Consider the following 144,179-nt stretch of genomic DNA (forward strand, 5'->3'; position numbering starts at 1 on the left):
TGCATTAAAGTTAAATAAGCAAGGTAACTACATACGCCCTCAACATACTCCTTTCCCAATTTGGAATCAGACCACTGTTCTTTGTTCGGCTCTAACTGTTGCATCTTGACCTGCATACAGACTTCTTAGGAGGCAGGTAAGGTGATATGTTATTTCTATCTATTTAAGAATTTGCCACAGATTGTTGTGATCCACACAGTCAAAGGCTTTAGCATAGTCAATGAAGCAGAAGTAAATGTTTTTTTTTGTTTGTTTGTTTGTTTTTCATTTTTCTGGAATTCTTTTGGTTTTTCTATGATCCAGCAGATGTTGGCAATTTAATCTCTGGTTGCTCTGCCTTTTATAAATCCAGCTTGAACATATGGAAGTTCTCAGTTCATGTACTGTTGAAGCCTGGCTTGTTGAATTTTGAGCATTACTTTCCTAGTGTGTGAGATTAGTGTAATTGTGCGTGTAGATTGAACATTTTTTGGCATTAGCTTTTTTTGGGATTGGAATGAAAACTGACTTCTTCCAGTCCTGTGGCCACTGCTGAGTTTTCCAAATTTGCTGGCATATGGAATGTAACACTTTCACAGCATCATATTTTAGGATTTGAAATAGCTCAACTGGAATTCGATCACTTCCACTAGCTTTGTTCTTAGTGATGCTTCCTAAAGCCCACTTGACTTCACATTCCAGGATGTCTGGCTCTAGGTGAGTGATCACACCATTATGGTTAGCTGGGTCATGAAGATCTTTTTTGTAGTTCTTCCATGTATTCTTGCCACCTCTTCTTAATATCCTCTCTTTCTTTAGGTCCATACAGTTTCTAACCTTTATTGTTCTCATCTTTGCATGAAACGTTCCCTTGCTATCTCTAGTTTTCTTGAAAACATCTCTAGTCTTTCTCATTTCTCATTCTATTGTTTCCCTCTATTTCTTTGCACTGATTACTTAGGAAAGCTTTGTTACCTCTCCTTGGTATTCTTTGGAACACTGCATTTGGATGGATATATCTTTATTTTTCTCCTTTGCCTTTCACTTCTTTTCTTTTCTCAACTATTTGTAAGGCCTCCTCAGAAAACCATTTTGCCTTTTTTGCATTTCTTCTTCTTGGAGATGTTTTTGGTAACCACCTCTTGTACGATGTTATAAACCTTTGTCCATGGTTCTTCATACAAAATGTCTATCAGATTTAATCCCTTTAATCTATTTGTCATTTCCATTTGATTTATATCATACCTGAATGGCCTACTGGCTTTCCCTAGTTTCTTCGAGTCTGAATTTTGCAATAATGAGTTTATGATATGAACCTCAGGTGTTCCTTATTTTGTTTTTGCTGAAAGTATAGATCTTCTCCATCTCTGGCTGCAAAGAATATGATCCATCTGATTTTGGTATTTACCATACGGTGATGTCCATTAGTAGAGTTGTCTCTCATGTTGTGGGAAGAGTGTGTTTTCTATGCCAGTGTGCTCTCTTTGCAATGCTCTGTTAGCCTTTGCCATGCTTCATTTTGTACTCCATGGCCAAACTTGCCTTTACTCCAGGTATCTCTTGGCTTCCTACTTTTGCATTCCAGTCCCCTATAATGAAAATGACAGTGTGTGTGTGTGTGTGTGTGTGTGTGTGTGTGTGTTAGTTCTAGAAGGTCTTGTTGGTCTTCATAGAACTGTTCAACTTCAGCTTCTTCGGCATTAGTGGTTGGAGCACAGACTTGCATTACTTTGATAGAGAATGGTTTGCCTTGGAAATGAACAGAGATCATTCTATTTTTTTTGAGGTAGCACTGAAGTACTGCATTTCAGACTCTTTTGTTGACTATGAGGGCTACTTCATTTCTTCTAAGGGATTCTTACTCACAGTAGTAGATATAATGGTCATCTGAATTAAATTTGCCCATTCCAGTACATTTTAGTTCACTGATTCCTAAAATGTCAGTGTTCACCCTTGCCATCTCCTGTTTGACTGCTTCCAATTTACCTTGTTTTATGGACCTAACATTACAGGTTCCAAGGCAATATTGTTCTTTACAACATTGGAGTTTGTTTCTATCACCAGTCACATCCACTACTGGGCATCCACTTTGACTCAGCTTCTTTATTCTTTCTGGAGCTATTTCTCCACTCTTCTCCAGTAGCATATTGGGCACCTACTGACCTGGAGAGTTCATCTTTCAGTGTCATATCTTTTTGCCTTTTCATACTGTTCATTGGGTTTTCAAGGCAAGAATACTGAAGAGGTTTGTCATTTCCTTCTCCAGTAGACCATGTTTTGTCAGAAACCTTCACTATGACCCATCCATTTTGGGTGGCCCTACATGGCATGGCTTATACTTCCATTGAGTTAGACAACACTGTGTCCCAAGTGATCAATTTGGTTAGTTATCAGTAATTGTAGTTTCCATTCTGTCTGCCCTCTGATGGGTAAGGATAAGAGGCTCATGGAAGCTTCCATATGGGAGGGACTGGCTATGGGGAATTTGCTTCTTACTCTGATGGGTGAGGCCGTACTCAGTAAATCTTTAATCCAATTTTATGTTGATGGGTGGGGCTGTCTTCCCTCCCTGTAGTCTGGCCTGAGCCCAAACTATGGTATGGGTAATGGAGATAATGGAAATCTCCTTCCAAAGGGGAATGCCAGAACTGTTGTATTCAGTGTCCCTGATCCTGCAGCAGGCCACTGTAGACCCAAGCCTCCACAGGAGATTCCTGGACATTCACAGGCAAGTCTGGCTCAGTCTTTTGTGGGGTTACTGCTCCTTTCTCCTGGGTCCTAGTGCACAGAAGGTTTTCTTTGTGCCCTCCAAGAGTCTATATTCCCAGTCCTGTGGAAGTTCTGCAATCAAATCCCACTGGCTTTCAAAGTCAAATTCCCTAGAGGTTCTCAGTCCCTTTGCAGATCCCCAGGCTGGGAAATCTGCCGTGGGCCCTAGAACTGTCACAACAGTGGGAGAACTTCTTCAGTATAATTGTTCTCCAGTTTGTGGGTTGTCTGCTCGGTGGCTCTATGGTGGGGCTCACACACAGCATCTTCCAGATCTGCTGCAGCCAGTGCCCGTGTCTCTGTGGCAGGCCACTGCTGAACCATCCCTCTGCAGGAGACCCTCAAACACTCACAGGCAGGTCTGGCTCAGTCTCCTGTGGGGGCTCTGGGTCCTGTGCACACAAGGTGTTTTGAGCCCTCTGAGCTTCTCTGGTGTGATGTGGTTTGATTCTAAATGTAATGTCACCCCTCCTATCATCTTCTTTCTTGCCCTTGGACATCAGGTATATTTTCTGGTGGAATCCAACATTCTTCTGTCAGTGGTTATTCAGCAACAAGTTGCAATTTTGGAGTTTTCACAGAAGATGAGCACACATCTTTCTTTTCCACCATCTTGCCTTTCCTCATGTGACTGTGTTATTAACTGCTTTTTAAAATATTCTTATAGTATAATTTTGAACTCAAATAATATCTAAGGCCATTGTTAGAAAAACTCTACTATATACGACTACTTCTACTGTTACAACAATTTTACTTTGGTTAGGTAAAATGGAGCTTTCCCAGTGACTCAGGGGTAAAGAATCCACCTATCAATGAGGGAGATGCAAGAGACATAGGTTCTATCCCTGGTTTGGGAAGGTCCACTGGAAGAGATCATAGCAACTCACTCCATTGTTCTTGCCTGGGAAATTCCATGGACAGAAGAGTCTGGTGGGCTACAGTCCATGGGCCACAAAGTCGGACATGACTTAGTGAGCACAAAAAATGGTAAAATAAGAACATCCAAAAAGGTTTTGCATGTGTGAGTTCATGTGTATCTTTCTATGGACTTGTTTTTCAGCTCAATATTATATAATTTTCTTGGGCATAGAAGAAAGAATAGCTATAATTCAGTTGAGTAAGGTAGTATATCTAATTTTACTCACTTTCTCAACAAACTGATAGTACTAAAATGTCTTCCTATGCAAATATTTATTATAAAAGATTTTAAATGGAGCAGAATACCAATCACATGTACACTGAATGAAAGCAAGAAGACGTGTCCTAGCAAACAAATGAATTTTGAGAATAACCAAAAAATCACTTGTTATGCAGAGCTGTAATTGGAGGGTATGAAAAAGAATTTTTATCTAGGCTGAGACCACTTGTAATAAAAGATCAATTCAGTTCAGTTCAGCTCAATCGCTCAGTTGTGCCGACTCTTTGCGACCCCATGAATTGCAGCATGTCAGGCCTACCTGTCCATCACCAATTCCTGGAGTTCACCCAGAATCACGTCCATCGAGTCAGTGATGCCATCCAGCCATCTCATCCTCGGTCTTCCCCTTCTCCTCCTGCCCCCAATCCCTCCCAGGATCAGTCTTTTCCAATGAGTCAATTCTTCGCATGATGTGGCCAAAGTACTGGAATTTCAGCTTCAGCATCATTCCTTCCAAAGAAATCCCAGGGCTGATCTCCTTCAGAATGGACTGGTTGGAACTCCTTGCAGTCCAAGGGTCTTGTAAGAGTCTCCTCCAACACCACAGTTCAAGAGCATCAATTCTTCAGTGCTTATCCTTCTTCACAGGCCAACTCTCACATCCATACATGACCACTGGAAAAACGATAGCCTTGACTAGATGGAACTTTGTTGGCAAAGTAATGTATCTGCTTTTGAATATGCTATCTAGGTTGGTCATAACTTTTCTTCCAAGGAGTAAGCATCTTGTAATTTCATGGCTGCAGTCACAATCTGAAGTGATTTTGGAGCCCCCAAAAATAAAGTCTGACACTGTTTCCACTGTTTCCTCATCTATTTCCCATGAAGTGATGGGACCAGATGACATAATCTTCGTTTTCTGAATGTTGAGCTTTAAGCCAACTTTGTCCCTCTCTACTTTCACTTTCATCAAGAGGCTTTTTAATTCCTCTTCACTTTCTGCCATAAGGATGGTGTCATCTGCATATCTGAGGTTATCGATATTTCTCCCGGCAATCTTGATTCCAGCTTGTGTTTCTTCCAGTCCAGCGCTTCTCAGGATATACTCTGCATATGAGTTAAACAAGCAGGGTGACAATAAGCCTTGATATACTCCTTTTCCTATTTGAAACCAGTCTGTTGTTCCATGTCCAGTTCTAACTGTTGCTTCCTGACCTGTATACAGATTCCTCAAGAGGCAGGTCGGGTGGTCTGGTGTTCCCATCTCTCTCAGAATTTTCCACAGTTTATTGTGATCCACACAGTCAAAGGCTTTGGCATAGTCAATAAAGCAGAAATAGATGTGTTTCTGGAACTCTCTTCATTTTTCCATGATCCAGCGGATGTTGGCAATTTGATCTCTGGTTCCTCTGCCTTTTATAAAGCCAGCTTGAACATCTGGATGTTCACGGTTCATGTATTCCTGAAGCCTGGCTTGGAGAATTTTGAGCATTACTTTACTAGCATGTGAGATGAGTGCAATTGTGCAGTAGTTTGAGCATTCTTTGGCATTGCCTTTCTTTGGGATTGGAATGGAAACGGACCTTTTCCAGTCCTGTGGCCACTGCTGAGTTTTCCAAATTTGCTGGCATATTGAGTGCAGCACTTTCACAGCATCATCTTTCAGGATTTGAAATAGCTCAATTGGAATTCCATCACCTCCACTAGCTTTGTTCGTAGTGATGCTTTGTAAGGCCAACTTGACTTCACATTCCAGGATATCTGGCTCTAGATGAGTGATCACACCCTGGTGATTATCCGGGTCATGAAGATCTTTCTTGTATAGTTCTTCTGTGTATTCTTGCCACCTCTTCTTAATATCTTCTGCTTCTGTTAGTTCCATACCATTTCTGTCCTTTATTGAGCCCATCTCTGCATGAAATATTCCCTTGATATCTCTAATTTTCTTGAGGAGATCTCTAGTCTTCCCCATTCTGTTGTTTTCCTCTATTTCTTTGCACTAATCGCTGAAGAAGGCTTTCTTATCTCTTCTTACTATTCTTTGGAACTCTGCATTCAGATGCTTATATCTTTCCTTTTTTCCTTTGTTTTTCACTTCTCTTCTTTTCACAGCTATTATTAAAGCCACCTAAGACAGCCATTTTGCTTTTTTGCATTTCTTTTCCATGGGGTGGTCTTGATCCCTGTCTCCTGTACAATGTCATGAACCTCAGTCCATAGTTCATCAGGCACTCTATCTATCAGATCTAGTGCCTTAAATCTATTTCTCACTTCCACTGTATAATCATAAGGAATTTGATTTAGGTCATACCTGAATGGCCTAATGGTTTTCCCTACTTTCTTCAATTTAAGTCTGAATTTGACAATAAGGCGTTCATGATCTGAGCCACAGTCAGCTCCCGGTCTTGTTTTTGCTGACTGTATAGAGCATCTCCATCATTGGCTGCAAAGAATATAATCAATCTGATTTCGTTGTTGACCATCTGGTGATGTCCATGTGTAGAGTCTTCTCTTGTGTTGTTGAAGAGGGTGTTTGTTATGACCAGTGCATTTTCTTGGCAAAACTCTCTTAGTCTTTGCCCTGCTTCATTCCGCATTCCAAGGCTAAATTTGCCTGTTACTCCAGGTGTTTCTTGACTTCCTACTTTTTCATTCCAGTCCCCTAAAATGAAAAGGGCCTCTTTTTCAGGTGCTAGTTCTAAAAGGTCTTATAGGTCTTCATAGAACCATTCAACTCCAGCTTCTTCAGCATTACTGGTTGGGGCATAGACTTGGATTACGGTGATAATGAATGGTTTGCCTTGGAAAATAACAGAGATCATTCTGTTGTTTTTGAGATTGCATCCAAGTGCTGCATTTCGGACTCTTTTGTTGATCATGATGGCTTCTCCATTTCTTCTGAGGGATTCCTTCCCACAGTAGTAGATATAATGGTCATCTGAGTTACATTCACCCATTCCAGTCCATTTTAGTTCTCTGATTCCTAGAATGTCGACGTTCACCCTTGCCATCTCTTGTTTGACCACTTCCAATTTGCCTTGATTCATGGACCTGACATTCCAGGTTCCTATGCAATATTACTCTTTACAGCCTCAGACCTTGCTTCTATCACCAGTCACATCCACAACTGGGTATTGTTTTTGCTTTGGCTCCATCCCTTCATTCTTTCTGGAGTTATTTCTCCACTGATCTCCAGTAGCATATTGGGCACCTACTGACCTGGGGAGTTTCTCATTCAGTATCCTATTATTTTGCCTTTTCACACTGCTCATGGGGTTCTCAAGGCAAGAATACTGAAGAGGTTTGCCATTCCCTTCTCCAGTGGACCACATTCTGTCAGACCTCTCCACCACATCCCGCCATATACAGGTTCCTCATCGCCTAAGAGAAAACATACACTAATCACCTCTGCCTCTCGACAGGCCATAATGTTTTCTGTACCTCTCTGAGTGTAACTCTGGGCTTATTGATAATTGGCCAATTGTTTCACTATTTTAATACATAACACATGAATAATGGAGTTATTGGGATTGTATTTACTCTTCCTTTGTTTATGTAAGTCTCAAGGAATTTAGAATGGTGAGTTCAGACACATACACAAGGGGTATAAAAGATTTTCACAAATGCTGGTTGGGGTCTTTGGCTTAGGGGAGACTCTGCCTTGGGCCTGCCAGTGTAAAAAACTGCACTCCACTATCTGCATTGTACTTCTGAGTGAGTTTGTTTCCTGGAACGTGTGGCTACAATACCTTTTGTCTGTGAAAATGCTTTAGCCAAAGAAAAAAATTAATCAGAGAAGTGAGAAAGTGAAGAAACAAAAGAAAACAGTTAAACAAGACTAAATAATAATATTTAGTCATAAAGTCAAGTCAAAGACTTTTAGTTTTTTTTCAAGGGGATGATGACTGCAGCCATGAATCGCTCCTTGGAAGAAAAGCAATGCAAACCTAGAAATTGTATTAAAAAGCAGAGGCATCACTTTGCTGACAAAAACCATATATTCAAAACTCTGGTTTCTCCAGTAGTCATGTACAGATGTGAGAGTTGTACCATGAAGAAGGCTTAGACCTGAAGAACTACAGTTTCGATTTTTGGGCTGGAGGAGCTTCTTGAGAATCCCTTGTACTGCAAGGAGATCAAACTAGTCAATCATAAAATAAATCAACCTTGAATGTTCATTGGAAGGACTGATGCTGAAGCTGAAGCTCTAACACTTTGGCCACCTAATGCAAAAAGCCAACTTCTTGGAAAAGATCCTACTTCTGGGAAAGACTGAAGGCCAAAGGAGAAGGGGGCGACAGAGGATGAGATGGTTAGATAATATCACCAACTCAATGGACATGAGTTTTAACAAACTCTGGGAGATACTGAAGGACAGTGAAGCCTGGTGTGCTGCAGTCCATGGGGCAGCAAAGAGTCAGACATGATTTATCTACTGAACAACAAGGGTGAGAGATAATATCCTGAGCCATATTCTGTGAGCTTATAGAGTCTTATAGAGTCTAAAAGCCCCACCAGGTGGAAGAAGTAAGATGACCAGGCTGCAACTGTGACATAGCTGCCATATTTCAAGAGCTGGCCTCAAATAAATGGGAACAAACTGACCCTGGAACTGACAAATAAAAGGGTACTTAAAAGTGATGAACTGTACTTAAAAGTGATGATGCTGATCATACCACTGCATGAATAATTTTAAGATGACTAACAGAGCTGACTGTACATTTCTCTCCTTTACCTATGAAATTTATGGCCAATGATTGTTAGTGTGGGAGAGTCAACCTTTGGACAGGAATCCCCCACCCCCTGACCACCACCATCCTCATCACACACACATCACCCATTACCAGCCTCAGAGAAAAAGCACAGTTTCTTCTCCATTAACCTTGCCTATTGACTTTAGAGTAGCAAGCAACCTGATCCTCACTTCTGGTTTAAAAAAAAAAATCTAAAATTATCCTTATGCCAAAGAGACACAATTTAGCATGGCAAATTTTGTTGCCCTTTATAGGCAGTATACTATTTCTTAAGAACAATAATTTACAGAGCGTGTGATATGAAGGTAATGCAACAGACATCATTATGTATCTGAAATATAAATGTTTTATATACAACTAGAAACAATTGGGTATAGCAAGAATTTTAAAAGACTATAATATAAAAGTTGAAACATTTCTTTTTTGTCTTTAAATATGCTTTAACTTTTTATATAACTTCTTTTATATCTTTCAATTGCATAAATTATTGCTAAGATTTAATAAAACTATTCAGGTTTCATCCCTCCTACCTCTCCCCTCAAAACAACTAATAGTGATGGATAGATGTTTTCCTAGGATGTAGTGTCTTACTCGCTAAGCGGTATTTGACTCTTTGACCCCATAAAGTGTACCCGATCAGGCTTCTCTACAGGCAAGAATACTGGAGAGGGTTGTCATTCTCTTCTCTAGAGGTTCTTCCTGACCTGGGGATGAAACCCCCGTCTCCTGCATATTCTTTACCATCTGAGTCATCAGGGATGACAGTAACAGAAGTTACTATATTACATAAACTGCCATCCATATCCTTGAAAACTATAGCATTCAACAGAAAGAGAAAATAAATCCAGCTGCAATTCATGTCTACAGAAGGATAAGGAGACAGAGATTCCATTGACCTTGAGTTTATGCATAAATGAAAGAAACTCCTGAAGCAGGCCTTTAGAACAGAGCAGAGAATCCAGTAGGAAAAAAAAAAGATGAGTGCAGTGGTATTCGAGTGGTTGCAGACACAGATATTGTCACCAATAAAGAAGATTCCTATGGTGAATGGAAAATAATGAGAACAGAAGCAAGATTTAGCAGAGCACAGCACTGGTTACTGGAAAGTTGATATATGTTCTCAACTGTGGATAGGATCAGAGGGCAGCCTTAGGATGGCAGCGCTGGTGGAAGGGAAGCAACTTTCACAGGAGAGTTGATTTTGTACAGAAGAAAAGGAAAATAAAGTAGTATGAATAAAAGTCTTACAGAAACAAGAGCATCGCATTACTGAAAATCAAAGTTGTTTCTAATGAAATATTTTATTGAAATAAATGCTCTTTAGTTTGGGCTTCCCAGGTGTCTCAGAGGTAAAGAATCTATCTCCAGTGCAGGAGCCTCAGGAGACACTGATTCAATCCTGGGTTGGGAAGATCCCCTGGAGGATGAAATGGCAACTGCTAAGTTGCTTCAGTCGTGTCTGACTCTGTGCAACCCCATAGATGGCAGCCCACCAGGCTCTGCCGTCCCTGGGATTCTCCAAGAAAGAACACTGGAGTGGGTTGCCATTTCCTTCTCCAATGCATGAAAGTGAAAAGTGAAAGTGAAGTCACTGAGTCTTGTCCAACTCTCAGGGACCCCATGGACTGCAGCCTACCAAGCTCCTCTGTCCATGGGATTTTCCAAGCAAGAGTACTGGAGTGGGGTGCCATTGCCTTTTCCATGAAATGGCAAACCACTCCAGTATTCTTGCCTGGAGAATCCCAAGGACAGAGGAGCCTGGTGGGCTATAGTCCATAAGGTCACAAAGAGTCAGACATGGCTGAGTAACTGAGTACGCACACAGAATTAATCCTGTAACAAGAAACTTAGCTAATGAAACAATTCACATAATTTATAGAAATAATTGCTAGTGTCTCTTAATGAAAATTTAAACACATATAATAAATGAGAAAAGTCAGAAATCAAACATAAAAATGATACATTATAAGACAGAAAAAGTGAGGAGCAGAATTTTCATGTAATGAAAACACTAAGCTAGCAGGAAGAAAACTGTAAAAAAAATAGATGGTCTACTATAAATATCTTTAAACTAGCTATTGTAAGTAAGAAAGTGCACAACAGATCAACAATTTTAAAAACTCATTTTAAAAATAATAGTAAGATATGAAAAGAAAACTGAAAAAATTCACTGAAGAAAATCACCAGTTCAAAACAAAGAAGGAAGACAGACTTATAAAATGTCAGGAAGCAATGTCTCACTGTGAAGAGAATAGAAACAACATGCACACACACACACAAAAATGAGTAAGTGAAATATTTAGAACACTCAGAATTTAACCCTAAGTGAAAGTCACTCAGTCATGTCCGACTCTTTTGAGACCCCAAGGACTATACAGTCTATGGAATTCTCCAGGCCAGAATACTAACGTGGGTAGCCTTTCCCTTCTCCAGGGGATCTTCTCAATCCAGGGAGCTTTCTTTACCAGCTGAGTCACAGTGGAAGCTGCAAACTACTGGAGCAGGTAGCCTATCCCTTCTCTAGTGGATCTTCCCCAGCCAGGAATCAAACAGGGGTCTCCTGCATTGCAGGCATATTCTTTACCAGCTGAGCTCTCAGGGAAGCCCCCTAACCCTAAAGGGAAGTCGCTCAGTCATGTCCGACTCTTTGCAACCCCATGGACCGCAGCCTACCAGGCTCCTCTGTCCACGGGATTTTCCAGGCCAGAGTGTTGGAGTGAGGTGCCATCTTGGGAGATCTCAAAGAAGAACAAGCAAAACAAGGAGGGGTGGTGGTGGAAATAATATTTAAAACTATTAATTTTAGTTTTAATCTCTATATTGAAAGTTCAGTGTTTAAGAAGGAAGGTTGTACCATGATTGACAATTTTAGGACACATCATTGTAAAACTGTTAGACTGTAAATTCATAGGGAAAAATGCACAACATCCAAGTAAAATTATTATTTCTTATAGAGAAAAATAAAGTCAATACCAGCTTTTTTACAACATACAAAAGAAGACAACAGTGAAATAATGTTTTAAGAACCACAAAGAGAAAATTATGTGCAAATTTTTAAACATCAGACAAGCTATCCTCCAATTTTAAGGAATGACACAATAATGAAATTTGTAAGAATACAGTCATTCTTCCTTTCTGAAAGATCAACTAGCCTGCTGCAACTTCAGTGAAAAATTATGCTCAGCAATAAATATATTTAACTATAGTTACTAGAATGAAAGATGGGAAAGTAATGAGCCAATAATATTTAAGTTTTATAAATTCCATAAAAGTAGAAATGTGAGAAAGTAAAATAAACTCACTGATGATTACACAGGTAGTAAGTTAAAGTCAAGGATATCATGAAGATAATAAAATTAAATGTAGAAACCTAGTTAATTAAAAATAAGACTAAGGGCATCATGAAATATATTACTATATGGTAATGATTTGAACAAATCAGAACTTTTATAAATACCAGAATTAGTACAAAAGAGCAGAAAAAATATACCATATATGGAATGATATATGTAAAACACACATGAAATAACTTAAGATCTCCTGAAAATAGGAAACTAAGTATAGCATTCATGTCAATATTTATAAAAGAGTTTAAATCTTTTGCTTTTGGATTTGCACACTAATCTGTGTAAGAGTCTTACCTAAAATACTAGACTCATGAAGTCTGAATGGGTGGGCAAAATTATACCAAGTAAACACAAGCACTAAAAAAGTAGGGTTTCTAATATTGCCATCAGACAATTTTTTTTAATTAATACATGAATATGTCACTTAGAAGAAGAGTTAGTCTAAGAGTACAAGAGATCATTGTTCTTCCAAAACACTCTGTTTATGTAGGCTTATTGTTGTTGTTTACTTGCTAAGTTGTGTCTGATTCTTTGTGACCCGATGGACTAGCCTTCCAGGCTCCTCTGCTCATGGGATTTCCCAGACAACAGTACTGGAGAGGGTTGTCATTTCCTCCTCCAGGGGCTCTTCCTCACCCACGGACTGAACACATGTCTCTTACATATTCTGCATTGGCAGGCAAATTCTTTACCACTAGCACCACCTCACACCAATTAGTATTATTATAGAAATGCATAATAGTTATTTTAAGTGTCATACTTTCACAGAATAAATATAATTTTAAGAATAGATGAATCTGTTAGGATTCAAGAGAAGTGGGAAATAGAAAAGTTTGCACAAAATCTTAAATTTTACTGGGACACACAAGCAATAGTCACAAACTGGGTGAATTCTACATAATTTTTCAGGAAAGGTGTTATGAATCAAAGATATTGCTAATGTAAGGGGGAAATAGGAATTTTTACTGGTTCTTACAGAAACAGCAAACGAGTCAAATTAAGCTTTATGCTTAGTGAAAGCAATATTCTAAGGTTTTCGGCATTGACTGAATGGTGTATATCTATCTGGGAGACATATGTCAATAGATGATAATAACATCATACTCAGAAGAACTGAGCACAAGGGTGATGAAGTGAAGAAGGGTACATATAATAAAGACATGAGTGGCAAAGAGGGGATGCATTACTGGCAGTGATGGATGGAGCCTTCTGTCTGTGGAGACTATGAACTGATTCTGTGTGGCTGAGCTCCTTCAGCCAGAAAATTGGTTGATCAAGGGACTAAAGTGAAAATAGATGTTTTACTAACACATCTTCAGACAATGTATGACTAATGCAGGCAACTAGAGTCACATCTAACTACTGATATTTAATATGGGAGGCTTTGACAAAAAATGCTTTTAAACATCATGGCTGTGTTGGTACCATGTTTCCACAGTAGAAGCACATAAGAGTGCTTCAAGGAAAGAAAAAGAAAATGGAGATAAATCTAGTTTCTGCAGTCTACCCTCAGACCAATACTGAGTTGTATGCTCTGACTATGCACATTTTAGCTCTGTTCGAATGTTTATTTTTTTGTAAATAAAAAGTATATAAAATGATAATATTTAAAATAATTTATTGTTCACAGTATAAAAAAAGCTATGAGAATTCCTTTGCCTACAAAATAAGTGACATTATCTAGATGAACTTTTTTTCTCCTGATTACTGCTTGCTCTTATAAAAGAACTATCAACAAATGTCTAATGTATTATGTGACCAAATCAGAGTTTCCTACTAAATAGTCAAACAAGTAACTAGGAAAACTAAACCACATTATTTGTCAACCATATTTTATGACTAAGTAATTTTAACTTGCTTATCTCTACAGAAATACTTGTTATTCTCTTTTATGGCCAAAAATCATTGTGTAAGACAAAGTAAATTTGCCCCTGATAAATCTAGAGTCTTCCATTGCTCTTTAGTAGATTGAAACCAAGGTTAGATATGAGGGAATGTACAATATCTATCTTATATTCATGTAAAATCATGGTCAGTTTGTCTTTTTAGAATTAATAAGCAGTCATAGTACTCATTTATCATTTTTAAGTTGTATAACTAGTTAATTTACTAATTATATTTTCATTTTTGTCTGGTGAATCTTTATCCCTCTCCATATTTGAAACAAATCAAGATATTTTCAGTTATTTTTCCTTTTGTTTTTAATCATTTTCTCTAATTTTGAAAAGAAAAAAAAAAAAAAAACTTTTGACCTTGGTTGATTAAACTGAAATATCTACTTCCGTACTTTTTAGAAATTCAATTACATTCTACAAAATACTTTACAATGTACACTATGGGAAATATACATGTTATTCAGATACAATTATATTTTCTCAGATGTCAAAATGTAAAATGTTTAATGAGAGATGGTAATAAACATAGCATAGGATAGAAAAGTGTGAGTCATGAGTTAAAAGTCAGAGTCCTTTTTTTTTTTTTTTTTTTTACTTACAATAGGAAGAAACTTCTTTAGCACAGGTCTTGAGGGATCAAGAAACATTTTGTGTCAGTTGAGGTAGATTCTAAGGTGTAAGCGGAATGTGTCCTCAGGGAGATGAGTCAAGACCAAAGAGTATCTTTGTAGAAAAAAAAATTAAAAATGAAAATCTGAAAGCATAAGCATACATAAAAATCAGCTTGCCTTAAACAGGTCTTAGAATTCATTAAAGGAATTAGAACAAGATAAGACTGTGAAAGTTGACTGGGGTTAGTTCAAGCAGAAAATTAAATATCTGGAAAATACAATTGGAATGTAAAAGAAAACAAAAAAGACATTGGCAACTTTGTTTTCATTGTTGCTCTTTGCTTCGGAACTGAATTATCATCAGACCCTATAGGAGAGATAAGAAAATTAAATAACAGAGAAAAACTTTATGGATTTTCTAGACAAGACACACTGAGGGAATGAATTGGATAACTGGAACTGTAGAGTTGCCAAAGAATAGTCTTGGTTATATTTTATAATTCTTTATGTTTTCTTTTTCTTAGAGAAAAAATATACATGCTAGTCTTTGTATGAAAGAAAAAGCAAAAGTTTCAACTTAACTAGATATTACTCTAAAATGAATTAAAATATACAATAAATCACTGATGTTATATTTGTCATTGGGTCAAGAAGAGTGTTATGATTCCAAAATAATTTTCATGTATTGTATATTATAAAGAACCTCAGTGATCTGATGTAGATTCTGATAAAGAAAAATTTATACAACTATGAAATGCATCTCCTCCTTCACGGTCCCACTCTGATCTGATGAGGAGCAATATGTTCTTATAAGGGCTGAAGTTTATCTACAGGGCAAGGATGTTAAACCATCACATTGTATAACTAAAAAGATGTCAGTTCTATTTCAGAGCAAGACACCAGAAAGAAGCAGTGGACTATTTAAGGATAAGATATGTTGAGGAATAATGTGTAGAATATGGGTTTGGAGCTTTTTAAAATTGAAATGCCACCATGTAGTCAGAGCTTACAAAAGAGGAAAACATCAGTTTTAAGCAAGAGTTTGATAAAGAATAATGAAAGTGTGGTGGACACCTCCACACTTGGTAGGTGTCTCATGCTTCCCTCCCAGAGATTATCTGGCAGAGTGACATGGAATAAATATAAGGACATGAGGTTTACAGGAGGAAAAGCCTGTCACCAACACATTAAAAAGTGTTTTTGAGAAGAAAGAATATTATACAAAGAGTAGACATGAAAGAAGAAATAAAAATAAATAATGTAAATAAAATTAAGTATGCATATTGATTTTATATATCAATGATGTTGTACTGTAAAGTTCTGCGTTAATACAGAATTAAAGAACATGGCTACACAATAACAAAAAGTAAAGCTACCAAACATGCTATTGTTTTGACATGTTATTATTATTAGACTAAGTTGACTAAGACAACTTAATCACTAAGTTATCTCTTTGCAACCCCATGGACTGTAGCCCACAAGGCTACTCTGTTCACGTGATCTCTCAGGCAAGAATACTTGAATGGGTTGCCATTCCTTTCTCCAGGGGATCTTCCCAATCCTGGGATTGAACCTGTGTCTCTTGCATTGGCAGGCAGATTCTTTACCACTGAGCCACCTGGGAAGCCCCATCAAAAGACAGGAGGGTGATAAATGGAGAAAGTGTGCACTAAGGCCCTTGATGGATAGATGAGGTAGTTCCTCTAATCATATGAACTAACGATGATTTGAAACAACAGAGCTCATATCAAGACAGAGTATGCCTATGGTGAGAGGGACATCAAGGGTATTTGTGTGACCTTAGTTTTGTAGTTGTATGGCTGTGACCACCAAAATTTTATTTCTTTGAATATTTGTACATGGTACATACTAACTTACATAATTGAATTCATTTTCCCACTGATACTCTATAGAAAAAGTTAGGAGAAGAGTTGAAAAAGAATACGGTTCAAAAAGTAAACTAAAAATCATTGGTGCACATTAAAAACCTAGGGATTTTACATCTTACAAAGTAAAATGTGTAAAAATAGTTTTATTTGTATGAGGTAGGATAGAAAATCTAATGGTTCTCTTCATGGTCGAAAGCGTGTGGACTTCTAGAATCAAACTGGCCTTGAAATAACATGAGAATGTGATGTAGGAATCAGTGATAAATTGGGTAATGTTGCTACTAGTGCTTATAAGGATTCTTGAAAAGGAAGGTGGAAGACAAATTTGCAGTGAGCTGAAATTGTAGCAATTGAAATTTTAGCAATTGCTAGAAAATTTGTAGTAACTCCACTGACTTTAGCAGATAAATACATTCTCATGAGATTGACAGTTGACGTGTGTTAACCTAGATCTAAGATTGGCCAATCCCAAATGGCATCCAAGGGTTAGAAGCAATTTGTCACAATGTAGAGGAAGAATATTAAAAATTATTTACTTTTTTTGTAGTTAACTGTCTGTCTCCCAAAACACATCTGAGAGTGTCCTTGAAGACACTATCTTTTCCCACTTTATTCAAAGAATAGACAGGAGTATGGAATCCCAAATTATTTAGAAAAATTTAAAAAAAAATCTTTTCTTGCTCTCTCACACTCAGAAATGCCTGGGACTGCATTACAATTACAATGGTCTCCTTGATCTCAGCAGTACATGTGAGTACCAGTTACTTGTGAGATAAATGATGGTCCAGCATACTATTTTCCAGTTTTTCTCATTTTATGACATATACTGTAAATATTATTTGTACAATTGGTATAGCATGCCAGGGTAAAGTGATAAGTCTGCTATAACTAACGAGTACTGTCCAGAAGGTTCCAATTACCTCAGTCACTGTCTGACTGACAAAGAACTAAAGGCATCAATATTCCCACATAACCTGTGTCTACTTGAGGCACAACATTGTGTTTTATTAATATAAATAAGATTTTGAACCACACATTTGCCTCACCTGTAGATGCTTAAAAGCCAGAGTAAATATAAAGTCATTGCAAGGTAACAAATAGGGAGAAGATGACCATCAGATCTCAAGAAAAGTCAAATATGCATAGCTTATTTGGTCACTAATTAATGATGGATCCCTTAGGAAGAAAAATAAGGAAGCTATAGTTTTACTTTGATTCATATTAAAATGATCTATACCAAACAAATTTTGATTTGGAAGACTGAGGCCAGAATTAAGACAATAATCTAGAATCTTAGTTTACTTTTGACTCTGAGACTAAGTCAATAGACACCAGAATGAAGAAGAATCAAGGTACATTTACAGGATCCTAATGTAATGTCATAATTTTGTCCTGCAAAGCTTCCTTCCTTAAGGACTTCTGTGGTTGTAACAACAGCCAAAGTAAAGGGATAGGTCTAAACTTTCAGATACTCTGCATTGTGGCTCTATGGAACTATCAGTTACTCTCATTTGTGACTGGCCTGTTTCCTTTACTTACAGTATTTTCCAAGAACCTAAAACTTTAATTTTAAGATTTCTCTATTAATAAATCTTTTCTTCATGCTGTTTTTAAAGTCTTCTGTAAGAACACATCTTTCCCCAAGTTTATAAAAATAATCTAATGTGATTAAAATTTTTTATAATTTTGCTTTCATATTTAAGTTTAGTATGTTGTCACATCTTATGAGGAAAACTTCCAGTTTTACTATTGTTTTTATTTTGGAAACAATTACTCTTTCTCTATTTTTAAAGTCATGACTGATCTTACTCTATTAACCAATAGTGCTAGCTTTCAGTTCAGTTCAGTTCAGTTGCTCTAGCTTTACCCAATATCTTATTTCCTCATGTGTTCCTATCTGTTTCTAACATTGTACTTTTTCACTTGTTTTATGTTTTGTTCTGTTCATCAACATCACATTATCCTAATTAATATAGTTTCATTATAACCATTGAAATCTGGAAAGCAAAATCTCCCTCTTTGATCTTCTTTTGTTGTGCATTGACAATTCTTAAGTATTCACACATTTATATGTATGCCAGAATTATTTTGTCAAATTCCTTGCAACAACACATATTGAGATTTTCATTAGAATTGTATTGAATCTAAGTTTAATGTGCTAACAATTGACATATTTCCCCATACATGAGCATGGCTTATTTTTTAATAATTTAATTTATTTGTAATATTATGCTATAAAATGCTATACTTTTTAAAGTTTCTGAGAGTATTTTGTTGGAAATATTCAGATAAGTTAAACATTTTTATAGTCATATATTCATTTAAAATAAGTTGTTAATCATTTTTTACATTTTTATAGATGGGAAATTGGCTTGTGTATTTATTTTAAGCAAACCTTGTAAAATCCCTCCAATTACTTCTAAGAATTTATGTTTTGGTAATAAGCTTTATGGGAATATAAAACATTTATCTCTAGTTTTTATATTTTTTATTATAAACGTGTATTGGATTTTACCAAATGCTTTTTCTCGAATGATTGAGAGGATCATACAAATCTCTTCTCCAGTATGTTACATGGTGAATTTTACATGATTTTAATAATAAACTAATGTTCTTTGGATACATATTGGCTATTTATTATATATTGGTTTATTCCCCCAAGTTTGTTTGGAAATTATATTTTTTAGCAGTAATACCTGAAATTAACCATAATTGGTATTTTAAAAGTTAAGCAATTAAAAATTGGTATGCCATTCCTCCAAATGAAAACTCTTTCTCCTTTTAGGCCTTTCAATCCATCATCCTTCTCATTTAATTATTCTCTCAAGTTTCAAATCTTCTCCCTTCAAACTCTTCTGGTTTGTCTTTTTAAATTTATTATCAATTTTTAAAATTTGCCTTTTTTTGTGACTAATCTGGGACTTAATTCATAAATTGATTTGTCTCTGAGTCAATTTTGCATCCAGAAACTGATTTATTTTTCCTTCTTCCTGGTCATGATAACTGGTCCTATTGATCCATTTTTTTCAATAAAAATTGTTTCTTTACATGTTTCATACATGGTTATTTTACAGTCTATTTTTAAAGTGAATGGCTTTGAGAGCTTTAGGCTCTAAAAACTCCCATATGTTGATTATTCTGATTGCCATACATGGAACTTTGTATTCTTCTGTGTTTGGTGAGATTTTATTATTAGGTCATATTTGAACATTTTAACATAAATATATAACATAACATTTATACTATATATATATATTATATATTAACATAAATTATATATTAACATAAATATTTAACATAAATATATGTCTTGAACACTCCATTTAATCCATAGAGGATTTATACTTTTTTCTTGAAGCACTATGGATATTAAGAACCAAGGAAAATTTAATTTCTTTTCCTAGAAATGTTCTATCCAATGACTGATATAACTTTATAAGTGGCCTAGGCCTGTGGAGAAACTTGGGAAGTACATGTGGCAGACAAAGAAGTTTGTGGTGTGTTAAAAGGACAAACTTTATCTGTGTCCTTAAGCAATTCTGAGTACTCTGGCCTGATGCTCCTCCCACTAACATGGGTAAAGTTAATGTAGTAATCAATCACATAAGTTTATAGAGATATTGTGTTGTATTTTTACACACCAGCATTACTGGTTGGAATGAACCAACAGCTGAAAAATTCAGTAAGCTAATATTTCTGGGATTCTATGTTAGTGGATCTGAGATTAGTGCACGTTAGGCAACCCAGCTGCTTTTATCATTCTCTCTAGTTTTGTAAATATCCTGGAGGATAGGATCTGGCCACTGATGACTAGCATTTATGATCAGCATTTGGAAGACAAAGCAATGAAATATGTTTCTAGTCTCTCAGAACCATGACAGCAGAGCTTTAGACATGTGGTGAGGGGCATGTAGCCTCATCAAGTACAGACACTAAATACTAGCATTCATCACCAAAGATGGAGCATTCATAAAAAGGTAATGAATGAGACCAGTATATACAGTTTTAAACTGGCTAGTTTCCAAAAAGTCTTCTAATTTACCTAAAAGAATCTAGGAAGTACTCTACACTCCTCTAAGAAAGAATATGAAAGAATTGGAGAACAAGTAAAAGGCTATATTTGGTGGGGGGCAAATAAAAAGGTCACTCCTGCGTGTCTTGGCAGAACTTCAGACAATGTATTAATGTCATGAAACCAGACTAAGGACAAAATTGTCAAGAGGTTGAAAAAGAACTTTGACTAGAGGCTGATGAGAGGTTTAAAAAGAACCACTAAGAAAGGTTATAATGGTTATAGGAATCCAACAGATTTTCACTGTGAACTCTCTTCAGGTAATCTCAGTGATTGATGTTCATGCTCAGACACTTAGTTGTGTCCTCCTCTTTGAGATGCCATGGGCTGTAGCCCACCAGGTTCCTCTGTCCATGAGATTTTTCAGGCAAAAATATTGAAGTGAGTCCTACTCATTCCACCATTCGCTACTTCAGGGGATCTTCCCAACCCAGAGATAGAAGCCTTGTCTCCTGGATTGCAAGTAGTTCTTTACTATTGACCTAATGGTGAAACCCCTCAGCAGTTGTGTGCAGCAAAGCAAATAAACAAAGCAAGCAAAAATATCTACAACAAAACACTTGGGAATTTTCTTGGCTGAAGTAGAAATTATCTAAGCAACTAAGGAGTCATGTGAGGACATGAAGAAGGGACATTCTCAGTTTACCCAGCACTGAGAGACAGTCATTGTTAAAGTCTCAGAAATTTCAGCTAATATTCAAGGTTCATATATTTAGAGTCTGAAGGCAAACTCGTAACGTGACTAAGAACTTTAGAATGTGCTCTCATAATCATAAGCTTTAATGTATCCAACAAAAACTAATTTACATGACCTACATTATAGTTCCAATGTGATAAATATAAATACTTAATGAAAACCTAATGGATGAAATATATTAGTTTTAAAAGTACATCAAATATTATTCTTATTCTTCTGTTACAAATACTATTTTAAGTAGCCACTTGTCAAGTAAGTATATGAAATAGTAGTTCTCAGAATGAATAGGCTTCTCAAAATTGAGAAAAATTTTATACCATGGCAAAACAAAGTTTTGAAGGGGAAAACACATATGAATACAATTTGTTATTTTTTCCTTTCTAGAATAGCTGATAACTAGGTGGTTGACTGAAGTGACTGGTGGTTTTCCTCACCAGGCAAACATAAACTTAATAGTATTGGAAAGGCCATCAAGAGCTTCCAGAAATCAGATTTTAGAGCTGAATGTGCTAGGCATGTACATTCTTTTCCCTTCATTTTAAGGCTGTCATTCTGGAACATTCAAAAGTGTTACATTCATAACCAGAGGCAGAGAACAACCATGAAAAGGTAGAGTCTTCAATTTTTTATGCATTTCAAAAAAGGAGCATTATGATTGCTTTAGAAAAATAAAAACTCCCTGCCAACTGATACAGAATACTGGCCTGATATGATCATTTCCTAGCATTTTTTAAAATATAAATTTATTTATTTTAAATGGAAGTTAATTACCTTACAATATTATATTGGTTTTGCCATACATCACCATGTATCCACCACAGATATACACATTCCCCATCCTGAACCCCCCTTCCTCCTCCCTCCCCATTTTCTCTGAATTCTCATTTGGAACACAACTAGATTTCATCTCATAAATTATTATTTTGTTTGAATGTACAGGGCCATCTATCTTTTTTTTCATAAAACTTCATGACATATGTATGTGATTATTATCCCCATTTTAGAAGTGGACAACCTAAGGCTCAGTGGTTACTTTTATAGAATCATTTATTTGTAATAGAGGACAGCAAAGATCTAAATGCCATTTCTCTGTCCCAATCACAAATATATTAGCCTGCCCTAAAAATACTTTACTGTAATAGAAAAAAAAATTAATGAACAAAAAATATTTCTAATCTTAAATCGCTATAGAAATATTATGTTTCACTATTGTCAAAATAATCATTTATATAATATATATATAATGTGATGTTTACACATAAAATAAATCAAAATGTAAACTTGATCCATCCATACATTTGCTATATGTGTTTTTTTTCCTCTGACTTTGGAGATAAGAGGGGGAAAATGGACAAAGGATGATTTAAAGAGAGTCTGTTCAAAATATTCTGAAAAGTATTGATTCTACACTCATGAAAAAGAGCAATATATAAGGTGTCTTGGCCAGTTTGGGATGCAGTAATGAAATACCATAGACTAAGTGCCCTATATGGGCTTCCCAGGTAGTTCAAACGGTAAAGAACCTACCCGTCAAGGCAGGAGATATGAAAGATGTGGGTTTGATCCCTGGGTTGGTAAGATTCCCTAGAGAAGGGAACAGCAACCCACTCCAGTATTCTTGCCTGGAGAATCCCATGGACAGCAACCTTGTCAGGCTACAGTCCATAGGATAACAAAGAGTTGGACATGACCAAAGTGACTTAGCATGCATGTACAGTTGCCCTATAAACAGCAGAAATTTATTTTCACAAGTGCAGGGTGCCAACATGACTGTGTTCTGGTGAAGGTCCTCTTTAGGATTCCAAAATTCAGACACCTGTATCGTCACACAGAAAAGAACAGACAAGGAGAGCATGCTCTACTGTAGCTCTTATAAAGGGCACTAATCTCATTCATGGAGGCTCCACCCTTGTGTTTTTTATATTATTCTAATTTTGTCCTAAATCTCTACCACTTAATATCATCTCATTGCAGATAAGGTTTATTATTTTATTAAGATCAATAGCCTGTTATCCATTTGTGCCATTTAATGTATTAACATTTATAAGTAAATGAGGAAATTTAGTTATTGTAGATAACAGTTTGAAGATGTTTTATTTTATTTATAGAATGTACTTAGCTTTTTGATGGGTTGAATAATTCATGGCAATAGTAAAAGATACAGTGTTGATAATTCAAGAGATGAGAAATTAATGATTTCTATAAGATAAAATTTTTGATCAAGAGGATAATGGAGAAATTTAGTAACATATGGATTAACTATCAACTCTATGTCTCCTAACTTCTTCAATGTACTATTGATATTGGTCACTAATGAATAGCCAGGTCAAGGAATATACATACTTAGCTTTGACCAAACTTTGTTACACCTAGTAGGTGCCCTACTTTGTACTACTATAATAGCTTTTAATATGTTGCTGTTATTGACCACATACACATTTGTATAATCATTTAATGAATATCTCAGTCAGGCAACATCCACTCTCAAACTGGCATCTTACCCAGGCTGCTTCAACAAATTTCATTTCAATATAATTGTATCCTGACTTTAATTTCCTTATCTTCATATTCTTAAGCAATATCAAGACTATTGCATAATAAAAGTCACACCAAACTCATGCTTATGTTTGGATTGTGCTTTTTCAGAATGGCATAATGGTATTATAATCATAGATACAGGTGATTGCCAAACTTTATTCTTAAAGATCTTTAATAGGAAAATTAATGCAAGCTAAAAATAAGAAGTGGCTATCAATCTATTCATCTCTATGGCAGAAAATAATCTCAAATCTGTTGACATTTCAATATTTCAGATCCCAAGTGATTCTGGAAGCTCAAAACCAAAATAGTGCATTATTTACATTCATAATTTGCCTGCTTTTGAGGAAAATGACATCTGTGCAATATTTTCCTTCCAAAATATATTAATTTCTACATAGACTGAATTTAGAGCTTGCATAACTAATGCAGAATACTACTCCTGTCATCACATATAAAATAACATTACAAAATATATATTTATATTTTAGCAGATAACTCCAGAAATAAGCATAAATTAATGTTCTATACTATAAATATGTCAATTTCATAATAAGATTTATTAGAGTTTTAGTTAAAGAAGATGTAATTCTTTTTTCTTTGAGTCAGTATCTAATTCTATGAATTTTAAAACATGCAGTCCATCACCACACTCAGGATACAGGAAAATTCCATCACCAAAAATCCCCTCATGTCGCACTTTTGTAGTCAAACCCTCTGCTCATCCCTTATCCTTTACAGCACTGATCTTTTTTCCATATTTATACAATTATATCTTCCAGAAATTTGAAAAAACTGGAGTTATATAACACTTAACCATATAAGATTAGCTAGTTTACTTTTTTTTGCAGTTTTCCCATTTCACTGGTTATGCCATTATTTTGCTCCCTTTTATTACTTAATGGTATCCCATTGACTACATGTACAATGAATGTACTGCCTTTTAATCCACCAAAACTGGATAATTGGTAATGATAATGTCTTGAAGGACATATAACTTATCACAACTATTTGGTGATTTAAATAATGATCCTATTAGCATTCATGCACAGGTTTTCACATGACATTTTGTTCCTCTAGATAGAACCATGTATACATATATGTTTGACTTTATAAGGAACTGACAAGCTGATTTTCAAATTGACTGTAATTGCTTTCATTCTGACAAAAAGTGTATAAGAAATAGTTTTATTTTGTTTTTTACAACTTCACCAGTATTTGGCAACAGTTTGTATTGTCAGACTTCATTTTGTTTCTAATAGGCGAAAAGTAAGCTTTCCATGGTGGCTCAGTGGTAAAGACTTGTCTGCCAACGCGGGAGACATGGTTTCAATCTCTGGTCTGGGAAGATCCAATGGGGAGAGAAATGGCAAACTACTCCAGTATACTTGCCTGGAAGGAGTGACTGAACAACAAGTAAATATTTAGTATCTCATTGTCATTTTAAGTTACATTTTAACCCTTAATGATTTTGCATGCATTTTTTGCCATCCATTTATTTTCCTTGGTGAACTGTTTATTCAATGTTTTTGTTCACATTTTAATTGATTTTTGTTCTTAAATTGTTGAATTTTTTAAAAATATTCTAAAGAGAAGTCCTTTACCAGATATGAGATGTACAAATATTATCTCCCAGTCTGAAAAATTTTTACTTTTTCATCCTATAGTGTGCGTGTGTTTTAGTCACTCAGTCATGTCCAGCGCTTTGCAACATACATGGACTGTAGCTTGTCAGACTTCCCTGTCCATGGACTTCTCCAGGCAAGAATACTGGAGTGGGTTGCCATTCCATTCTCCATCATTATATGGTACCTATGTATTAAAATAGATAAGACTATTTATATCTGAATAAAGTAATAATACGTGAACTGTGAACTCCCTGATGTTCAAGCTGGTTTTAGAAAAGGCAGAGGAACCAGAGATCAAATTGCCAATATCCACTGGATCATGGAAAAAGCAAGAGAGTTCCAAAAAAGCATCTATTTCTGCTTTATTGACTATGCCAAAGCCTTTGACTGTGTGGATCACAATAAACTGTGGAAAATTCTGAGAGAGATGGGAATACCAGACCACCTAACCTGCCTCTTGAGAAATCTGTATGCAGGTCAGGAAGCAACAGTTAGAACTGGACAAGGAACAACAGACTGGTTCCAAATAGGAAAAGGAATACGTCAAGACTGTATATTGTCACCCTGCTTATTTAACTTATATGCAGAGTACATCATGAGAAACACTGGACTGGAAGAAACACAAGCTGGCATCAAGAATGCCGGGAGAAATATCAATAACCTCAGATATGCAGATGACACCACCCTTATGGCAAAAAGAGAAGAGGAGCTAAAAAGCCTCTTCATGGAAGTGAAAGAGGAGAGTGAAAAAGTTGACTTAAAGCTCAACATTCAGAAAACTAAGATCATGGCATCTGGTCCCATCCCTTCATGTGAAATAGATGGGGAAACAGTAGAAACAGTGTCAGACTTTATTTTTTGGGGCTCCAAAATCCCTTCAGATGGTGGCTGCAGCCATGAAATTAAAAGACGCTTATTCCTTGGAAGAAAAATTATGACCAACCTAGACAGTATACTGAAAAGCAGAGACATTACTTTGCTGACTAAGGTCCGTCTAGTCAAGGCTATGGTTTTTCCTGTGGTCATGTATGGATGTGAGAGTTGGACTGTGAAGAAGGCTGAGCGCCGAAGAATTGATGTGTTTGAACTGTGGTGTTGGAGAAGACTCTTGAGAGTCCCTTGGATTGCAAGGAGATCCAACCACTCCATTGTGAAAGAGATCAACCTTGGGATTTCTTTGGAAGGAATGATGCTAAAGCTGAAGCTCCAGTACTTTGGCCGCCTCATGAGAAGAGTTGACTCATTGAAAAAGATTCGGATGCTGGGAGAGATTGGGGGCAGGAGGAGGGGCCGACAGAGGATGAGATGGCTGGCTGGCATCACAGACTCAATGGACATGAGTCTGAGTGAACTCCGGGAGTTGGTGATGGACAGGGAGGCCTGGAGTGCTGAGATTCATGGGGTCGCAAAGAGTTGAACAGGACTGAGTGACAACTGAACTGAACTGAGAGTTATAATCTATTTTATCTAGATATATGTGTTTTGTGTAAATTCAACTATCTATACATTTTCCCTCCATTTTATCCTTTAAAAACTATCATGATTGAGCAGAATATTTGGATTTGGTCTTTGGATAGGAGCCACCATCTCCCCAGATTGCTAGCTTTCATGATTAAAGCATCTTTCCTTCCCATAGACACTTACCTCTAGAATTATTGGCTTATTAGTGGCGAGCAGCTGAACTTTAATGAGTTACATTTCTACTTTAAAAGGAACTACTGACAGAAAGACAAAACAAAAGCTACATATAATTAGGGTTGTGAGTTCACTTTTATTTGAAGACCTACTGAGGACTATAACAGAATTTTTGAGAGGGGAGTAAGTGCAAGTATACATCTCAGGAGTAGGCTGTGCTAGTCATGAGGAGTAGATGTTGCTAATAATGATCTTAGTGTTTTTCTAAGTATGAGAAGATAGAAGAATCAGAGTTCATAAAATTTTCTCCTTAAAAATAGCTCACTATCTAAAGGCCTGCTTCAGTTTTTCCCAGAGCACAGAGTGCCTCATTCCAGACCTCCAGGTTAAATTCCTTTCAGGGTGTGCAGGAAGTTAGTGATTGCAATGGCTAATGGCCTACTCCTTGCAAAGGCAGAAGACACCACCATTCTTTAGGTGGCAACACCATTACAAATATGAAAAGATATGCCTCCGGTGGGGGAAATATTTATAAGACATATATCTGATAAGGACTTCCCTGGTGGCTCAGACGGTAAAGTGTCTGTCTACAATGCGGGAGGCCTGAGTTCGATCCCTGGGTCAGGAAGATCCACTGGAGAAGGAAATGGCAATCCAGTCCAGTACTATTGCCTGGAAAATCCCATGGACAGAGGAGCCTGGTAGGCTACAGTCCATGGGGTCACAAAGAGTCGGACAGGACTGAGCGAATAAAGAAAATATATTCTGAATATATAACTAACTACTCCATTTCAGTAATTTGATGCTAAACAAACCAATTAACATGGGTAAAGCATTGAAGAGACATTTCATATTAGGATGGTTTTACCTAAGCCTAGTCTTATACATAAAGGATATAATTATTTCTCTTAATGTACATTAATTTTACTTTCTTTAACTCCTATATATATTCTGTAGATATTTAGTAAAACATATTTTGTTTTTTTAAATAAAACATTATGCAATTTTAATTTGCATATATATATTTCTGGAATCCCAGGTGGTGCAGTGGTATAGAATACATCTGCCAGTGCAGAAGACATAGGTTCCATCTCTGGGATACCCTGTAGAAGGGAAAGGCTACCCACTCCAGTATCCTTGCCTGAAAAATCCTATGGACTGCAGAGCCTGGCAGGCTACAGTCCATGGGATCGCAAAGAGTTGGACACAACTGAGCTATTGAGGACAAACACATAGTGCATTCCTACATGGCTGTCTTATGTATAAATAGATATGCTGACTTCCAAATGTTTACTTTTATACCTTGGTTATTTGCAAAAATTGCACCATAAATTTTAAATACAGAGATGAACAGAGAACATGATATTTGCTTAAAGTGTATCACAATTATTGAGAATATTTTATCTGATGTAGGTGCCTTTACAGAGCATATTTTTAAGTAAAATACCTCTTGAATTTTTATTCTAATTTTATTATAAATGTAAGAGTTTCTCATTTATATACACCTAAATAACTGTTCTGTAAGTGAAGAAAGCTATACTTTTCTAATACATTTGTAAGTACACATCATGAATATGCATACAGATGATAGACATTTTAAAAATATTTTTAAGGCTTAGTTCACAACTTATAGCACATCGATGCATGTAAATGATTGAATTGAGAGAAGTATCACGTTTAGCACATATTTTTTATCATTGACATACTCAAAACTTTTATGGTGCATAGGCAAATTACTCTAAAGTGTAAATTTGTGAGAAAGTTATAGAAACTACTTCCTAATCAATAGAGAATATGCTAAAAATGAGAGAGGAAGCTTTAAAACTACATCAGTTCCTCAGTGACATGACATCAGTTCCATCAGTTTCTCAGTTCCTCAGCCGCTGGTTGTGGCAACTTTCCAACATAAGGTAATAAAAGAAATAAAATTCTGTATATTCACCTTTGAAAATGATGCAGAACAGAGGGCAAAAGCTCAAATGTGTACAGATGTTATCATGGTGATATAAGTGAATGAGCCAAGCCAGATGCAAAATCAATATTTTCAAGAATTATGAAGCTGATTGATCTCGCAATTCATGGTTTTCAATGAGGCGCGGGTACAGAATGTGTACTTCTTCCTTTTAGACTCTCTTTTCATGAGAAAAACCACAAAGGCAGCCTTGATGATTAAAGGTTCCTGATACTGGAACTGAATCCCAAAAAATCACTGGGGAGGAGTGAACAGTAGTAAACTATCAAGTGCTGTGATCTAGCTAATAAATGATTGTGATTCAGCACTGTCAGGGTGCTGCAGAGGCATAGATGTGTAATATTTTCAGTTTTTTTGTTTAGAGAATAATACATATCTCAAAATGTGATATCGCATACTTGAACGGAAATTTAATAAAAGCACACATGCACATGGGGTTCCTTTGTGGCTCAGCTGGTAAAGAACCCACTTGCAATGTGGGAGACCTGGGTTTAATCCCTGGGTTGGGAAGAATTGCCTGGAGAAGGAAAAGGCTACCCACTCCAGTATTCTGGCCTGGAGAATTCCATGGACTGTATATAGTCCATGAGGTAACAAGGAGTCAGACATGATTAAGTGACTTTCACTTTTCTATGCACACACAAACACTTGTGGACCAATATTTCCTTAGCCAATCAAAACCCCAATTTGGACAATATAAATTATGTGAGTTGCCAGTGAAACCTATAATAGTAGTAATATACAAATCGGCTAGGTGTTTGAGCTCAACTGTCCTATAAAATTCCTACCACCTTGTAAATTAGATGATTCTTAGTTTATAGCTCTAGTGATTATTGTAAAACTCTCAGCATCTAGACTCCAAAAACAATTGTTGTGGTATTTGCAATTGCAATTTAAAACATCAATATGCTATGCTTTTTAGAGCAAAAAGTTTGTCAGTTATTTTTTCTCATATGTCTAGGAGTCAGTAACACAGTAGGTTTGCTCTAAATATTTTGTAATAAATGACTGAAGAGTACAATTGATATAGCACTCTTTACATCCTTAATTATTTAACTGGAATAGGTTATTGTAAGTTTCTGTAAGATAAAGTGCCTAAATTTATTCCATTCCCCTTCACTCTCTATTCTCAACTTTCTCAAGTATATATAGGAAAAATTAACTTTTGAAGCCATACAAAGCATCTGTTAAGACATGTGAGCAAAAGAGAATGAGTCTCCACAGACTATTTCTGCTGTTAAGTGAATGTCGTAAAGAAGTCATATCCATTATTAAAATATAAAATAGTGCTGTCATTCCTAAAATAAAATTTCCATAGAATGAAGAATTTTATATAACTAATTCAAATTGGAGGATTTTATATATTAGAGCATCTTTATGATTGTTGATTCACATTTTAATTAAATACAGATGATAGCTGATCATCAATGCAATAATTGCATTTAAATATCTTAGAAAAGTTGCAGTTTCCTAGGTAAAATATTTAATCTAATTAGATTTCACAGAATACAGGTGTACTTCAATGATTCTGAGCTCCACTTTTTCCAAACTGTGTTGTCAAAATGAGTTATTAATACAACCAAAATTTGTGGCATAGAATCAGATTATACTGCATCACACAAGTATGCAATTGCTCACTTAACTAAATTTTTAAACGAAGTACACTAACAACTCGACTATCATCTGTACCTGTGTTCTCAGTGGTGTCCAACCCTGTGACCCCATGGACTGTATTCTGCTAGGCATTTCAGTCCATAGGATTTTCTTGACAAGAATATTGGGTGCATTGCCATTTCCTCCTGCTGAGGAGCTTCCTGACTTTCTCTTAAATATTTTACCACATGAAAGGACAAGCAAGCCAATCAAGATTTCCATGTTAGTCAATAGTAACCTTCTTGACAATGCCCAGATAATTAGGTGGCCGGTGAATGATTCTTTTCAAAAAGCCTTATCTTTGAACCTGGAAGGATGATCACTCAGATAAAAGGATATTATCATACTGGAACTAGGACAGAACAGAATCAATTTATTGGTCTCTACTGCTAGTGCTCTTCACTAAAAGTAGAGAAAGTAAAAAGTAGTGTGCTATTTTTTATTCTATTTTGCATGGATTCTCAAAGTTCAACACATTTGGTTTTAAGAATAAGTTGGTCACTTGGCAATCTTATCTCTTCATCATTGGTTATTGATTAATGTGCCACACGCTTAGTAAAAGTAAAAGAAATACATTTAATAACTTTGAGTGAGTTTCATATAAGGCACATATATTTTAATGCACTTATATTTTCATATACTTTCACACTTAAAAAGTAATACTTCAAAATTATGTTCATTGAAAACTCAGATGTATCAGTGATTAAAGTATTTTCAATGTGTGATATTATAATCAATAAAATACTGAGGAAAAATCCATACTAACTAGAAATCACTAAAAGTTGAAAGAGTATGCTCCTGCTTCTGAATAGAATATGATAGCCACAATTTATTTATTAGTCAAAGTAAAAAATGTGGGTTATTTTAGATACTTATTAAAACATGATTTTATTACTTTGAAGTTTCAAGAAATTCTGCATGTTGTTGTCTCTTGTGAGAGAAAACCTTGAGTAACAACTAAATAAAAATATCACCCAGAGCAATATTTTGAAGCCAATAATGCAAATTATGAATGAATGTAATCAAACTTTTTTTTTTTTATCTCAAAAGAGAAATTTTCTTGGCTAGGAGCAATTCAATGAAAAATATAATCAAAACCAAATTAATTAATTGCTTGGAGCTTCATTTTATGAAAGTTTGAAAATTGCCTTGATAAGTGAATTTTATGAGATAGATAAAAAACTTTGCAAAGCCCTGCAAGTAGTCATCTGCCATGTGTCAACGAGAACAGTAACTCCAAAAGCATCACCTTAGGATACTACTTTGAAATGTACAAATGAGTCTATTTGAAAGTGCTCAAAACATACTTGAAAAAACAAAAAAAGAAGTCTAAGATTAGGCTAATCTTTACAATTAGATCAAATGATAGATATCATTGATTGAGCCCATTTTGCCACTTCTATTCATCTTATTTGTATTAGTAACTTATAAAAGTTGATAATTAGCAAAGTGTTTGATTAGTAAAAATAACCATTCAACAAAAGAAAAAAATGTGATGGTTGTGGAGAACAGTGAATTAATCAGAAAGTATGAAAGTTTGTATAATTGTCGATACAGTGTGAACAAAATAAAAATAATTAATTGTGCAAAATTATTAGCTATATTCCCACACTTGTTCATTTTTTTTTCTTTTCTCTAGTATTAATAGTATTAAAGGAGAGAAATTCAAAAGACCCATGCCTTATATATTTGATTTTATAGCATTTTTTAAAAAGAGAAATACTTTTGGGATATTTTAAATAAAATTAGTCATTTAAATATTTAAGATAAACTAGTAACTTTTATTTTTATTTTTATTTTTTTTTTGCACTTCTAAGATTTTATTTTATTTTATTTTATTTTTTTTTAATTTTTAGTTTTTTATTTTTTAAATTTTAAAATCTTTAATTCTTACATGCATTCCCAAACATGAACCCCCCTCCCACCTCCCTCCCCAGAACATCTTTCTGGGTCATCCCCATGCACCAGCCCCAAGCATGTTGCATCCTGCGTCAGACATAGACTGGCGATTCAATTCACATGATAGTATACATGTTAGAATGCCATTCTCCCAAATCATCCCACCCTCTCCCTCTCCCTCTGAGTCCAAAAGTCCATTATACACATCTGTGTCTCTTTCCCTGTCTTGCATACAGGGTCATCATTGCCATCTTCCTAAATTCCATATATATGTGTTAGTATACTGTATTGGTGTTTTTCTTTCTGGCTTACTTCACTCTGTATAATTGGCTCCAGTTTCATCCATCTCATCAGAACTGATTCAAATGAATTCTTTTTAACGGCTGAGTAATACTCCATTGTGTATATGTACCACAGCTTTCTTATCAAAACCACAATGAGGTACCACTTCACACCAGTCAGAATGGCTGCGATCCAAAAATCTGCAAGCAATAAATGCTGGAGAGGGTGTGGAGAAAAGGGAACCCTCCTACACTGTTGGTGGGAATGCAAACTAGTACAGCCACTATGGAGAACAGTGTGGAGATTCCTTAAAAAATTGCAAATAGAACTACCTTATGACCCAGCAATCCCACTTCTGGGCATACACACCGAGGAAACCAGAATTGAAAGAGACACATGTACCCCAATGTTCATCGCAGCACTGTTTATAATAGCCAGGACATGGAAACAACCTAGATGTCCATCAGCAGATGAATGGATAAGAAAACTAGTAACTTTTAGCTCTTTGACAAGGATGGTAACATATGCCATATACTGAGTGTGCGATGATCTAAGAACAATTTTAAGTACTTCACTTAATTAATATTCAGCAGCTAAGAGTATGATTTATTTCAAGCATTTTAAGTAAGGCTTAGAGAGGATAAGTTAGTTGGTTTAGCCATCCCCTAGTAATATCAAGATTTAATTTCCTCCGCCTGATAACAAAATAGATTATTTCTTTATTACATCAGACTGACTTCTTGGTGGTGTGAATTCCAGGTTTACTGAGAAATATTTTGTTATTTGTGACTGTTTTTTCATTATTTGGGACAAAGCTGTGATGGTTATAAATCTGTGTAGGGGAAGTCTCCATGAGTTTACAGAGGTACAGACTGCACTAGACAAGTGTACAATATCATTGCTAACAGCTGAGTGTAATATGAGGATAGTACGCCCAGAAATGTCTGTGTTATATAGAGAGGGCAAGAAAACATCTTTTGTTCCTAGTGCATGTGGGTCTTGAGTGAGTTCAATTACTTTCCAGTAAATGTGTCAACAACTATTTTAGCTGAGGCTCTTAGCTAGCAAGTTTATTTAGGAAGGTCTTCCTGAGGGTGGATTCTCTGACTCATTCTAGAAGCTAAAGAATGACAATAGTTAGGGTTGTATTACCTGCCACTATGGGGTCTCACAGAGTCGGACACGACTGAAGCGACTTAGCAGCAACAGCAGCACACATCTAGGAACATTGTCATGTGGCCCTTATTTTAAAGGTGATAAAAAATTAATGTATTTGTTTATTTCTAAATGAATGTCTAAAGCAACGTCCCACTAATGGAGTTTTGAAATCTGAATTTATATATCTAGCATCTATTCATGTGTATGTATAATATGTGATATATATATATATATGTTTACATAATATATATTGATATGTGTGTATATGTAAAAGATTTATAATGATGTGTTTTCATTGTCTGCTCTAGATTGAAAGTAGCTGTAGACAGCCTGTTGGATTTCAAGCAATGTAAATAAATCAAGTGTTTGGTAGATAAAAGAAAAATAAACACTCTGCAGGTATTAAGACGATCTCAGGTTCTCAGTTTTCTCTACAGCTTGCACTGGCAAGCAACTTGTAAGGAAATGTATTGCCAAATATACTGTGTATATCACTTGGTCCCTTAAAAGCTAAATTCATGACAAAGACCACAGATAGCCAATTGTTTTATTTTTAAAAATGTCAGTATTCAGTGGAGGTTCACTACCAGACATAGCTTTAGCTGCTTTTTTTTTTTTTCTCCCCTAGCAGGTATCTGGTGGAGAAGTCAATGGCACCCCACTCCAGTACTCGTGCTTGGAAAATCCCATGGACGGAGGAGCCTGGTAGGCTGCAGTCCATGAGGTCGCTGAGTCGGACACAACTGAGCAACTTCACTTTCATTTTTCACTTTCATGCATTGGAGAAGGAAATGGCAACCCACTCCAGTGTTCTTGCCTGGAAAATCCCAGGGACAGAGGAGCCTGGTGGGCTGCCATCTATGGGGTCGCACAGAGTTGGAAGTGACTTAGCAGCAGCAGCAGCAGCAGCAGCAGCAGTAGGCATCTGGAGTTAGATTTAAATTGTTAAAACAATCATTTTCAGTGAAAATATTTAAAGATAAATAATTTTCAAAGCTTTCTATTGATTGCTGTTGTGTCAAGGGGTATCTACTAGTAGATTTTTAAATATATATTCATATAGCACTTGAATGATGCAAAGTCACAAGTATTTCTATTGCCTGTAATAGAAATATGTATGCTGATTCTGTCATTCAAATGCTCCTTTTACTTTATCATATTTCACAGAATTTTATATCCAAGGGGAAAAGAAAAATTTGCAAATATTTCTTATTCAATGAATAAACATAAGGACAATCCTCAGAGCACTTTGCAAACTGCACTAAGGCATCAGACTGGCAAACATGTAAAGGCTCCAAATGCTTTTGTTGGTCTATTTGTTTTGCATCTGCCAGCCTGTGTGTATTCTAGTTGCCGACACCTGCTTCTCCATTTCATTTTGCAAAAATCCACCTCGCTTTTAAATGAAATGAGAGCAAACTTTAAAATTTGAAGAAAATATATTACATAGGAAAAAAAACCCTCTGGCAGTGCGTCAATATCCAAAATTGTTCATTCAGGAGAGTTGCATAAAAAGCCATATTAAACTTAAGTCTACACAGAAGAAATGATTCCTAGCTATTAAAAAACTGAAAGTTCATGTTCTGTGGATGGTTAGAAATTCCATTTGCTACCTAGTTAAGGTTATTTGATTACTTTTAAGGACATAGAGTATTTGCATGGGGAGTGGTATGATTTTCTGTAGCTAAGGAAATTCACAGCTATTTCTTCACTGAACAAATTTTTATTTTGGTAGACACTATTCTAGCCACCTGAATCACATCAGTAAACAAAGACAGATGTTTGCCTTCAAGGAACTCATATTACTGGGGAAAAATGATTATAAGCCAGAGGGTAAATAACCATATGCCCCTTTTGCTTATGACAAGTTCAATTTGTGCTAATTGTCATGATATGTTGTTAATAGTAACTGTCTCTATTCCATTTAGCTACTTAGATAATACATTAGATGGTCACTTTGTCAAAATACATAAAAACTCAATAAGCTATATATAAAGCTAGGTAATAATAGATTTAGAAAAGAAATAGTAAAGTGAGGTGGAAGGTATGGGAGTGTGGGAGATGGTGCAGTGGGAGTTGCTATTATTAAGGCTGTCAGAGAAGATCTCATTGCAGATTGAAATTCAGTGAAGAATAAGTGGGTGCAGTGGCTATCTGGAGGAACCAAGTCCAAAAGAAATGTTGCTGTAAATAGCTTAAAGTGGGAGAGACTCTTAACTTGTCAGTATAGATGAAACAGAGTAAGGCTGCTAAGAGGAAAAGATAGTCAGATTCTGTAACTACTTCTGAGGCTACTGTAAAGAAATTGGATCTTACTCTAAAAAAACTGAGGAAAAATCTGGGTAGGTTTCAGGAGAGAATTGACAAAAGAATCTCCCTGACTGTTGGTAGAAAAGAGAGAGAAGGAAAGAACAGAAAAGGCAGTTCAGCTTTGGTGCTCTTTTTTTTCTCCCACTGGCCAAAGTTGTTAATTCAATAAATTGACTTAGTAATAGTGCTTTGCCAACGAAAGCTTGTCTAGTCAAAGCTATGGTTTTTTCAGTAGTCATGTATGGATGTGAGAGTTGGACTATAAAGAAAGCTGAGCAATGAAGAATTGATGCTTTTGAACTGCGATGTTGGAGAAGACTCTTAAAGGAGATACAGCCAGTCAATTCTAAAGGAAATCAGTCCTGAATATTCATTGGAAGGACTGATGATGAATCTGAAACTCCAATTCTTTGACCACCTGATATGAAGAACCAACTCATTGGAAAAGCCCCTGATGATGGGAAAGGTTGACGGTGGGAGGAGAAGGGGCTGACAGAGGATGAGATGGTTGGATGGTATCACAGACTCAACGGACATGAGTTTGAGTAAACTCCAAGAGTTGGTGATGGACATGAAAACCTGGCGTGCTACAGGCCATGGGGTTGCAAAGAGTCAGATAGGATTGAGCGACTGAACTGACATCTTTACCATTTTTAAGAAATGCTTCTATATTTTCACCATATATTATCAGGCTTGTGCTGATCTATTTCTGTTTTGCTTTTTTGATGGCCTTTATTCTATTTCATATAGAGAACAATATTGAATGCTTTCTTTGATATATTTTATGTGATTTTTTTTCCTTTAATATACCAATGTGTTGGGATTATCTGCTCTGTTTCTTCCCTAATACTTTTTGTTGTTGTTCAGTTGCTAGGTAGTGTGTTACTCTTTGCAACCCGATGGACTGCAGCATGCCAGGATTCTCTGTCCCTCACTGTCTTCCAGTACTTGCTCAAACTCACATCCATTGATTCGGTGATGCTATCAAACCATCCCATCTCACCTCATCCTCTGTTGTCCACTTTTCCTCCTGCCTTCAGCCTTTGCCTGAATCATGATCTTTTCCAATGAGTCCATTCTTTGCCGCAAGTGGAGTTTCTGCTTCAACATCAATCCTTCTAATGTATATTCAGATTTGATTGCCTTTAGGATTGACTGGCTTGATCGCCCTGCCTCCAAGGGACTCTTAAGAGTTTTTCACAACACCACAGTTCAAAAGCATCAATTCTTCATTGCTCAGCTTTCTTTATGGTCCAACTTAACACCCATACATGACTACTGGCACATGGACCATTGTTGGCAAAGTAACATCTCTGCTTTTGAATATGTTATTTAGGTTTGTCATAATTTTTCTTCCAAGAAGCAAGTGTCTTTTAATTTCATGCTGCAGTCACCATCTGCAGTGATTTTGGAGCCCAAGGAAATAAAGTCAGCCACTGTTTCCACTGTTTCCCCATCTATTTGCAAGGAAGAGATGGGGCCAGATGCCGTGATCTTAGTGTTTTGGATGTTGAGCTTTAAGTCAACTTTTTCACGCTCCTCTTTCACCTTCATTAAGTGGCTCTTTAGTTCCTCTTTGCTTTCTGCCATAAAGGTGGTGTTATCTGCATATCTGAGGTTCCTAATAACAGGGTGACAATATACAGCCATGAGGTGCTCCTTTCCCAATTCAGGGTGATAATATACAGCCTTGACATACTCCTTTCCAATTTGGAACCAGTCCCTTGTTTCATGTCTGGTTATAACTGTTGTTTCTTGACCTGCATACAGATTTCTCAGGAGGCAGGTAAGGTGGTCTGGTATTTGCATCTCTTGAATTTTCCAGTTTGTTGTGATCCACACAGTCAACAGCTTTAGGGTAGTCAGTGAAGCAGAAGTAGATGTTTTTCTGGAATTCCCTTGCTTTTTCTATGATCCAAAATGTTGACAATTTGATCTCTGGTTCCTGTGATTTTCTGTATGCAGCTTGAACATCTGGAAGTTTTCAGTTCACATACTCTTGAAGCCTCACTTGAAGAATTTTGAGTATTATTTTGCTAGCGTGTGAAATGAGTGCAATAACTTGAACATGCATTGAAATTGCCTTTCTTTGGGAATCAAATGAAAACTGACATTTTCTAGTACTTTGGCCACTGCTGAGTTTTCCAAATTTGCTGGCATATGGAGTACAACACTTTCACAGCATCATCTTTTACAACTTTACATAGCTCAGCCAGAATTTCATCACCTCTACTAGCTTTTTTCATAATTATACACTGATATTGTTACATGTGCATTTTTTCTCCTTTGAGATGAGTTGTTGTTGTTCAGTCACTCAACCAAGTCTGACTCTTTGCAATACCATGGACTGCAGCATGCCAGGCTTCTCTGTTCATCACCAGCTCTCGGAGCTTGCTCAAACTCATGTCCATTGAGTAGATCATGCCATCCTACCATCTCATCCTCGGTTGTCTTCTTCTCCTGCAATCTTTGCTATCATCAGAGTCTTTCTAATGAGTCAGTTCTTCTCATTAGGTGGCCAAAATATTGGAGTTTCAGCTTCAGCATCAGTTCTTCCAATGAATATTCAGGACAGATTTACTTTAGGATCGACTGGTTTGATCTCCTTGTAATTCAAGGAACTCAAGAATCTTCTCCAATATCACAGTTTAAAAGCATCAGTTCTTCGGCACTCAGCTTTCTTTATAGTCCAACTCTCATAACAATACACGACTACTGGAAAAATCATAGCTTTGACTACACGGACTTTGTTGACAAAGTAATGTCGCTATTTTTTAGTATGTTGTCTAGGTTGGATATAACTTTCTTTCCAAGGAGCAAGTGTCTTTTAATTTCATGGGGGCAGCCACCGTCTGCAGTGGTTTTAGAGCCTAAGAGAATAAAGGCTGTCACTGTTTATATTGTTTTCCCATCTATTTGCCATGAAGTGATGGTACAGGATGCCATGATCTTAGTTTTTTGAATGTTGAATTTCAAGCCAGCTTTTCACTCTTGCTTTCACTTTCATCAAGAGGCTCTTAGTTCTTCACTTTCTGCCATGACGGTGGTGTCATCTGTGTAACTAAGGTTATTGATATTTCTCCCAGCAATCTTGATTCCAGCTTGTGCTTCATCCACCCTGGCATTTAACATAATGCATTCTGCATACAAGTTAAATAAGCAGGATGACAATATGGAGCCTCGACATCCTCCTTTCCCAATTTGGAACCAGTCTGTTGCTCCATGTCTAGTTCTAACTATTGCTTCTTGTTGCAAAAATACTTTAGTTCTTTTCCTTTTGTCTGTAAACATTTCACTAAAATAAATACTTTTATGGGCTGCCTCATTTAATTTTTTATTCTTTTTAATTTCTCCTCTAGTTTCTTTTTTATTATTATTTATATATATATATTCATTTTTTAAAATTTTATACTTACTTTATTTTACTTTACAATACTGTATTGATATTGCCATACATTGACATGAATCCGCCAGGGGTGTATACAAGCTTCCAATCCTGAATCACCCTCCCACCTCCCACCCTATATCATCTCTCTGGATCATCCCCGTGCACCAGCCCCAAGCATCCTGTATCTTGTATCGAACATAGACTGGCACTTCGTTTCTTACATGATAGTATACATGTTTCAATGCCATTCTCCCAAATCATCCCCCCTCTCCCTCTCCCTCACGGTCCAAAAGTCTGTTCTATACATCTGTGTCTCTTTTGCTGTCTCACATACGGGGTTATTATTACCATCTTTCTAAATTCCATATATATATATATATGTCAGTATACTGTATTGGTGTCTTTCTTTCTGGCTTACTTCACTCTGTATAATCGGCTCCAGTTTCATCTATCTCATTAGAACTGATTCAAATTTATTATTTTTAATGGCTGAGAATATGTACCATGTTTATTGCCATGAAGTGATGGTACAGGATTGTGTATATGTACCATGTGTATTGTGTATATGTACCATGACTTTCTTATCCATTCATCTGCTGATCTACATCTAGGTTGTTTCCATGTCCTGGCTATTATAAACAGTGCTGCAATGAACACTGGGGTACATGTGTCTCTTTCAATTCTGGTTTCCTCGGTGTGTATGCCCAGCAGTGGGATTGCTGGGTCATAAGGCAGTTCTATTTGCAATTTTTTAAGGAATCTTCACACTGTTTTCCATTGTGGCTGTACCAGTTTGCATTCCCACCAACAGTGTAAGAGAGTTCCCTTTTCTCCACATCCTCTCCAGCATTTATTGCTTGTAGACTTTTGGACCACAGACATTCTGACTGGTGTGAAGTGGTACTTCATTGTGGTATTGATTTGCATTTCTCTGATAATGAGTGATGTTGAGCATCTTTTCATGTGTTTGTTAGCCATCCATATGTCTTCTTTGGAGAAATGCCTATTTAGATCTTTGGCCCATTTTTTGATTGGGTCGTTTATTTTTCTGGAGTTGAGCTACATAAGTTGCTTGTATATTTTTGAGATTAGTTGTTTGTCAGTTGCTTCATTTGCTATTGTTTTCTCCCATTCAGAAGGCGGTCTTTTCACCTTGCTTATAGTTTCCTTTGTTGTGCAGAAGCTTTTAATTTTAATTAGGTCCCATTTGTTTATTTTTGCTTTTATTTCCACTATTCTTGGAGGTGGATTATAGAGGATCCTGCTGTGATTTATGTCAGGGAGTTTTGCCTATGTTCTCCTCTAGGAGTTTCATAGTTTCTGGTCTTACATTTAGATCTTTAATCCATTTTGAGTTTATTTTTGTGTATGGTGTTAGAAAGTGATTTAGTTTCATTCTTTTACAAGTGATTGACCAGTTTTCCCAGCACCAATTGTTAAAGAGATTGTCTTTATACCATTGTATATTCTTGCCTCCTTTGTCGAAGATAAGGTGTCCATAGGTGTGTAGATTTATCTCTGGGCTTTCTATTTTGTTCCATTGATCTATATTTCTGTCTTTGTGCCAGTACCATACTGTCTTGATGACTGTGGCTTTGTAGTAGAGCCTAAAGTCAGGCAGGTTGATTCCTCCAGTTCCATTCTTCTTTCGCAAGATTGCTTTGCCTATTCGAGGCTTTTTATCTTTCCATACAAATTTTGAAATTATTTGTTCTAATTCTGTGAAAAATACCGCAGGTAGCTTGATAGGGATTGCATTGAATCTGTAGATTGCTTTGGGTAGTATCCTCGTTTTCACTATATTGATTCTTCCGCTCCATGAACATGGTATATTTCTCCATCTATTAGTGTCCTCTTTGATTTCTTTCATCAGTGTTTTATAATTTTTGATATATAGATCTTTAGTTTCTTTAGGTAGGTATATTCCTAAGTATTTTATTCTTTTCGTTGCAATGGTGAATGGAATTGTTTCCTTAATTTCTTTCTCTACTTTCTCATTATTAGTATATAGGAATGCAAGGGATTTCTGAGTGCTGATTTTATATCCTGCAACTTTACTATATTCATTGATTAGCTCTAGTAATTTTCTGGTGGAGTCTTTAGGGTTTTCTATGTAGAGGATCATGCCATCTGCAAACAGTGAGAGTTTTACTTCTTCTTTTCCAATTTGGATTCCTTTTATTTCTTTTTCTGCTCTGAGTGCTGTGGCCCAAACTTCCAGAACTGTGTTGAATAGTAGCAGTGAAAGTGGGCACCCTTGTCTTGTTCCTGACTTTAGGGGAAATGCTTTCAATTTTTCACCATGAGGATAATGTTTGCTGTGGGTTTGTCATAGATAGCTTTTATTATGTTGAGGTATATTCCTTCTATTTCTGCTTTCTGGAGAGTTTTTATCATAAATGGGTGGTGAATTTTGTCAAAAGCCTTCTCTGCATCTATTGAGAAAATCATATGGCTTTTATTTTTCAATTTGTTAAAGTGGTGAATTACATTGATTGATTTGTAGACATTGAAGAATCCTTGCATCCCTGGGATAAAGCCCACTTGGTTATGGTGTATGATCTTTTAATGTGTTGTTGGATTCTGATTGTTAGAATTTTGTTGAGGATTTTTGCATCTATGTTCATCAGTGATATTGGCCTGTAGTTTTCTTTTTTTTTGTGGTATCCTTGTCAGATTTTGGTATTAAGGTAATGGTGGCCTCATAGAATGAGTTTGGAAGTTTACCTTCCTCTGCAATTTTCTGGAAGAGTTTGAGTAGGAGAGGTGTTATCTCTTCTCAAAATTTTTGGTAGAATTTAGCTATGAAGCCGTCTGGACCTGGGCTTTTGTTTGCTGGAAGATTTCTGATTACAGTTTCAATTTCCATGCTTGTGATGGGTCTGTTAAGATTTTCTATTTCTTCCTGGTTCAGTTTTGGAAAGTTGTACTTTTCTAAGAATTTGCCCATTTCTTCCATGTTGTCCATTTTATTGGCATATAATTGCTGATAGTAGTCTCTTATGATGCTTTGTATTTTTGTGTTGTCTGTTGTGATCTCTCCATTTTCATTTCTAATTTTATTGATTTGATTTTTCTCTCTTTGTTTCTTGATAAGTCTGGCTAATGGTTTGTCAATTTTATTTATTCTTTCAAAGAACCAGCATTTTGCTTTGTTGATTTTTGCTATGGTCTCTTTTGTTTCTTTTGCATTTATTTCTGTCCTAATTTTTAAGATTTCTTTCCTTCTTCTAACTCTGGGGTTCTCCATTTCTTCCTTTTCTAGTTGCTTTAGGTGTAGAGTTAGGTTATTTATTTGACTTTTTCCTGTTTCTTGAGGTATGCCTGTATTGCTATGAACTTTCCTGCTTTTATAGTGTCCCGCAGGTTTTGGGTTGTTGTGTTTTCATTTTCATTCGTTTCTATGCGTATTTTGATTTCTTTTTTGATTTCTTCTGTGATTTTTTGGTTATTCAGAAGTGTGTTGTTTGGCCTCCATATGTTGGAATTTTTAATAGTTTTTCTCCTATAATTGAGATCTAATCTTAATGCATTATGGTCAGAAAGGATGCTTGGAATGATTTCGATTTTTTTTGAATTTATCAAGGTTAGATTTATGGCCCAGGATGTGATCTACCCTGGAAAAGTTTCCGTGAGCACTTGAGAAAAAGATGAAATTCATTGTTTTGGGGTGAAATGTCCTACAGATATCAATTAGGTCTAACGGGTCTATTGTATCATTTAAAGTTTGCATTTCTTGGTTAATTATCTGTTTAGTTGATCTGTCCATAGGTGTGAGTGGGGTATTAAAGTCTCCCACTATTATTGTGTTATTGTTAATTTTCCCCTTTTTTAGCATTTGTCTTACACATTGTGGTGTTCCTCTGTTGGGTGCATATATATTTATAATTGTTATATCTTCTTCTTGGATTGATCCTTTGATCATTATGTAGTGGCCTTCTTTGTCTCTTTTCACAGCCTTTGTTTTAAAGTCTATTTTATCGGATATGAGTATTGCTATTCCTGCTTTCTTTTGGTCTCTATTTGCATGGAATATCTTTCTCCAGGCCTTCACTGTTAGCCTGTATGTGTCCTTGTTTTGAGGTGGGTCTCTTGTAGGCAGCATATATAGGGATCTTGGTTTTGTATCCATTCAGCCAGTCTTTGTCTTTTGGTTGGGGCATTCAACCCATTTACATTTAAGGTAATTATTGATAAGTATGATCCCGTTGCCATTTACTTTATTGTTTTGGGTTCGGGTTTATATGCCCTTTTTGTGTTTCCTGTCTAGAGAAGATCCTTTAGCATTTGTTGGAGAGCTGGTTTGGTGGTGCTGAATTCTCTCAGCTTTTGCTTGTCTGTAAAGCTTTTGATTTCTCCTTCATATTTGAATGAGATCCTTGCTGGATACAGTAATCTTGGCTGTAGGTTATTTTCTTTCATCACTTTAAGTATGTCTTGCCATTCCCTCCTGGCCTGAAGAGTTTCTATTGAAAGATCTGCAGTTATCCTTATGGGAATCCCCTTGTGTGTTATTTGTTGTTTTTCCCTTGCTGCTTTTAATATTTGTTCTTTGTGTTTGGTCTTTGTTAATTTGATTAATATATGTCTTGGGGTGTTTCACCTTGAGTTTATCCTGTTTGGAACTCTCTGGGTTTCTTGGACTTGGGTGATTATTTCCTTCCCCATTTTAGGGAAGTTTTCAACTATTATCTCCTCAAGTATTTTCTCATGGTCTTTCTTTTTGTCTTCTTCTTCTGGGACTCCTATAATTCGAATGTTGCAGTGTTTCATATTGTCCTGGAGGTCTGTGAGGTTGTCCTCATTTCTTTTAATTCGTTTTTCTTTTTTCCTCTCTGAATCATTTATTTCTACCATTCTATCTTCTATTTCACTAATCATATATTCCACCTCCTTTATTCTACTATTTGTTGCCTCCAGAGTGTTTCTGATCTCATTTATTGCATTATTCATTATATATTGACCCTTTTTTATTTCTTCTAGGTCCTTGTTAAACCTTTCTTGCATCTTCTCAATCCTTGTCTCCAGGCTATTTATCTGTGATTCTATTTTGATATCAAGATTTTGGATTATTTGCACTATCAATATTTGGAATTCTTTCTCAGATAGATTCCCTTTCTCTTCCTCTTTTGTTTGGTTTGGTGGGCATTTCTCCTGTTCCTTTACCTGCTGGGTATTCTTCTGTCTCTTCATATTGGTTATATAGCTGCATTTGGGGTGGCCTTTCTATATTCTGGGAATTTGTGGAGTTCCCTTTATTATGGAGTTTCCTCACTGTGGGTGGGGTTGTATCAGTGGCTTGTCAAGGTTTCTTGGTTAGGGAGGCTTGTGTTGGAGTTCTCTTGGGTGGAGCTGGATTTCTTCTCTCCAGAGTGCTATGAAGTGTCCAGTAATGGGTTATGAGACATCAATGGTTTTGGAGTAGTCTTGAGCTGCCTGTGTATTGAAGCTCAGGGGTGTGTTCCTGTGTTGCTGGAGAATTTGCGTGGTATGTCTTGCTCTGGAACTTGTTGGCCTTTGGGTGGTGCTTGGTTTCAGTGTAGGTATGGAGGCGTTTGATGAGCTCCTATCGAATAATGTTCCCTGGATTCAGAATTTATCTGATGTTCTCAGGATTTGGACTAAAGCCTCCTGTTTCTGGTTTTCAGTTTTATGTTTACAATAGGCTCAAGACTTCTCCATCTATACAGCACCGATGATAAAACATCTAGGTTAAAGATGAAAGGTTTCTCCACGTTGAGGGTCACCCGTAGAGGTTCACTGTTTTTGAAGCCAATGATCTGCTTTGCTGGGTGCCTGATGTCCTCTGCCAGAATTCAGAAGTTGTTTTGTGAAATTTACTCAGTGTTGAAATGTTCTTTTGATGAATTTGTGAGGGAGAAAGTGGTCTCCCCATCCTATTCCTCTGCCATCTTAGGACCACCCCCTCTCCTCTAGTTTCAACTATTTACTTTCTTTCTTGTTTGGATTATCCATAAGTTTTAATCTTTTCCCAGCACCTTTATTTATGCCTTTGAATTCCAGCCTTTATCTTAGTACATTTTAATTTAATTCATAAATGGTTATTGCAACAGCATTTGTTACATTTTTTAAAACTACTATTTTCATTTTTATGTACATCTAAATGTATTCCAATCCTGATTTGATCTCTTCTTTGATTTATTTTAAAATGGCCATTAAAATTGTTGCAGTTTTAAACTATTTTTCACTAAGTGTCATGTTGTTTTTTAACTTAATTATATTGGCACACATTACCAGTGTTATGTGGTAATGTTTGCTTTGGGGCTTCCCAGGTGGAAGTAGTGGTAAAGAACCCACCTGCAACTGGAGGAGACTTAAGAGATGTGGGTCTGATTCCTAAGTCTGGAAGATCCCCTGGAAGAGGACATCACAAGCCACTTCAGTATTCTTGCCTGGAGAATTCCATGGACAGAGGAGTTTGGTAGGCTACAGTTCATAGGGTCTCAAAGCTTTGAACATGACTGAAGTGACTTAGCATGCACACACAATGTGTGCTTTATAACAGACTGGCCAACAGTACTCCGCAGACAGAGTCCAAACCCAGCCCTGACTGATAAAAAAGTTTTATTAGAACCCAGTCATATCTATTGATATTCATGTTTTCCATGGCTGCTTGTACACTGAAACAGCAGAGTTGAGTTGTTTTAATTCAAACCACATGTCAGGCAAAGAAGAAACTATTTACTCTCTGGAATTTTACAGGAGGGAAATTTCTGACTTTTGTTAAATAATGTTTTGAAACCTAAGACTTGCTTAATGGAATAATACATAGAATATGTAGTTGTATCTACCTGTTCAGTATTTTTGCTGTAAGGTTTTTTTCTTTCTTTCTTTCTTTTTTTTTTTTTTTTTTTTTTTTTTTTTTACTGTAAACATTTTTGCTGCAGCATTTCCACTACAAAAATTTTGCCACTGAAAGATAAAACAACTGGTTGATCGTCTTTGGTTTGACAGTTTGCTTTCAACTGATTAAAATGCATTAGCACATCTTCCAGTTACTGACATTACTGATAGCTTTATCAAGTTGACAGATAAGGATGATTTACCCCAAGAGTTGGTATCTTATTTTGAACATACTACATTAGAAGAAAAGAGACCAAGGAGGAGAGGTGAACTGACATCTCCCAATGAACTTTGAAATGTCTGTCAGTGGAGGTATGACAATATGAGAAGAAATAAACAAGAACATAGAGGTTTTTACAATGCAATTCAAGGCTCAGTTACAAATATGAATTTAAGTATGTGGAAACTGATATCTCTCTTAATGAAGAAAGAAATTTTAGCCAGAAAGAAAAAGTGTGATGCTCAACAAAGGCGAATCAACAAGCAAAAGAACAAGAGAAATTAAAACCAAACAGAATAACCACCAAAACCCCAAATATACAAAATATTATGAATGAAAATTTTGGAAGACAAGTGTTCAGGTTTAATATACAAAAAATAATCAGTTATTTGTATAGTGTTTCCATGAGTCCATACACATTTCAAATGTATTCAATTATTTTGTATTTTGCAAGAGTCTTTTTAGCTTTGCTATTCATTTCTCATATTTCACTATAACATTTTAATTATCTTTTATACTTTTCATAATTTTATCATTTATGACAAAACTGCCTTATGACTAGTTAGTCAGGTGGTAAAAATGCCGCAGAAATACTTGCATCAAAAATGGCACCACGTACTGTGAAAGTACGAGAATGTTATTTGTGTCTCCATGTATGCTTGAAAATGAGTATGTTACAACTGTTATATATTGTCTTGTATATTTTCTGATTGTGTATGTTCTCAGTTTTACTATGAATTACATAAAACCACACACTTATGATAGGTGTGAACTTCTTTATCTTAATTATTTTAATTATTCTTTTGAGATATCATTTTAGAAGTGTGAGAGTTGAAAATTAAAATTTCTGTCACACTTTCAACACTGCCTTAAAATCTTTCCTTTTTAATTTCAGTAGAGCTACAACATCTTCTTTGTCTTTATTACCAAATTTCATCATATATATGCATATATATTCACTATATATATACATATTTCTATAAAATAAGATATACTTTAGCTATTATTCATATAAACAGGGTATAGGTGCAATTGTGTTTAAACAAATCTGAAAAAAAATCTTTTAAATGAAGAATTTATTTAATTTGTATCTAATTTGGTTACTGATGTATTTATATCTAAATTTAAACTACTTATTTTATTCTCTCTACTTCATTAGGGGATTTCCCTTGTGGTCCAGTGGTTGAGACTTCACACTGGCAATGCAGGTAGCATGGGTTCAATCCCTGGTCAGGGTATTAAGACCCCCTGTTGTGCAATGCTGCCAAAAGATTAAAAAAAAAAAAAAAGGACTTCCCTTGTGGCTCAGCTGGTAGAGAATCCATTTGCAATGTGGGAGACCTGGGTTCAATCCCTGGGTTGTGAATATACCCTGGAGAAGAGAAAGGCTACACACTCCAGTATTCTGGCCTGGAGAATTTCATGGACTGTACAGACCACGGGGTGGCAAAGAGTTGGACAGAACTGAGCAACTTTCACACTCCATTAGTTGTGCCTAAATGTGTGTGTGTCTGTCTCCTTATTGTTCAATTTTCATTTATTTTGTTTTCTAAATCTGATTAATTTTTCTTGAGTAGTTATATACTCTTTCAAACTTTCTTAGTAATTTCCATAGATATGTTAATTTTATAAAATATAATGTAAATAATAATTTTGCTATATTTAAAAAGATACAACTTCAAAGAGATCTCTAAATCTGATGATAGTTTTTCCAAATGACATGTAAATATTGTAACATAATTTAGCTTTCTGTTTCCAGCCACTTGTTGGAAATTTTTTTTCTATTTTAACATATCAGACCATTCAAGTTCATCTACTATAATGTCAAATTCATTTTTAAACAAATACAATATATTTCTGTTTCTATTTTTTCATCTGATTCCTGTCCACAGTGGTTTGTTTCTTTATGTGGTTATTAGTTGTTTCATTGTGACTCAATGTTCGTTTATTTGTGCTAATTTTTGAAGACTTAACTCAAAATATTTTTCTTTAGTAATGTCATCCTGTAACCTTCTTGGTATAATTATCTCAGGAACACTTTAAGTCATCTGATTGGATTATAGTTTTAGGGACTAGTACAAATTACCTCACAATTGCACTCATCTCACATGCTAGTAAAGCAATGCTCAAAATTCTTCAAGCCAGGCTTCAGCAATATGTGAACCTTGAACTTCCAGATATTCAAGCTGGTTTTAGAAAAGGCAGAAGAACCATAGATCAAATCGCCAACATCCGCTGGATCATCAAAAAAGCAAGAGAGTTCCAGAAAAACATCTATTTCTGCTTTATTGACTATGCCAAAGCCTTTGACTGTGTGGATCACAAAAACCTGTGGAAAATTCTGAAAGAGATGGGAATACCAGACCACCAGACCTGCCTCTTTTGAAACCTATATGCAGGTCAGGAAGCAACAGTTAGAACTGGACATGGAACAACAGACTGATTCCAAATAAGAAAAGGAGTATGTCAAGGCTGTATATTGTCACCATGTGTATTTAGCTTATATGCAGAGTAAATCATGGGAAACGCTGGGCTGGAAGAAGCACAAGCTGGAAACAAGGTTGCCAGGAGAAATATCAATAACCTCAGATATGCAGATGACACCACCCTTATGGCAGAAAGTGAAGAGGAACTAAAAAGCCTCTTGATGAAAGTGAAAGAGGAGAGTGAAAAAGTTGGCTTAAAGCTCAACATTCAGAAAACTAAGATCATGGCATTTGGTCCCATCACTTCATGTGAAATAGAGGGGGAAACAATAGAAACAGTGTCAGACTTCATTTTGGGGGGCTCCAAAATCACTTCAGATGGTGACTACAGCCATGAAATTAAAAGACACTAACTCCTTGGAAGGGGCTTCCCTGGTAGCTCAGAGATTAAAGCGTCTGCCTCCAATGCGGGAAACCTGGGTTCGATCCCTGGGTCAGGAAGATCCCCTGGAGAAGGAAATGGCAACCTACTCCAGTATTCTTGCCTGGAGAATCCCATGGACAGAGGAGCCTGGTAGGCTACAGTCCATGGGGTCGCAAAGAGTCGGACACGACTGAGCGACTTCACCTTCACCTTCACCTACTCCTTGGAAGGAAGTTATGACCAACCTAGATAGCATATTCAAAAGCAGAGACATTACTTTGCGAACAAAGGTCCGTCTAGTCAAGGCTATGGTTTTTCCAGTGGTTATGTATGGATGTGAGAGTTGGACTGTAATAAGAAAGCTGAGTGCTGAAGGGTTAATGCTTTTGAACTGTGGTGTTGGAGAAGACTCTTGCGAGTCCCTTGGACTGCAAGGAGATCCAGGCAGTCCATTCTAAAGGAGATCAGCCCTGCGTGTTCTTTGGAAGGAATGATGCTAAAGCTGAAACGCCAGTACTTTGGCCACCTCATGGGAAGAGTTGACTCATTGGAAAAGACTCTGATGCTGGGAGGGATTGGGGGCAGGAGGAGAAGGGGACGGCAGAGGATGAGATGGCTGGATGGCATCACGGACTCGATGGACATGAGTTTGAGTGAACTACAGGAGTTAGTGATGAACTGGGAGGCCTAGAATGCTGTGAATCATGGGGTCACAAAGAGTTGAACACGAGTGAGGGACTGAACTGAACTGAACTGATAACACAATGAATTCAGATCCTGATCTCTGTTTTTGTATTTTCTGGAAACATTTACTATCTTTCCAAAGAGAATGAAAATGGCTGTATATTGTCACCCTGCTTATTTAATGTATATGCACATTACATCATGAGAAACATTGGGTTGGATAAAGCACAAGCTGGAATCAAGATTGCTGGGAGAAATGTCAATAACCTCAGATATGCAGATGACACCACCCTGATGGCAGAAAGTGAAGAAAGACTTAACAGCCTCTTGATGAAAGTGAAAGAGGAGAGTGAAAACGTTGTCTTAAATCTCAACATTCAGAAAACTAAGATCATGGGATCCGGTCACATCACTTCATGGCAAATAGACGGGCAAACTTGAAACAGTGTCAGTCTTTATTTTTTGGGCTCCAAAATCACTGCAGATGGTGACTGCAGCCATGAAATTAAAAGATGCTTTCTCCTTGGAAGGAAAGTTTTGATTAACCTAGACAGTGTATTAAAAAGCAAAGACAAAAAAGAAAAAAGTAATAACATAAAATAAAAAAATAAATAAAAGAGACATTACTTTGTCAACAAAAGTCCGTCTAGTCAAGCCTATGGTTTTCCCAGTAGTCATGTATGGATGTGAGAGGTGGACTATAAAGGAAGCTGAGCATTGAAGAATTGATGCTTTTGAACTGTGGTGTTGGAGAAGACTCTTGGGAGTCCCTTGGACTGCAAGGAGATCCACCCAGTCCATCCTAAAGGAGATCAGTCCTGAGTGTTCATTGGAAGAACTGATGTTGGAACCAATACTCCAATATTTTGGCCACCTGATGTGAAGAGATGTCTCATTTGAAAAGACACTGATGCTGAGAGGGATTGAGGGCAGGAGGAGAAGGGGACAACAGAGGATGAGTTGATTTGATGGCATTACTGACTCGATGGACATGGGTTTGGGTGAACTCCAGGAGTTGGTGATGGACAGGGAGGCCTGGCATGCTGCGGTTCATAGGGTTGCACAGAGTTGGACACGACTGAGTGACTGAAATGAGAGACTGATTATGTGTAGTAGAGAATGCCCAGTTTTTATATATGGAATCTCTTTCAAGAATTCAAATTTTCCTGAAGAGTCTGTAATTTGACATTTTACCATGTGTAAACTCTTGGATCTGTTTGGTATACCCTATATATACAGATAAATAAAAACCCAAGATATAATTTCTGGTGATTATCAAATGTCCTAAGGCAGATATTAACTTCAGTGTTTACTTTCTTCTCTAAATTAAAGCTTTATCATGCTCATCCATTTCCCTCACTTCTTTTCATACTATTAAATGTGTTGGGAAAACATTTTCATATTATTTTTCCAGCATTTATGGTTTGTAGCTCAGCTAGTAAAGAATCTGCCTGCAATGCAGGAGACCTGGGTTTCATCCCTGGGTCGGGAAGATGCCCTGGAGAAGGAAATGGCAACCCACTCCAGTATTCTTGCCTGGAGAATCCCATGGTCAGAGAAGTCTGGCAGGCTAGAGTCCCATGGGGTCGCAAGAGTTGCACATGACTTAGTGACTAAACCACCATACTGTGATGTTTACTCATATTGCTCAGATTACCAAATTGCCATAAACATAAGTACTCCAGTTTCTACACATTTTCTGCAAATTAAAATTGCTGATACAAATTGTCTGTTATACTCTTATCCCATGTATTTCCTCAAATAGCTTTCTGTGATTTTTTTACTATCTTTTTTTATATTCATTAATGGAAAAAAATTAACATTTTGATAATCACACTTTCTTAAACAGAAGTTCTCATAGCATAACTGACAAATTTCTAAATCTATGACTTTTGTGTAGCACTCCATATAAGACTAGGAATTCAATTATCTGGATATTCCTATATAAGTCTTCCCTTTAGGTTTTGGGGGCAGAATTAGAAGCAAATAATAGAAGCATAATAAATTACTTTAATTATTGTTCCAAAAAATAACACTCATTCTACATTATTTAAGGTAATTCATCTATTATTTCATATTTCAATTTCCTAAAGATTTAACGAAATTATGCCATGAGATCTCTTCTAGACATTTGCACAAATGTTCAGTTCAGTTCAGTTCAGTCAGTCAGTCGTATCTGACACTTTGTGACCACATGAACTGCACCACTCCAAGCCTCCCTGTTCATCACCAACTCCTGGAGTTCACCCAAACCCGTGTCCGTTGAGTCGGTAATGCCATCAAACCATCTCATCCTCTGTCGTCCTCTTCTTTTCCTCCCAGCATCAGGGTCTTTTCAAATGAGTCAGCCCTTCACATCAGGTGGCCAAACTATTGGACTTTCAACTTTAGCATCAGTCCTTCCAATGAACACCCAGGACTGATGTCTTTAGAATGGACTGATTGCATCTCCTTGCAGTCCAAAGGAATCCCAAGAGTCTTCTCCAACACCACATTTCAAAAGCATGAATTCTTTAGCACTCAGCTTTCTTTATAGTCCAACTTTCAAATCCATACATGACCACTGGAAAAATCATAGCTTGACTAGACCGACCTTTGTTGGCAAAGTAATGTCTCTGATTTTTGATATGCTGTCGAGTTTGGTCTAAACTTTCCTTCCAAGGAGTAAGCATCTTGTGATTTCATGGCTGCAATCACCATCTGCAGTGCTTTTGGAGCTCAAAAAAAAATAAACTCTGACACTGTTTCCACTGTTTCCTCATCTATTCCCCATGAAGTGATGGGACCACATGCCATGATCTTAGTTTTCTGAATGTTGAGCTTTAAGCCAACTTTTTCACTCTCCTCTTTCACTTTCATCAAGAGGCTTTTTAATTCTTCTTCACTTTCTGCCATAAGGGTGGTGTCATCTGCATATCTGAGGTTATTGATATTTCTCCCAGCAATCTTGATTTCAGCTTGTGCTTCTTCCAGCCCAGCGTTTCTCATGATGTGTTCTGCATATAAGTTAAATAAGCAAGGTGACAATATATAGCTTTGAGGTACTCCTCTTCCTATTTGGAACCAGTCTGTTGTTCCATGCCCAGTTGTGTTGCTTCCTGACCTCCATATAGGTTTCTCAAGAGGCAGGTCAGGTGGTCTGATATTCCCATCTCTTTCAGAATTTTCCACAGGATTTTGTGATCCACACACTCAAAAGCTTTGACATAGTCAATAAAGCAGAAATAGATATTTTTCTGGAACTCTCTTGCTTTTTTGATGATCCAGCGGATGTTGGCAATTTGATCTATGGTTCTTCTGCCTTTTCTAAAACCAGCTTGAACATCTGGAAGTTCACGGTTCACATACTGCTGAAGCCTGTCTTGCAGAATTCTGAGCATTACTTTACTAGTGTGTGAGATGAGCGCAATTGTGCAGTATGTTGAGCATTCTTTGGCATTGCCTTTCTTTGGGAATAAAATGAAAACTGACATTTTCCAGTCCTGTAGCCATTGCTGAGTTTTCCAAATTTGCTGTCATATTGCGTGCAGCACTTTCACAGCATCATCTTTCAGGATTTGAAATAGCTCAAGTAGTATTCCATCACTTCCACTAGCTTTGTTCGTAGTGATGCTTCTTAAGGCCTACTTGACTTCACACTTCAGGATATCTGGCTCTAGGTGAGTGATCACACCATCGTGATTATCTGGGTCATAAAGATCTTTTTCGTACAGTTTTTCTGTGTATTCTTGCTACCTCTTCTAAATATCTTCTGCTTCTATTAGGTCCCTATCATTTCTGCCCTATATTGTGCCCATCTTTGCATGAAATGTTCCCTTGGTATCTCTAATTTTCTTGACGAAATCTGTAGTCTTTCCCATTCTGTTGCTTTCCTCTATTTCTTTGCACTGATCACTGAGGTAGGCTTTCTTATCTCTCCTTGCTATTCTTTGGAACTCTGCATTCAGATGCTTATATCTTTCCTTTTACTCTTTGCTTTTCACTTACCTTCTTTTCACAGCTATTTGTAAGGCCTCCTCAGACAGCCATTTTTCTCTTTTTGCATGTCTTTTTCTTGGGGTTGATCTTGATTCCTGTCTCCTGTAAAGTGTCACAAACCTCCATCCATAGTTCATCAGGCATTCTGTCTATCATATCTAGTCCCTTAAATCTATTTCCCACTTATACTGTGTAGTCATAAGGGATTTGAAATAGGTCATACCTTAATAGTCCAGTGGTTTTCTCCACTTTCTTCAATTTCAGTGTGAATTTGGTAATAAGGAGTACATGATCTGAGCCACACTATGTTCATGGTCTTGTTTTTGCTGACTATATACAGCTTCTCCATCTTTGGCTTCAAATAATATAATCAGTCTGATTTTGGTGTCAAACATCTGGTGATGTCCATGTGTAGAGCCTCTCTTGTGTTGTTAGAAAAGGGTGTTTGCTATGACCAGTGCGTTCTCTTGGCAGAACTCTATTAGCCTTTGCCCTGCTTCATTCTGTACTCCAAGGCCAAATTTGCCTGTTACTCCAGGTGTTTCTTGACTTATAAAGGCACAATTTACCTTTTTCTCTCCTTGAAGTTTGATAATAAAGTGGTTACCATGGAACAATTTTATTTCAAAATACTAATACAACTGACAGATATAGAAAATGGAGTTAAGGGAAAGCAAATTTGATCAGGAAAAGTCATTAATTAATATCTCTGCTTTAGAAGATGTTATGATAACTAGATGAAAGCAGAAAGCTAGAAATAATATGACTGTAATTCCATAATTTCAAAATTATACTGAAAATATCAACTAGTAGTGATACTTCTCTTTAACACTAAAGTACACTAGACAATATGATGTCTTTTTTTTACATTTACAAAATAAAAAGCATGAATTTTTACCTAAGGCAATAGATGTCTAACAAATCTAAAATGAAAAATGGAAAATAATTTAAGGAAAATGAAGATATAATTACTTCCCATACAAACATATGGAATGCTGGTGTTGGTCCACTATGCGGCAGATCATTGCATTTCAAAATCTTCTGTAAGCAACTGAATGTGTCAAGTGAAACAACAAAACTTACATAGACTAACTATGTACTACAGAAAAACACAAATTAGGGACTATGTGTCAGTAAATCAAGAACTGCTTTGAAGGCAAGTATCACCTTCTTAATAGACTCTCAATAAATGATAATGGAAATAATGACTCATCTATTAAAGGTATGAAATATACACCTATGTTTTTCCATGATAATGCAAAAGGACTCATAAGTTCAAAAAATTTTGCCCTATTTTATGATTAGAGCCTCAGGTTCAAAGTATCAGTTTTTAACTATAAATCCAGTAAGAGTATTTCATTGTATATATAAGAGCATTAAAGAAAGGTTACCTATGTTTGATGGTCGGAAATTGTTTTGACTTCTTTGAGTGATAATTTGATTTTTTTAAGTGTATGTATTTATATATCTTTTAATTTAGTTAATGTCAGAATTGAAAAACACAGTATCATCCAAGTATAAAAGAATAGTTTTCAATTGGTTGAACTTATATTAATTCCTGATTCTTTGAAAGAAAATGCTTCTGTAACAATGTGACATTTTGCAAAGTAAAATAATCAGTTTTGAGTATCATGTTTTCATTATCACATGTCAGTTTGTATCCATTGGCTCTAAAGTTTATTTCTAGAGTTAAGAGCCTCTTTGGAATAATTTTATGATGGCAGAAAATTGAATCAATAACTTTGATGACTCCATTGTGTCTTGATTTGACTGGTGGAAGATTATAAAGAGAGGGGCAGTTTGTCATTGTTGTTGAACTCTTACAAGCTATGAGCTGTCCTTTTCCCCTAACATATTTTTAAAATTTTATTGGAGTGTTGATTTACAATATTGTGTTAGTTTCAGGTGTACTGCAAAGTATATCAAATATACATATCTCAAATATTTTTTAGATTAATTTCCAATATAGGTCACTACAGAGTATTAAGTTGAGTTCCCTGTGCTATATAGTAGATTCTTATTTGTTATCATTTATATAACTAATGTATACATGTCAAACTTCCAATTTTCTCCTCCATTTCCTTATGCGGTATCTCTAAGAAACACAATGGCAAAGAATGTTCAAATATTCAAACTACTGTACAATTGTGCTCATTTCACATGCTAGCAAAGTTTGTTCAAAATCCTTCTAGCTAGGCTTTAGCAATAAATGATCTGAGAACTTCCAGTGTACAAGCTGGGTTTAGAAAAGGCAGAGGAACCAGAGATCAAATTGCCAACATTTGTTGGATCATAGAGAAAGCAAGGGAATTCCAAAAAAGCAACTGCTTCTGATTCACTGGTCTGAGCCACCATGGCTCAGATGGCAAAGTGTCTGCCTATAATGCAGGAGACTCAATTTTGATCCCTGGGTCAGGAAGATCCTCTGGAGAAGGAAATGGCAACCCACTCCAGTTCTCTTGCCTGCAAAATCCCATGGACCGAGGAGCCTGGTACGCTACAGTCCATGGGATCGCAAAGAGTCAGACAAGACAGAGAGACTTCATTTTCCGCTTCATTGACAATGACTATGACTCTACAGAGCCTTTGACTCTGTAGTTGTTGTTCAGTCGTGTCTGACTCTTTTAAACCCATTGGACTGCAGCACACCAGGCTACCCCACCCTTGACCATCTCCTGGAGCTTGCTAAAACTCATGTCCATTGAATAGGTGGTGCAATCCAGTCACATCGTCCTCTCACCAGAGTAGGACATGACTGAGTAACTGAACTGAACTGATTACTCCATACCCAGTACTAACCATTGCTTCTTGACCTGCATGCGGTTTCTTAGCAGATGGGGAAGGTGATCTGGTATTCCCATCTCTTTAAGGATTGTCCATGGTTTGCTGGGATGCACACAGTCAAGAAGCAGAAGGTGAAAAAAAAGAGTGGAAAAAGCTAGTTTAAAACTCAGCATTCAAAAAAAAAAAAAGATCATAGCATCCGATCCCATCAGTTCAATTCAGTCGCTAAGTTGTGTCTGACTCTTTGTGACCCCATAAATTGCAGCACGCCAGGCCTCCCTATCCATCACCAACTCCTGGAACTCACTCAGACTCACATCCATTGAGTCAGTGATGCCATCCAGCCACCTCATCCTCTGCCATGCCTTTCTCCTCCTGCCGCCAGTCCCTCCCAGCATCACAGTCTTTTCCAATGAGTCAACTCTTCGCATGAGGTGGCCAAAGTACTGGAGCTTCAGCTTTAGCATCATTCCTTCCAAAGAAATCCCAGGCCTGATCTCCTTCAGAATGGACTGGTTGGATCTCCTTGCAGTCCAAGGGACTTGCAACAGTCTTCTCCAACACCACAGTTCAAAAGCATCAATTCTTCAGCACTCAGCCTTCTTCACAGTCCAACTCTCACATCCATACATGACCACAGGAAAAACCATAGCCTTGACTAGACGGACCTTTCTTGGCAAAGTAATGTCTCTGCTTTTCAACATGCTATCTAGGTTGGTCACAATCTTTCTTCCAAGGAGTAAGCGTCTTTTAATTTCATGGCTTCAGTCATCATCTGCAGTGATTTTGGAGCCCCAGAAAATAGTCTGACACTGTTTCCACTGTTTCCCCATTTATTTTCTATGAAGTGATAGGACCAGATGCCATGATCTTAGTTTTCTGAATGTTGAGCTTTAAGCCAACTTTTTCACTCTCCACTTTCACTTTCATCAAAAGGCTTTTTAGTTCCTCTTCACTTTCTGCCATAAGAGTGGTGTCATCTCATATCAAAGTTATTGATATTTCTCCCAGCAATCTTGATTCCAGCTTGTGCTTCTTCCAGCCCAGCGTTTCTCATCACTTCATGGCAAATAGATGAGGAAACAATGGAAAGCATCAATAATGGACTGGCTTAAAATTGGTAAAGTAGTGAATACAGCAAGGCTGTATACAATCAATGTGCTTATTTAACTTACACGCAGTGTACCTCAAAGGAAATATTGGGCTGGATAAATCACAAGCTGGAATCAACATTGCCAGGAAAAATATCAACAGCCTCAGATATGCAAATGATACCACGCTAATGGCAGAAAGTGAAGGGGAAGTACAAAGCCACTTGATAAAGATGAAAAGAAGAGAATGAAAAAGCTGGTTAAAAACTCAGCATTCAAAAAATAGGTGGGAGGTGGGAGGGGGATTCAGGATTGAGAGCTTGTATACACCCTTGGTGGATTCATGTCAATGTATGGCAAACCAATACAGTATTGTAAAGTAAAATAAAGTAAAAATTAAAAAAAAATGAAGACTATGGCATCTGGTCCCATCTCTTCATGGCAAATAGAATGAGAAGAAGAAATGGAAATAGTGACAGATTGTTTTTCCCCCCTTGGGCTCTTAAATCACTGTGGACAGTGTCTGCAGCAAAGAAATTAAGAGCTACTTAATTCTTGGAAGGAAAGCTATGACAACCTAGACAGCATATGAAAAGCAGAGACATCACTTCTCTGACAATGGTCCATATAGTCAAAACTATGATTTTTTCCAATAGTCATATATGGATGTAAGAGTTGGATCATAGAGAATGCTGAGTACTGAAGAACGGATGGCTTCAAACTGTGATGCTGGAGTAGACTCTTGAGAATTCCTTGAGCTACAGGGAGGTCAAACTAATCCTAAAGGAAATCAACACGGAATGTTCATTGGAAGGACTGATGCTGAATGCTGGAGCTCCAGCACTTTGACCTCTTCATGTGAAAAGCTAAGTCATTGAAAAAGATACTAATGCTGGGAGAGACTGAAGGCAAAAGGAGAAGGGGACAATAGAGGATGAGATTTTTAGATAACATCAGTGACTCAATGGACATGAATTTGAGCAAACTCTGGGAGATAGTGAAGGACAGAGGTGCCTGTCTTGCTGAAATTCATGGTTTTTCAAAGAGTCTGACTGAAAAGAAAATAATTTACTTACCCCTTAATAACCATGTTTGTTTTCTACATCTGTAACTCTATTTCTGATCACTAACTATTCAGTTCAGTTCAGTCGCTCAGTCGTTTCTGACTCTGTGATCCCATGAATCGCAGCACGCCAGGCCTCCCTGCCCATCACCAACTTCTGGAGTTCACTCAGATTCACGTCCATCCAGTCAGTGATGCCATCCAGCCATCTCATCTTCTGCCATCCCCTTCTCCTCCTGCTCCCAAATCCCTCCCAGCATCAGAGTCTTTTCCAATGAGTCAACTCTTTGCATGAGGTCGCCAAAGTACTGGAGTTTCAGCTTTAGCATCATTCCCTCCAAATAAATCCCAGGGCTGATCTCTTTCAGAATGGACTCATTGGATCTCCTTGCAGTCCAAGTGACCCTCAAGAGTCTTCTCTAACACCACAGTTCAAAAGCATCAATTCTTCAGCACACTAACTATTAGAGAAATATAAATCAATACTACAGTGAGGTATCAGTTCCCACCACTCAGAATGTCCATCATTAAACAATCTGTGAAGGTTAAATTCTGGAGAGGATGTGGAGAAAAGGGAATCCTTTATACCCCTGGTGGTAATGTAAATTGGCACGGCCACTTTGGAAAACAGTACAGAGGTTCCTTAGAAAAATAAATAGAGCTAACATATGATTTAGCAATCCAACTCCAGGCATATATCCAGAGAAAACCATAATTCAGAGGTACATTCACCCCAATGTTCATTGCAGTACTATTTACAATAGCCATGACATTTACTTAGACATAATCATACTAACTTTTAAATTTATTTTATTTATTTTTTGGACAAACCATGAAGCATATGGGTTCTAAGCTCCCTGACCAGGGGCTGGCCTCACATCCCCTGCATTATAAACTCAGAATCTTAACCACCAGATCACCATGGAAGAGTCACTAACATTTATTTTAAATGCATATCTGGGATGACCCAGAGAGATGGTATGGGGAGGGAGGTGTAAGGGGTGTTCAGGGTTGGGAACATGTGTACACCCATGGCGGATTCATGTTGATGTATGGCAAAACCAATACAATATTGTAAAGTAAAAAAAATAAAGTAAAATCTGAAAAAAAAAAAAGAAAGAAAGCAAAAGGGGGAGCAAAAATTGAATCTTTGACGTGACTGACAAGAGAAAAGGGAAAAGGGTGTATTTCTTCCTTATTGCCCCAGCTTTTTTTCTGGTGGTACCCAGGCAACAGAATCCAACATCATGAAAAAAAAATAATAAATTAATAAATGCATATCTAAGGCTTTTGAAAAATTGTTGTAAAGTGACAAGTCAAAATTCTGATAAATATTTGAAATGTGTATAAACTTGTGTTTTTTTGTTTTCATTGTCTGTTTTGCCTTTTTTTTTTTCTTCTTGAAGCACCAAGATGTAGATATGAGGCACCTTCCCTGACATTACACTATCATGAGCATATCATGTCAACTCAGGATTAAAAACTACAACTTTGTCAAAAGTGTCTTTTCAACACAAATCCAGAAGTTCAACCAGACCATTAAAATATATTGACACTTGTAATAGAACACTTCTTTTTCTTCATTTTGTGCACTATTCAATCACTATTTTTCTGTTTCACTATTTCTCTATCACAAATGTATAAATTCTGTAGTTTCAATAATAATTAAATGTAGCTAATTTATAAAAATTATTTGAGGTATATTTATTCCACATTTTTGATTATCAAGAGTCACTATAGTGAACTATATTAAAATGGGCAAGAATTCAAAAGTTTGAATGATTACCAATTCCTACACCTCTACTAAAGTATTAAATTAATATTGTTTAATCTTAATATTGCTTTTCTTAGAGAGAAAGATGACAAAATATTTTAACATGAAAAGAAGAATGAGTATCAAACTGGCTGTCCTGAATATCATGTACAGTCAAAACTGCTAGCATGTGTAAATTGTACTTTAGTGACCAAAGCAATTTTAATGACATTAATATAAAGAGCTAGATCAGCAGAATGATGGTGGCTAGGCAGCTTTTCAGTGATAATTATTAGGTTATAAACTTACAGCATATTTTGATTTTTGATCATTTTAGAGGAATCAGAGCATATTATAATGGTCTTGTTGATAACAACTTAGCTGACTGCTCAATTCTTGTTTTAAATGTCACTAACCAAATGGAAGCCTATTTAGTAGTCTAAATTTTTTACAGAAAACTACTTTTTAATTCTATAACTCACTGCAAATGCAGCTCAATATACAAATACCATATCTATCTCTGTCTATCCATCTATCTAGTATCTATCTGTCTATCTACTTTGTTTTAAAGCAATATCCTTGAGGAATTAGTGAAAAGTTACAATACCTTTATTTGGGAATGCTGAAAATGAAACAATGTAAGTAAATGATCTTTTGATGTGAACATAGGTATAGAGATTGGATGTAAAATTATGACTCACTTTGAAGGCTGTATCCATTTTGATGCATTAGTGCCCATCCTTACACCAAATTAATTCACTCCTTAGGACTATAACTCAAAGTTCTGTCAAGAGCCTTGCAAGCCTAACATTACATGTTCCCATAAGCATTGCACTTCTTACATACCATCTGCACCTGTGTCTATGGTGAAATTACACAAGGAAAATGTAAGCACAGTGGGTAAAAGATAGCCTACAAAGACAGTATAAAGCTCAACTTAGAGCAATTTGGCATTGCTGCATACAGCTGGGAAGTGAAAGCAGCAGATGGGTTATGTTGACTTCCTGAAATCAGAAATGAGATGGTTTATATCTAACAAAAATTTGCATAACCTCTAAGCAAAGGCATTGCAGGCTTTGCAAATGATAACCAAAAAAAATAATAAGGTGACATTCTTGAAAGTATATACTGACAATATTATAATTGGCAAGAAGTTTGTAGACACAATTAATTACAATTTAATTTTAATTTTTAAAGGGGGAAAATACCAATAATTGAGATCAATCCTCATTTTATGTCACAAAGCTTACCTTACAAATGAATTTTCTCATCTAGGTATAAAGTATACAGGCTATAATTATATAGAATATATAGGCTATACTATAATTGCTAAATATAGCAACTATTTCACTAAAATGAAATATTTAATCAAGTAATAAAAACTCAAGAGCAGGAATATTTCGCTTGATTTGTATGTTTTGGTCTCTACTTTTGTTTTGAGCTATACTGCTGCTGGCCTGTAAGGACAGACAAAAATGGCTGATATCTGGCAGATTGAATTTAGAAACTATGTTTAACATTGGCTTGTAAAAAGACTTCATGAGAACCCCATTTTCTGATAAGGGTTTGATCAATGATAGAACAAAGTTAAAGTACATGATTTAAAATCTTCTTGAAATAGAATATCTCTCTATTATAGAGTGAAAATTATATAGTCTCTTCTCAGAGTGCTATATCAAATTAAATTAAATATTTAATTTTGTAAATTTTGGAAACAGGTGTATCACTTTTCTTCTGTGAGTTATATTCAGGAACTATAATCAGCCTAACTGCTGTGATCAAAATTTATGTAGCTAAGTAATATCCTTTATCTAAGATAAGGATTTCAACTTGATTTTAGTTGCAGTGTAGCTTGTAAACATTTCCTAATTCTTTCCTGCTTTGGGTGTTATTTGGTTTTGTGTCACCTCCTGATGTCTCTGAGAGGATCAGAGAGGCCAGGATCGAATGCTAAGTGGTTTCCTGCATTTATCATTTCCTCCACCTAAACCATTTTGGTATTCCTGGTTTTTATCTTAGTCACTTGAAAATCTATATAAATGTGATTCCCTCTTTAACTGTCCTTTGACCTCTATGGCAAAAATAACTTTTCCAGGTATCAAGAAGGAAATGTTAGAGGGTGTATGACTCTTGTATCATAAAAAATGTCAAAATACACATTTCTCAAATTAGTTTCATATTCCACAACCGCCCGTCTCTGTTTTAATGGTCATTTGGCTGTCTGGAATCAGTATCTCAGCCCATTTGAAACTGTTTAGTCCTTGGGAAAATTGCTCTGCTGTTCTTTCTCAAATGGTTCAAATGGAGCAATCATTTTCAAGGTGATCTTGAGGTTTTTGAAAGAGAAAAAAAAAACAGACAAAACTTATACTTTCTGAAGAAGCTATAAGAAAGTAAAACACATTTAATGAATACCAAATATGACTTCTCCATGACAGGTGCATAAAACTTCTCCTAGGGATCTTACAAAGTTCTCATTTCAATATTGACAAAAATCCAGATACTCATTGTCAATTTTAAAATCACATTTCCTTTTAAATTAAGAGTAGGTAATTAACCACATAGCTCAAGAGAGGCTGAAATGCACTCTTGCTACAAATATTTCTTCAAAAATTTTAGTATTTTTTGTTTTAGTGTGTCATTGACATAGAATCATTAAAATAGTTTTGTAATAAAAGACAAGTAAACAAGGATGGATTTAAGATTAAAATGTATACCTTAAATTTAGCTAGAGAATAGAATAAATGGGGACTTCCCAGGTAGCCGTAAAGAACCCACCTGCCAATGCAGGAGATGTAAGAGACATGGGTTTGATCCCTGGGTTTGAAAGATCTTTTGGAAGAGGGAATGGCAACCCACTCCAGGATTCTTGCCTGGAGAATCCCAGGGACAGAGGAAACTGGAGGGCTACAGTCTTTAAGGTCACAAAGAGTTTGATATGACAGAACCTATTTAGCACATTCTCACCCATAGACTAAATGATCCTTTTCCTGTAAATGATAGTTAAATGATTAAAAAAAAAAATCCAAAATTAGAACTTTGATGAATTATGTTGAAAATAGAAAGGTAATTCTTAATAACACTTTCTTTTTACACCTCAAACCCAGGTAGGTTGAATAGGTCCTGAAATAGGAAGCTTTCTTGAATGTTAAAGAAATAAGATTAATGGACAATGAGACATGAACACAAAGAAGGAAAAAGAACATCAAAAATACCTTATCAATTTGACAAATTTGCTGAGAGTTTTCCATAAGATTATACTGGACAAAGGACAGACAATGTGTTTTGTTTTGTTTTTAATATGTAAATACTGACCTACTGGTAAGGCTCCAAAAGACTTTGCAATGAGTTTTGAAGTTAAGTACAAAAGCTTAGTGATTTATTCAAATGATCAGCAGTGGGTTTAGGAAAGAATAGCTGCAGCAGGGCATCAGTGAATGTGTCTTCCTTTTATCTACCTTACTTACTCCCCCAAATTTGCCTTGTCACTCATCATTCTATTTTTGTCACAGAGATATTTTATTCTTTCTAACTAAATTATGTCAGATATCATTTAGCTAATTTTTTTTAGGCTACAACCTATGTCAATATATTTTTATATATGTAATTATCCATACAATGGTTTTCTAATCTGTTAAATTTCTTTAATCATGTGTGTTTATGAGTTGCTTCATCATGTGGTACTCTCTGTAATCCCATGGACAGTAGCCCACCAGGCTCCTCTGTCCATGGGATTCTCCAGGCAAGAACACCAGAGTGGGTAACCTTTCCCATCTCCAAAGGATCTTCCTGACCCAGGGATCATGCACAGGTTTCCTGCATTGAAGGCAGCTTCTTTACCATCTGAGCCACCAGGGAAACCTCTTTTTTAACTACATAGTTCATGAAAAATCTGTTATCCAAGTATTAAACATCTACCAAACTATACTCTAAATTTTTCCATATTTTAACATTCATTTTAGACTTAATTGAACCAGTCATTTCATTTTCAAATTAAATATTTATTTTTTCTATATTTTATATCATCACAGATTTATATTAATGAGAGTATCCTAAAAGTTACCTAGACTTACTTTTTCACTTAGAAAATGTGGTAACTGTGTCCTAGAATATTGGAGACTTATTCAGAGAAATAATTAGTTAGAGGCAGAATTAAATTTGGAGCCAAGATCATAGACATTATTTTCTAAAACTTTTCAAGATCATCTCTGAATTTTCTTAGTACTATGCACCTTCTGAGGTAATCTTGGCTTAATGTCTTACTTGTCAGACTTTCAGTATATTGAATGGTAACAGATTAGTTGTTGAGTGTCAATGTGTAAGTACACACACTCAGGAACAGACACTAAATGTGGGTTTTCTCACTGGAATCGATCATTAGTTATTTTGATAGAGAGTTACCTAGATTTCTGGGCTTCAATAATAAGCCCCAACCTCCTCTAGATTTCAACTGGTGCCCCATACAAAATATTACTAAAGATAAAAATAACTCATTATAAGCAAGATAGACTTCAGTATTACAGAGCACTAGGTTTGAATTTGTTTCCACATATCAGTGAATACTGGATTTTCTTAATACCACTCAGATTCAGTTTCCTCAAGACTTTTACTTCTGTATATTTGTGTTAGGTGAAGGTAGCTTATCTATTGCCTAATACTCATTAACTACAATGTCTTCAAAAAAAAATCTCAAGTAACATTTCAGGATTTTGCTTCATTTAATTATATACTCTCAAATTACCTCTTTATGATGTCCTGAATATTCATTGGAAGGACTGATGTTGAAGCTGAAACTCCAATACTTTGTCCACCTGATGAGAAGAACTGACTCATTTGAAAAGCCCCTGATGCTGGGAAAGACTGAAGGCAGGAGGAGAAAGGGACGACAGAGGATGAGATGGTTGGATGGCATCACCAACTCAATGGACATGAGTTTGAGTAAACTCCGGGTGTTGGTGATGGACAGGGAAGCCTGTCATCCTGTACTCCGTGGGATCGTAAAAGAGTTGGACAAGACTGAGTGACTGAACTGAACTGATCTATTGGCTAATACTCATTAACTACAATTCCTCAAAAAAAAAAAAAATCTCAAGTAACATTTCAGGGTTTTGTTTCATTTAAATATATACTCTCAAATTACCACTTCGTGATGTCCAGGTAGCTTTCAGCTTTTTCTCCAAACAGTTTCTGACTCTCATAATAAGTCTTTGATGCTGACTAGAATAAGCTTTATTTTTTCTTAATCTCTCTTTGCAACCCCTGGACTGCAGCACAGCAGGCTTCCCTGTCCATCACCGACTCCCGGAGTTTACTCAAACTCATCTCCATTGAGTCGGTGATGCCATCCAACCATCTCATCCTCTGTTGTCCCCTTCTCCTCCTGCCTTCAGTCTCTCCCAGCATCAGGGTCTTTAGGCAAAGACCATAAAAAATTAAGAGACAATTATCAACTTGATTATAATGAACTTGAAAAAAATATATAAAGGAGAGAATGTAAGATGTCTTCTTGCTTTCTTATTTGTTTAGCTGGGTGTATCTTAAGTGTCATCCACCAGGATATAAATTAGACATTAAAGATGGATTTGGACTAGGAAAATGTAAAACGTAAGATGCCTGTAGCCTACTTGAAAATGTCCAATACACCCCGACATGAAGTTCTTGAGATTATACAATTTTGTTGGCTGGGAGTATAAATTTTGGAATTATCATTGCATTGGTAGTCACTGAAGGAAAATAATTCCTAGAGACACAGCTGTACTAAATTGTCCTCTATCCTGAATGGAAGTTGCATTAGAATTAATTTAGTTTGTATATACTAATGTTGGAATCAAGACTACTGGGAGAGATATCAATATCTCAGATATGCTAATCACACTATCCTTATGGCAGAATGAAAAGAGGAACTAAAAAGCCTCTTGATGAAAGTTAAAGAAAAGAGTGAAAAAATTGGCTTAAAACTCAACATTCAAAGAAATGCATATCATGACACCTGTCAAAATGGCTATCATCAAAAAGATAAGAAACAATAAGTGTTGGCAAGAAGGTCTAAAATGGGAATCCTCATGCACTGTTGATAGGAATGCAAATTTGTACAGTCATTATAGAAAATATTATGGATGTTCCTCTAAATATTAAAAATGGAGTTATCATATAATTCAGCATTTCCAATTCTAGTTATTTATTAAGAAAATGAACAAACACATTTTAGTGTTCAATGAACCCCAATGTTCATAGCAGCATTATTTATAATAGCCAAGACATGAAAGCAGGCTAAGCTTCCATCAACAGATAAATAAGATGTGGCCCACACATATACACACATATACACACACACACATACATATTTACATACATAATGAAATATAACAGCCATTAGAAGAATGAAATTTTACTAATATTTATGGACCTTAAGATTATTATGCAAAGTAAAATAAATTAGATGGAGAAAGACAAATAGCCTATGACTTCACTTATATAAAAATGAAAACAAAACAAAACCACACTCAAAGATATAGAGACTGAACTTGTGGGACCAGAAGGGAGCACAGTTGGGACGTGTGCAAAATGGGTGAAGAGGATCAAGAGATTCAGTTGCGATCTTCCAGTTATAAATAAATCATGGGGTTGTAATTTACAACATGTAGAATACAATAAATAATATTGTACTAACTTTACATGGTAGAGATGGTAACTAAACATTGTGCTAATTATCTTGCAATGCATATAAATGTGGAATTACTACATTGTACATTTGAAACTAATATAATATTGTAGGACAGTTATACCTTAATTTAAAAGACAATTGGATAAACTTTAAACAGAACAGTCCTGTAAGTATTGTAATATTGTATACATAAACAAAAAAAAAAAAGAAAGTGAAGTCACTCATTCATGCCCAACTCTTCATGACCCCATGGACTGTACCCTGCCAGACTCCTCCATCCATGGGATTTTCCAGGCAAAAATACTGAAGTGAACTGCCACTTTTTGCTCTAGGGGAAGTTTTGGACCCAGGGATGGAACCTGGGTATCCCATACTGCAGGCAAACTTTACCATCTGAGCTGCCAAGAAAGTCCAAAGTGAAAGTTGCTCAGTCACATTTGACTCTTCGTGACTCCATGGACTATACAGTCCATTAAATTCTCCAGGCCAGAATACTGGAGTGGATAGCTGTTCCTTTCTCCAGGGGATCTTTCCAACCAAGAGATTGAATGCATGTCTCCCCCATTGCAGGCAGATTCTTTACCAGCTCAGCCACTAGGAAAACCCAAGAATACAGGAGTGGGTAGCCTACTCCTTCTCCAGCGGATCTTTCCAACCCAGGAATCAAACTGGGATCTCCTGCATTGCAGATTCTTTATCAGCTGAGCTAGCAGGGAAGCCCTTGTATACATAGTACAAATAAATATATATATGTATTTTATATTCATGTATATAATTTTTAATTTTCTTTGAAATTCACACCATTTTTCCCCATCTATTTTATTTACCATGAATAATTGTCAGGAGATATCTCTCTGAGTATATTAAATTGTTGGAATTATCAATATTAATCTTTAAAATATAATTAGTTTACAAGATCATGGCATCTGGTCCCATCACTTCATGGGAATTTGATGGGGAAACAGTGGAAACAGTGTCAGACTTGATTTTGGGGGCTCCAAAATCACTGCAGATGGTGATTGCAGCCATGAAATTAAAAGACCTTACTCCTTGGAAGAAAAGTTATGACCAACCTAGATAGCATATTCAAAAGCAGAGACATTACTTTGCCAACAAAGGTCCATCTAGTCAAGGCTATAGTTTTTCTAGCAGTCATATATGGATGTGAGAGTTGGACTGTGAAGACAGCTGAGCGCCAAAGAATTGATGCTTTTGAACTGTAGTGTTGGAGAAGACTCTTGAGAGTCCCTTGGACTGCAAGGAGATCCAACCAATCCATTCTGAAGGAGATCAGCCCTGGGTGTTCTTTGGAAGGAATAATGCTAAAGGTGAAACTCCAGTACTTTGGCCACCTCGTGTGAAGAGTTGACTCATTGGAAAAGACCCTGATGCTGGGAGGGATTGGGGGCAGGAGGAGAAGGGGACGACAGAGGATGAGATGGCTGGATGGCATCACCGATTCAATGCATGTGAGTTTGAGTGAACTCCGAGTGTTGGTGATGGACAGGGAGGCTTGGTGTGCTGCAATTCATGAGGTTGCAGAGTCGGACACAACTGTGTGACTGAACTGAACAATAGAGAAAATTGTATCCTGAAAATCTTTATATGTTGTTCTCTTTCATGTTTCACTTCATTTCAGCAGTGACTCTAGTCCAGGGCTTTATGAAAGCAGATTTCAAATTTGTTACTGCTCATTCTAAATTCTAAAAATATAACTGGGCTTGAGAAAATGAGAACTTTTACTCTTAGACTCATTATTGAATACTGGCACGTTTAATAATAATAGAAAGTCATGAGTGTCTATTTCCATATTAAAAAAAAGGATAACCATTCTGTACTTATTCATATTTACCTAATGTAGACTGAAATACTTGTATATTTAAATATTATATTATTATAGTAATAAAGTGACAGATCAGAAATATAATGTGTGTAACATATTTTCTAGATCATATAATTACATGCACTTATATATTTTCTAGTGTTGATCACTTGGCAGAACTGGGAGTCAAACTTTCAAGGTATGGTTAGAGATAAAATAATCCATTTTATAATGTAAGAAAACAAACTGTATATAAACCAATAATAATTATTAGCAGTTGTTAACTTCAAAGCTTTAGTTTTTCAAGTAGTCATGTATGGATGTGAGAGTTGGACTATAAAGAAAGCTGAGCACCAAAGAATTGATGCCTTTGAACTGTGGTGTTAAAGAAGACTCTTGAGAGTCCCTTGGACTGCAAGGAGATCCAACCAGTCCATACTAAAGGAGATCAGTCCTCAATATTCATTGAAAGGACTGATGCTGAAGCTGAAGTTCCAATACTGTGGCCACCTGATGTGAAGAACTGACTCACTGGAAAAGAACCTGATGCTGGCAAAGATTGAAGGTGGGAGAAGGGGATGACAAGATGAGATGATTGGATGATAGCACTGACTCAGTGGACAAGAGTTTGAGTAAACTCAGCGAGATAGTGAAGGACAGGGAAGCATGGTGGGCTGCAGTCCATGGGGTAACAAAGAGTCAGACATGACTGAGCGACTGAACTGAACTGAACTTCAAATCTTAGGAAATGCTCTATTGAAAACAGTAACTGACCTTTCCTTTTACTCCTACTCTTCACTGACAAGCTGTATGTTTTTGAAAGCTGATTTCTTTTCCTTTTCCTCTTACTCCTCATCTTTACTCTTTATCCTTGTTTTACTTCTCCTTTTCTTAATTTTTACATTTTTGTTTGAAAGAGGTAAGAAAGAGTAAGTTTTTTACTTAAGTCTTCTGGACTTGACTCTGCTAATCTAACTGCCAAAAAGTGAAAGTGTTAGTCATTCAGCCATGTCTGACTCTTTGTTATCCTATGTAGCCCATTAGGCTCCTCTATCCAAGAAATTCTTTAGGCAATAATAGTGGAGTAGGTAGCCATTTCCTTCTTCAGGGCATCTTCCTGACCCAGGGATCAAATCCAAGTCTCCTGCACTTCAGGCAGATTCTTTAGCATCTGAGCCACCAGGTAAGCCCTTGGCACTGTACACACTATCATTTTTTGATGCCAATAATTTATTTTCAGTTTTTATCCAATAATAATTTCAATTTTTACTAAAAAATTTCTAGAAGTTTTTTTTTTTTTAATCTTATTTATTTTGTCACATCTCTCCTCCATGGTAATTTAACAACACTTTGGGTTGTTTTCTTTTTTCTCTCTCTCTCTTCAGTGTTTTTTCTTTCAGTTTTTTCAAGTTTTCTTTTCAAACTTCTGGGTTTAGTTTCCTAGTTGATACCACCATGTTTTGCACCTATCATTGTTTCCCTCCACAAAGTCTTCCTCAAGAGGTTTAATTTAGTTAAATTTGCTTGTGTACTAGGACTTTCTACATGGCTCAGTGTTAAAGAATCCACCTGCCAATGCAGGAGACATAAGTGACTACAGGTTTGATCCCTGGGTTGGGAAGATGCCTGGAGGATACACTGGAGTAGGAAATGGCAATCCACTCCAGTATTCTTGCCTGGAGAATCCCATGGGCAGAGGAGCATGGCAGGCTACAGTTTTTAGGGGTTTCCAAAGAATCAGACACAACTGAGCATGCATGTGCATATATGAATGCTTGAATACTAATATATATGTACAAATATGTTATATATATATATATATATACAAACATTTTTTCTCTATTGTCAGATAATGCTGCATTGTACTTTGGATATCAATTGTTGGAATCTATCAAATTATAAGTGTAAATGTTTTTCTGCTAAAACCCCCTCAAAAGAACCCTTCACTCTATTTAAGATATTCAAAAGTAAAATCATAACAGAATAATTAAAACACAAGCAGTCATATATTGATATTAATGGTATTGTTATATTCATATACTTAATAAATGTATTAATTCATGAGAAAATATAACAGATAATTATAACGTGATTTAAGTGATTTTGCTAATATTGATCAAATATTCTTTGTTAAAAGACTAACGGACTAAGTATTGCTTAGTAAGTGAATACAACTGATAAGTTTTCCATGCTAAAAACCACTACAAAGATATCATCATCTTTCCTTCTGGAAATATATTAAAAGTGGTTTTTAGGCTTAGTATGAACACCAGCTGAGGCATAATATACTTTACATTTATTAAACCTTACTTGCTTCACCCATGAACTCTGACAATGTGAATATTTCCTGGGTGACCTCAATTCCTTTTCTTAAGCATAGTTTCCCCAAAATTCTTATTATTATAAATGCTGTTTATGATAAAGTATTTGATAGACTGCTTTCTATTCTTCTAATCTAGAAACTTATTTGTAATAGCAGTGGAGGGAAATGTAATTAAACTGGAAACAATTAAATATTTTATTTTACCTCTATCCACTGTTATTTATGGACTTCCCTGGTGGTTCAAATGGTACTAAATCTGCCCACAATGCCAGAGACCAGTGTCTGATCCCTGGGTTGGGAATATACCTACAGAAGGGAATGGCTACCCACTCCAGTATTCTTGCCTGGAGAATTCCATGGACAGAGAAATATGGAGGGTTACAATCCATGGGGTCTCAAAGAATTGGACATGACTAAATGATTAACACTGCATTTACAGGGCTTCCCAGGAGGTCCTAGTGGTAAAGAATCCTCTTGCCAATGCAGGAGATGCAGGTTCAATCCCTGGCTTGGGGAGATTGCCTGGAGGGGGCATGGTCACTCCACTCCAAGGCAACCACTCCAGTACTTTGATTGGAGAATCCCATGGACAAAGGAGCCTGGTGGGCTATAGTGGGATTGCAAAGAGTTGAACACTACTGAAACAACAGTATGAATGCAGACACTGTTATTTAGGCAATGTCTTAGGTCAGGAAACAGCAATATGAATCATACATTTACATGCCAAGTGGCACAGTCTTAAATTATTGAGATTGCAAGTTGAAGTAAGCATATGATATCTCTAATTAAACCTATAGACTTCAGAGAGCACATGTGTCTCTATGCCAAAATTACATCAAGAATCAAACAGAACTTCCCAACAAATTTGCTTTACTTAAGACCTATAGAACTCAGATCTCTAAAATAAAGAAATAAAAAATGAAAATAATGGAATTTCTACCATGCCAGCAAAGAGAGATAGACAGAGAGAAAGAGAGAGAGAAAGAGGAAAAGGGAGAGAGACAAAAAACAATTAAATGTAAAAGAAAATTGTATGCATTTGTTATTGCATGATATACCAGTCAGTAGCAAAATAAGCATGGGTGTAAGTGCTGACCATGAGGGTACAGGAGAATAATGGGGCGGGGGCTTACATCCTGTCAGTTCCAATGTGTGAAGTGAGTATTATTCCATTTAATCTGGTCACATCCTTGTACTATCAGAAGCAGAACACTTGATGATAAGCAAAAGCTCTGCTCTGACCCTCACAAGCTGGGTACATTCCTTGGAAATGCCTCCATCTTTCACCAATACTCATGAAAAATGAATAGCAGAATGGGATAGAGTTATGACTACAAAACATGCAGCCACATCCTACATTTCACAAACCTTACCAATATTTTAATGAAATAACCTCTATGATCTGCTGACCAAGGCTAATACAAAGGTTTTTAAGCTACCTCACAATTATCAGGACTGTGAGTAAATACCTATCACCCTGACCTTGAGAAATAGAATGTTGAGCCATCCTGAAAGGCATTGGCAAGGGACAAAACTCATGGCTAAACGATCAGTTCATGGCCACCTGAAATTTGACAAAACTGATTCAAATTTACTCTGGAGCTAAGTACATTGTAAAAGCCTTGGCTCTCTATCAAAGATGTGATATTTAAACAGCGTAGTTAATAATACTGTAGTGCATGTCTGAAGGTTGCTAAGAGAATAGACCTTCAAATCTCTCAGCACAAGACAAATACTGTGTGGCAATGCCTGTTAACCAGACTGATTGTTGTGATCATTTCACAGTATATGCAAATATCTAATTAAGCTGTATACCTGAAACTAATATAATATTGTGCTACTAATATCCCACTTTTTTTTTTTTTATATGTGAAGTTTGAGAAAGTTAAGACAAAAAGGAAATTAAGGGGTAGTCTCCAAATCATTAAGTAGAATATAACTTACACCCAAGGGGCTATTGTCCATCACATGCCCATGTTAAGATTTATAATTACCTGGGAGGAGGAAAATGTCCTGAATGGCCCACAAGACTTGTGGTGAATATTAGTAAAATGTTTTTTGTTTGTTTTTCATTAAAAAAAGACAACATTTGTTTCCCAGTGATTGGATTCTGCTCTAGAGAATATATATTTTCAGTTCAATTCAGTCGTTCAGTTGTGTTTGAGTTTGCAACCCTATAGAATGCAGCAAACCAGGTTTCCCTGTCCATCACCAGCTCCCGGAGCTTGCTCAAATTCATGTCCATTGAGTGGGTGATGCCGTTTAACCATCTCATCTTCTGTCATCCCCTTATGCTCTTGCCTTCAACCTTTCCAAGCATCAGGGTCTTTTCTAATGAGTCAGTTCTTTGCATCAGGTGGCCAAATTATTAGAGCTTCAGCATCAGGCCTTCTAATGAATATTCAGGACTGATTTCCTTTAAGATTGACTGGTTGGATCTGCTTGCAGTCCAAGGGATTCTCTAGAGTATTCTCCAACATCACAGTTCAAAAACATCTGTTCTTAAGCACTCAGCTTTCTTTATAGTATGACACTCACATCCATACACAACTACTGGCAAAACCATAGCTTTGACTAGACAGACTTTTGTCAGCAAAGTAATGTCTCTGCTTTTAAATATGCTGTTTAGGTTAGTCATAGATTTTCTTCCAAGGAGCAAGCATTCTTTATTTCATGGCTACAGTTACCTTCTGCAGTGATTTTGGAGCCCAGGAAAATAAAGTCTTCCACTGTTTCCGTTGTTTCCCCATTGATTTACAATGAAGTGATGGGACCAGATGCCATGATCTTCATTTTTAGAATGCTGAGTTTTAAGCCACCTTTTCCATTTGATTCACAGCATTATAAAACTTGGTATAAAGGTTAGGTAGACAAATAGAATGGAGAAGGCAATGGAAAACCACTCCAGTACTTTTGCCTGGAAAATCCCCCAGCGGAAGAGCTTGGTAGGCTGCAGTCCATGGGGTCACTAAGAGTCGGACACGACTGAGCAACTTCAGTTTCACTTTTCACTTTCATGCACTGGAGGAGGGAATGGCAACCCACTCCAGTATTCTTGCCTGGAGAATCCCAGGGATGGGGAAGCCTGGTGGGCAGCAGTCTATGGGGTCACACAGAGTCGGACACGACTGAAGTGGCTTAGCAGCAGCAGCAGCAAACAAATAGAAAATCAATTATAGGTAGCAACTCCACATTTCCAGCTCGTAAATCAAGCTGTTATTAATAAAATACGAAAAGAATAATATTAAATTTAAAAGATGCATATGTGGTGTTTCCCTGGTGGCTCAGTGGTAACGAATCTGCCTGCCAGTGCGGGAGACATTGGTTAATCCCTGGTCCGCGGTGACTCCACATGCAGCGGAATAACCGAGCCCATGTGACACAAAAGAGTTGACTCATTGGAAAAGACTCTGATGCTGGGAGGGATTGGGGGCAGGAGGAGAAGGGGACGACAGAGGATGAGATGGCTGGATGGCATCACGGACTCGATGGACATGAGTCTGAGTGAACTCTGGGAGATGGTGATGGACAGAGGCCTGGTGTGCTGTGATTCATGGGGTCGCAAAGAGTCAGACACAGCTGAGTGACTGAATTGAACTGAACTCTAGTTTCCCAGGAGCCACAATTACTGAAGCCTGTGTACCCTAGAGCCTGTGCTCCATAACATGAGAAGCCACCACAATAAGAAACCCACACACCACAACAAGAGAGTAGCGTGCAAGGCTCCTCTGTCCATGGGGTTTCCCAGGCAAGATTACTAGGGTGGGTTGTCACTTCCTTCTCCACAGGATCTTCCCAACAGTGGGATCCAATCCAAGTCTCCTGCATTGAAGGCAGATTCTTTACTGCTGAGCCATCAGGGAAGCTCCCTGGAATTGAAAGATGTATTTAAGGTTTCTGCATTCTGAAATTTATATTTGGTGACAGATTTCTTGGGAATTTAGACATTCTTTGTTTACTGATGGTAGTAAAATCTGATTAGCTCTATCACAGATTTGAGATCTGACGCCTGTACTACCAGGGATTGCAATTAGTGAAAAAAATCCAGCCTGTTTAAGAACATCAGAAATAATTTTAAGTTTCTCATCAATACTGAAAGGCAATATCAAGCAAGTTATATATGCAAGGAAAAAAATCTAATTTTTACCTTTCTCAGTGTGTAATGATAATTGAGCTCAAAATTATCACATGCAATTTTTAATTCAAATTCCCTTATGGAAATAGTTCCACAATGAGTCCCAAGGTGACAAATAATTCTCTTGATCTTTTATTATCATACAACAATCAAATTCAGTTAAAGCACTAAGGAATTTCAAGGGGAAAATAAAGGTTGTTCTGTGCCATAATCACTGCTTTTAACATTCTAAGTAGATCAATTAAGTGACCATATAGGACATATCAACTCACTGTGAACCACTGGCATATAGGTCAGGTATTCATAATATTACAAACACATATTAGCCATTATTATAACTTGAAAAAGCCATAACCTCAGACATAAGCAGGCTCTACACAGTGGTGAATTTAGCAAATGCATCATTTTCACTACCGATGCACCTGGTATAAAAGCCCAAGTTTTATTGGTATCATAGTGATAGCAATCCCCCTTCTTTGTCTTAAATCAAACTCATATTAACACTCTGTCTCTGTGCTATAATTTATATGGAAGGAATCCAAACTGGACCACTGATTAAATTCTACTAGTTGCCAACCTGATGTCTTAAATCAATGATATATTATTAATCAGGTTAACTGGATATTGAAATGAATACTCTAGATTTCTTTTCATCATGTATATGGAGGAAGTATGAGTTATAAACACATATAAATCCATAACATGCAACCAGTGACAAATTCATTAGGACCCAATATATAAGAAAGTGAAAAGTGAAAGTGAAATTGCTCAGTCTTGTCTGACTCTTTGCGACTACATGGACTATAACCTACCAGGCTCCTCCTTCCATGGGATTTTCCAGGCAAAAGTACTGGAGTGGGTTGCCATTTCCTTCTCCAGGGGATCTTCCCAACCCAGGGATTGAACCCAGGTCTCCCACAATTGCAGGCAGATGCTTTACCATCTGAGCCACCGATGGAAGCTTATATATGAGAAATATGTTTAAAGATCTGACCATATACCTAGCCCCAACTGCCTCTTTGCATAAGGTAAACAGATCCTGTATCCAAAGTCTCTTATTTATATGATTATATTGGTACACAAGCAGTACAAATTAATATAGTGGAACAGAGAGCACAGATAATTCCAGCATAAGGTCAATTTGAAGTTGGGAATATATTTCTCAGAGTGTCCAAGTAGATGGGCATACCAATGTGTCAAGTCTCTGGAAGAACCATAAGAGAGTTAAAAACAATACTTTCTAAAATTAGAGGTGGAAAGAATGGTCATGTTGATCAATTTTATGTATCTGTCACTTAGATACATAAACGTAAGATTCCATAAACTAGCAGCAACTAGGGCAGCCCTTTAAGAAATGGATGGTATATAACACTAAAATTAACCATAATAAGACAAGCTGAATAGCACACAATGGTAAACTGGGAAATATATGTCTCATACAGGGCTCCACTTGGGGTCACTTTTATTAAAGTTCTTTGTCAGTTGATTGCATAGAGTAAGAATATGAACTAGCCTGGTCTCTTCCAGCATTTTTGAAGGGAGATTTCTAGTAACTATTAAATTTCAGTTTTACCTCATCTTTGTCCATAATAAACAAATGGGAGCTAATTAAACTTAAAAGCTTTTAAACAGTAAACAAAACCAAGAGCAAACAAAAAGACAACCTGCTAAGTGGGGCAAAACATTTGACAATTTATATGATATTTATATTACTGATAAAGGGTTAACATTAAAAATGTACAAACAATTCACACAACTCAGCACAGCTTAAAAACAACAACAACAACTAAAAATGAGTGGAAGACCTGAACAGATATTCTTCCAAAGAGGAAATGCAGATGACCAACAGTCACATGAAAAGATGCTTAGCATTACTAATAACCAGGGAACTGACAATCAAAAGAACATGAGATATCACTTCTCATCCATCAGAATAGCTATTATTGAAAATAACACAAGTAATAAATGTTGGTGAGGATGTATAGAAACGGGAACTCTTGCACACTGTTGGTGAGAATGTAACTTGGCATAGGCACAGTGGGAAACATTGTGGAGTTTTCTCAAAAAACTAATAATAGAACTACTGATGACTCAGCAGTTTCACTCCTTGGTACATATCTGAAAAAAGCAAACCACTAATTCAAAAAGATACATGTATCCCAATGGTGATAGCCACATTATTTGCAATTGCCAAGACATAGAAGCAACCTAAGTGTCCATCAGCAGAAGAATGGTTAAAGAACACACACACACACACACACACACACACACACACACAATACTATTCAGCCATAGTAAAGGATGAAATGTAGCCATTTGTAACAACATGGATGCACTTGGGGATACTAAGTTAAGTGAAATAAGTCATAAAGACAAATACTGTATGATATCACTTACATGTGAAATCTAAAAACACAACAAACTAGTGAGTATAACAGAAAAGAAGCAGACTCACAGAAAACAAAAAAGTAGTTACCATTGTAGAGAGTGAAGTGGGGAGGGGCAATATGGAGATAGGTGATTAAGAAGTACATACTATTATATATAAGATAAATTATAAGGATATACTTTATAACACAGGGGATATAGCCAATATTTGATGACTATAAATGGAGTATAATTTTTTTAAATTGTGAATCACTGAACTGTACATCTGTAAAATAATATTATAGATAAACTAATACTCTATACTTCAATTTTTAGAAACATGTTAAAAACCTCTTTAGGATTACCTAATGATTGTTGAAAAGATTGGACGTTATTCATTGATGGATTATTCATTATTAATTTAGAGATTTTCTAAAAGTGCAAAAATTAAAATAATTTTATCTGTAATGAATATTATAATAGCCAAGACAAGGAGGGAATGTTAGGGCCTATATTAACAATGAATGCTGCAATTTTATTTATGTGAGTAAGTATCACTTAAGCTAGAAGATTGAAGACATTTTTAAACCTGTACCCACACTCCTCAGCTCACTTCTACTCAATCTTCTTCAGTATTCTTAATCATACAGCATTCTGCTTTCTATAAAACATGATTATAAAAGAATACAATAATTCGTAGTGGAGGGGCAAATCCCCGGTAAGATGCAGCCCAGTCTACAGAAGAGAGGTATGTTGATACACCTTGCTTGGGTGATTTTTCCCTGTGCTCAAGTTAAGTGGACTTCATGACATTTGAGAGTTGTTCAGGATGTTACTATTACCCAAAATAAAAAGAACAGGTATCTGGTAAGAAGCCTGGGATCCCAATTACTGATTAGTAAGCTATTGTGAGTCCTTTAGGCTGACTTAAATGGTTGGTTAGGCCAGGATTTGTCTTCTTGGAAGGATAGTTGCTAGAACTACTGCTATTGCTCTAGCATCAGCCACCAGATCAAGGTTTAGAATGGATGCCATTATTATAGGACCTTAGAAGTAGCAAACATTGAAAACTAAAGCTTTTAAAAGCCTTGAGTAGAATAAAACTTGACAGATGCCTTGAAGCTATTCTGATATCTCCACTATAGTAGCCAATTGACTTTGCAGGCAATTGAATGTATGAGTTAATCTTCCAATGTAGGATAAAATACCCATGGGTCTAATTTTGTTTTATGTTGTGTGCTCCCGAAAAGCTCACATATGTTGATGAGAGAACAGAATGGCAGTAGTTTGGAGATGGCAACAAAGTAGAAGACACTAAGTTGTGCTCTCCATTACTGAGCACAAGGTCCATGTTAGTGGGAGGAAGAAACAACACAACAGCTAACTGGAGAAGCAAAAAGGAAGTATTGTTCTCAGAAGACAACTGACATTACAGCAGAAAGAGAAAGAGATGGAGAAAAGCACTTAGTCTGTAATCAACAGAAGAAAAAAAAAGTCTTTTAGTGATTTTAGTCAGTGAAAGTCTTCATGAGTAGGAGAGTTGGATATCTGGGCTAGATATCTGGGTTAGAAATTAAATACAAGGCAGGGAATATGCATATGTGGAACCAGTGATTCTCACATTTTAAGCAGCTTGCAGTCACCTGGGAAGCCTGCTTAAGTGGACATACTGGTTCTGGGAATCTGGAGCAGCTCCAAGATTTTCTATTTCCTATAAACCACTCACATGATGCCAATGCTGCTGGTTTGTGGGGAATGATTTTGGTTTCAAGGCTACCAGCCAAATGATATATAGGCTTATACTGTGGGGGAAAAGGCAGAAATGAGGAGGATGTTCTAAGTCCCTTTAGTCATATCCGACTCTTTGTGACCAGGCTCCTCTGTCCATGGGGTTCTCCAGGCAAGAATACTGCGGTGGGTTGCCATGCCCTTCTCCAGGGGATCTTCCCAACCCAAGGATCCAACCTGCATCTATTGTGTGTCCTGCATTCTTTACCACTAGCACCAAGAATGGTCAAAAGACTAATCTCAGACTGCCAGGAAAGATGCAGGATTTACATTATCACACTCTCTAAATGATTGGTGAACTGCTTAAAGGGAGAAATCATGCAGAACTTTAAAACTTTTTATTAACTTCAAGAATGTCTGCTTGATTCAATGAAGGTTCCAAATAAATACTTCTTCTTTGATTAATTCATAAGTGTGTGCTTTTTATCTAAAGAGAAAATGTATTTGTTCATGGTGGATTGCACTAAATAATAAGCTAAATAATAAAGCAGTCACTGCATTTTTAAACAAGTGTAACTTATTCATTACTCTGAATTAATATTATGCCACTTTTAGTGATTTTGTTTCATTTTTATATTTGTTATAGCCACTTATAACAATTTTAATTATAACCAATTTAATTTAATTAATTTTCCAAATACACTTCATTATAATGCAGCACAGAAAGAGCCCTCAAGATAAATTGTACATGGAAACAGTTTAATATATAACTTCATATTTCAAAATATATTTATTTGTGTAGTTATCATGAATCAATCTGTATAAAACAATTGCTTTTATTATATAAATTCATATAACAGGTTTTTTATATACTGTGCTAGTTGCTCACTCATGTCTGATTCTTTGCAAACCTTTGGACTATAGCCCTCCAGGCTCCTCTGTCCATGGAATTCTCCAGACAAGAATACTGGAAGTGGGAGCCAGCATGGCCAGGTCCTGGTGAGGGTCTTCTTTCTGGTTGCAGATCCCTGACTCCTCCATGTATCCTACAGGTTGGGAAGATGAAGAAAGAGCACTCTGGGGTCCCTTTAATAAGGACACTAATCCCATTTATATCATTCATCTCATTCATGAGGGTTCCACTCTCATTACCTAATTACTTTCCAAAGTTCCCACCTCCAGAGACATAGATTGGGGTTAGAATTTTAACATATGAGTCTTTGGGGGGTGTAAACAATCAGTACATAACAATAAGAAAGACTAAAGAAATGGAAAAGTAATGCAGGGAGTATACTAGACAAGCAGCATGGTGGAACTGAAACAGGGCTAGAAGAGGTAGACAGAAATGAAATGTGGGAGCCGAGTAACACATAGAGCCAATATCAGTATGTCTTCTGAAAAGATGATAAATGTATCTTGTTTGTGTTAGTAATAAACAAAGTCAGAGTTATTACACTGGCCATGATTCTTTCATTATAATTATTATTAAATTTTTGTTCTGCTATTTCCATGTAATTATAATATCCACAACCACATGAATTTGAAAATATCAGGCAGAACCGAGATTGAACTGGAGACTGAGATGTCATATAAAATAGTCCTTATTTGCTTGATACTATATTCATTCGGAGAAGGCAATGGCACCCCACTCCAGTACTCTTGCCTGGAAAAGCCCATGGACGGAGGAGCCTGGTGGGCTGCAGTCTATGGGGTCGCGAAGAGTCGGACACGACTGAGAGACTTCACTTTCACTTTTCACTTTCATGCATTGGAGAAGGAAATGGCAACCCACTCCAGTTTTCTTGCCTGGAGAATCCCAGGGATGGCAGAGTCTGTGGGGTCGCACAAAGTCGGACACGACTGAAGCGACTTAGCAGTAGCAACTTAGCACCGTGCTCATTCAACCACAGGAAAGGCTTATTATTGGTGGATTTGTTTTTTTTTTTAATATTGTAGAATCATTATATCATCTTAGGAGATGGAACAGTACTGGATGTTTCCATTTAGTCAATTGCAGTGATGAAAATGAAAGTATTGAATTTTGGTGTGTTCTGATTCTGATCATTAGCAGGGTAAGAGATGGAGCAGGTGGTCATTTCAGGGCTGGGTCTAGTAAAGACAGTGACATGGTGTCAGAGCCCACTTGATACAAAAGAGTATTCAAGATTCAAAATTGTATTGTTTATATGGAACATACAGCTCTATATGCTGAAAGGGTATAAAGGAAAAGTTGAACAAGTTTATGAGCTTCATTACTCACTAAGAATAGTTTCTCAAAGGAAAATTTAAAAGTGTCATTGGCAAGGGCTGACTAGAAAGCCAGGATCCTGAAAAGCCAGACAATATCATAGATTCTGGGAGAAGGTGATGGTGGAATAGGAGAAAATTGGGACTTGGAATATCTTGGCTAATAACTTAGCTTGGGGCTGAATTTTTCTGCAGTTGATTTTTGAGCACTAATTTTTCTTCAGCATAATAAGTGAAGGATCTGTCTACAGTGAATATAGAGATGATCATCTAAGAGCTCACACTGAAATCATCTGGGAAAACATCTAGGCAGCGTTAATGCCCCTGCCCTACTGCGGATCAATTGAACCAAAGTTTCAGAAGAGGACATGCTATTTTTAAAAAGCCTCCCAGATGATTCTCATATACGGCAGGATGAGACTCTACTGATGCAATGGATTAAGAAAGTGAACAGAGGCCAAAAATTCTCAGAAGTTGTAGTTAAGAAATTCATCTCTATCCATAAGATTCAGTATGATGCTCCTAAAGACTGATTACTCTGTGGTAAAGTGAAAGCGGTAATCTTTTTCTGGAATAAATAATGAACTCTAATTAATCAGTCAGAACAGAAATGCAATGTAATAGAGCACTGGATGATGGATATGACAGACTATTCAGAATTGAAGAAAAAAGTGTCCAATGAAATTATTAAAAATGCTCAGTCTCACTGGTAATCAAGGCAATGGCATTTTACATTAAAATATTTCATTTTCATAGATGTGGCATATTTTTGAGAGTTTAAAGAGTTTAACTATACCTTAGTAAGAGTATGGGGAAAATGAATGCATTTATACTTTTGGTTGAAATATAGGTTGTTAATAATTGGTGGAAATTTTTATAAATTATATTGAATTAAATATGCAAATGCCATAAAAGAGAGCTATACTATTCCTGGAAAAATACTCTATAGAAATATTTAACACATTCACTCAAGATGTTCAATATAAGAATATGTGTCTTAGAGAAAATCTAGATAACCTAAATTATCATAAAATAAGATATTAGGTATATATTGTGTTATATGCATACACATGAATTAAATAAATGAACAATGACTACATATGTCAGCATAGATATATCTTATATACAAGTAGGAGTGTTTGAGTGTGTGTACCCTAGGTGAACAACTTTGGGAGTCTTCATACATATATATGAAAGTGAAAGTGTTAGTCGTATAGTTGTGTCCGACTCTTTAACCCTGTGAACGGTAGCCTGCCAGGCTCTTTTGTTCATGGAATTCACCAGGCAAGAATACTGGAGTGGGTTGCCGTTCCCTTCTCCAGGAATGCGTGTGTGTGTGTGTGTGTGTGTGTGTGTGTGTGTGTGTGTGTATAAAGTTATATACATTAGCTCATGAAAGAGGTATTACCCAGGTACCACAGAGTGTTTGATTTATCAAGGTGTATAATGATGGTATCAAGAAAGAGTAATGGAAGATTAAGTATATCTTAATACTTTATTTCTTGAAAAAAAATTGAAGCAAGTGTTGAAAAATGTTAAGATTTCTTTTAACAAGTGAATTTTTCTATTATTTTCTGTGTTTGGGATGTTCATAATCAAATACAATTTTAAAAAGCAGTTTTGGACAGTTCCTAGAGGAAATTAAAAATCAATACTATTCCCCTTATTGCAGCAGTGTGCTGCGGGTTCAGCATAACAAATATGTGTGAGAGGAGCCCAGCAACATCAATGTTAGTTTACAGAGATGCCACAGAACATTGGGATTTTTTGCTTCTCTTAAGTTTCAGTGATCTTTGCTGAAGTTTTATTCCCACTAAGAATTAAGCTTCTTGGGGTGAGGATTTTTGTCTGTTTTGTTTATCATAAGTAATGTGTTAACATTTCCTGTCTCATAATTATTCCTTAACTATTTTCTGAATAATAATACTGTATTTTGTTTGCATTGAAAGTCTCCAATTTCTTATACTTAAATGAAAATTTCTGGTAGTAGAAAGGCATGCATATTTTTAAAAACAATATCATAGGTATACTGTCATGTGACATTTAAAAGTAACAAGTAGCTTGTTCTAGTTTGTAATCAATGAATTCCATGAACAGTTCTATAATTATTTGTAGTTCAGTTGCTCAGTTATGTCCAATTATATGCTACCCCAAGGACTCCAGCATGCCAGGCTTCCCTGTCCTTCACCATCTCCTGGAGCTTGCTCAAACTCATGTCCATTGAGTCAGTGATTCCATCCAACCATCTCATCCTCTGCCATCCCCTTCTCCCGTTTTCAATCTTGCCCACCATCAAGGTCTTTTCTAATGAGTCACTTCTTCCAATCAGGTGGCCAAAGTACTGGAGTTTCAGCTTAAGCATCAGTCCTTCCAGTGAATATTCAAGACTGATTTGCTTTAGCAATGACTGGTTTGATCTTGCAGTCCAAGGGACTCTCAAGAGTCTTCTCCAACACCACAATTCAAAAGCATCAATTCTTTAGCACTCAGCTTTCTTTATAGTCCAACTCTCACATACATACATGACTACTGGAAAAACTACAGCTTTGACTATATGGATCTTTGTAGGCAAAGTTATGTCTCTGCTTTTTAATATGTTGTCTAAGTTGGTCATAGTTTTTCTTCCAAGGAGCAAGCATCTTTTAATTTCATGCCTGCAGTCATCATCTGCATTGAATCTAGAGCCCAAGAAAATAAACTGTCAATGTTTACATTGTTTCCCCATCTATTTGCCATGAAGTGATGGGACCAGATGCCATGATCTTAGTTTTTTGAATGTTGAGTTTTAAGCCAGCTTTTTCACTCTCCTCTTTCACCTTCACTAAGAGAATAGTTCCTCTTCACTTTCTGCCATAAAGGAGGTATTATCTTTGTATGTGAAGTTATCTATATTTATCCTAGCAATCTTGATTCTAGCTTGTGCTTCATCCAGTCTGGCATTTCACATGATGTGCACTGCATATAAGTTAAATAAGCAGGGTGACAATATACAGTCTTGACATACTCCTTTCCCAAATTGGAACCAGTCTGTTGTTCCATGTCTGGCTCTAACTGTTGCTCTTTGACCTGCATATAGGTTTTCCAGGAGGCAAGTAAGGTGGTCTGGTATTCCCATCTCTTTAAGAATTGTTCACAGTTTGTTGTGATCCACACAATCAAAGGATTTGGTGTAGTCAATAAAGCAGAAGTAGATGTTTTTCTGGAATTCTCTTGCTTTTCCTATGATCCAGTGGATGTTGACAATTTGATCTCTGGTTCCTCTGCCTTTTCTAAATCTAGCTTGAACATCTGGAAATTCTCCTTTCAAGTAGTTTTGAGGCCTCAGTTAGAGAATTTTGAGCATTACTTTGCTAGTATGTGAAATTAGTGTAATTGTGCAGCAGTTGTGCACACTTGTACAACTGTGCATGCTATAGTCCATGGGGTGCAGAGAGTTGTTCACCACTTTCAGACTGAACAACAACAACATCATGCTGGATTGTCTATAATTAACTATCACCTCGTAGTTTTCAAAAAGAGGAAACTATATTTTCAAAAATCACTTTCTAATTGGTCAGTGTTAGAATTTTCCTGTATGGTTCAGGGTTAGAATTTGCTGTGAGAGGGAAATTTGGAAGATGGAAGAAAAGAAGAAAATATTTGTTTCTGGAGACTGCTGTGTTAAGGGACAATGGCATCTGGCTCACTTTTTACCACTTTGCATTCCCTTTCTTCTTGGAGAGACTTTCTAGACTTCTCCCTAAACATCTTTTAAACGTCTTGGTGTAATTTGCCCAAGTCCATTTCCTCTTTGTGCCCCAATGCTCAAATGCTCTATTCTACTGGCTGCCTCATTCTCCCAGGTCCTCCCCATCTATGGATACCCTTATTCCTAACGTTTACCCTGTATTCCCCTCAATTTTGCAGTGGATGTTTTCCTGAAAGAACCCAGAATGACCATATGTTAATGGTGCCTCTGGCTGTAAGTGGGCTTGAATCCTCTTTATTCTAAGAATCCCGATGGCTTAGCAACATTTGGATTTCTGTTGGTAAAAACTATCAACAGCAGTTCATGTGCTCTTCCTTCTCAAAGAAGACCTGAATAACTAATTAATACAAACTCTATCAAAGAAGTTTCAATAAATAGATGAAAGCGAAGTGAAAGTCTCCCAGTTATGTCCAATTCTTTGTAACCTCATGGACTATAGCCTGCCAGGCTACTCTGTCCATGGAATTCTTCAGGCAAGAATATTGGAGTGGGTAGCTGTTCCCTTCTCCAGGAGACCTTCCCAGCCCAGGGATCAAACACAGGTAGATATCCTGCATTGCAGGTAGATTCTTTACCATCTGAGCCACCAGGGAAGCCCAAGAATACTGGAGTGGGTAGCCTATCCTTTCTCCAGGGGATCTTCCCAACTCAGGAATAGCACAGACTTCTCCAGCATTGCAAGAGGATTCTTCATCAGTTGAGCTATGAGTGAAGCAATAACTAGATACTATAATGCTTAATTTCTGTCATATATTACCACCCACTGGATATGAACATCTTTAAATGGATGTTTATCAAAAAATATTAGTCCCTCCTTAAAATATGAACTGTGAATAACTTTTAAATATCAAACTCTATGGGATTCTAACTGCAATAATTCTGATTTTCTTCTACACAGAGAGTTTTATTTTAACACATTTATTAAGGTTTATATGTGTGTTGGGGCAGAGTGTTAGTATTATAGCAAATTAGTATCAGTATAAAATACATGATTGTTTTTTATTCTTTAAGGTTGCCTATTAATTGAGTGAAATTATTTGTGAATAAGTGATCATATTTCAAAAAGATGCCGTATCAGAGTAGAAGTTTTATTTTTCATTATTTGTACATGGGTGTGTGTACATGTGTAAGTCACTCACCAAAAGAATATGATTCAAGCTGACCATACCAAGCCCCTCTAGTGTGCTATTTCTTCACACTCTGGCCCTAAATTGATAGAAAAAATACTGAATTGATAAGACGTATATATTTTTTTAGCATTTTAAAGTGGGAATATGAAAATTGTTTTCTTAGAGTACAGTAATCCTAAATAAATGCTTGTGAAATAAAAAGCTCTTAACAGTCAACAGTATCAGAATAAAGATAATTTTTCATAGATATTGTAATTAAATTGCTGAGTATAAATGTTCTATTTTGCACTTGTATCACTTAAAGACGTGACTAAAATGTAATGTTTTATAATTTACTCTATTGCTAGGGGTACTTGACCAATAAATTCACCTAATGTTAGTTTGGACTTTTGGTTGAAGTTTATTGCTTTTTTGATCAAATCTGGTTTGGAAGGGAAATAAACTAATAGCAATAGCATTAACTGGATAACTGCTAATTATTGTGAAAAATGAAAATTACACAGTCTTCTCTTAACTTTGGAAGATTTGTGATATCAAATTACCCTAAAGAGCACATCTAAATGGGAAATTTCAAGAGAATGCACTTTCCAATTGCTCAAAGTTTTCCAAAAGTCTTGGTGTGCTAATTATCTAATTAACTGGGATAGACAGTCCAATTATAATTCTGAAGTTCACTGTGGAAGTATAATTATTTTTGTAATCATTAACTAGGCTTAATCACCTTTAACACTAGTTTTGTAGGTCCTCAACTAATTGGTTTTACTAGCTAATTACTGAATACAGAGAAATGTTATTTTCATTAAAATCTGATAATATCTATTATCATTTGGGTAGGAATGTAAGGACATTGTGTACATGACACTAGATAAAGGTCACTAAAGGTCAGCTTTTGTTGAACTCAGAAATTCTATAATGTAATTGATTTATAGGGACACATATAGATGCAATGAAGCAGTCTATCATTAGCTTCTAATGGAATCTTTGATTTTGTCTGCTTGCAAACTCCCTTTCCATATAAATTAAGTAATGTTGAAAAGGCCAATTTCAGTTGCAGCTTTCACTAAAATAAATTTGAAGTTAAACTCTTAGGGAAAAAAATGATAAATAAAAAAATGCAATGCCTTGTTTGGAAATCAATATAACTTTTCCAATCCCATGTTTGCTTTTACTTATTTAAGGTTTTTATTTTTTTTTCACTTCAGTCCTTTATATATCTTTTTCCTAAATTTATTATTCTTTATTTTCCATTTTAAAGCAAACATAAAACATCTTTAAATTTTAACACCAGTTGTAATAGTTTGTTATTCATTTTGAAAAGTCAGATCCTGAAAGTCATTTATGTTAGCAAATTATATTCATTATAAATTCTGGAACCAAGGTCAATAGATATTTGTTCCCTTTGGATTATCATTTTATTATCTGAATGTAATACACTGATTTTGTCTCCAAAGATGAAACAAAATATTCACATATTTATGAAAAATAAGTAGATGTCCCTGATAGTATGCATATTAATACCCAAAGGCACATACACTACAATTTAAATTGATATTGTTAAAATATTTCCATCTTAAAAACATCAATTTTTTTCTAGCCAAAAAATTTTCTAATATGATTCACATATTAAATTTTATTTTTGTATATTAAAATATAAACTAATTTATATAAAGTGATCAAACAAATTGGAAATAAAAAACTATGTAATCTATCCCTTTACCACTTCTGTTTTAACAAGAAAAAAAGTTGTGTTTGTTAAGGAAAGTTTAAGAAATATTGTATGTATGTACTAATATCAAACTGCAAAAAGTCAGAATAGTTCAAAATCAGCAACTTGTGGTATAGAATACAAAAGGACTAAAAATATGTAAACTACTATTGCTTCTCATTCTCAGCAACAACACAAAGGACAGAAGAAAACATACTGTCTCTTTCTTTAAGAAGAGTTGTCATTTTATTTGCAAAACTAAATATAGGAAAAATTATCTAAATAATCAATTGAGAAAGTTCACAAGACATATTCATTAACTAAAGTATTAGACACACCAAATTGTTGCAGTTCATATAAATTACATGAAATGTACATATTTTGAGAAATCTTTCTATTCTATATAGTGCATTTATCTTAATTCAGAATGAAATAATTTGAAGATTGGAAAACATATTGGTGATATGGTACATGTGTACATAATAACTAATTCCTACTTGGAATTAGTTATTACACAGTTGCCCTTTTATTAATTAATGTAAAATACAAAAATAGTCATTAACTTATTATGTAAACAGATGGCTAATAAATGAAATAGGTAATATATGCCTATGGCACAGAATTTTGAAAAAACAAAAGGGTACCTTGTACATAGTAAGGTTACAAAAACTTCAGTTGCTAAACTCTCTTCTCCCTCTACAATGTCCACCATCCATACATAGTTAGCACTTAATTACTGTTCTTTCAGACATTTCTAAACATATTTTACTGAGTTAAAATATAGTATCATATACTACTCTGTTTTTTATATTGCTTTTTTACTTAAAAGCATTTTTTTCATGTAAATAATTTTCAGTACCTACAGATATTCCTTTAGAATGTTTGTAGCTATTTAACATGCCCCTTACTGATGCATGATACTTTTTATGCTAGACATACCTATGCTAGACTGAGTTAGTCACTCAGTCATGTCTGACTCTTTGGGACCCCAAGGACTATAGATATACTGTATGTATTTACACACATACATACATACATGTATTCAAATGTACTTACATTTAAATACATATCACTGTAGACTCCTCTGTTCATGAAATTCTCCAGGCAAGAATACCAGAGAGGTTTGCCATTCCCTTCCTCAGGGGATCTTGCCAACCCAGGGATTGAACCTGGGTCTCCTGCCTTGCAGGCAGATTCTGTACCTACTGAACCACCAGGGAAGCCCAGACATACCTTGGTTTTCTACTTTAACAATATTTCAGTAAATATTGCTATACCTAGATTATGTCCCACATGTACAAGTACATATCTAAGTTTTCTGCTTTAAAGAATATTTTGCCAAGTTTTATTAGACCTAGATCATCTCCCACAGATCCAAGTACATCTGTAGGAAAAATTCATGTATATGAATGCCTGCATCAAGGAGTGTGGTAGATTAATTTATTTGTGTGTTTTAGGTACTTGGTCATGTCCAACTCTTTGTGACCCCATGGATTGTAGCCCACCAGGCTTGTCTGCCCATGGGATTTTCGAGGCAAGAATACTGGAGTGAATTGCCATTCCTTTCTCCAGGGGATCTTACCAACCCAAGGATCGAATCCAGGTCTGCTGCATTGCAGGCAGATTCTTTACCTACTGAGCCACCAGGGAAGCCCTGATTAATTGCTTTAAAGAATTGGATACTTCACATTCTCTGGCATCCATACTTTTTGACAGATGGTTTTCAAGTTAATGTTGATAAACGAATGGCGATTATTTCCCTCCCCCTTGATTCTGAGTTCAGACATGTAACAGGTTTGTGGACCAGTGCAATGTTTGAGAGTAGGAGGTAAATGTAGGTCTGAAAGACACTTTCAAGACTGGGCTTGCTTGCAGTGGTACCTCTGCCTTCACCACACTAGTCTATAGTAGTAACATGGGAGACACCTTAAACAGAAAAGTAACCCCAGCCAGCATATTCCAGATAGCAGCAATGCAATGTTGACCAGACAAAACCGGAAGAACTAACCTGCCTAAATCACTGATCAACAGTTCTGTAAGAGTTCAAAATTACTGTGTTTAAGTCATTGAATCGGGGATGGTGTGTTATACAACATTATTTTTATAATAGATAGCTGATATAAATGAAAGTGTGATTTTAACTAATAGTTACTGTGTTAGTAATAAGAACAATACTAGATTTTACTATAACCAGTAATGTAAGAGAGACCAAAGCACTATGCCATTAATTTGTTGTTCTTTGACAATAACTAATAGATAGTAGCTCAGTCAGTAAGAATCTTCCTGCAATGAAGGAGATCTTGGTTCAATTCCTGTGTCAGGAAAATCCCCTGGAGAAGGAAATGGCAACCCATTCCAGTATTCTTGCTTGGAGAATTGCATGGACAGGGAAGCCTGGCGTGCTGCAGTCCATGGGATCGCAGAGTCAGACATGACTGAGCAACTAAACTGAACTGCCTTCTTTTAATTGTATTTATTTCCTCCTCTGGCTTCTGATACAGGTTAGAAAAGGTAGATAATTTATATGCTGGCACTTAATGATAAATTGTGCTAGTTCTGGGAGATACTATATGAAAAATGAATCTAAGAAATAATGTGATACTACCTGGTGGGAGAGTAGAATAGTTGAGAGCAGTTGGATAGGGCACAGCGGTGGGGATTTCCAGAGGTAGATAGTGAGCATTTCTAAGATTTAGTGTCTGCCTCTTTATCCTTCCATCATGAATCTTTTAAAATAATACGTGCAAGTCTTCAATACATGATAGCCATCATTTCAGTGTGTGCTCAATTGCTCATTCATGTCCAACTTTTGTGATCCCATAGACAGGAGACTGCCAGGTCCCTCTGTCCATGGAATTTTCCAGGCAAGAACACTGGAGTGGGTTGCCATTTCCTACTCCAGGCTTCTTCCCAACCTGGGGATCAAACCTGTGTCTCTTGCATTTCCTTCATTGTCAGGCAGATTCTTTACCACCACTCCACCTGGAAAATCCAGGTATTTAGTTTAGATTAGACCATAGACTTCAGAGTCAAATATACCTATATCAAAGCTTTGTGCAGAAACTTACCTTCTGGGTGAATTTTGGGGCTCTTGTTTTTTCATTGGAACATCCAAACTTGATTTTGCATCTTAACAGCAATAGGCGTTGGAAGATGACAAGTGCCAAAGATACGTGTGTAGACATGTAATTGATTTAAATTATTTTCTGCAAGCAATGGTTTTATAAACTTAAAATTTTCCAGAAAGGCAGGAGTAACTGGATCTGTATAGAAGAAATGGTATTTCGCTAACTTGTAAAGTAAGATTTTTAACAAGCTTCTGATATGAGATAAAATTTCATGTATATAGTAAGTTGTATTGCAACCTATTGTTGATAAAGAATGAAGTAATTTGCAATATCTTTAATAAAAGTAAATGAAACAATCAATTCAGGTTCTCATGTAATAAGCCTAGTTCAAATTAAGTAGCTTCTAGTAGCTTTCATGATGTTATAGCTTTGCCCCCAATCTTTCTCTACATTTGCAAATTTTTACATTTGGATTAAATTAAAACATTCATCTAAACTTTTATTTCCTTTTAAGTGTTAATTAATATTGCTTTGTGCTCTCTGGACTATTTTCTGGCTCAAAAGATTCTCATAACCTTTTATTGATTTTATGCACTCTATAGCGTTTCCTAATGTTTTCTACTTCATAAACAGCAAAACAAGTTTATAGCACATATTATGAGTCATATATGCTTTTGAAATGCAAGGAAATCTTTCAAAACCTAATAAGTTTGTGCAATATGAAGGAATAGAAATGATATATGCAAAAAAGGGCCACTGCATTTTTCAGTTTTAGTGTAGCTTTTCTAAAAAAATATATCTCTAGATACTTCCTCTAGAGAAATTGCAAAATATCCAACTATCTGGAACCCACTCAGTCTACTGAATCATAATTGCAGAGGATAGAACTAGGTAATTTGAATTATTAAAAAATTCTTCTCATCCGATCATTCAATATGCTAATACTTGAGAAGCACTATAAGAATAAGTAGTCAGCATTAGAAGGAATAATAAATCAATAATACACAAAGTTGACTTTTCAAATAATATATTGTAATATTTTATGTCAATTCACTAACACATTTGAAAATATATCATCAAAAAGCTCATTATATGTGTTTTAGTGTATTAATAGTGGCAATAACAATTTACATTCATTAAGCTAAGTACTAAGAAAGTTGTAATTATTGTCCTCATTTATTGATAAGATTGAAGCCAAGGGGATTAAATAATTAGACAAAACATGATAAAAATGGTTACTGGCTGAGTTACAATCAAGGAATGGTCATGGTGTTAATCCCAATAAGAGTTTGTATATACATTTGTGCTTTATATTCCCCTGACTCTTTGTAGTACATTGCACCAGGAAATGTTTGTAATACAAAGCAAAAGGCACTACTTATGGAGATATTAGTACAGAGATTAGCATATCACAAATGATCAAAAAGTAGAACAAAATGAATAATAGTGTATATGTCAACAAGAAAATTGAGCAAAGCACAGTTACGTTGGGAAAAAAATAGGAACTATACAGAGAAAAGTATTACATATTGTTGAGAGCCTTACTGATATTTCCTGTGTATTTTCAACTTTCCTCTTGGAAAGTGGTAGAATTGTACTTCACTGTTCCCTTTGGAGTAAGGTGCAAATAGGATTTATTTGCATTTTGAAATGTAACTGGAAGGTATATGTGATTTATGGTGGGAAACTTTAAGAGCCAGTAAGATATTTTAGAGTTTTTTCTGCTCACTTCAATGAGCTGGAAGTGTGTATCCAGATTAATAACTGTGATAAGAGATGCCCCCCACCTCCACTCAAAATATGTTAACCACATTGAACATATGGAAATCCAGGGAATATTTTTAGCTTGTTTATTAAATTTCAAAGAGTAAGAGAAATGCATGGTTATCTAAAAAATGTAAAAGAAAAAAACTACTTTTTTTTAATTTACAATGTTGTTTTTATTTTTTATTATTTTTTATTTTTTAGTTTTTTTTAGTTTTTTATTTTTTAATTTTAAAATCTTTAATTCTTACATGCGTTCCCAAACATGAACCCACCTCCCACCTCCCTCCCCATAAAAGAAGGAAGAAATATTCATAGACAAATAATTTCATTGCTACACCTTGATTTGATACTCAAAAATAATAAAATATTATTAACTGCATCCTCAACCACATTTATTACTTGTTTTCGATAATAGCTGTTAAGATGGATATGAAGTGACATCTCATTGTGCTAATCTGTTAACTTATATTAATTTTCTATTTAAATGTACACTAGAGCACATTTGCATAAATCAGTGTTATGGAATTACTAGTATGGATTTATTACTATTTTCTGTATTTGAGTGCCTATTCCTGATGATAAAAACTATATACTGATTAGTTCACAGTAAAGATTAGATCATATATCGATAATCTTAAAAATGTGATATTTCACGTTACAGTCAATCATGGAAATAAATGAAGAGGAAAAGATACATCAGTTAGAAGCATATGTGCTAAGTTGCTTCAGTGGTGTCTGATGCTGTGCAACCTTATGGACGGTAGTCCGCCAGGCTCCTCAGTCCATGGAATTCTCCAGGAAAGAATAATGGAGTGGGTCACCATTTATTTCTCCAGGGGATCTTCCCCACCCAGCAACTGAACCCGCGTCTCTTCAGTTCAGTTCAGTCACTCAGTCGTGTCCAACTCTTTGCTACCCCATGAATCACAGCATGCCAGGCCTCCCTGTCCATCACCATCTCCCGGAGTTGACTCAAACTCATGTCCATTGAGTCGGTAATGCCATCCAGCCATCTCATCCTCTGTTGTCCCCTTCTCCTCCTGCCCCCAATCTCTCCCAGCATCAGGGTCTTTTCCAATGAGTCAGCTCTTCGCATGAGGTGGGCAAAGTATTGGAGTTTCAGCTTCAGCATCAGTCCTTCAAATGAACACCCAGGACTGATCTCCTTTAGGATGGACTGGGTGGATCTCCTTGCAGTCCAAGGGATTCTCAAGAGTCTTTTCCAACACCACAGTTCAAAAGCATCAGTTCTTTGGCGCTCAGCTTTCTTCACAGTCCAACTCTCACATCCATACATGACCACTGGAAAAACCATAGCCTTGACTAGATGGACCTTTGTTGACAAAGTAATATTTCTGCTTTTCAATATACTGTCTAGGTTGGTCATAACTTTCCTTCCAAGGAGTATGCGTCTTTTAATTTCATGGCTGCAATCACCAACTGCAGTGATTTTGGAGCCCCCCAAAATAAAGTATCCTGAATTGGCAGGTGGGTTCTTTATCACTGGTTACTGGCAAGCCCCTTAGAAATGTATGTTAACATAATATTCCATTATAACTACAGATGCATTTTTTAATCAATTTTAATGATTACTGAATAATGCCTCCACTATGGTAAATAATAATGATGCAAGCTACCAAGAATATATAAATTCTTCTATCTTGCTAGATATTTTTCTCTGTAAATATGGGGATAAAATTTTACAAATCACAACAAAGCCCAGTATGTGCATAATTTATTGTAAATAGTTGATGTTTCACAGAATAAAACAGTTTTTGTTTTCATAAATTATTCCAGTCCACAGTAACTGTGAAACAAAACTATATGAATTATGATTCATGTAATAACTGTTCTGAAAAAAAAGGGAAACACAATTTAAGAAATAATAGAGAAGACTACCCTTGGTTGAAGAAATATTTGAATCTAAAAATTATGAAAGTTTACTGAGAAAATAGCAACCTTGAAGGGAAAAAAGGAGCTATTCACCTATACATAGACTAGTAAATTGTCTGAATTCTAAGAATTTACAGGAAAGGGAACAAAATCTTTTAAGCTTCCTGACTGAAAAGTCACTTCGAAAGTAAAATATTCAAATGTATTAAACTTGTCATCTCTAACACCAGAAGTTAGAGGAAGATATGAAAAAACTCTCTACCCAGGAATCATATATCATGTTAAGATAGTATTACTTTTTAAAAGATATTTCACCTTTTCTGTGTTGGGGCTGGGAGGGGAAAGAAAAAAACTTGTAGAATGCAAGTATTCAAAGTCTACACTGATATGCAACTCACTTGCAGAAAATGCTTGACAAAGGACTCTAACACAAAATAAAATTTATGAGAAAAAAAGACATATATAAAAAAGAAAACGAAGAGGAAGTTTTGAGGTGACCTTATAACAATAATTTTAAAAAATTTATATTGTCAATACTAGCTAGGTATAGAAAAAATCTACAAACGTTTAATGCTTGTAATAATGATTAAAATGTTTAAATTTTTTTAAATGTTTTAAAATGTTTAATTTTTTAAAGTATTTAAAATGTTTAAATACTACTTACAGAAAAGCAAATAAAAAAATGGAAAGTGATGCTTCACAAAATGAATCCAAATTATTTATATGACTTTGACTAGGGTTTAACATTTATCTCATGAATTTGAATTTAACTTTCCTTTCTCTTTGGTCATGGGGATTAGTTACTAAGTGAGAATATGCCAATCTGGGAAATGAATAGCAAACTAATCAACCTGAAGAGGTTTATAAACATGTGAGGGTTTTCTTTTGTTTTGTTATGAGAAAGAATTAAAAATAGATTTTTTAAAATATATTTTTCAGTAAAAGAAACCTTTCAGAAAAAAAAAAATCATAAGGTAATATAAGTTAAAATCAAAATTACCCTCCACACCTAAACTAAGTTCCTTTGCTTTTCTATTCGGTTTCCCAGGTGGTGCATTAGTAAAGAATCTGCCTGCAAATGCAGGAGACAGAGACACAAGTTCTATCCCTGGGTCGGGAAGGTCCCCTGGAGGAGGAAATGGCAACCCACTTCAGTGTCCTTGTTTGGAAAATCCCATGGACAGAGGAGCCTCTCTGGCTACAGTCCATGGTGTTGCAAAGAGATGCACCCATCTAAGCACACATGCACATATGATTTTCTAGTATACTTGCTTCTTAAAACCGTATTTATGGAGCAGTTAGTCACAAAGCCTTTTTCTTCGTTTTCTTCACACCTTCCATTTTGGGCGTTTTATATCATATAGTTCTTATATAGGTAGGTCTTCTTCCTTCTATAGAGTTTGTCATACTCGCTCCCAGTGCCTGGTTATACTCTCAAGCACTCTGAATCATAAAACATTTTTCTTACTACCAAAGGATATTTTATTTTTATTTTTTTTAATTTTTATTTATTTATTTTTTTATTTTTTTATTTTTTCATTTATTTATTTTTAGTTTTTTATTTTTTAAATTTTAAAATCTTTAATTCTTACATGCATTCCCAAACATGAACCCCCCTCCCACCTCCCTCCCCATAACATCTTTCTGGGTCATCCCCATGCACCAGCCCCAAGCATGCTGCATCCTGCGTCAGACATAGACTGGCGATTCAATTCACATGATAGTATAAAAAAAAGGATATTTTAAAACTACCTATGTCTTTTCATTTTCCCCCAACTTCTAGTTTTTCTTTTCTTTTTTTTTTATTTTATTTTTAAAATGTTGCTTTCCTTCAGAGTTAGGAGAATTAGGAGGAGAAGAAGGAAAAGGAGAGGAAGAAGAAAGGAAAAAAGAAGGGAAAGAGGAGAATAAAAACAAAAATAAAAACTCTCAAGAATTTTGGGAACCAAATGCTTTTGAATTCCAGAATTTCAGTTTTATCTTTATTTATTTATTTACTTTTTTAAAATGTGAAAGCACTGAACCACCTGGGTAGGGTTAAGTTTTGGATAGGGTGTGCATTCGTGCTAAGTTGCTTCAGTCCTGTCGACTATTTGCTACCCTATAGACTGGGATAGGGTGGGGTCTAGGATTTTTGTTTCCTCTTCCTTCTCCATTTACCACATGCGATCAGTTATCAAAGGCTGTTCATATCAATTCCACTGTAACCACTTATTGGAAAAGAAGGTATCATCTAACACATTGTTAGCTTGTTCTTATCTCTAGGTTATTTATAGGAAAAACTTTTCTATAACCATTCATATATCTTAAATATAGATTTGATTTTCTAAAATTGTTTCCTACTTAAAATCTCCCATAAGCTTTGATAACATATGTCATAAACTGCAAAATCCTTGGCACTCCATTCTAAGATTTTCATTGAATTTCATTTTCATTGAATATCTTTGTTTTTCTTGAGGATACTAATTATTTCTTTTTTTTTTCAGGAATAATTTTTTTTTTCATTTTACTTTATTTTACTTTACAATACTGTATTGGTTTTACCATACATCAACATGAATCCACCACAGGTGTACAGGAGTTCCCAACCCTGAACCCCCCCTTCCACCTCCCTCTGTATATCATCTATCTGGGTCATCCCAGTGCACCAGCACCAAGCATCCTGTATCCTGCATCGAACCTAGACTGGCGATTCATTTCTTACATGATATTATACATGTTTCAATGCCATTTTCCCAAATCATCCCACCCTCTCCCTCTCCCACAGAGTCCAAAAGTCTATTCTATACATCTGTGTCTCTTTTGCTGTCTCGCATACAGGGTTATCATTACCATCTTTTTGAATTCCATATATATGTGTTAGTATACTGTATTGGTGTATTTCTTTCTGGCTTACTTTACTCTGTATAATCGGCTCCAGTTTTATCCACCTCTTTAGAACTGATTCAAATGTATTCTTTTTAATGGCTGAGTAATATTCCATTGTGTGTATGTACCACAGCTTTCTTATCCATTCATCCGCTGACGGACATCTAGGTTGCTTCCATGTCTTGGCTATTATAAACAGAGCTGCAATGTACATTGGGGTACACGTGTCTCTTTCAATTCTGGTTTCCTCAGTGTGTATCCCCAGCAGTGGGATTACTGGGTCATAAGGCAGTTCTATTTCAAGTTTTTAAGGAATTTGCATGCTGTTCTCCATAGTGGCTGTACTAGTTTGCATTCCCACCAACAGTGTAAGAGGGTTCAGTTTTCTCCACACCCTCTCCAGCATTTATTGCTTGTAGAATTTTGGATCGCAGACATTCTGACTGGTATGAATATTTCCTATTTTTTAAAAAATATATTTACAGCATTTCTTTACAAAATGACTGGCAGCTGCTGCTGCTAACTCACTTCAGTCATGTCTGACTCTGTGCAACCCCCATAGACAGCAGCCCACCAGGCTCTGCCATCCCTGGGATTCTCCAGTCAAGAACACTGGAGTGGGTTGCCATTTTCTTCCCCAGTTCATGAAAGGGAAAAGTGAAAGTGAAGTCTCTCATTCGTATCTGACTCTTCACAACCCCATGAACTGCAGCCTACCAGGCTTCTCCATCTATGGGAATTTCAAGGCAAAAGTACTGGAGTGGATTGCCATTGCCTTCTCCACAAAATGACTGGAATGATATATATTCTCACAGGTTTAACTCACTCAATGTGAGTTAGTATAAACCCAAGTTACTATTAAGTTTATCACATGGTTTAATATGTTGAAATAATTACAGGATTTTCCTTCCATACCATTTTCCTCTACACTATAATTTGTAACTTTAATTCATCAAAAGTGAAATAACATGTTGCGTATATAATAAAGAAAAGTACTAGTCTCCTTTTATTTTGAGGACTAATATTTTAATATCTTAAATACAAAGATAATGAGGTTGATGTCACTGCCATTTGTAAAAATATATATATATATATAAAAGAATATACTATAAAATAAATGTTTATGTCCCCTTTTTAATATTATCTACCTATCTATGGCTCAATAAAGGACAGAAATGGTATGGACCTAACAGAAGTAGAACATAATAAGAAGAGTTGGCAAGTATACACAGAAGAACTGTAGAGAAAAGAGCTTTACAACTCAGATAATCACGATGGAGTGATCACTCACCTAGAGCCAGACATCCTGGAATGTGAAGTCAAGTGGGCCTTAGAAAGCATCACTATGAGCAAAGATAGTGGAGGTGATGGAATTCCAGTTGAGCTATTTCAAATTCTGAAAGATGATGCTATGAAAGTGCTGCACTCAATATGCCAGCGAATTTGGAAAACTCAGCCATGGCCACAGGACTGGAAAAGGTCAGTTTTCATTCCAATCCCAAAGAAAGACAATGCCAAAGAATCCTCAAACTACCACACAATTGCACTAATGTCACATGCTAGTAAAGTAATGCTCAAAATTCTCCAAGCCAGGCTTCAGCAATACATGAACCGTGAACTTCCAGATGTTCAAGCTGGTTTTAGAAAAGGCAGAGGAACCAGAGACCAAATTGCCAACATTAACTGGATCATGGAAAAACGAAGAGAGTTCCAGAAAAATATCTATTTCTGTTTTATTGACTATGCCAAGGCTTTGACTGTGTGGATCACAATAAAATGTGGAAAATTCTTCAAGATATGGGAATACCAGACTACCTGACCTGTCTTGTGAGAAACCTATATGCAGGTCAGGAAGCAACAGTTAGAACTGGACAGGGAACAACAGGTTGGTTCCAAATAGAAAAAGGAGTACATCAAGGCTGTATATTGTCACCCTGCTTATTTAACTTATATACAGAGTACATCATGAGAAACACTGGGTTGGAAGAAGCACAAGGTGGAATCAACATTGCTGGGAGAAATATCAGTAACCTCGTATATGCCGGTGACACCACCCTTATGGCAGAAAGTGAAGAGAAACTAAAAACCCTCTTGATGAAAGTGAAAGAGGAGAGTGACAAAGTTGGTTTAAAACTCAACATTCAGAAAATGATGATCATGACGTCTGGATCTGTCACTTCATGGGAAATAGATGGGGAAACAGTGTCAGACTTTATTTTTATGGGCTCTAAAATCACTACAGAAGGTGATTGCAGCCATGAAATTAAAAGACGCTTACTCCTTGGAACAAAATTTATGACCAACCTAGAGAGCATATTGAAAAGCAGAGATATTCAGTTCAGTTCAATTCAGTCGGTCAGTCATGTCCGACTTTTTGCGACCCCATGAATCACAGCACGCCAGGCCTCCCTGTCCATCACCATCTCCCGGAGTTCAATCAGATTCATGTCCATCGAGTCAGTGATGCCATCTAGCCATCTCATCCTCTGTTGTCCCCTTCTCCTCCTGCCCCCAATCCTTCCCAGCATCAAAGTCTTTTCCAATGAGTCAAATCTTTGTATGAGGTGGCCAAAGTACTGGAGTTCCAGCTTTAGCATCATTCCTTCCAAAGAAATCCCAGAGTTGATTTCCTTCAGAATGAACTGGTGGGATCTCCTTGAAGTCCAAGGGACTCTCAAGAGTCTTTTCCAACACCACAGTTCAAAAGTATCACTTCTTCAATGCTCAGGTTTCTTCACAGTCCAACTCTCACATCCATACATGACCACTGGAAAAACCATAGCTTTGACTAGACAGACCTTTGTTTGCAAAGTAATATCTCTGATTTTGAATATGCTATCTAGGTTGGTCATAACTTTTCTTCCAAGGGATAAGCGTCTTTTAATTTCATGGCTGCAGTCACCATCTGCAGTAATTTTGGAGCCCATAAAAATCAAGTCTGACACTGTTTCCGCTGCTTCCCCATTTATTTCCCATGAAGTGATAGGACTGGGTGCCATGATCCTCATTTTCTGAATGTTGAACTTTAAGCCAACTTTTTCACTCTCTTCTTTCACTTTCCTCAAGAGGCTTTTTAGTTCCTCTTCACTTTCTGCCATAAGGGTGGTGTCATCTGCATGTCTGAGGTTATTGATATTTCTCCCGACAGTCTTGATTCCAGCTTGTGTTTCCTCCAGTCCAGCGTTTCCCATGATGTACTCTGCATATAAGTTAAATAAGCAGGGTGACAATGTACAGGCAGGGATATTATTTGCAAACCAAGATCCGTCTAGTAAAGGCTATGGTTTTCCCCGTAGTCATGTATGGATGTGAAAATTGGATTATAAAGAAAGCTTAAAATCAAAGAATCAGTGCTTTTGAACTCTGGTGTTTGAGAAGACTCTTGAAAGTCACTTGGACTGCAAGGAGATCCAACCAGTCCATCCTAAAGGAGATTAGTGCTGGGTGTTCATTGGAAAGACTGATGCTGAAGCTGAAACTCTATACTTTGGCCACCTCATGGGAAGATTTGACTCATTAGAAAAGACTGGTGCTCGGAGAGATTGGGGACAGGAGGAGAAGGGAACAAGAGAGGATGAGATGGCTGGATGGCATCACTGACTTGATGGACATTAGTTTGAGTGAACTTTGGCAGTTGGTAACGGACAAGGAAGCCTGGAGTGCTGTGATTCATGGGGTTGCAAAGAATCAGACATGACTGAGTTACTGAACTGAACTGAACATATCTATATACATCTATTATTTGTTGAATTTTTCCTTCACGAAAGTTGCTTTGAAGCCCTAATCTTCATTTCCTCAAAAAGTGACCTTTTTGAATGGAGGTTTATACAGAGATAGTAAGTTAAAATTAAGTTATTAAGGTGGCCTTAATGACGACCCTGTATGCAAGACAGGGAAAGAGACACAGATGTGTATAACGGACTTTTGGACTCAGAGGGAGAGGGAGAGGGTGGGATGATTTGGGAAAATGATATTCTAACATGTATACTATCATGTGAATTGAATCGCCAGTCTATGTCTGACGCAGGATGCAGCATGCTTGGGGCTGGTGCATGGGGATTACCCAGAGAGAGGTTATGGGGAGGGAGGTGGGAGGGGGGTTCATGTTTGGGAACGCATGTAAGAATTAAAGATTTTAAAATTTAAAAAATAAATAAAAATAAAAAAATTAAAATTAAAAAAAAGGTGGCCTTAATCCAATTTTATCTATAACCTTATTAAAAAAATAAAAATATGGACATAGACAGACATCATAGAGGGAGTCAACTTGAAGAGATACAGGGAGAATACCATGTAAAGGTGAACAGTTTGAGTGAAATGCCTATAAGCTAAGGAACAGAAAAGGTTACTCCTAAACCACCAGAAGCTAAGAGAGTGTCATGGAATGCATTATCCCTCACATACTTTAAAAAACCAACACTGACAACCTTTGATTTCAGAAATCAAGCCTCCATTAACTGTAAGCAAATAATGCTCTGTTATTTTAAGTCATCTAGGTTGTAGTACTTTGTTACATTAACCTCAAGAAATTAATCATCTATTTATCTATCTTCTAGCATCTCAGTTATATTCCTGCATTACAGATATAGCAGATTTATTTAGATCTAAAAGTAGGGATACAAAAAATTTGCCTGTGACCATACCTGTTGTTACATCTTCTATATGTAAGTTATCTCATGGACACTTCAGTTTTCAGCAATGATTTCCCATGACCAGGTTGCTAAATAGGACATTAAGTTGGCTATGTATTTGAGTTTCTAATTGTATGCCTCTTGTTTAACCTAATTGTTATCCCAAATAACATCCTTTTGAATTGTGCAAATGAGGATGGGTTTTCAACCCCATCCAAGCTGTTTCAGAACCAGACCTTACTATCTGTTCTTTGGGGCCTGAGATGTCAGATAATATTGTCCCTTCTGTCAAGGTATGAGGAATTATATATCCTTTGTTGCCCCTGAATCTTGATCAGAGCCATCCTGCTCTACAATAACATTTCTTAATTAAGAATTCTGTGGCTTAGAGACTGGAGGTTTCAGTTCCAGTTCAGCTCAGTTCAGTCACTCCAGTCACTCAGTCATGTCTGACTCTGCAACCCCATGGACTGCATGCAGCATGCCAGGCCTCCCTGTCCATCACAAACTCCTGGGGTTTACTCAAACTCATGTCCATTGAGTCAGTGATGTCATCCAACCATCTCAGTCATTCCCTTGTCCTCCGCCTTCAATATTTCCCAGTATCAGGGTCTTTTTTAATGAGTTGGTTCTTCACATCAGGTGGCCAAAGTATTGGAGTTTCAGCTTCAACATCAGTCCTTCCAATGAACATTAGGGACTAATCACCTTTAGGATGGACTAGTTGGATCTCTTTGAAGTCCAAGAGACTCGCAAGAGTCTTGTCCAACACCACAGTTCAAAAGCATGAATTCTTTAATTCTCAGCTTTCTTTACAGTCCAACTCTCAAATCCATACATGATCACTGGAATAACCATAGCTTTGACTAGATGGAACTTTTTTGGCAAAGTATGTCTCTGCTTTTTAATATACTATCTAGGTTAGTTATACTCTTCTTCCAAGGAGTAAGTGTCTTAATTTAGTGTCTTAATTTCATGGCTGCAGTCGCCATCTGCAGAGGTTTTGGAACCCCAAAAGAGGATATTTCAGCTACTGATTGTGTGTGTGTGTGTTTTTTTAATGAATCTAATATGTAAATTATTTTATCTATTCCTTAGTGATGTGTGCTGGGTAATAAAGTGCTTCGCAATATTTGGTTGTTAACATAAAGAATATAAATCTTGTACCCTCATATTCCAAGACAATAAGTGTCTACTCATAGGTTATTGACAAAACTAAAATGTCTCTATGGATGTGTACATATACACAAAGGCTCACACACATATACATAAGCCGAAACATTAGATTTTGAAACGAGGATAATATGGTATTTATTAGAATAATATGCGAAGAGTTGACTCATTGGAAAAGACTCTGATGCTGGGAGGGATTGGGGGCAAGAGGAGAAGGGGACGACCGAGGATGAGATGGCTGGATGGCATCACGGACTCGATGGACGTGAGTCTGAGTGAACTCCGGGGGATGGTGCTGGACAGGGAGGCCTGGCGTGCTGCGATTCCTGGGGTCGCAAATAGTCGGACACGACTGAGCGACTGAACTGAAGTGAACTGAACTGGATGGTATTTGTGGAAGTCATTATTTTCAAAAACTGTCAGTTACTGTAGATGACATTTTTTTCAAATCAAGGCATTCAGTCTCCAATAAACTCCTAAGCAATGTTCATTTTGTTCAGCATAACAAATCTGGAGGAAAACAAAAACAAAAACAAACAAGTTACTGCCGATGGTATCAATTAACAGAGAAAGTTTTCTCTTGGAATGTAAAACTGGGTAACATGAATCTGCTCAATAAATTTGTGATTGCTTCCTGATTGTTTTTATCCCTCTCACTGTAGTGTAGACCTTTGCCACCAGTATAAAATATTTACAAATCCTGGAAGTCAGAGACCAGAAAAATCATCTATATTAAGAATGTTAATATTGGTAGAAAAGTTAATGTAACATAACAGATGATCAAAATACGTGTTTTCAAAGTAGAAAGCTGCTGGGTAAAATATTCCCATTACTTCTATGTAGCAATTAGGCAAACAGAAAGAATTACTTTGATAAAGTACAGATTTCTCTCAGCACTTTACTTCAAAATGTCCAATTACCAAAAAAAATGTACTAGACTTTTGAAGAAGAATGTAAAGTAGGATATTATAATCTTCTTCATTAAAACATAACAATTCAATTATTTCTAAAAGTTCAAATTTATTCTGCCAATCTATTTCCTAGTATAGATAGGCGTACAGGTATTTTTCAAAATGGAAAATTTGTAAATATCTTAATGGATGAGTATTAATAGACAAATATATTTTCTAGTTTTATTGAGAAATAATTTGCATACATTAGTATATAACTTTAAAGTATACAGAATAATGATTTAATTTATTTATATTGTGAATTGATTACCACAATAAATTCAATGGACATCCACTTTCTCATATAGGTATGATAAAAGGAAAAAAAGAAAAAAATGTGTTTTCCTTGGGGTGAAAACTCTTAGCATTTACTCCAGTGGCAATTTTCTTATATATCATACATTAATATTATCATCGAAAAAACAAGAGAGTTCCAGAAAAACATTTATTTCTGCTGTATTGACTATGCCAAAGCCTTTGACTGTGCGGTCACAATAAACTGGAAAATTCTGAAAGGGATGGGAATACCAGACCATCTGACCTGCCTCTTGAGAAACCTATACGCAGGTCAGGAAGCAACAGAACTGGACATTGAACAACAGGCTGGTTCCAAATAGGAAAAGGAGTACATCAAGGCTGTATATTGTCACTGTGCTTATTTAACTTATATGCAGAGTACATCATGGGAAACGCTGGGCTTGAAGAAGCACAAGCTGGAATCAAGATTGCCAGGAGAAATATCAATAACCTCAGATATGCAGGAGACAACACCCTTATGGCAGAAAGTGAAGAGGAACTAAAAAGCTTCTTGATGAAAGTGAAAGTGGAGAGTGAAAAAGTTGGCTTAAAGTTCAACATTCAGAAAACAAAGATCATGGCATCTGGTCCTGTCCCTTCATGGGAAATAGATGGGGAAACAGTGGAAACAGTGTCAGACTTGATTTTGGGGGGCTCCAAAATCACTGCAGATGGTGACTGCAGCCATGAAATTAAAAGACACTTATCCCTTGGAAGAAAAGTTATGACCAACTTAGATAGCATATTCAAAAGCAGAGACATTACTTTGCCAACTAAGGTCCATCTAGTCAAGGCTATGGTTTTTCCAGTAGTCATGTATGGATGTGAGAGTTAGACTGTGAAGAAAGGTGAGCACTGAAGAAATGATGCTTTTGAACTGTGGTGTTGGAGAAGACTTTTGAGAGTCCCTTGGACTGCAAGGAGATCCAACCAGTCCATTCTGAAGGAAATCAACTCTGGGATTTCTTTGGAAGGAATGATGATAAAGCTGAAACTCCAGTACTTTGGCCACCTCATGCAAAGAGTTGACCCATTGGAAAAGACTCTGAAGCTGGGAGGGATTAGGGGCAGGAGGAGAAGGGGACGACAGAGGATGAGATGGCATGGCATCACCGACTCGATGGACGTGAGTTTGAGTGAATTCCGGGACATGGTGATGGACAGGGAGGCCTGGCGTGCTGCGATTCATAGAGTTGCAAAGAGATGGACACGACTGAGTGACAGAACTTAACTGAGTATTATCATAAAAGAGTTTTATGTTTTCACCACCTTCTTCTAGTTTACGCTTTCCCTACCCTCAGTGCCTGGTAACTAAAAATCTGAGTGTCATCTATTTTCCTATGAGTTTTTTTCATCTGTTTGTTGGTTTGTCAGAGAGATTTAAATTACCTTGTATTTTTGAATGTATAAATTTGTGTTATTTTACTTCCACTCAGTGAATTTCATTCAGCATTTCTTATAAGGCAGAGTCTGGTGGTAATGAACTCCCTCAACTTTTCTTTGTTCAGGAAAGTCTTTACTTTTTGAAGGTCACCTTTACTGGTTTTGGAATTCTTGATTGAGGTTCATTTTCATTCAAAATTTTTCAGACTGTGTCATCCCATTCTCTTCTGGCCCAAAGTTTCTGCTAAGAAATCCTCCCATAGTCTTGCAGGTTTCCTGTTTATGTATCTTCTCTTATTTTTCTTGCTGATTTTAAAATTACTTTTTGTCTTTAGAAAATTTGATTATATTGTGTCTTCCTGTGGCCCTATTTCAGCTCAAACTATTTGAGATCTTTTGGACCCTATTGATCTGGGTGTTCCTTTCTCTCCCCAGATTTGAAAAGAGTTCAGCCAGTATTGCTTTAGATATAATCTATGTTCCTTTGTCTTTTTCTTCTGAATTTCCATAAATGCAAATATTGTGGGTTTTTTTTCTAATTTTCTATAATTGCCATAGGATTTCTTCCCTCTTTTTCATTCTTTTTGCTCCTGACTATATAATTGCAAAAGTCCTGTCTTCAAGGTCATCAGTTCTTCTGCATGATCAAGGTTCTTTTGAAGCAGTACTGAATTATTCAGTTCAGTCATTGCATATTTCAAATCTAGGATACTTTTATGCTTATTATTTCTTGGACAGACTTCCTATTTTGGTCATGAATTATTTTCCTCTGTCATCCCTTCTCCTCCTTGCTTCAATCTTTCCCAGCATCAGGGTCTTTTCCAGTGAGTGACCAAAGTACTGGAGCTTCAGCTTCAGCATCAGTCCTTCCAATGAATATTCAAGGTTAATTTCCTTTAGGATTAACTGGTTTTATATCCTTGCAGTCCAAGGGACAATCAAGAGTTCTCTCCACAGTAGGTGGTCAATAATTCAGCTCCTTATCTGGGCAAAAGCAAACTCTTTTTGCAAAACTCTTCATCTGAAGACTTGAATCAGGCATATCTGCACCCTCCTGAGTTCCCTAGTCAGAATGTGCTTCTGAGCTGGTTCTGCAGATGAGTAAAGCCGCTGATGGGATTAGTACCTGGGAGTGATAAGTGAATTTGATTTGCAAAGATTGATTTGCTGGATGTTGCAAGAACCTCCTCACTTCTCCATCAAGTCAGATTCTCATTGGTGAGCCTCTGCAGATTCTCCTGTCATCTCTATGGTGTAAGGTCAAAGTAGAGTCTCCCATAAATTGACCAAGAATGTCTGGGGGAGTTGGTGATCATTCCCGGGTTCTCTTTCACCACTAGAGGAACCCTGGAGGCTCACAGGAGACCTCTCGAGTGATGTTGCATCAGTCTGGGGGGACGGGCAATATGGTAGTTGCCTCTCTTACCCTTATAATGAAATCTGTCTGTATGGGGCAGGAGGTGCTTCAGCCTCATACTTGTGTTCTCTCAGTGGTTTCTCTCAGTGATGTCTTGTTACTGAATGGTTGTAATTTTTTTTTTTTTTTTTGTGAGGGGTGGTGATGTCAGGAATAACCTCCTCAAGATATTAGTGAGGAAACTGCTAATGGATGAATCTTAATTGGTGAATGTCAGAATAAAGTCTGACAATCAAAGAATGTGCATTATGTGAGCTTCTGTCATTCATAATATTATTATTTTAAGCACCACATTAAGCAGATACCAAATACTCCTAATGCTGTTAAAAACAATACAATATTGTAAAGTAAAAATAAATAAATACACAATGTTCATCGCAGCACTGTTTATAATAGCCAGGACATGGAAACAACCTAGATGTCCATCAGCAGATGAATGGATAAGAAAGCTGTGGTACATATACACAATGGAGTATTACTCAGCCATTAAAAAGAATTCATTTCAATCAGTTCTGATGAGATGGATGAAAATGGAGCCGATTATACAGAGTGAAGTAAGCCAGAAAGAAAAACACCAATACAGTATACTAGCACATATATATGGAATTTAGGAAGATGGCAATGACGACCCTGTATGCAAGACAGGAAAAAAGACACAGATGTGTACAATGGACTTTTGGACTCAGAGGGAGAGGGAGAGGGTGGGATGATTTGGGAGAATGGCATTCTAACATGTATACTATCATGTAAGAATTGAATCGCCAGTCTATGTCTGACGCAGGATATAGTATGCTTGGGGCTGGTGCATGGGGATGACCCAGAGAGATGTTATGGGGAGGGAGGTGGGAGGGGGGTTCATGTTTGGGAACGCATGTAAGAATTAAAGATTTTAAAATTTAAAAAATAAAAAACTAAAAAAAAAAATAAATAAATAAATAAAAAGCAAAAAATAAAATAAAATAAAAAATAAATAAAATACAATAAAAATAAAGAGAAAAATAAATAAATAAAAAACAAAGTAAGACCAGTGAGTTGTACATATCAAAAATACTTCCATATATACATGCATGTTCTTAATAATTAGATGATGTCCAAATAAGCATTAAGCATCATTTCAATGTTTTAATTTTTCCCTTTTGAATTCAGCATACTATCATATATAGGCCAATTTCTGTCCACTTGCATTATCACATATTTTCAATGGATGCCTGGAGTTCTAACCATTGGACTGCTAGAGAATTCCCAGGTTGATTATTCTGAGAAAATCAAAGTATCAATATGATAACTGTTACCTGCCTTTTTGTTTTCATTTTTGTTATTTGGGCAGATGATCAAAAAGTATGAAGCCAAAAAATGAAGGAAAGAAATGATTATAGAGTTTTGTGAAAGAATTAAATGATAGTTTTAAAACTTCTATTTTTCTGCAATTTTTTATGTTAATTGCTAACTTTTAAAATTTTGTAATTAGAATTCTCATTGTATAAAAGCATGTTTATTACCTAATTTTGTCTTTGCATGTTACACTACTGTTTTTTTTTTCATAGTGGTCCCCACAAATTGTATAGCTATCAGGCCTGCAATCATGAAATTCACACTTTATAAGGACATTGTCAAAGATATGACCTCATGGAGGACTAAGTCTTTATATTCTCCAACCTGAAGGTCTATGACCTAGTCTTCCACTATATGACCACATCTAACCCACTGCCCTGTACTTTAACTTCTGTTTCTGAATTTGTTACATTCCTTCTGCCCATTACGCGATGATCAGAGGAGCTATGATTGCTCTTTTTGCTTTCATAACTATGCTCATGGCAAGCAGTTTATTCTATATCAATTTCTAGATATATCAAAATGCATTATTGTAGGGTTCAAAGATCGTGGCATCCAGTCCTAACACTTCATGGCAAATAGATGGGGAAACAATGGAAATAGTGACAGACTTTCCTTTCTTGGGCTCCTTTTCTTGCAGTAATTAAAATCACTGCAGATGTTAATTGCAGCCATGAAATTAAAATATGGTTGCTCCTTAGAAGAAAAGCTATAACAAACCTAGACAGCATATTCAAAAGAGAGACATTACTTTGCCAACAAAGGTCCATCTAGTCAAAACTATTGTTTTTCCAGTAGTCATATATGGATGTGAGAGTTGGACCATAAAGAAGGTTGAGTGCCAAAGAACTGATGTTGTTGAACTGTGTTCAACACTGATCTCCTTTGGACTACAAGGAGATCAAACCAGTCAACCCTAAAAGAAATCAGTCCTGAATAATCATTGGAAGGACTGATGCTAAAGCTGAAACTCCAATACTTTTGCCACCTGATGCAAACAACTGACTCATTAGAAAAGACCTTGATGGTCGGAAAGTTAGAAGGCAGGGGGAGAAGGTGGTGACAGAGGATGAGTTGGTTGCATGGCATCACTGACTCGATGGACATGAGTTTGAGTAAGCTCCAGAAATTGGTAATGGACAGGGAATCTTGGTGTGCTGCAGTCCATGGGGTTGCAAAGAGTTGGACACTACTGAGGGACTGAACTAAACTGAACGGAACTGAGGGCAATATAAAATATTCAATCTCGCATTAAGAGGGATAGCTTATTTTTAAGAAAACATAATATCATGGACTATCTTCTTGTATCAAACTATTGCAAATTCCTTTTATTAATTCTTTTCAAAACTACATAACAATTATATTTTTAAGGAGCCTTGAACAATGTTAACATTAAATTCTGCATAATTTTATATTTTTAAAGGTATTTATGAAGATGATATTATCAAGGATTCAAAAATATTTCTTTTTTTTTTCTCTTAAAAAATACCTTCCATAAAGTTTTATACTAATTTTTTTTGTTTGCTTAGCTGACGTCCTCATATACTGCTACTATAAATATTTCTTTTTTTTTTCTCTTAAAAAATACCTTCCATAAAGTTTTATACTAATTTTTTTTTGTTTGCTTAGCTGACGTCCTCATATACTGCTACTATTTGATACCATCAAATCCCTGGTTTCAGTAGTTTTTGGTCACTTCGATATAAACTAATATAAATATGTATTTCATTATCACTAAGAATGAAATAATATTAAGAAGCTATTAAGCTACTTTCTTGACAAGAAAAGCATTAACATTATGACAAGGTATTAATTTTTTTTAGAATACTAGTAACTGAAATTAATAAAGAAATACAAATCATTTTCACGATTTCTCATAAGTCATCGGTGTTTTATTCCGAAATATTTTATCTTGTCTCCTGTGAAAACTGATTTCCGAGTATTATGAGAATTGGATATCCATGTGTATACTATCCATGCTGTGCTGTTAAAATGACTAAGTTTCTTTCTAGCCTGACATCCTAAATAAAACTATATACACTATTAGCTGGGAAATGGTGGTTCCCTTGCAGATTGACCCAAGTTTTAAGGCTGTCTTTCACTGTGCCATATTTTTGACTTAAAATGTTTCTAATTTATGAACTTCCATGGAAGCAGGAATCTGTTGTCTTCACTTTTATAGTTTACACTTGGAGCACTATCTCATGTTTCCCACCTGAACCATTTGCAAAACCCCACCTGCTCAGTTTGAACCAGAGGGTGCATGTCACTATTGGGAGAGTTCTGTATTTATCATTTTATTATCAACTCTCTACCCAGAAATATTCTGTGAAAGCTTGATCCTTAAATCATAATTTAAAATATGACTGTATATTGGAAATGTCTCTATCACTTCTGCTGGTCAATGGAATCTGGAAGCTGCAGAAAAAGAAAATTTAACCACAGCAGTGTTTTTAAGGACTCAAGAAACATCTGATGAGGAAGTAAAATGGAGGACACAGGGAGATGATGCAAATTGCCCAGAAAACTTCTCTAAACAGATGAATGTGTTTACTCTTCCTGCCACAAAATCCCACTTGAATCCGTGAATAAATCCTGAAGAACTTCTCCTAAGCTGTTCCGAGGAAAATGTACTGTCATATGCTCCTAGCTTCATTCAAAATGAAGAAACATCCTACACAGTCCTGGGATACTCCCTGGTGCTAAGGGCTAAAAGAAATCTACATAATAAACTGTATCAGGTATTTTGTATCACAATACTTATACCAAAAGCTAAGGCCAATTAAATGGATGTCATCTAAATTAAATTGTGACAATATATGATATTATAAAGTCTAATGACAACAGTATATGTGTGCTAAGTCTCTTCAGTCGTGTTTGACTCTGTGTGACCCTGTGGACTGTGGCCCACCAGACTCCTCTGTCCATGGGATTCTCCAAGCAAGAATAACATAGTGGGTTGCCATGCCCTGCTCCAGGGGACCTTCCCAACCCAGGGATCAAACCTGATTCTCCTGCATTGCAGGTGGATTATTTACCACTAGGCCACTGGGGAAGCCCAATGACAACAGACAAAATGAAAATAATTAAATATAATCATTGCAAGTATATTTGTTGAAAATTTTTTGAAACAAAAATTGAAGAAAATTTAACCAAGTACTTAATGGAAAAACATATATATATGGGGATCAGTTTATCATTATTTGTAAGAAAGATGTCTCTGAAGAGCTGACTCAGTACATATGTTTCAGTAGTAAAATGATCAATGTATTTTTCAGTTTTCTATTTGTGGTATCAACCTTAAAAACTGTATATGTGCTTATGGGAATTAAATTATATTTTTAAAGGTATTATTTCTGAAACTTACTGAAGAAAGCCAGTGCCAAAGAAGGCTAAAACTACTGCACAGTTGCACTAATCTCACATGCTAGTAAAGTAATGCTCAAAATTCTCCAAGCCAGGCTTCAGCAATAAGAGAACTGTGATTGTCCAGGTGTTCAAGCTGGTTTTAGAAAAGGCAGAAGAACCAGAGATCAAATTGCCAACATCCGCTGGATCATCAAAAAAGCAAGAGAGTTCCAGAAACACATCTATTTCTGCTTTATTGACTATGCCAAAGCCTTTGACTGTGTAGATCACAATAAACTGTGGAAAACTCTGAAACAGATGGGAATACCAGACCACCTGACCTGCCTCTTGAGAAACCTATATGTGGGTCAGGAAGCAGCAGTTAGAACTGCACATGGAAAAACAGACTGATTTCAAATAGGAAAAGGAGTAAGTCAAGGCTGTATATTGTCACCCTGCTTATTTAACTTATATGCAGAGTACATCATGAGAAATGCTGGGCTGCAAGGAGCACAAGCTGGAATCAAGATTGCTGAGAGAAATATCAATAACCTCAGATATTCAGATAATACCACTCTGATGTCAGAAAGTGAAGAAGAAATAAAGAGCCTCCTGATGAAAGTGAAAGAGGAGAGTGAAAAAGTTGGCTTAAAGCTCAACATTCAGAAAACTAAGATCATGTCATCTGGTCCCATCACTTCATGGCAAATAGATGGAGAAACAGTGGCTGACTTTATTTTTTATGGAATGCAAAAATCACTGCAGATGGTGATTGTAGCCATGAAATTAAAAGACACCTGCTCCTTGGAAGAAAAGTTATGACCAACCTAGATAGCGTATTAAAAAGCAGAGACATTACTTTGCCAGGAAAGGTCCGACTAGTCAAGGCTATGGTTTTCCAGTGGTCGTGTATAGATGTGAGAGTTGGACTATAAAGAAAGGTGAGCACCAAAGAATTGATGCTGTTGAACTATGGTGTTAGAGAAGACTCTTGAGAGTCCCTTGGACTGCAAGGAGATCCAACCAGTCCATTGTAAAGGAGATCAGTGCTGGGTCTTTAATGGAAGTACAGATGCTGTGGCTGAAACTCCAACACTTTGACCACCTGATATGAAGAGCTGACTCATTTGAAAAGACTCTGATGCTGGAAAAGATTGAGGGCAGGAGAATAAGGTGACAACAGAGGATGAGATGGCTGGATGGCATCACCAACTCAGTGGACATGAGTTTGTGTAAACTCCAGGAGTTGATGATGGACAGGAAGGTGTGCTGCAGTTCATGGGGTTGCCAAGAGTTGGACACAACTGAGTGACTGAACTGCACTGAAGTTTTATCTTCAGTGGTATACTTCTCAAGCTAACAAATTTCTATGTGATTATAATTTGAGAAAAAAAAAGAAAACCTATTTCAAAAAACATGAGTGATTTCTTCCAGTTAAAATGTTTTGACAGAGACAATACTTGAGCAAGAGAAACTTGACTCAGAAATAATTTTTATTTCACATAAGCTAAAGAAATCCCATTGTTCTTTTCAATCTCTAGGAAAGAAGTTGATCAATATTCAAATACACACACCTCAAATACTTTACTTGACAAATATACCTGTTTCAATTACTTTGTCTAAGGTTTCTTATGTCTTTCTATAAAAAGTGGGTGTTTCTTTTCTCAAAAAAGATAGTATGGCTACCTATTTCACAGTCTAATTATATTCATTTTCACTATATAAACACAATTTGCATGTAAACAGAAATGACAAGTTCTTGGTAAAGCTAAAGAATAGGATTAAATACTACTGTGATAATAATACTGAATCCATTTTAGGTATTGTGGTTAAACTAGAATTATACAATTAAAATGGAAATAAATTGAAATTATAACATTTTATATTATCAAATTCTGTTTTTATTTGGTAGTATTGCCCATATATGATTTCAAGCATTCTAGTTTTTATCACTCAAATTTGTTTTACACATTTTTAATTAATTTATTTTTATTGAAGGATAATTGCTTTACAGAATTTTGTTGTTTTCTGTCAAACCTCAACATGAATCAGCCATAGGTATACATATTTAAAGACATGCTACTATGTTGGAAATGCAATGCAATTGTGGATTTTGAGCACAAATAAAATAACTCCTTTTATTTATTTATTTTTATGAATACTTTCTGGGAATGAATAGAAGTAAGAGTTGCAAAACAATGTGAATGTACTTAATGCCACTGAATGGTACACTTAAAATTATTAAAATAATAAATCTAGTTATCTGTAGTTTAACACAATAAAGAGCAACACTTTATCTACTATGAGAATGAAACAAGTAGCTTAATGATTAAAATGTGAGCTCTGATACCAGATTTCTGCTGCTGTTGCTGCTAAGTCGCTTCAGTCGTGTCCAACTCTGTGCAACCCCATAGACGGCAGCCCACCAGTCTCCCCTGTCCCTGGGATTCTCCAGGCAAGAACACTGGAGTAGGCTGCCATTTCCTTCTCCAATGTATAAAAGTGAAAAGTGAAAGTGAAGTCGCTCAGTCATGTCTGACTCTTCACAACCCAATGGACTGCAGCCCACCAGGCTCCTCTGTCCCTGGAATTTTCCAGGCAAGAGTGCTGGAGTGGGGTGCCATTTAAATCCTTGCTTCACAGTTGACTGTCTAATAAAATCAGTCAAGTTACTTAATCTTTCTGACATTTTTTTTTTCAATTCTGGAGGGATCTTTATGTGAATATCTAATTCAGTTTGAGAATAAAAATGTTCTTAGTTCATAGTAAGGACCACATATGGAACAATTCAAAACCCTAACTTGCAACTCTAATTTCTATAATACAGACTTTGTTATGGAGAAGGCAAAGACACTCCACTCCAGTACTCTTGCCTGGAAAATCCCATGGACGGAGGAGCCTGGTAGTCTACAGTCCATGGGGTCGCTAAGAGTCGGACACGACTGAGTGACTTCACTTTCACTTTTCACTTTCATGCATTGGAGAAGGAAACGGCAGCCCACTCCAGTGTTCTTGCCTGGAGAATCCCAGAGACGGAGGAGCCTGGTGGGCTGCCGTCTGTGGGGTCGCACAGAGTCTGACACGACTAAAGCGACTTAGCAGCAGTAGCAGCAGCAGACTTTGTTAATTAACTCTATAACTTGAAAATATACTCTGTAGCTTTTATTTTTATTTTGCAGTAATTAATCATTTTTATGAGCATCAGTAACAGCTGTAACCTTCCAGGGATGGTCTAAGGATTACCTACTCCTCACAGAGACCCATTACACAGTAATAAAATTAGAAGAGGTCCTGGATTATAGAAAGTCTCTTAGCAATGCTATCTTGTGTCAAAAACGTATTAAAAACACACAGATATGAAATACTCAATATATCATGGCTCTAGTTCCTGGATTATTAATCTTAAAGATTACATACACACAGCAACAACACTTAAGTCCCACAGGTATGTTAAAATGTATTTGTATATACTTTTGTTCCCTGATATGCCCATAGAAGTCAGTAAGACCATTGTTCTCTCTTTATGTTTAATGGTAACATGTTGTAGAACTGCACTAGAAGACTGTCATATAAAGTATGCTCTACAGTACTCATGTCTACCAATTTCAATAACAGTCTTCTGAAGAATCATCTGTAAAAAACATGAATACTAAACTTTTTGTACATTTTTACACTTTGTTTATGATATCCATTTTGCTGCTATAAGGAACATACCCATTAGTCAATAATTAAGAACAAATAATATCATGTTTGACAATACCACATTTTGAAAACTGCAAATAAAATTAAGTATTAACTCATAATATGTATATATAAAGTATGAATTATTACACAATGTATAATTTTATGATGATTGGTAAATTTGAAAGCAAAACAAAATTATTGTGATTTAAATAAGTTGTGATATCACTTTAAATAATAAAAAATGAATACATTGGACTATGTTGCAAATATATTTTCAATATTGATAAACTATTTCTATATGAATGTTATTGTTTCAAGTTTGCCTTTTTATGTTTTGTTTTATTTCATTTTGTAAAATTCCCTAAATTTAAAAGAATATTTAATCCTTAAAAATCTACACTTAGAAAAATAGATTTTATATAATAAATAATTATACACGTGTATACATTTGTGTGTACATGCATATGTACACAATTATATACTTATAGAGGAGATTCTTTCTGGTGGCTCACTTATAAAGAATCTGCTTGCTAATGTGGGAGATGCAGGTTCTATCCCCAGGTCAGGAAGATCCCCTGAAGAATGAAACGTCAACCCACTCTAGCATTTTTGCCTGGGGAGTCGCATGGACAGAGAAGCCTGGTAGACCTCAGTCCTTGAGGCTGGAAAAGAATCAAGTAAGAGTTAGTGACTAAACAACAACAAATACCTATATAGTCAAATCCTGATATTTGCAGTAGTTATGTTCTATAATATCAACATAAACAATGATTTAGCATATACTGAATCTCTGTTTCTAGGGAAAATACAAATTTTGACATCTGATCTCAACATTTTTATCAATTCATCAATACACAGTCTTATTTAATGTGTGTTTCTGTTTAAAGACATCATATATTGTTCATTCAGTAACAGAGCAGATGACAGCACTTTAATTTATGCCTGAGTGAAACATCAAATACATATATTTTCTTATTAAGGCTAATCACATCCTCCTTGTGTTTAAGAGCACACTATACAACACTTCAGAACTATTCACAGTGTCCATTTTAAATTGTGGAATTATTAACAACAACAAGAAAACTCATGAAAATAAAAATAAAAGTAGCACTACATAGACCAATAAACGATGAAGCGGGTATTTGTATGAAGTTTGAAACAAGAGCAGAGCATTGCCTTAACTAGGAACACTTATGCCCATGAATGATTCAAAGTTTTCACCTCACTACCTGTGTCCACAAATGAATGAACATGAAAGTAACACAAATATTTTGGAGCTACAAATAAGTATATTTTTGTGATAAATTGTGATAAAATTGTGATAAAAATCACAATTAGGAAATCTGCAAAATGATAAGCATAGACTACACTCACACACATACAGACGTGTATGTGTGTGGCAGGCGAGGGTCTGTGTGTATGCAGAAATCTTGTATCACGTGGCTAAGACAATTTGACACAGTTATCAATATGCAATGCTATAGTACATTTTGGAGAAAATATAATACACTTCTATAACTACTATATTTTTTTGCTAGAGCTAATGTCATCAGTGACATAAAAGGTTAGAGGAATTTAAGATTTTTTTCAACTACCAAGTCTCCAGACATTTAGTAACCAAGAAAAATTCTTGGCTTTATGTTTCTATAATTCATTTTAATTGCTTTTTTCTAAAGTTTTATTTTAAAAGACTAGTCTTATTAATATTTATGCTGCCAGGTGGAAAACTTTGAATAGGAGGTCATTTAGTTTAACATTCATTTCATTTCCCACAAATGGAAGACTCACCACTTAGTGAAAAAGAAGTTTTGATATCTAGTGTCAGGTACACCTGAAAGGGAAGAAATCTCAAAATAAATTTAAGAATACACTCTGGGAACGTTTATCATTTTTAGTAACAAAAATAATACAATTCATCTTGACCTGTTAGCTAACAAAATTAATAAACATCATTGATTACCAGGACCCAACCTAATTTCAGTGTCTCACTTGTCTTTTCATTAACACATTTAACTGTGTGAAGAAAAAATATATGTCTAATAAACAACACTTCAATAATTGCAAAACACTTGCCTCATATAAGCATGTCTAATGTAAAACTTAATAAGGAAAATTGTTAGAAAATTTCTTGGCAAGAATTCTAATTACATTAAAGCATGCAGCTATTAAAACAAATGTGGAAATATGAGACAATTATTTGTATGCTTCCACATAAAATATGCAGATACATTAGCAAATAATCTGAATAAGTCTAACGTACTGTTTTTGAAAATAGGTTATATTAATACACAAAGGGTAAAAACACTTTGACATATCTGAATAATAACTCAACATTAACTAGGACAGCTAAATATTAATATACTGAATAAATAATTCAGATCAGGAGACAAGAATCAGAATGTACATTTGATCTTACCTGTGCATCACTTTTTTGGTGTGCATCACTTTTAAGCATATAACTTTTTAATTAGAAATATCATATATATTTATAATTAGATATAGACATTGGTAAAAAGGAGATATAAATAAATTGTAGAAAGAATAAAAGTTTTTACTTTTATTAAAAGTAAAATAGTAAAAAGTCTAATACATTAACTTAGTGATAGTGAAACCCTATGACTAGTAAACAAAGCAAAACTAAACAAAACAAATTCATGTAGAGTGAAGTTTACTGCAATTCAAGTTCCATACCCAAGTTTAATGTCATAACATTTTTTACTCACATAGAATTAAAACACCCATGTTTGCTTCTAGTAATCTAGTATTCATGAAAAAACTTTTATTTTATACACACACACACACACACACACACACACACGAAAAGTATTTGTTGTTTCACAGTACATCTTTCATTTATAGCCTTTTTTGGTAAGAAGCCACTATATCAAGCAGTTTGACAACTGATTTCATGCACTGGTCATGGTAAAATCAGCACATTTCACAGTTTTGTGGTTTAGTCACTAAGTCGTGTCCGACTCTTGCAGCCCTACGGACAGTAGCCTGCCAGGTTCCTCTGTCCATGGGATTCTCCAGGCAAGAATACTGGAGTGGGTTGCCATTTCCTTCTCCAGGGGATCTTTCCAACTTAGGAATTGAACCCTGGTCTCCTGCATTGCCGGCTGATTCTTTACCAACTGAGCTACAAGGAAAGCCCAGTTTGGTATGAATTAATGAAAACAGCTGCAAAAATGCAAATAATGTCAAATGCCTTTTAGATGTTCCTAATGAACAAAATGAATAAAAATTAAAGTGTACCTAAATGTGAACTTGACATTTGTTTCTTATTTCACAAGGTCATATGGAACTACAGTAAGTATGTTTCAATCAATTATTTGACCATACACTAAATTTTTGAATACTGTTTTTCTGATATAAACAGATTATTCTTGATTTTTTTCTTATATTTATGCTTTCTAAAAATGATATGCATTCGTTGGTTTTCATTTTGTTTCAGTACATTTAGTACAAACTTTCTTTGGCATTATGCATCTATTTCCATTCTTTAAAACACAAAGCAATTTTGAAAATAAAAAAATTGAAAACAATAAAAATGCTTGTTAATGCATATTTACAGGCACAGTAATTACAAAACAAAGGACATGACTTTAATAAATAAGCAAATGAACACATAAAATATTTGTTCTGCTAAGTAATTAACAATGGAACCCATAAAACAGAGTAGCTGGTTCAAATTCAGGTATAAAAAGGAAAGAAGTACTGATAGCTACATCAGAAGATGAACCAAGAAAATACTGTGCTAAGTGAAAGAAGTGAGTTTAAAAAATAGACATACTTTATGACTTGTTTCATTTGAAATGTCTAGAATAGGTAAATCTATAGGGAAATAATGTAGACTCTGTCTAGGACTGGGGGAATGACAGATGGAATGTATAGTTAAAATGTTAAAGTGTACAGTGTTTCTATTGGGGATAAAAAAAAACATTTTAAAATTGTTTGCAATGATTGTAAAACTCTCTGGATTTGCTGTAAAACATCGAGTTATATAATTTAAGTGACTGATTTCAATGTACAAGAATTACATCTCAAAAAAGTTTTTATTTAATAAATGACTCTAATGTACAGAGTTTTAAATAGTCTGCAAAAAGGAATGCTAAAATGAATTTGCTAGTAAATAAAACTGAAGGGCAACACATTTTAGTCTCTGGGATTCATTTTTCAACTCAAAAGAAATTTACAAATTTATATGTATTTTGAAAGTGTGTGGGCTCTAGTTAAACAATAAAAAGCAAATTCAAATGTAGGTATTTTTTTTGAACTCAGGAATCATGAAGTAGACTTATTAATCAGTTTCTCAGCAAGATATGTAAGAGCCTCCTTATACTATATACCTAAGTTTTCAATAACAACTTTTCCTTAAAAACTGTAAAAGAAAATTTGTCAACCATAGATACCAGTAAAAAAAAAATGTTATGTAGAAGTAAATTTCTTGTATTACTTCTAGTTATACTTCTGCACATTTCTGGCTTTTTATTTCAAAGTTTGGGAATTTTTTTTCTTAACTGCTTCTTTGCCCCTTTGTAACTACATATAATCTTGAAAGATTGTTCTTGGTTATGTACATACACACTCACTCCACTGGTCTCATTTCAGTTTGTACATGATCATTTACACAGGTGCAAAAAAAGTGATGGACTTCCCTGGTGGCTCAGACGGTAAAAGCGTCTGCTTACAATTCGGGAGACCTGGGTTCAATCCCTGGGTTGGGAAGATCCCCTGGAGAAGGAAATGGCAACCCACTCCAGTATTCTTGCCTGGAAAATCCCATGGACAGAGGAGCCTGGCAGGCTGCAGTCCATGAGGTGGCAAAGAGTCGGACACGACTGAGCAACTTCACTTCACTTCAACAATAAGTGATAAATAACACATAAAGACTGTTAAACACAACAAGCTGAACATAATAAAAGCGTTCACTTAGGTACAGAAATTTTTATAAGGAATCTGATTGGACATTTAAAAGACTTGTAGGATGTTTTTCTATCCTGATGCTTATAATCAAACAAGAATCTCTCTATTCACAGATTCTGCAGCCATATTAATACATAAAGAGAGTTGAGGGAATCTCTTCCTCAGGTTGCAGACACCATTTTATTTGGCAAATGCACAAATATTGCCTGAAGCTTATAGGAGAGCTTTCAGGCAAATTATCAAATAAAGAATTCATCTGTTGAATAATACAACTAAAAAATAATGATTAGTTTATTATAGAAACCAACACTATCACAATGTGAATGAAAGAAAAATTCTCTTTTGGGGTATAATAAAAATATTTCACAAGGACTTGATCAATATTTTTCCTAAAAAATAATACACAACTAAAAGCATTCACAAGGACAAATTACCAAGCTTTTAAAATTTAATTTATATTATAAATAAGTCCATTAAAAGTATATAAATTCTGTAACTATTTTAACACATTCCATTTCTTTTCAACTTCAAATATTATAAATTCAGAGCAACAAATCTGCCTCCTCCAAGTGGTTTACATTTTGCTATGGATGCTTTAGTATTATTTGTCACTACTTTTTTTATATTATGGAGGAAATGGCATTTAATTTTAGGTGAAGACTATTGTCGTGTTTGTTGAAAAGCAAAACACATCCTATTAACATAGATACACACAGTATTTACCTATTGTATTGTTCACTGTATCTCCTCAACCATGAATACTAATTATAACGCAATACTAATTACAGCACATTCAATTTTCAAAGTAGTGCTGAAATGAATTTGCTTACTTTTACAAAACTGATTAACATCTTTCATGGGACTGACATCAGGCTTTGGAGAGAGGGGTATTTGGTTATCATTTTTGTCAAAGAAAAAGCCAAAAACTAATATTTGGGTGATAATCAAATACTACATCACAAAGTCAAACAGTTCAGTTCAGTTCAGTTCAGTTGCTCAGTCGTGTCCAACTCTTTGCGACCCCATGAATCAAGCACGCCAGGCCTCCCTGTTCATCACCATCTCCAGGAGTTCACTCAGACTCACATTCATCGAGTCCATGATGCCATCCAGCCATCTCATCCTCTGTCGTTCCCTTCTCCTCCTGCCCCCAATCCCTCCCAGCATCAGAGTCTTTTCCAATGAATCAACTGTTCTTATGAGGTGGCCAAAGAACTGGAGTTTCAGCTTTAGCATCATTCCTTCCAAAGAAATCCCAGGGCTGATCTCCTTCAGAATGGACTGGTTGGATCTCCTTGCAGTCCAAGGGACTCTCAAGAGTCTTCTCCAACACCACAGTTCAAAAGCATCAATTCTTCAGCGCTCAGCCTTCTTCACAGTCCAGCTCTCACATCCATACATGACTATTGGAAAAACCATAGCCTTGACTAGACGGACCTTAGTCGGCAAAGTAATGTCTCTGCTTTTGAACATACTATCTAGGTTGGTCATAACTTTCCTTCCAAGGAGTAAGTGTCTTTTAATTTCATGGCTGCAGTCACCATCTGCAGTGATTTTGGAGCCCCCAAAAATCAAGTCTGACACTGTTTCCACTGTTTCCCCATCTATTTCCCATGAAGGGATGGGACCGGATGCCATGATCTTCATTTTCTGAATGTTGAACTTTAAGCCAACTTTTTCACGCTCCTCTTTCACTTTCATCAAGAGGCTTTTTAGTTCCTCTTACCTTTCTGCCATAAGGGTGGTGTCATCTGCATATCTGAGGTTATTGATATTTCTCCCAGCAATCTTGATTCCAGCTTGTGCTCCTTGCAGCCCAGCATTTCTCATGATGTACTCTGTATATAAGTTAAATAAGCAGGGTGACAATATACAGCCTTGACGTACTCCTTTTCCTATTTGGAACCAGCCAATTTTACATGTCTAGTTTTAACTGTTGCTACCTGACCTGCATACAGATTTCTCAAGGGGCAGGTCAGGTGGTCTGGTATTCCCGTCTCTTTCAGAATTTTCCACAGTTTTTTGTGATCCACACAGTCAAAGGCTTTGGCAAAGTCAATAAAACAGAAATAGATGTTTTTCTGAAACTCTCTTACTTTTTCCATGATCCAGTGGATGTTGGCTATTTGATATCTGGTTCCTCTGCCTTTTCTAAAATCAGCTTGAACATCAGGGAGTTCACGGTTCACATATTGCTGAAGCCTGACTTGGAGAATTTTGAGCATTACTTTACTAGCGTGTGAGATGAGTGCAATTGTGCAGTAGTTTGAGCATGCTTTAGCATTGCCTATCTTTGGGGTTGGAATGAAAACTGAGCTTTTCCAGTCCTGTGGCCACTGCTGAGTTTTCCAAATTTGCTGGCATATTGAGTGCAGCACTTTCACTGCATCATCTTTCAGTATTTGAAATAGCTCCACTGGAATTCCCTCACCTCCGCTAGCTTTGTTCATAGTGATGCTATCTAAGGCCCACTTAACTTCACTTTCCAAGATGTCTGGCTCTATATTAGTGACCACATCATCATGATTATCTAGGTCGTGAAGATCCATTTTGTATAGTTTTTCGTGTATCCTTGCCACCTCTTCTTCATATCTTCTGCTTCTGTCAAGTCCATACCATTTCTGTCCTTTATCAAGGAAGATGGTAGGTGTTGTAAGAGGGCATCAGAGGGTAGACACACTGAAACCATACTCACGGAAAACTAGTCAATCTAATCACACTAGGACCACAGCCTTGTCTAACTCAATGAAACCAAGCCATGGCTGCAGGGCCACCCAAGACGGGCGGGACATGGTGGAGAGGTCTGACAGAGCCTGGTCGACTGGAGAAGGGAATATCAAACCACTTCAGTATTCTTGCCTTGAGAACCCCACGAACAGTATGAAAAGGCAAAATGATAGGATACCAAAAGAGGAACTCCCCAGGTCATTAGGTGCACAACATGCTACTGGCGATCAGTGGAGAAATAATCCAGAAAGAATGAAGGGATGGAGCCAAAGCAAAAACAGTACCCACTTGTGGATGTGACTGGTGATAGAAACAAGATCTGATGCTGTAAAGAGCAATATTGCATAGGAACCTGGAATGTCAGGTCCATGAATCAAAGCAAATTGGAAGTGGTCAAACAAGAGATGGCAAGGATGAATGTCTACATTCTGGGAATCAGAGAACTAAAATGGACTGGAATGGGTGAATTTAACTCAGATGACCATTATATCTACTACTGCGGGCAGGAATCCTTCAGAAGAAATGGAGTAACCATCATGGTCAGCAAAAGAGTCCCAAAAGCAGTGCTTGCATACAATCTCAAAAATGACAGAATGATCTCTGTTCGTCTCCAAGGCAAACCATTCAATATCACTGTTATCCAAGTCTATGCCCCAATCAATAACGCTGAAGAAACTGAAGTTTAATGGTTTTATGAAGAGCTACAAAACCTTTTAGAACTAACACCCCAAAAAGATGTCCCTTTCATTATAGGGGACTGGAATGCAAAAGTAGGAAGTCAAGAAACACCTGGAGTAACAGGCAAATTTGGCCTTGGAATGCCGAATGAAGCAGGGCAAAGACTAATAGAGTTTTGCCAAGAAAATGCACTGGTCATAGCAAACACCCTCTTCCAACAACACAAGAGAAGACTCTACACATGGACATCACCAGATGGTCAACACCGAAATCAGATTGATTATATTCTTTGCAGCCAAAGATGGAGAAGCTCTACACAGTCATCAAAAAGAAGACCAGGAGCTGACTGTGGCTCAGATCATGTACGCCTTATTGTCAAATTCAGACTTAAATTGAAGAAAGTAGGGAAAACCACTAGACCATTCAGGTATGACCTAAATCAAATCCCTTATGATTATGCAGCGGAAGTGAGAAATAGATTTAAGGACCTAGTTCTGATAGATAGAGTACCTGATGAACTATGGACTGAGGTTCCTGAAATTGTACAGGAGACAGGGATCAAGACCATCCCCATTGAAAAGAAATGCAAAAAAGCAAAATGGCTCTCTGGGGAGGCCTTACAAATAGCTCTGAAAAGAAGAGAGGTGAAAAGCAAAGGAGAAAAGAAAGATATAAGCATCTGAATGCAGAGTTTCAAAGAATAGCAAGAAGAGATAAGAAAGCCTTCTTCAGTGATCAATGCAAAGAAATAGAGGAAAACAACAAAATAGGAAAGACTAGAGATCTCTTCAAGAAAATTAGGGAGAACAAGGGAACGTTTCATGCAAAGTTGGGCTCGATAAAGGACAAAGTCAAACAGAGACAAATATCCCTATAGGCTTAAATATTCTTTAGGAAATTTTATTAAATTAGGGATGTGTGTATTCATCTTGATTTCTAAGTTTGAATAATTAAAAGTTATAAAATAAAAATACTTTAATCAAAGGATAGGTGATATATACAATTAAAATTTTATACCATTGCTGGATCGAATATTTCTTGACACATCCCATAATAGTCTTCTTATTTAAAAGAAGGAAGTTTGAAAGATATAAGGAGGAAAGTAATTGTAAGAATATCACTGCAAATTAATTAAGAACAGTCAAAATTTAGATCAGTTCTGAAGATTCTTATATTCATGATCCTGTCGAGTGATTTTCAGATAAAGGAAGTTCAGTTCAGTTCCCTACTCCAGTATTCTTGCCTAGAGAATCCTGTGGACAGAGGAGCCTAGTGGGCTGCCGTCTATCTGGTCTCACAGAGTCGGACACGACTGAAGTGACTTAGCAGTGGCAGCAGCAGCAGTTCAGTTCAGTGCCTCAGTCACATCCAACTCTTTGTGACCCCATGGACTGCAGCATTCCAGGCCTCCCTGTCTATCACCAACTCCCGGAGCTTACTCAAACCCATGTCCATTGAGTCAGTGATAACATCCAACCATCTCATCCTCTGTCATCCCCTTCTTCTCTTGCCTTCAATCTTTCCCAGCATCAGGGGCTCTTCTGATGAGTCTCTGATCTACATTTTGACTATTATCAATAAATTTACAGTACCATTTTTATAATTATTGTTTTCTTTATATCTTTCACAATTTTCCTTCTTTTAAATAAGAAGACTATTATGGGATTTGTCAAGAAATATTCGATCCAGAAATGGTATAAAAATTTAATTGTATATATCACCTATCTTTTGATTAGATTAGATGAATGTTTTTTATTTTATAACTTTATGAAAATTATTCAAACTTAGGAATCAAGTTGAATATACACATCCCTCATGTAATAAACCATCCTAAAAAATATTTAAGCCTATAGGGATATTTGTCTCTGTTTGACTCTGTGATGTATTATTTAATTGTCACCCAAATCTTGCTTTTTTTTTTAAAGGAAGAGAAAAGAAAAAGTGCCAAGAAAAAAAAAATTAAAATGAGTAATCCATTTCATGTCCTGTCACATATGAAACTGAATGATAAAACAAATTTCATTGGAAAGGACTGCAGCACTACTGTACGGCATACCGTTTCAGTTGGGTGGCACAGGTAAAGGGAAGACTCACAAAGAAAACAAGATGAGAATAGAGAGGTATTTGGGAATCATCTTGCACTAAAAAGATAGAAAGGTGAGGTAGGAAAGCTGAGTTTTGATGCTTTCATGGAGGTAGAATGGATGGTGCAATATGTGGTTTTTAATGTTCTCTTCCCAATCAAGTTAATGATATTGGGAATGAGCATATTCTTCCATGTGAGATCAATTTATGTTTAATCCATGAAGAAATTATATCTAACAGTAGAAAAAGAGTGATGCTTTCACAAATTGTCCGTTTTGGGGGACAATTTCTTTGGACTAGTTCCATAATAAATTCATTTTAAAACACTTTTTTATAACCACAAAGCTTTCGAGTAGTATAAATTTTCTCACCTGTAAAATAAAATTATTTCTAAATTGACTTCAGGTATTACGAATTTTATTTCTTGTAAATTTAGTTTAGTTAAATTAAATGACATGGCCACAGAGAAAGGGTAGAAAACAGTGTCTTTATTTCTGAGCAAAAGGGCCTTGTGAAGCTGGAATTAGTCTATGTAGAAGTGGAATATTTTTTTTCCTTTGTCTATTTAGATCATTGAATTTATATGAAGGCATTGATTTTATTATTGTTGATAAACTGAAAAACATAATCTAAGTTTCCTAGAGCTATAGTTACCTTTATATCATTGACTTTTTAAATTATCCTGACAAATTAAATATTTTAAAATATGTCAGTTGTGTGGCTTTAACTGTGATTTCCTTATGAAATATAAGGGAATTTAAACTTAAATTTTTCACAGGATATGTAGTGAGTTTACCTAATTTCTAAGATAATCATGATTTCAATATATATCACTTTGCTTAGATTACTAAGCAATATTTTTAACAGCTTATGGTGAACAATGTCAGATACATGATCTCCAGAGAAGAAGATTTAACTTCGGGATCAGGGACCAGGTTTGATCACTCAAGAGCTTTTGTATAGCAGAGTTTTATTAAAGTATTAAAAGAGACAGAGAAAGCTTCTGATATAGACATCAAAAAGAGAACGGAGAGTGCCCCCTCCCCTAATATTAGCAAGCTGTTTTATATCTGTTAGAAAGCTATTAATTAGATAAGAGAGACACCTCAAGGCTGAGGGAGTTTCACCAGGCCCCTCTCCCACAGTATGCATATTTGAGATAGGACGGCACGAGATGTGTCATCCCCCAGCCGTAAAACAACTGATATGATTACTGGTTTGTTGAGCTATTATCAGCCCAAGATTTGAGAAAACCAAAAATGTTAGTTTTAGGTAGAGCCATTTTAAAGAAAGGCAAATTCCAAAGTAAATACATAGTTTCATTAATAGCTTAAAAGAAATGTTTCCATGGAGAGTTTGTTTCCTCTTGATGCTTAAGGAAGAGATTAAAAAAAAAAAAAAAAAAAGTCTGACACTTGCAGCCTGTTTCCTGTTTGGAGACCCCTGACCTTCCTGCCTGTTACCCTCACACTTTTTAAAAAATTTGAATAAAGATAAATAAAAAGAGAAATAATAGGCTGAAGAAAAACAGTCAATGCAGATTTCATGTCAAATATATTAATATGTTAACACATTTTTCCCCCTTAAGTATTCTGGTAAAATATGAACAGACTTGCCAACACCAGCAGTCCTATTTTACCAGTTTCACTTACAAAGAGCATATTCTCATATATCTCATATTCTCATCCATTAAGACAAAATTAAATGATTCCAATTTCAATGGGATTAATTTTCACATGAGGTTTGCTGGTTTTATAAGGCTATCCCATTGTTGTTCAATGTAGAATGGAAAATACCATACCATAGCAAGTGTGTACAGGTTCAGGGATTAAAAAACAACAACGACAACAACAACAACAAAAAACTTACTTTGTCCCTGTAGTTAACCTTTGGCATCCCAGGTAGTCCTTGTGGTAAAGAATCTGCCTGCCAAGCAGGAGATGTGAGTTTGAGCCCTGGGTCAGGAAGATCCCCTGGAGCAGGAAATGGCAAGCCACTCCAGTATTCTTTGCTAGAAAATTCCATGGACAGAGGAATCTGGTTGGCTACAGTCCATGGGGTTGCAAAGAGTCAGAGACAGCTGAGTATATGAGCACAGACACACATATGCAGTTGCCTTTGCCACAAATAAAATGTGGTCCAGTCCTTGCCCTTGTCCAAGCAATCAGATTACCTACACTTCTTGTTTAGATGTGAAAGGATTTGTTAGATGTGAAAGGATTTGTAATTCCTGGAATTATTCCCTCCAACAATATTTTGTCCTGTTATTAGCATTGTTATTTTCTTAATAGGTGGGAAAATTGATCCAAATCTGACTGATTTCTCTAATACCAAATGTTAAGTCTCTATCTAATCTATTCATGTTAGATCAATTCTTGGATGTTCAGTCACATTACAGACTGGTTCAGCTGGTAAAGAAACTGCCTGCAATGCTGGAGACCTGAGTTTGATCCCTGGGTTAGGGAGATCCCCTGGAGAAGGGAAACACTACCCCTCCAGTATTTTAGCCTAGAGAATTCCATGGACTGTATGTGTTAGTTGTTTAGTCGTGTTCGATTCTGCAAACCCATGGACTGTAGCCTGCCAGGCTTCTCTGTTCACGGAATTCTCCAGGCAAGAATACTGGAGTGGATTGCCATTCACATATGATCAATACACGTTTGCATTTCAGTCTCGCTAACAATTAGAAAAATTCAAAACAAAATAATTATCAGATAAATTTTTATAAACATGTAATTTGTAAAAATCAAAAAGGCATATGTTAGTCTCCTACTGCTTCTGTTTAAAAAATTACCACAAATTTAATGGCTTAAACAATATATATATATATATATATATATATATATATATATATATATATATTTATTACTTTACAGTTCCGAAGATCAGAAGTTATGAAGTGGGTCTCACAGAGATGAATTAAAATGGTGCAGGGTTACATTTCTGTCTGGAGGTGCTAGAAGATAATTATTTTTTTTTTCCTTTACGGCTTCTAGAAGTTCCCTCCATCCCTCAGTTCATGACTGCCTTCCATCTTCAAGGACAGCATTGTTCCGTTAGGTCTGTCTTATATCCCATCACTCCCACTCTGACTCTCTTGCCTACTATTTCCACAGGCAAAAGGCCCTTGTGATTACATTTGAATTGCAGATAATTGAAGATATGTTGTAGATAATTCAGGATAATCTTCTATGTTAAAGTCACCCGATTAACCTTTTTAATTCTGTCTTCAACTGTATGTTTCCCCTTTGGCAGGAAGTATGACACATGATCAAAATTGTGTGATAACATGTACCTGATTATCTTAATAGCTAAATGATATAAAAAATTTATTACTCTCTCAAAAATATATTCACTGTAGTTCTCAGAAAAGAGTTTGTAAAGACATACATTTGTAAATCAGATGCCTCAACTGCACCTCTAGTTTACACTTAAAATAAATGATTGCATATATACTAAGGGAGCCATGAAATAGCTCATGAGAGCAAAACTTGGACTAGAACAACTCATCAAACCATAGGTTACTCACATAATGAATATTTATCTCATCCAAATAATTAAAATGTGATTATTCATTTAATGTGTATTACATTTCAACTAAAATGAATGAACTATATAACCCCTAAATAGTCAAAAGAAAGTTCTTAGGAAGTCTGTTGTTTTGCACATAATATCAGACTTAATCTTACCACGGGAAAACAATCTTAATCACTTCCTTTAACAGGAAAAGCATGTTGATAAAAGAAAAAAATAACAGTAATTCACATTAATAAATTTTAAGACAAAATTTGATTATCACTTTTGCTAGAAGCCTTTCAGGAACCATCCCTAGGTAACTTGCGTTTGCCAACTAACTACATCTTTTATGGGCTTCCGTGGGCTTCCTTTGTGGCTCAGCTGGAAAAGAATCCACCTGCGATATGGGAGACCTGGGTTCGATCCCTGGGTTGGGAAAATCCCCTGGAGAAAGGAACGGCTACCCACTCCAGTATTCTGGCCTGGAGAATTCCATGGACTGTATAGTCCATGGGGTCACAAAAAGTTGGACACAACTGGATGACTTTCACATTCACACTGGTGGCTCAGATGGTTAAGAATCTGCCTGCAATGCAGGAGACCAGGGTTCAATCCCTGAGCTGAGAAGATTCCCTAGAGAAGAGAATGGTAACCCACTGCAGTATTCTTGTCTGGAAAATTCCATGGACAGAGGAGCCAGCAAGCTACAGTCCATGGGGTTGCAATAAGTCAGACACAACTGAGCAACCAACACTTTCACTTTATATCTTTTATTAAACACATTCCATTTCATTATATATATATATATATATATATATATATTTTAGTGAAAAAATATTTTTTTTACTGATTTTTTATCTAAACACAGAGATCCTGAAGGTATCTAACTTACCTTAGGCTCCTCTTCATTTCTGGCTTTTAGATAACAAGTTGGCAGATTTATTCCATAAAGGGTTTAGTAATAAATATTTATGTTTTCCTAACCACACATAGTCTGTGTTGCAACTATTCAATTCTGATATTGTAGAATGGAAGTAACCATAGACAATACATAAGTAATCATTTGGATGTTCAAATAAAAACAGGCCAGGCCATGGATTAGGTCAATAGGTCATAGTTTGTTTAAGGCCAGTCCTAAAACAACTCCTCACACCTTGATTTACACATAGAATTAATATGCATTAACTCACAGATATAAAACTGAAACAGTTTAGCAAAAATGTGAGCCCAAGAGCAAGTTAGAAAGAAAATGAGATTTCAATCATGAGCTAAATTTTATAAACTCATCTTAAAATCATGGTGATATAGAGATAATACATGTTTATATGTGATGCTATTACAATACACTCCATGGCTTCGATCTAGTATTTGTTTATTGGCAGTGCAGCACTATACATACGCATGTGAGCATGTTTCAATCTAGTTTCCAATGTTAATTTTATTTAACAGTGACATGCCACATATGGTTAAGCATGCTTTTTTACTTTTTAATTATTAATATTCTGTTTTTTTATTTATTAGTATTTGAGTTTTTTGAATTATTCTCTCCTATCTGTTGATTGTATTTTTGCTTATTTTATTTAGTGAATCAACTGCTTCTGTGAGAACTCCCTAGCAATTCTCTAAAATATCTCAGCAAACTTAATAGGGATATAATTCAAAATTAAATAGAGCCAATAAAACTGTGAACTATATCCTTAAATATCCTCACAAGAGAGGCAAAGATGGTTTTCTTACAGTGTTAATAGCACTTCATCAAGTTATATGTGGTAACAGCTAAATAACAGTTTTCATTTTTGTTTATGCCTATGGTTAAAAGTATATTATATATAATAAATTCATAAAGAGATATCAAATGGAACAATCTTATGCATTTATTCTATTTATCACTGTTCTAATGTTGATTATTTTATTCCATTTTTAAAATTCAGGACACAACCCATTAAACTAATAATGTGATTGATAAGTTAAATGCAATCCAGTTTGAAAGTCATAGTTAGAGCATAAAATGGTATAAAATTAGCAGTGAGGAACTTTTTCACATACTTCTTGTTACACCTTTTAGTTACATGCCATGTGTTTATATATTTATATTTTTAATTAAGACATTTATTTCTGGAAGTTTTGGGTTAAGAAAATTTCTGGTTAAGAATATGGCTTTCTCTATTACAATTGCTTCAAAGATAATTTTATTATTTGGCATCCCACTGAATTCATTATAGAAATTTCAATTATTTATTATTTAGTTCTATAATAAAGCTTAGCCAGTTTTCTAAGTTGTCAGTACTACTTAAGTAGGGATATTTTTTAAAGTGACATACTGATAGTATTATGCTCAGATCTATTAAAAATAAATATTGATTTTTATAAATATCTAGTTATGAGTAGCACATAAGTTTGTGAAAAGAAGAAAATTAATTCTATTAGATTGAGAGCATCTATTGATTTGTTTGGAATCATTTAGTGTATCTAGTTGGATCTTTTATGAGAGAGAGGGAGTCTTACAATTTTATGACTTTTTTCCCATGATCACATATTTCAGATAAACCTCTCCAGAGAAAAATAAATTCTCTCTCTCTCGCTCTTTTTTTTTTTCTTCTGCTACTAAGCAGTGGAGAATAGGTTTATCAGTTAGAAAGACTTATTTTTTATCACTGTGAATTTTCTGTTTTATTTTTCTTTATTTATTCATTACCTAGCACATTGTCTGTTACATTTTGGCCTATTTATTGGTGGAAATGACTGAATACTCATAAAGCATATGACAGATGTGGTGTAGAAAAAAAAAGGTATTGTATCCAAAACAATTCAGAATCAGGTTCCTTATTTTTCCTAAAATTAAGACTACCTGGTTCTTAGTATTCATAAGCATGTGACCCCAGGTAGAGTTAGCACAATTTAGCACAAAGAACAAGATATCAGTTGAACACATAAGATTTAAAAGTGTTAAAAAATAAACATATACAACAATGAGATACTATTTATTACATACCTATAAAACAGCCAAAATCCAAAACGCAGACGGTATCAAATGATGATGAGGTATACAGTAATAGGAATTCTCATTCTTCACTGGTGGGAATATAAAATGGTACAGTCACTTTCGCAACTTCTTGAAAAAATAAACATGCCCTTACTACATGATCTGGCAATGCACTATTAGATATTTATTCAAATGAGTTAAACATGTATATCCACATAAACCTGCACATGAATGTTCACAGCAGATTTATTTATATTTGCAAAAACTGAACACAACAAAGATATCTTGCAATAACTGAACTGATAAATAAACTGGGGTCCACACAGAAAGAAATAGACATTATTAAAAAAGAAATAAGCTGTCAAACTACAAAAAGACCTGGAAGAAACTTAAACACATGCTGCTAAGCCAGTCAGAAATGATGGCATACTGTATGCCTATGATTATATGACATTTTGGAAAAGGCAAAACTATAGGTAAAATGAGACTATCAGCGGTTGCCAGGAGTTCTGGCGGAGATAGGAAGGATAGATAGGTGGAATGCAGAGATTTTTGTTTTTGTTGATGTTTAGTCACTGAGTTTTGTCTGACTCTTTTGAGACCCCATAGATTTTATCCCTCCTGCCTCCTCTGTCCAAGGGATTTCCCAGGGAAGACTCCTGGAGTGGGTAGTCACTTCTTTTCAAGGTAATCTTCCTGACCCAGGAATCGAACTCACATCTCCTACATTGGCAGACAGATTCTTTACCACTGAGCCACTAGGGAAGCCCCAGGGATTTTTAGGCACTCAAAATATTCCACATAATTCTATAGCAGATATGAGATACTATACATTTAGCACAACCCATAGATCTGTGAAACATGAAAAGTGTATCCAAATGTAATTATGGACATTTGTTAATTGAACTGATTGAAGTCGGTCAGTCATGTCCGACTCTGCAACCCTATGGACTGTAGCCTATCAGGCTCCTCTGTCCATGGAATTTTCCACTGGAGTGCATTGCCATTTCCTTCTCCAGGAGATCTTCCCTACCCGGGGATTGAACCCGGATCTCCCACATTGTAGGCAGACGCTTTACTGTCTGAGCCCCCAGGGAAGTCCACATTTGTTAATACTAATACATTAATACTGGCTTAGTTTTAACAAACATACCGTACCAATGTGATATGTTAACCAGGACAAACTGAAGGCAAGGGTGTATCTGAGCAGGAACACTTTGCATTTTCTGTTGAGTTTTCTTATAAAACTAAATTTGCTCTAAATTATAAAGACTGCTAATTTTTAGAATGTATGTTAGTCACTCAGTCGTGTGTCCAACTCTTTGTGACCCATGGACTGTAGCCTGCCAGGATTCTCCATCCATGGGGTTCTCCAGGCAAGAATACTGGAGTCGGTAACCATTCCCTTCTCCAGGGCATCTTCCCAACCCAGGGATTGAACCCAGGTCTCTGGCATTGCAGGAGGATTCTTTACCAGATAAACCATCAAGGAAGCCCTAAAGAAAGTGAAGTGGCTCAGTTGTATCTGACTTTTTGTAACCCAATGGACTGTAGTCTGCCATGCTCCTCTGTCCATGGGATTTTCCAGGCAAGAATACTGGAGTGGGTTGTTGTTTCCCTCTCCAGGGGATCTTCCCAACCCAGGGATCGAAACTGGGTCTCCCCCACTGCAGGCAGACTCTTTACTCTCTGAGCCACCAGGGAAGTAAAATTTAGAATACTAACATTTTAAAATTAAATGTATAATTTATGCTCTTGTAGTTGAATAGTAAATTGATAACTGCTTCTTTATATTTACCCATTAGAAACTCATATAATATTTTAGGAAAATTATCACTTAGTATTTAATCACCTGCAAAGCAATTTATCCCACCAAAATCAAAGGTCCAGCATTAAAGATTTCTGAAAGTGTCTCTTATAGTAGCTTGGTTCTATTAATGGCAAGTCTTTATGGCATGATCTGAGCTCTGCCCTGTGACTTGCTTTGGCCAATGGAACAGAGTAAATGTAACACAAGCAGAGACATGAAAAGAAACTATATCAATTTTGCTCCTGCAAAAAATCAAACGCTGTCCAGTTTGCTGGGTATGAGACCGCATGCAATTAAGATAAGTGAACCTCATACTAGTTAATTCCCTTCTACCCCAAATGGTCCTCAGCAAACTTTCCAGCTGACAGCAGACATGTGAGTGAAGCAAACTGAGATGGATAAACCTGGCCCATCTTGGTAGAAGATGGAATGAACAATGAACAGATTCACGAGCAGAAGTGATTCCGTACTGTTTTAAGTGACTGAGATTTTAGGTAGGCTGTTCTATAGCATTATTGTGTCAGAAAACCTTTTCAATTCCTTTTAAAAAGTCTGCTTCTGTATTTTACTAGAGCTGAATCACAAATTAAGACTTTCAGTTCAGTTCAGTCACTCAGTCGTGTCCGACTCTTTGCGACCCCATAAATCACAGCATGCCAGGTCTCCCTGTCCATCACCAACTCCCGGAGTTCACTCAGACTCACGTCCATCGAGTCAGTGATGCCATCCAGCCATCTCATCCTCGGTCATCCCCTTCTCCTCCTGCCCCCAATCCCTCCCAGCATCAGACTCATTTCCAATGAGTCAGATCTTCACATGAGGTGGCCAAAGTACTGGAGTTTCAGCTTTAGCATCATTCCTTCCAAAGAAATCCCAGGCCTGATCTCCTTCAGAATGGACTGGTTGGATCTCCTTGCAGTCCAAAGGACTCTCAAGAGTCTTCTCCAACACCACAGTTCAAAAGCATCAATTCTTCGGTGCTCAGCCTTCCTCACAGTCCAACTCTCACATCCATACATGACCACAGGAAAAACCTTAGCCTTGACTAGACGGACCTTAGTCAGCAAAGTAATGTCTTTGCTTTTCAATATGCTATCTAGGTTGGTCATAACTTTTCTGCCAAGGAGTAAACATCTTTTAATTTCATGGCTGTAGTCGCCATCTGCAGTGATTTTGGAGCCCAAGGACTTTAGAAGCTTCCTAAGAACTTACAGAATTGAGACTGGATCATGAAACTCTTTCTAGATCAACTCTGTATTTCAGGCCCAAGTATAATATGGTACCTAAGAACCTGACATGGAATAATAGGTTTGTATAAGTGGATAAAATGGCCCAAATTAGTCCCACATATAAAAAGAAGACAAAATAACAATCAATTAATTAATCTTGAAACAAGGGAGTGTAAAAACACATACAATAATTCATTTTTAAAGGAAGCTTGCAATAAACACAAATGATTACATACAAAGAAAATACTGGATTATGCATAATACAGATCAACTTGCGTTTCCCTAAAATTTAAATGTTGAAGCGCCAACTCTCCTAATGACCGAATTGGAGATAGAGACTGTGAAGAGGTGATTAAAGGTCTAATGAGGGCATAAGGGTAAAGTTTTAACTTAATAGGGCAAGCACCCTTATAAGAGAAGGAAGAGACACTTGGCTTCTCTCTAACCTCCATGTGAGGACACAGTAAGAAGATGACCAGCATATACAAGCCAGGAAGTGAGGTCTTACGAGGAATCCAATTAGCTGATGCCTTGATTTGAACTTCCTAGCATCCAGAGCTGTAGGAAATAAATTTCTACTGTTTAACCCACTCTGTCTGCAGTATTTTGCTGTGGCAGCCTGAACAGACTAATACAATGTGCAAATAAAACATGAATAGAAATCTTGGGGATGAGTCAATTCTTAGATATTGACATCCATTTTTTGTTGTTTTTTTTTGTGTGTGTTTTTACCTTTGTTTTTACATAGTTTTCACCTTTGTTTTTCTTTTGCATTGTAATCATTATACTGACTGATACAGGGTCCTTACACAACACTATGTTCGATTCGTTCCCCTAAATCTATCTCAGATTTTCAAGACGAAAAGCTCAAATGTAGGTCCTGGATAACTATTTGCAGCCTGCTCTTGGGCTACTTCTAGTCTGGAACAGAAAATTTACTTAAAACAGCAAGCCATATCAGAGTGAAAAGCATAATGAGCAGACTTCCATAGATAAAGAGAGATGGGATGATGAATTATTAACATATAAAATGGATATCTGTGAAGTGTAATTTAAATATATATATATATATTTTTTTTTTTCTTTTTCTTCTGAGAATTCTTGCGTCTCCCTCAGCCTGCTGAGTGGTGATTTAGGATATGGAATATTACAGTTTTTCTTTTTAAATCTATTCTATTGTTAATCATTAGATCTATAACATGACGTGGGCCACTATTCAACATATAGAAATGTTGGTACACAGAGGTTTTTTGTAAAACATTTTCATTTCTTTTAACTAAATACCTTGGAGTCATTCTTTCAAATGTTTTTACTGTCCTGGTAATTTTACATCATTCCCTACATTTCAGGCTTATTTTATCCTTTCTATTAAGTGGTCTGCTCTATTTTGCTTAACTTTAATATTTTTACTGGATATTGAATTGTAAATTGAGTCTTTTTCTTCTTTACATTTTAAAATTTCAGTAAGTGAAGAAAAATCTAAAGCCTGAATAATCATTCTTGTAGTTCATGATGATGAAAAGTAGCATTATTCTCACCATACAGTTCAAAGCCCTAGCAATAAGGCTAAATGAGCTTACATACAGACATATCTAAGAGTGAGTGTGCCCTGTGACTGCCGGGAAAGATCAGTAATAACAGCCTGAAATTATTTTTTCATTTAAGGCCCCAAACAATATTCTTGACAGAAGAGGAAAATATTTATGGCCACAACATCCACACACTTTTCACTGTCTTGCTTTCTAACCTACATTTCATGAACATAGCTTGTTCACAGGGAATTAAGATACAACACTAATTCAAATGAACTGAACTTCAGGGCTGTTGGTCATGTGAAAATCAAAGAAGGGAACGAACATAACTACCATACTATGACTTTCTATGACTCTAGGTAGAGGATGACAGAGCAGGGAATGTAGACGTCAGCCTTCAGCCCTTCAGCTTATGTTACAATTCAGGGAATAAACATTTCTAAGGAAAACAGGTCAGGCAGTCAAGGAATATTCATCCTTAATAAGATCTCAGGAACTTTCTAAAAACTTGCTTTCTAGGAAATTTCTAAGAATTTAAAATTTTAAGTAAATTCCCAGAACCAAATTCAACTCTATTCATTCAATACAAATGGATAAAAATGCTGTGGCACATATACACTATGGAGTATTACTCAGCCATTAAAAAAATACATTTGAATCAGTTCGAATGAGGTGGATAAAACTGGAGCTGATTATACAGAGTGAAGTAAGACAGAAAGAAAAACACCAATACAGTATACTAACACATATATATGGAATTTAGAAAGATGGTAATGATAACCCTATATGTGAGACAGCAAAAGAGACACAGATGTAAAGAACAGACTTTGGGACTCTGTGGGAGAGGGAGAGGGTGGGATGATTTGGGAGAATGGCATTGAAACATGTATACTATCATGTAAGAAATGAAGTGCCAGTCTAGGTTCGATACAGGATACAGGATGCTTGGGGCTGGTGCACTGGGATGACCCAGAGAAATGATATGGGGAGGGTGGTGGGAGGGGGGTTCAGGGTTGGGAACTCCTGTACACCTGTGGTGGATTCATGTCAATGTATGGCAAAACCAATTCAGTATTGTAAAGTAAAAAAAAATAAAATTTAAATAAAAAAGAAAAACATATCTATGGTGTTCTCCCACTGATCAAAAGTCTTGCAAAACTGAGAATGTGTATTCTGCTATGCTTGTGTGGAGCATTCTATAATTATCAATTAAGTCAAATTAATTGATTATCAAGCATACATATACAGCCTGTTTATTAAGTATTATCTGTCATAGTAGGAAGTTGGTGGCAATCTATGTGTTCATCGTTGGGATAGGTAAAATGTGGTATATATATATAGATGGTATATATATATATATAGGTAAAATGTGGTATATAATTTTATAAACATAACCATCAAAGAACATAAATCATAAGTTAGGAGCTATAAATGAACATTATACATACATCATTCTACATGAATATTAAAAATATAACATTAAGTGAAAACAAATGCATTAAAAATGTAGTAGGTGAAATAGTGGATGTGGAGCATAGGTATGGAAGAGAATTAAAAAAAATAATGAAAGTAAGTGAGAGAGTTTGCATACACTAGTGATGATATGTTGATATAATTTAGGAGAAATTCAATACTGCTCATAAAGTTCTTTACCCTAAAATTTTCATAGCTAGTCTAACAAAATCCAATTTCTATTTAGCATGTATTGGTCATCTATCAGAATGCAATCTAGTGCCTACATGAATGTGAAATAATATGTATAGGCGATACTCTTAATTTGCAAAATGTTAGGCATCAGTTGGGCCCATTTAAATCAGTATAATTGTGTGGTGAACATCATATTTATCTTTATTCACTTTATTTTCAATAAAAGCAGTCAGTTATAAAAATAAACTTGATATATAACATGAAAAGCTATACAAAAATTGGAAATCCAAATACACAATCATTAATTAAATTATAGAAACCTTGAATGAAAATGTAGTACATTTCATCTTATTTTGTCTTTAATGATAGGAATAAACAACACTGTTGACAAGACAAGTATATCTTATATTGTTCTGAAATACAATACACTGAAGTGGAAAAATTTTTCTTAACTGTATCTATAAAAGTTGGAGAAAATCAATTTACAATGCCAGAAGCTGTTCTACAGTTTTTATTTCCAAAATTTCATTTTTAATAAAATAGAATAACACTTTATTTAAACTATTAATATTAATTAATTAAAATATAAGAAAGTACAGAATGGAGGAGAGTGTGCATACATACACTCACACACACACACACACACACACACACACACATAGACAAAGGCACAAATGGGCTAGTATACTTGCGAGTGGCTTCTAAGTCGCTTCAGTTGTGCCCAACTCTTCACAACCCTCTGGACTGTAGCCCACCAGTCTCCACTGTAGATTCACCAGGCAAGAATACTGGAGTGTGTTGCTGTGCCTTCCTCCAGGGGATCTTTCAACCCAGGGATGGATCCTGTGTCTCTTACTAGTATGTTCATTGCCTTTCAAATTGGGTTAAATGTATTCCTTTCTAAATATCCTGTGATAGCAGTGCATGTCAATTATTAGATACTCCAAGTAATTTCTTTGGTCCTGTGTGAAAACAACAAAAGGTAAAGGGGTATCATTAGATCCTATTTTGATAAAATGATACATAATTTGAAGTGGTAATTATTTGACAATATAATTAAATTGCATCTGGTTATGAGGCTCTAAACAAACATGTTTTTAAAGATGCTTTTGGGGCTTTAATCATAAACAGTAGGTTGATTATGACAGATGACAGAAAGATACTAGATACAGGAACACTTCATTTTATTTCTCCATCCCGTTATAGAGCTTTACAAATATTTTATTTTTACATATTGAAGGTTTATGGCAACCTTGAATTGGCAGATGATAGCAACTGTTTTTTAGTTATAGTGTTTTTTAATTAAGATATTTTAACTTTTTATATATATTGTTATTGCACACAATAGGCTATAGCATAGTGTAAAAATGACTTGTATTTGCACTGGGAAACCAAAGGATTAATGTGTTTTGCTTTATTGCTATATTTGCTTTATCATAGTGGTCTGGAAATAAACCCACAATCTTTGAGGTATTAATGCAGATATACAGAATGAAAACAAGTAGCCAAAACTAAAACCATTCAAGAAGGTTAACCTATTTCAAGAAACCAGAGAGATTTTTACTCCCTGGTTAAATATTCCTAGTTAATATTAAAATTTGCATTTAAAAAGAAGAAAGCTGGAGAGAGCATCAGTTGTCTTTGTACAACAATGGCTAATGATCCAGAGTTGAAGATTCCAGCCATCTTACTGGTTAAGAAGTGCTATCTCACTGTGGTTTTCTTCTGCATTTCTCTAAGAACTAATAATATCAGGCATATATACATGTATTAATTGGACATTTAATCTTCTTTAAAGACATGTTTATTCAGGTTTGCTCTCCCATTATTATTTGTCTTTTCATTGCACAGTTGCAAGAGTATATATTTTTGTACTCGCTTCTATATCTGTCTATCATAATCATGTGTCTGTTTTGGATACAATTACCTTACTAGATATGTGATGTGCAAATAACTTTTGCAATTTTGATTATTGTCTTTTTATTTTCTCGATGTCCCTTGAATGACAAACTATTTTAATATTGATAGTATCTAATTTTTCTGTTTTTAATTCTGTTGCTAATGTTTTTGGTATCAAATCTGAAAATCTTTTGTCAAATTCAGGATCATAAAGATATACCCTATGTTTCCTTCTAAAAAAAATGCTAGTATTAGTTCTTTCATTCAACTGTTTGACCTACTTTTGTCCAGTTAACTTATATATAAAGTATGATGTAAGGGTTACATTTCATTCTTTAACATGTAGCTATCCAGTTCATATAGATCTGTTAGTTTAAAAGATTCTGCATTAGATACATGCACCCCAAAGTTCACTGCAAAACTATTTACAACAGCCAAGATATGGAAGCAACCTAAATGTCTATAGATAGAGGATTGGAAAAAGAGACATGCACATATATACCATAGAATATTACTCATCCATAAAAATGAATGAGACAATGCCAGTTGTAGTAACATGGAAAGACCTAGAGATTGTCATTTGGAGTGATACAAGTCAGAAAAAGACAAATATCACATGATATCACTGAGATACGGAATCTACAAAATATGATACAAGTGAAATTATTTACAAAGAGAAATAGAGTCACAGTTGTAGAAAACAAACTTAATGGTGACCAGTGGGGAGAAAAAGTAATGAGGGGAGGGTAAGTTGGGTGATGGGGATTGACATACACACACTATTATATATAAAATAGATAAAAAATAAACATCTTTCCCACAAACACCTGCTGATTGAGATACCTTGATTATTAACCCTGATATTGTGCCCATTATAATAATACCATTAACTTTGCCTTTAATTATTAATTCTGTTGCTGGGCCCTTTAAATCTCAACTTTTATTTTCACACTTATGATTTCATATGAACATCTCTTACCTCCAATCTGAACCTACAGAGGAAGCTACCACTAAGCTTTTTAAAGATATAAAGTAATAAAGTAGCAAGGTAGGCACCTACCTTGATAATGTAGTCTTTACCACCTTCGTGTGATGCAAGAATCCATCTGCCAATGCCAATACAGGAGACACAGGAGACACGGTTTCAATCTCTGGGTCAGGAAGATCACCTGGATTAGGTAATGGCAACCCATTCCAATATTCTTGCCTGAAAAATTCCTGGAACAGAAGAGCCTGGTGGGCTATAGTCCATGCAGTCACAAAGAGTCAGACATGAGTGAGCATGCATGCACACATCCTCTGGACCCACCCACTAAATATCAGCAAGATAGAGTATTAGATTTTATTTAGTCATTCTAGCACCTTTACTTACCAGAATAGTCCCATTCCTAAATAGTAAATAAATTAATTTCTGATATTTTCATTTCATTCAAGGTAAACTACTTTCATGCCCAAACTCCACAGAAGTATATCAAAATTATTAAGGTTTATTCTAAACCCTCTCACTGAAGTGAAGACTTCTGACTCATAATTCACTGTCCACATGATATAAAATCCTTTTCTACTTTAGCTTTATATTTAAACACAATGAGACATTGTGTCTTCTCCAACTCCCTTAAGATCTATTTATATTCATAACCCTTCTTTTCCTGGCTAGTACACATTAGCCAAAATGATTATCTCCTTGGTATTTCTGGCATGAGGAACTTTAATTTCCTGTATTTATGGCTTTTACATAGAAAATTCAGTGAGACAAATTCGAGTCAAGAGATGAGGCTTTATTTTACAATGCATCAAAGTTACCATACTGTCTTATTGCACTGTATTAAGGCAATATACTTCTGGGCATACACACCGAGGAAACCAGAATAGAAAGAGACACATGTACCCCAATGTTCATCGCAGCACTGTTTATAATAGCCAGGACATGGAAACAACCTAGATGTCCATCAGCAGATGAATGGATAAGAAAGCTGTGGTACATATACACAATGGAGTATTACTCAGCCATTAAAAAAATACATTTGAATCAGTTCTGATGAGATGGATGAAACTGGAGCTGATTATACAGAGGGAAGTAAGCCAGAAAGAAAAACACCAATACAGCATACTAACACATATATATGGAATTTAGAAAGATGGTGATGATGACCCTGTATACAAGACAGCAAAAAAGACACAGATGTGTATAGTGGACTTTTGGACTCAGAGGGAGAGGGAGAGGGTGGGATGATTTGGGAGAATGGAATTGAAACATGTATACTATCATGTAAGAATTGAATCGCTAGTCTATGTCCGACGCAGGATACAGCATGCTTGGGGCTGGTGCACGGGGATGACCCAGAGAGATGTTATGGGGAGGGAGGTGGGAGAGGAGTTCATGTTTGGGAACACATGTACACCCGTGGTGGATTCATGTCAATGTATGGCAAAACCAATACAGTATTGTAAAGTAAAATAAAGTAAAAATAAAAATTAAAAAAATAATTTAGAACATTTTTTACCTCAAAACACACTAAATAATAAAAGAAACTTTTCATTTATTACTGTTTTAGGAAAAGATACT

This window comes from Ovis canadensis, chromosome 16, assembly GCF_042477335.2.
Source record: "Ovis canadensis isolate MfBH-ARS-UI-01 breed Bighorn chromosome 16, ARS-UI_OviCan_v2, whole genome shotgun sequence".
NCBI classification, from domain to species: Eukaryota; Metazoa; Chordata; class Mammalia; order Artiodactyla; family Bovidae; genus Ovis; species Ovis canadensis.